General features: G+C 46.6%; 3 protein-coding genes across 3 annotated transcripts; 2 read left to right on the top strand and 1 right to left on the bottom strand.

The window, feature by feature from the left end:
* Nucleotides 1-27,090: 27,090 nt before the first annotated feature.
* LOC149333975 (uncharacterized) lies at nt 27,091-88,106 on the top strand. The gene is made up of 14 exons (XM_089556145.1): nt 27,091-27,175; nt 31,706-31,753; nt 34,638-34,685; nt 36,266-36,376; nt 44,954-45,004; nt 58,699-58,746; nt 62,148-62,195; nt 65,251-65,427; nt 70,332-70,567; nt 74,694-74,824; nt 76,055-76,163; nt 76,773-76,952; nt 86,107-86,217; nt 87,936-88,106. Exons 1-14 carry the CDS (start codon nt 27,091-27,093, stop codon nt 88,104-88,106), a joined length of 1,554 nt encoding a protein of 517 aa, XP_089412271.1.
* Nucleotides 88,107-90,281: 2,175 nt separating this feature from the next.
* Nucleotides 90,282-129,597, bottom strand: LOC149333974 (putative phospholipase B-like 2). Its single transcript, XM_089557830.1, has 11 exons — nt 129,267-129,597; nt 120,102-120,348; nt 115,074-115,171; nt 104,049-104,278; nt 100,992-101,083; nt 99,446-99,606; nt 97,310-97,402; nt 95,547-95,618; nt 93,548-93,700; nt 91,436-91,595; nt 90,282-90,485 (listed from the first exon to the last, which is right to left on the bottom strand). Exons 1-11 carry the CDS (start codon nt 129,491-129,493, stop codon nt 90,282-90,284), a joined length of 1,737 nt encoding a protein of 578 aa, XP_089413956.1. The 5' UTR covers nt 129,494-129,597.
* Nucleotides 129,598-138,621: 9,024 nt separating this feature from the next.
* Nucleotides 138,622-143,454, top strand: LOC149333973 (uncharacterized). The gene is made up of 2 exons (XM_089558848.1): nt 138,622-139,894; nt 142,393-143,454. The coding sequence occupies exon 1, from the start codon at nt 138,686-138,688 to the stop codon at nt 139,859-139,861; it is 1,176 nt and encodes a 391-aa protein (XP_089414974.1). The 5' UTR covers nt 138,622-138,685; the 3' UTR covers nt 139,862-139,894; nt 142,393-143,454.
* Nucleotides 143,455-144,179: the final 725 nt, after the last annotated feature.

Genomic DNA, 144,179 nt, shown 5'->3' with positions numbered 1-144,179 from the left:
TCTTTTTCGAGAGTAAAAAAGAAAACCAGAGGAGCAGATAGGGTGAACGTAACCGCTTAGAAGGCTGCTAATTTAGTCGCTGTTTACGGGGTGAGAGCAACCGTCCGCAGTCCTTTTCAAAAATTTCTTCAAAGTATTTTTTTCGGCCCTCAAAACTGCATTTGGGATGTTCGTGCCTCGACTTTTCATACTGCTTGTTGGCATTAGCTGATGTCTCCTACAGAGCAGCGTGAAGAGCGCTGCTGCCCATAAAGTTTTTTGTGCAAAGGCTACTCAGAGGGCACAGTGAAAGAATGGTCTGGCACTGCGACCCCTTCACGTCGTAGCGATTGATCTGAAGTGACGGCACTTAATCCTGCTTTTAAAGGTTATTTGGAGATGCTTAAAGCACTTCGCTTGCATGCCTTTTGTCGAGCTACTATTGAACTTCGCGCAGGCATTCATTTGTTAATATTGTCACGTAGTGGTGACTGCAGTACGGCGAACAGGAAAACAGCGAGAACGTCTTCGAAACGAAACGCTTTATTCGGGCTGACTTGCGCCCGCAAAGAACTGAATCACTCGGCGGAGGCGGCGTAGCAACAAGCGTGCTCGGCGGTCGTCGAACAGAATCCCCGCCGCTGTCGGCCGTGCTCTTTTTAAAGCCGACAGCGAATCTTCGAGATAAAGCTTTCGAAGTTACTAGAACATTCTGGCACAAACTATAGTCGGCTCCGTCCGGATGCGATTCATAGAGATAATTATAGGCGTGTCTTGCGTCACAAACGAAGCGATAAAGCGGCGTGCCGGCAGCCTCGAAGCGTGAACAAATAAACACAACACACGCTACAAAGACTCGCGCCATTACTCCCCTCTCAAAGAAGCATCGCCTTGATTCTTTAGAAAACAATGCGGCTATCAACAACGAAAAACGGATTGTGCAAAAATAAACACCGAATGTGGAAACACGGCGTCCCTTAGCGTGCATGATAGGGCATTAAGCGTACGACATGGACTAGTTCGGGTCGTACGCGCCGTCGCTGGGATGCAGTCATTTGGTCAGGGACGACTTCATAGTCCAATTCACCTAGCCGACGAAGAACCTTGTACGGGCCGAAATAGCGTCGCAAAAGCTTTTCGCTCAATCCTCGGCGGCGAATGGGCGTCCAAACCCAGACTCGGTCTCCTGGCTTGTATTCTGCGTCGCGTCTTCGTAGGTTGTAGCGTGTGACATCGGTCCGCTGCTGGCCTTTGATCCTTAATCGGGCAAGTCTTCGGGCTTCTTCTGCGCGTTGTAGGTAGGCGGCGACGTCGACGTTATCTTCCTCGGTAACGTTCGGCAGCATGGCGTCCAGAGGGATCGTGGCCTCTCTGCCATGAACGAGCCTAAAAGGCGCCATCTGTGTGGTCTCCTGCACTGCAGTGTTGTAGGCGAAGACTACGTAAGGCAAGATGACGTCCCAGGTCTTGTGTTCGGCATCGACGTACATGGCGAGCATATCGCTGATGGATTTGTTGAGGCGCTCGGTCAGTCCGTTGGTCTGCGGGTGGTATGCAGTTGTTCTCCGGTGGCTGGTTTGTTTGGCTGTAATGGAGGATGGCTTGCGTAAGTTCCGCCGTGAATGCTGTTCCTCTGTCAGTGATGAGCACATCGGGGGCGCCGTGTCGCAGAAGAATGTTCTCCACGAAAAATTTGGCGACCTCTGCTGTTGTTCCGTTCGGTAGGGCTTTTGCTTCGGTGTCGAGGGTCAGGTAGTCGGTCGCTATAATGATCCACTTATTTCCAGATGTTGATGTCGGGAACGGCCCAAGCAAGTCCATGCCAATCTGCTGAAAGGGCCTTGAGGGGGGTTCAATGGGGTTCAGAAATCCTGCTGGTCGGGTCGGAGGGGTCTTTCGTCGCTGACAATCTCGGCAGGTTTTCACATAATGTGCGACATCGGCAGACAGTCGGGGCCAGTAATACTTTTCTTGAATGCGGCGGAGGGTGCGTGAAAACCCGAGATCTCCAGCTGTCGGCTCGTCGCGTGAGGCCTGAAGAACTTCTTCGCGCAGGCTTACAGGTACAACAAGGAGGTAGGCTGTCTTGTTCGCTGCAAAGTTCTTCTTCACGAGGACATCGTTCTGTAAACAGAACGAAGACAATCCTCGCTTGAACGAGGCGGGGGGTGAAGAAACCTTGCCTTCCAAGTATTCGATGAGGCATTTTATGTCAGGGTCCGCGCGTTGCTGTTGTACAAAAGAGCTGGAGCTGATGGGTCCCAGGAAGGCGTTCTCATCGTCGTCCGGCGGCGGTGCATCTACAGGGGCTCGTGACAGGCAGTCGGCGTCAGAGTGCTTACGTCCGAACTTGTAAACGACGGTTACATCAAACTCCTAGAGCCGTAGGCTCCATCGTGCAAGGCGGCCGGAGGGGTCCTTCAAACTGGCGAGCCAGCACAGTGCGTGGCGATCGCTGACCACCTTGAACGGTCATCCGCACAGGTAGGGGCGGAATTTCGACGTAGCATAGATGATGGCAAGGCACTCCTTCTCAGCTGTCGAATAATTAGCCTCGGCTTTGGACAGGGAACGGCTAGCGTACGCGATGGCATTCTCCACTCCGTCAATTTTCTGAACGAGGACAGCGCCTAGGCCCACACTACTTGCGTCGGTATGAATTTCAGTCTCGGCGTTTTCATCAAAGTGCGCAAGGATCGATGGGGTCTGTAACGGCGCTGAAGTTCCTTGAAGCCTTCTATTTGCGGCGCTTCCCATTTAAATGGCACATATGCATTTGTCAGGTGGATCAGTCGCTCGGCGATCAGCGAAAAGTTTTTGACGAAACGACGGTAATACGCGCACAGTCCGAGGAATCTGCGCACAGCTTTCTTATCGGCCGGTGGCGGAAACATTGCGAGAGCAGCTGTTTTCTGCGGGTCTGGGCGTACTCCCTCCTTGCTAACAATGTGGCCTAGAAACAGCAGCTCTTCTTAGGCAAAGTGGCACTTCTCTGCTTTCAAGGCTAGCCCGGACGATTTCATTGAGTCTAGTACTGTTCGAAGCCTTTTCAGGTGCTCTTCAAAGCTCGAGGCGAAGACAACGACGTTATCTAAATATACCAGACAAATCTGCCACTTCAGGCCTGCCAGCACTGTATCCATTACTCACTGAAATGTGGCTGGTGCGGAACAGAGACCAAACGGCATCACCTTGAACTCGAAGAGGCCATCTGGAGTGATGAATGCGGTCTTCTCGCGATCTCTTTCATCGACCTCAATTTGCCAGTAGCCGCTCTTGAGGTCCATCGAGGAGAAATACCTGGCGTTGCAGAGCCGGTCCAGTGTGTCGTCGGTGCGAGGGAAGGGGGGTAGACGTCCTTCTTTGTGATGTTGTTCAAGCGCCGATAATCAACGCTGAATCGAAGTGCACCGTCTTTCTTTCTCACTAGAACAACCGGTGCCGCCCAGGGGCTCTTTGAAGGCTGGATAACGTCGTCGCGCAGCATTTCTTCCACTTGGTCCCGGATGGCTTGTCGTTCTCGCGGCGACACTCGGTAGGGGCTCTGGCGGAGAGGTCGGGCGTGCTGGTCGGTTATAATGCGATGTTTAGCAATTGGCGTTTGTCGGACTTTTGGCGACGACGAGAAGCACTGGCTGTAGCTTCGAAGGAGATTGCGGCTCTGGTCTTGTCTGGTCCGGGGCAGGGCTGGGTTTATGTCGAAAGTGGGCGAGTTCTCTTGGTCAGGTGAATCTTCTACGGATGGATCGGAGAGGGCGAATGAGTCTCGTACGTCGGATATTTCGTCGAGGAAAGCAATCTTCATTCCTCTGTTAACGTGCCGGTATTCTTCGGTGAAGTTTGTCAGGAGTACTTTGGCTTAGCCTTTCCGGAAATGTGCGATGCCTCTGGCGATGCCGATTCCTCGGTCGGGAAGCAACTGCATATTCCCCTCGATAATGGCTTCAGTGTTATCCGCTTCCGTGGCGCCTACGGTGATGATGACGCTTGCGCGGGGTGGTACACACACTTGTTCCTCCAGGACACTGAGCGCAACGTGATGTTCCGGAGTTCTCATCGACGGGATGGCCTCGTCCGTGGAAAGTGTGATCATCTTGGATCGCAGGTCGATGATCGCCTGATGCTCATTAAGGAAATCCATGCCCAAAATCACTTCGCGGGAACATTGCCGTAGCACTACGAAGGTAGCGGGATAGGTATGTCCCTTGAGAGTCACTCGCGCTGTGCATGGTCCTGATGGCGTAATGAGGTGGCCCCCTGCGGTGCGAATTTGTGGGCCGTCCCAAGCGGTCGTTACTTTCCTCAGGTGCGCAGCGAACGGTCCGTTCATCACCGAATAATCGGCTCCTGTGTCGACTAGAGCGGTAACTTTTCGGCCGTCGATAACCACTTCTAAGTCGGATGTCCTGGCTCTGGCGTTGCATGTAGTCTTCGGCGTCGGGTCACGGCTTCGTCGGATATGTGAATATTAGGTGGGGCGTGTGGTAGAAGCTTTTCCTGATGACTGCGTCGTTTTGAAGGCGGATCGCGTCGTGGTCGAGGCTGTTGTTGCATGCGTCGTTGGCGTAGTAGGTGCGGCGTCTTCAAACGGCGTGGTCGCTGGAGGATCTTCGTCGTTTCCTCGGCAAGCAACCTGACCTCCACAGATTGCTTTGTTTAGTTTCCCCCACGCGGGCTAGGGGACCTTCCTCGGACAGCCGCGGCGTAACTGCGACCCGGTGATGCAAAACGTGCGGTGGACGGAGACGTCGAGCGGGAAAGACGGCTTGACGACACGTACTCCCCTCTGTGCAGGTAGTCGTCGATTTCCCGTGGTCGCTGGCCGGGGAATCGTCGTGGCGCGTCGATGGCGAAACCACGCAGGCCGATGCGTCTGTACGGGCAGTGGCGAAGTACATGACCGGCTTCGCCGCAATGGAAGCACAGAGGGCGGTTATTGGAAGTCCTCCAGGCGTCGCACTTCCTGGGGCTTGGGCGTCGGTCGTAGGCTGGGCGGGCGGGGGCAGGGGGGCGGCGTTCGGGAACAGCTGGTTCACGTCGAAGAGGCGGACTTCGGCTCTCGCGCTGGGGCTGAGGACTGCGTAGTGCCGCGGCGTAGGTTAAGGCTGGAGCTTCAGCAGGAGGCGGCGATGACGGGGTGCCCAACGCGTGCTGCACTTCTTCACGGACGATTTGCTCAAGGGTCGCGACTTGAGGCTGGTTGGAAGATGGTAGCAGGCGACGCAGCTCTTCTCGTACAATTTCGCGGATAACATCCCGCAGGTTGCCTCCGAATGCTGTGCCAGCCGAGAGGGCAGTCGAGGTCACTTGGGGCTGTCGAGGAAAATGACGGGCTCGTGCTTCCAAGGTTCTCTCAATGGCGGCTGCTTCAGTGGTGAATTCCGCAACCGTGTTCGGCGGATTGCGGATGCGACCGCCAAAAAGTGCCTCTTTAGCACCACGCATCAGAAGCTCCACTTTCTTATGTTCTGTCATGTCAGGGTCGACTCTTCGAAAAAGGCGTTTCATATCTTCTACGTATGCGGTCACGGACTTGTTCGGGTGTTGGATGCGTGACTGGAGAAGAAGCTGAGCTCTTTCCTTCCTGATGATGCTCGTGAAGGCACTCAGGAACTCCCGTTTGATTAATTCCCACGTCGCTAGAGAATCTTCGTTGTTCTCGAACCACATTCTCGATGGACCTTCCAAGCCATAGAAGACATGGCTCATTTTAGTCTGGTCGTCCCAACTGTTGAACACAGCGACACGCTCAAATTGTTCTAGCCATTCCTCGGGATTCTCGCCCGGTGAAGCGTGGAACGTGGGCGGCAGTCGGAGCTGGTGTAAAATAACGGGGGCTGGTGTCGTAGCCATGGCTGAAGTAAAAATGAATGGGTCCTTTTTCGCTCGCGTGCAGTCCGGTAGCAGTCCGAACTCTGGTGGACACCTCTGGAGACGACGGCTGCTTCGCCCTTCGCGTTCGGGGGGGACGGCGCCGGCGGCTTTCGCGTGATCTTCTTCGAGACGGCTCGGTCTGCTCTGACGGCTCCCAGGGGGTGAGGGCGACAGGGACATCCGTTAGCACCTCCAGCAGATGTCACGTAGTGGTGACTGCAGTACGGCGAACAGGAAAACAGCGAGAACGTCTTCGAAACGAAACGCTTTATTCGGGCTGACTTGCGCCCGTAAAGAACTGAATCACTCGGCGGCGGCGGCGTAGCAACAAGCGTGCTCGGCGGTCGTCCAACAGAATCCCCGCCGCTGTCGGCCGTGCGCTTTTTAAAGCCGACAGCGAATCTTCGAGATAAAGCTTTAGAAGTTACTAGAACATTCTGGCACAAACTAGAGTCGGCTCCGTCCGGATGCGATCCATCGAGATAATTCTAGGCGCATCTTGTGTCACAAACGAAGGGATAAAGCGGCGTTCCGGCAGCCTTGAAGCATGAACAAATAAACACAACAAACAAACGCTACAAAGACTCCCGGCATTATGACTGAAATTCGCCCGCACAAAAAGAGGAGCCATTGAGCTTTCCCTTCCTCGGTTTTTAAAAAATAGGGTGGTGTCAAAGATGCAATTTGAAATATACGCATCAATATGACGGTAAGTTCCATATGGCGAGGCTTGATAGCAGCGTTGTATCGCTTTCAGAGCAAACGAGCTTAAACCTCCAATCTATTTAGCTTGTAAATTGCGTTTTGGAGATTCCCATGCTATTCTCTTATGATAAACCATTTTTGCAAGCATGTACCAACTTAAGACCTCATTTGAAATTTATTACAAGTTCCAAGATAAGTTTCTATATTCGTAGCTTCGTGTTGGCGTTATAACGCAATTTCCAGGCGTGTCCCTCGTGGACACTGAGCCCGTAAAACCGACAAAAAACAGCTGGCTGGGAAGCATAGAACGCCATTGTCGTAAGGTGCTCCAGATAATGCCTTTTTACCCTCCAATTTGCTCCACCTTGTGCTGGCACACATAATAGGTTACAAAAAGCAAAGCGGCAACACTGGTCGGTAGCATTTCTTCACCGATTACGGTGCAGGGAAGTCTAGCTGCAAAGAAAGGCAGAGAGTATGGCCGGAACTCGTGAATATCTGGCCTCCTACTTTACACATGGGAAGGGGAAGTAAACAACTAAGACGGTGACGATGGGTTGCGATGCCTGTTGAAGACAGGCGAATATGCGGAAGCACATCAGGGGCCCCTGAGTTCAAAACAGCGAGTCCAAGCCCGCATTGAGCAAGAAGCGCAGGAGCTTCTGCGTTGCAAGCAGAGTACTTTGCAGTGCGGGATCTCTACACATTCAGGAGATTATGGATTTCAGAAGGGAATTTTCTATCGTTACGCCGCGGTTCAAATTGACTACATGTTCTTGGAAACAGCAGTTGTGATCCAGAAAATTGTTTATCCAAATCATTCAAACTGGAAAACACCAAAATACGACACTTACGCCGCATATAGAAACATATTATTCTTCCTGAGTACACTAATTACGGAAACAGAGCCCGCCAATTTTATATACATACAAGTTCTAACAAATTTGAGCTTGATGCCACACTCACTTCTGTCCGAAAAATCAAGCAATTTATATGGTCATTTGTAGAGTCAAATGATTTAAACCATATGCTTTTCCTATGTTGCCCAATTGATAAACTGTTTGCCGGCAAAGTGCTTTTGTCTGATAGTAATGCTAAAAGATATTTCAACGTTAAAAGTGCCCTCTCCTTTTTTTTATGTGTAATCTTGAAAGTGTAATCATGTTAGTATGCTCTATGTCCAATATGCACTAATACCTTGTTTCGAGCTGCTTAGCGCCAGGCAAGTGTTGTTCTTCATTGTTGGTGTTTACTTCTGTTTCGAATGCTGTACGCATCCAATAATTTTTTTTAATGACTCTGACCTAATAAAAAGTGTTGTACTGCCTAGCCATGCTCACAAGCATTATTGCTTACGCGGGCTTGTTGTGAACATGTACACTTATCCGCAATAAAAAAGGTATTATTATACTGTGAGGAGCAGCTTAGTGCTTTTTTCTGTTCTTACTACTACAACACAGCCTCAAATTCTGTAGGCTTTTTTTATGCATTCGAGGGTTGTCATTCTTGCCAGAAAGTCACAGGGAAGGTCTAGCCCGTAAAACTCTTAGTTTGGGCATCAAGTTTGCTTCCCTTGTGAATTTTTTACCACTCCAGTTACTCTGGTGTTTACGATGGTGTGTTTTGTGTTCTTCAGTTCACCGCAGTGATAAGCAGCCACCGATAAGATCGCTCTCGCTTAAGCGATAATAACTTGGTCATGTCCTCTCTCCAAGAGGCTGCAGGGATTCGAACCTATCGCTGCTAGTTCATCCGGTAGTTATTATGAAATTGAACATATTTAGACTAACATTACTTGATAACTGTTTTGGCCTTAGGCCTACAGTGATAACCAGTACACATGGCTTATCTATGACCAGGTTCCCTGAGCTGTTCTTCGCTCCTCACCATATCCAGCTCGTTGACAGGGCCCACGCCAACCACTGCAATGCTCACGTAGATAACGTCCGAAGCATCTGAGGAAAAATAGAAAAAAATGAGGAACTAAAATAAAATCATTGTTGAAACCTTAGCCCCCCCCCCTCCGTAGCAAGAGTCTGCTGTCGTGAAGAGACATAAAACCTTTCTTATTCACTTCTGTTAGTTATCTGTTCCAGTTGTAGTCATCAACGTATAGTGTTAACTGGTACGTGCCAGTCGCTGAAATTAGGCCCGGTTTTCACAAGACAAGGTAGCTGATCTGTGTGCTGTTGTAGTGCCGGCTCTAACACATATTGAGTGCAGCATAGACAAAATGATTCTGCCCAGCGGTCCTGAGACTAAATTTCTTTTGTTTATTTCAGTGGTTATTTTTTGCACACTTGTCTGACAGCAGTGCAGTGCACCTTTATATTGCACGTGGTTTCACAGCCTTCGCATCTTCTGAAAAACATTTTCGCTCTATAGTAGTGATGTTAACATTATTAACAATAAAATCTTAATCAGACAGGAGTTCAGTTTTCACGAATACATCAAAGGCCCGCCAAGGCTGCATTGTGGCTGAAGGGCAGCGCCAACAGGCAGCAGCATACGCATGCAATTTGATCCGATTCTGGCAGGACATCCTGTGGCGCTGGAAATGCTTCAAAGGTGAGCGGAGAGTTACAAATCTGCTGGCATCTAGCAGCCTGAACGCTCATATTACATGTGTTGGTGGTTAGGCAAGGAAGCGGCTGCTGGCTGCGGCAACTACATTCGTCTCTCGCGGATTAAGTCTGATTGGGAGAAGCGTTTATTCGTTCAAAAGGAATTGCTGCAGCTCCGCTTCTTTCAACAGTGCACGAGTACCTCCTCCACCGCCTTAGAAGGTATTTATAATCGCATATTTAAGTTAGCTTGTTTATCTTAAAACCACTGGCTTTCACAAACACCGCTGCTCACACTGATACTCATTGGCCTATGCGAATAGTGAACCATTTCGGACAACGCTTGGGGTCAATTACGCGCAGGAAAAGCTTACGACCCTTTTTTCCTGTGCTGTTTTTAACAGCCAGTTGCCTTCGAGAAAAAAAACTATCCTCTTAGGTAATCTCAAATTATAAATCTTGCGCACACTACAGGGTACTTAACAATAAATCTTACGGGGCCAGTTGGTGGAGCATTGTCTGACAAAAGGTAAAAACAGCATTAAAATTAACACAAACCACACAGAAAGACGGACAGGATGGGCGCTGACTCCGAAAACAGCGCTACATTTAAGAAAAATTGGCAGTGGTTTAGCTCAGGTTAAACCTGGAGGAATGCGAAAGCAACGAGGAGAGAGAGAGAGGCGATGAAGAGCGCGCGGCAGCGGCGGCGGCCCCGGTACGCTATCTATGCGCCGCTACTGCGCATGCGCAACTGGAGAGCGCGGCGGCGGCGCGCCAGCTGTGCTCCATGTGACGTCACTGCTCCTCGCGCATGCGCAGTATGGCCTTTTTTCGGCTCCGCGAAGTGGCTCGGCGACTAGCGCAGTGTTGCTTTCGCAACAAAAACCACACAGAAAGACGGACAAAACAGGGAACAGGGACTTCAACAGTTGGAGTCAGCGCCCCTCCTGTCCGTCTTTCTGTGTGGTTTTTGTTAAATTATAGCGCTCCTTTCACCTTTTGCTAGACAATACAGGGTACTTGTACCAGTCATGCTGTTTAAAGGTAAACGTAAACTCTATTTCCCTTCTTTTACCCGAGAACATTTGGGCTGTAGAAGAATGTTTCCCTAACTTCAGTGTACTTCCAGCCAGCACCAGCTTCGTAATTACAGCAACTGCTATGATGTATTTCCGAACAGCTTCATTTAGTGGTGTCGTCCACACAATTGACAATGGTGTCATTGAACGCAACCCTTGAACACGGCGTTCATTGCCAGGCTGTGATTGCGCCTTGACAGATGGCAGCACTTCTGCAAGAACTTTATGAAAGACTACATAAACGGCTTCGAGTAAATTTAGGCGGTTTGTTAGCTTCGCAGTGCATTGCGCCCGTTATGTAAAATAAGCTACAAACGCAAACTACAGAGACTGGAGATGTTACAGGCAAATAATTAGCCACAGACGCAAACAAGGGTTTCTTTACGTTCAGCGATATGTAAGGTCTGTGCAAGTGGGCCGAGGGCTAGGTACAGCAAGGGCCTGGGATTCTATGAAATGCATCCTATAACATCTTATTAATTAAACCGCTCTGCAGGCCTCGTAAACACTCACTTGGGTTCTTATTTATGCCAGAAATAAAGTCTGCATTCTCTGGCATCGCTGATGGCTCCTCTGTAGTCCCGTTCATGTGATTCTTCGCCGAAAACGTTGACAGCAAGCTGAATGAAAGGATGTATGGGTCACCAAAAATGTCACGGGCACCGACAGGGACTATTAGCTTTTGGCACTAAGTGACCTAAAAGTGCTGTAAATAAGAAGAACAATTTCAGCCTGCGAAATACGTGACGAAAACATACACTTTTCGAAGTATAACTGCAAAACGCTCCTCTCTGGATTGCGTCGAACTTCGCGGCCCGTACATAATGAACGTCGTTACAGTCTTGACTTTGGAAATCTATAAAACAAAAGGCATTCAATTTCCTTCCCCAAAGGTACAAAAATTATTTGAATGTTATTCACAATTGCACTAGGAACATATGTAAACACGACAATTTTCAAAAATTGCTTGCATATTTCCTTCGACCTTCTCTTGAAGGTGCACGAAAGAGGATTCTGAGCACGCCTTTTTTCCGCGGGAACTCAATTGACATGCTGCAAGCATTCTAAGAAACTTTTCATTATTGTCCTCTGCGGCTGACTTCGCGATTAAATCGGATTAAACGTGCTGGATCCCATCTTTCTTTTTTAACTGACCTCTGCGGAGTCAACCAACACGTGGAGTGCCTTTCAGCAAGTCGCGTGGCGCATTGCCGCTCTGCCATCGGCGGAGTGATACGTAGTATAATACACGGAGTGATCTGCGAAAGCCAAGAGTCCACGCATATTTTTTTATTCCCGTCGGCCTGACGCTGCCTGGAACTGAAACTATTCATTCACGGAAACCTTAAAAACGAAATAAAAGCGAACGCGAAGACGCCATGCGACTGGCTGAAAGGCACTCCACCCTGCTGGTTCACTCCTCCTGCTCTCAAAGGTGAGTAAAAAAATGATTGGTTGGTTTATAGGGTTTAACGTCTCAAAGCGACTAAGGCTATGAGAGACGCCGTAGTGGAGGCTCCGGAAATTTCGACCAGATGGGTTTTTTTTTCTAAAAAAAATGAAAGGAGGGAGCCAGGCCATTTATTCCTTTTTAATAGGTAAATCGGCCGCACTGGACAATGATACGAAGTTTCTAAGGATTCTCGGAGCGTGTAGATCGAGTTGCGAAGGTAAAAAGACGAGCTCAGAATAATTTTTAGTGTACCTTTAAGTTCAATTCAATTCAATTCAATTTTATTCAACATCTTGAGGATGTTGGGCATATTACGATGTTGGGCACGATGTTGGGCATAGTTACGACTATTCGGCTAATCTTAGAACATTTCCCATGCTTTAACCTGTGATCTTACAGGAATGTCGTTTTTTTGAGCGTTTAAATGTTCACTGCGTTTTTATTTTCCAATTTTGGCTTGCTCGGGTCAACTTAAACCCTCTGTGCACCCATATCAACGCCAGTAAGAGGAGTTCAGCGCTGTATTGCGTGCATTTTCTTATCTTCCCCCTGTCCGCTTCTTCGGCCGTGTGCCATTGCGCGGTTACGCCATCATTATCATGCTTTAACCTGCTGTTTAATTATTTTCAGTATTATAAATTTCTCTTTAACCAGTGCGTAATTACTGTTCACCAATGCATAACAGCAGATTGCTGTGCATGTCTTTCCATTACTGCTGTGTGACGAACTACTGTATACATGATTCTAACGAGAATTATTGTGATAATTTCTGTCCGATGTGCACTTCCACTAAGTCTGGTTTTTAGACATGTTCTCTTCTACATGTAAATTATCCGTATGTAAACCTCAAGGGTAGCAACCTCTCACATATCTATAAATAAAAAAATGCGAATTTGCCATTTAAGCTCTGCATTTCGTTTTTCAATGCATATAGTGTGTATGCATTTATTTCGAAACGTGTTCTGCCGATTTATTTGAATTATATTTGTCGAGGGTTAGCGAAACTGATCCATCTCCCTTCTTGAAAAAAGATCAAGCTTATGCCATCTTTCAAGGCTCTATTTTCACTTTATTTTTTGTCTGCCAGTGGTGAGTGTTCAATATAATGAGGATGGCTGGAGGTTGTAGCAAATTTGGGAGGGAGTGAGCATGAAAATAACTTTATGGCCCGTCTACGATACTAAGGGTCCCAATTCGCCAAACTCCATTTATTTCTTGAAGAATCGCCACCTGTCTATTCTGGTCGCGCAGAAGACAAAGAGACATAGGGCCAATCTTCCAACTGCACTTTGGTTTAGACGTGAGCTTCTTTTAAATATTTACGTGCAAATATAACTTCGATGCAAGTGATGAGAAGACACTGAAATGCCTGTCGTTTCGCCTGCCTGCTTTCAATCTCGCGCTTTAACTCATGTGCACCCGCAAAGGAAAATTTGCACCTAAAATGCTTAAAAGAACTGAGTGAGTGCCATCGCAGCAGGGGAAGTCAAACTGAACACGCAACATGTCACTTCGCGCAACATGTCACTTCGGTGTGAATAGGACGGGACGGAGAGTCTAAGCAGGAAACCACGTCCCAGAATGTAAGTCCGAAAACTATTAGTCCTGTTTGGGTACTTCAAGCATCCGATACTACCTCGCGAGTACTTCCATCGGCAGTAGCTCATCTACACTAAACTGGAGAAGTGTGAGTGAAGCAGTGTGACTCACGAATACGGAAGGCTGCAAATCTGACACGGACATATTATTTGTGCTCGCGTTCTGCAGCCTATTCTTAAAGGTTAAAGAAACCCACTCGAAAATGACTTTTTTTGGTTTCGGAGGGGCCGCAACCTTGAGCAACGAGCGCTATTCCTCGTTGCATAATGAAACTGCCAGATAGTTAACAACCCTTTCATACCTTCTCTATTCTCCAACCTGCCGCCGCACAATTTTATTTTCTCAGCATGTTGGAGGCCGCTGCAAAATCTTTCAATGACCCATTATGCAAGCGGCTTGCGCAAGCAGATAAGGAAAGAAGACATATTTTTGTTACCTTGCATCTAGTATACTGAACTACCCAAACAAAACAGGTAATCGTCCCTACATTGCAAAATGGATGGTTATACTTCGGTCCGTTGTACGGCCGGCCTTTCCCAATATGTTTTCAATACTGGGCCGATGAGCTGTTCGGTAGGTGATTTCGCTGTAATCGAATTGCATTGCAGGCTAAAAATGAGTTTTTGTTATTTATTTCGTAATGCCAATAATCAATATCTTTTGCCAGTTCCTTGTATACTGCTGCATGTTCGTAAAATTGGTAATGCTACATGAAGCACTTACCTCGCCGCAACAGCCATGAAAACAATAATACTTGGCCTAAACAAGTTCATAACTCGAGCTTGGATAGAAGTCTTAGAGGGAACTGAACTCAAGATAAAATGACCGACTGAATAAGAACGCGCCGGTGAGACCACCCCCAGCAGTGCAATAAGAGCACGCGAACACGCGAGAACTCTGCGGTAACTATAGCAACAGTTCGATCACCGTTTAGCGTGCTGTCCACCAAGGCTAATCAGCTACTCAATTTCACGCCAGAAGGAAAGGTAGAAGGAACTACCTGACAGGAAGTCATGTTGATCTCTCCGCAGAACACGCGCCTTCGAAATATAAGTAAAGCAATTTAGAGTCACAGTGGCTATGGTGCTCGGCTGCTGGCCCGAAAGACGCGGGTTCGATCCCGGCCGCGGCGGCTGAATTTCTTTGGGGGAGAAATTCGAGGCCCGTGTACTGTGCGATGTCAGTGCACGTTAAAGAACCCCAGGTGGTCGAAATTTCCGGAGCCCTCCACTACGGCGTCTCTCATAGCCTTAGTCTCTTTGGGACGTTAAACCCCATAAACCAAACCAAACCAAACCAATTTAGAGTCAGTTAACCCAATTAAGATATCTGAAATTTAAACCAAATGGAAGTTTTCAAGTAGACGTTTTCAACTAAGACATATTTTGATATTGGCAGCGGACTATAAGGAGTTCAGTTGCAGCGCAAAATCGGTTGATGTAACGTCGTCCAAAGGCAGCAAGGCCAGAGGGCGGCGTGTCATGACAACAATGAAACTCTATAGCCAAACGGGCGAGTTGGTGGTACATATTGAATGCCAACAGCGCAAACGACGCAGACAAAGTAGAAGAAGACATAGGACAAGCGCTGTCACAACTGAAATTTTATTCAAGGAAAGTAGTACATTTTATAGAAAAAGTGGCCAACTTATCAGCTAGTGAACACAACCCATGTTTCTACGTGGCATCAAGGTATGCAACCTCACTCTCATATAATGAAATAGATGGCTTACTGACGCATAACCTTGTTTTTTTCCTCATGTGATATGCTTCCATAATCTCACGTGTTAATCGGGACGGGTGTTTGTGGAGGATATCACAGTAAGGCAATGAAGGAAAACAAGATTGGCAAGATTGCCTTACTGTGATATCCTCTACAAACACCCGTCCCGATTAACACGTGAGATTATGGAAGCATATCACATGAGGAAAAAAACAACGTTATGCGTCAGTAAGCCATCTATTTCATTATATGAAAGTTACGTTGCATACCTTGATGCCACGTAGAAACATGGGTTGTGTTTACTAGCTGATAAGTTGGCCATGTTTTCTATAAAATGTATTACTTTCCTTGAATAAAATTTCAGTTGTGACAGCGCTTGTCCTGTGTCTTCTTCTACTTTGTCTGCGTCGTTTGCGCTGTTGGCATTCAACAATGAAACAACACGGCAAGGTCGCGCAGACGCGGTCAAAGACGGCACACAGAAATGTGAGTTTCCGCGCTAGGAAATCAATTAAATGAAACCCTAGATTTGGGTTAGAGGAAATCACTGGGCATGGTTTCTTCACTCAAGCAAAGCGTATTGAGTCCCGGAAGAAGGAACATGGCGAAACCTGGCGGCAGTGCCGTGCGAAACATCTTGATGAATGATGGGCCACAGCACGAACAGCGAGTACTGTCACCGGTCGTCATTTACCTTATTAGTTTGATTTAATGTAATTATCCTTCGTCGGCAAAATCGTTTCCGGTCGAGTAATACATCCACCAAGACATATGTATTCAGTAAAGAGAGTTTGAACACCTTGTATGAAAGATAGCCAGGCTGTCAGCAGTGCACTGATGAGAGCCCTATGGCGAGGAGTTGACAGCGTTTTCATCGCCAGGCTACCTTTGATTGATTATGACATAGAAATGATGGATTCCGGGGACATAAAGAGACGTCAGTGCACTTTTCTGCAGTTTTATTTTAGGCTCATCTTCTTACAAACGAACGACCATATTTTCTGAAACTCTTAACCTGCGTACAAGGCTGGTATCAGGCTGCTTATTAATAAAATATCGACTGTAACGCACTTTGATTTCGGTTTCTTTTGTAGGGCGTGGTAGCGAAAGTACTTGCATTACATTTTTATACTAGCCAGCTGTTAATAAGCTAGTGTCACAGAAATATTGTTACGAAGCGGATGACAAAGAAACGGGCTGCGGCGCAGGACGGAGCGCTCGCGCTAGGCCCGCAGCCATTAAAAATCATATTTCGTCGGTCATCATGTCGTTCTGTTCCTTGGCTTGCCACCACGTATCATTAGTGTCACGTTAAGGTAGAAATAAGCAGAAAAGAATCCGGTGGAAGCCGTGGCAATGAACTGTTTTCTAAGGCACCCAGGACTAGAAAAATCTATCGTAAACTTGCAGCAAAAAGTCCCTCTGGCCGCTTCTCAAATGCAGAAAGAAACTGGAGAACGAAGCATAAGCTCGAGCTGCCGCAAGCCACGGACATCAGGCGGCTGGCGGCAAAGTGCCCAGAGAAGCCGCGAAGCAGAGCTAAACATAATATTGCTGTCTAAATTAGAAAAAAAAATGGTGGAATGTATGTGCCCAAATCAAGCACGTCTTGAAGATGCCTTGGTCGGATGGTTAGAGGAAAAGTATCAATACCAGAATAAGCAAAGAAGGAAAAAGGAAGAAAAACTAGAGAAAGAAGTAAGAAAACGACCTGCACCCTTTGCTGCCTCGTGCCAAATCGCTGAGATCCCCTGTCTTAGAAAAAGCTTCGTTGGTTGGTCAAAAGTCCGTCCGACAACCTTGTACTACCCAGTATACCGCCGTGAATTTCGTCGAGTGCGCTATCAGGGAACAGGTGCCCACTTTTCAACAGAGCAGCTCTGGTCGCGATCTTTGCCGGTCATCGCAAACAGTAGCGTCGAAAACTGGTTCTCTGCTGGCGGTGTTGAATCACGACAGCTCGCTAGATTGAGCCTGAGAGACCGTCTTCAGGCTGTACGCACTGATTGCGAACGACACAAGAGTGTCCGCCCCGAAGAACGACTAACCGAGCTTTCTTTCTAGGACGCGGTGCCCATTGTGCGTAGCCTCAATCTGCTTTGCGTTACATGATCGCCTGTGCTGAAATGTTACTACTCCGATATCTGCGCATTGCCTAACCCTCCTCTGTTAATTCTGCACTACAGTATCCGCATCTGAACGCCGTTCTATGCTGCTCAGAACGTGAAGCGCTTCTCTCAATAATTCAAGGGTGTCAAAAGGACCGCTTTCCGGCACGGAAACATGATATCTGGGAGGAAGTTTCCCGCTTTCTACTCCGATACATTTTTGGAAAAAAAACAACCCCAAAGAAGAACGGGATCACGGAAACGCAGACATGCTTGCATGCAGGACATGCATCCTATCCAACTTGCCCAGTTCAGCATCCTCGTGCAGTTCCTTTCTACTCCGATATCCACGTCACACCGAAATGAGTGAGAACTAGTTTTGACTGCCGCTAGAAACCTCTGTATTTCCAGATGGCCTCACGACCTACTGCAGACATTCAATTGTGCCACAAATGGCGATATTTTGTTTTAATATGGAATTTCCGTACGACGCACCATTTGCCGGCAACAACGTAAATCTGAGCATCCCTCATTATGCTGAGGACTACAACGATTAGCATAAGTAATGGAATACTTACGACTGAAGATGCCCCTGGAAAAAAAATAAAAGAGATTTTTTCTTTGGATGCACCCAAGAATACTGCGTAAACTTTTAAGAAAGTTCTGGTGGGCGAACATAGTCCTAGTCATCGCACATATATAAGTATGTCACGGAGCAGTTACAAGGCGGATCGAAGCAACTGCTTCTCGACACAGTATACATACTGGCTTCATGTCACCCTTACAGCGGGGCTTCCCTTTTTGAAGAAAACTATAGGTTGTGATATAGTACTTGGCAGGCTGATTTAGCGCTATTATTCTCTATAAAAGGTCATATAAATATTTTTTTTCTGGCACCAGTATAAGCGAGGTAAGTTCCAGCCTTGATTTTGATTTCTGTGAGTAAGCGTAGGTTCAGCTCGCTTTGACTGCTGCTCCTCTTTCAACATAATAACAGCGAGGCGCTTGAGACTCCCGGGAGTCCGAGTATTTGCACTAAGGAATTATTGCGGCACATCAAAGAAATTTCGCGGTCTGCAGGTTGTACCGTTCAGGGTCAAGCAGCTGGCTGTGCTGGTTGGCATCAACCCGAAGAGTGACGATGAAGTGATGCACGGCAGTTTCTGCTTTTATCTCTTCACCTTCCGTACAGCGAATACGCGCCTTGGAGGCACAGCTCAAAAAAAGCTCATTCGCGAAACAACTAAACTAAATATTAAAACATATTCCTCCGGCTCGTGGCGTGTCGTTCGATTTCAAGGAGAAAATGTGCAGCTACTCTTCACAGTGCGCTTCAGTTACAGATACTCCGCGTATTTCTCATGGTCTGTTGCCGATTCATTCACAGAGCAACGAAATTAAAATTTTTCTTCAAAAACAACGATGCATGTATTTTTTCATTCTATCAAACAGCGACTTGAGCATTTTCTTTACAAAGCGACCGTTCAGTATTTTGTTCTTCAGCTATCCACGTCATCCCTGAGTGTGGCCGGCCCTGACCCAAGGCGAAGACGAAGCTGACGCGCAGCAGGGCCCGGCCATGGAGGACGAAGGTAGGCAGAGTCGGCCTTCTCTTGGAGTTATGCCATCCGCTGCTCCGCGACGCTGCTCAGGCGTATGAGCGTGGCCACCGAATTGCGCCATAGCTCACAATCATCGCGTCAGTCTTGTTAGATAGACGAGTCAAGAAGCGGTTGTTACAAACGTAATTCGAGTTGCGACGAGCCTGTCAATCACTTCCTTTCTTTCAAGTTGTTCTGTTTTATGTATTGAGAAAAAGGACAGAAGGAACGATCTGAGAAGTGCTTCTGACGTTTGCAAGCGGCAGTATATAGCACTGCACCTTAGCTCAACTGTTCAGTGTCCCGTTATTGACATCTGCCCAGTACATTCCCGCGACGCTCACCGTGATGCCTACTATGTTTGCCGCGTTGTTCTGCAATATTTAATGTTTTCTGTGATGGGGGTTTATTGAATGCACTGGGACCTAAGGAACTGGGCGGCAACGGTCCGTGGTTAGCCAAGACGAGCACACAGCACGCGCAGCGATGGCAACGCCGCGGCTAAACAGAATGTTCGTCTTCGTCTTTACAGTTTGCTTATTGTTTGCGTGCTGCCACGAGCGCATTGTTTTGTCACGTTCTGTTAGTCGCACCGGGTTACCTGCATTCCACGGTAGAGAGGTGAATGCTCACGCGTTAGTTCAGTCGCAGTAATTCTCTGTGGATTCTTCGATGTTTCTTGTCTCCGCGCTATAAGATCGGTTTCTATGTTACATCTTAAGTATTGTTTACAGTAAAAGCGACGGCAGCCGCGGCCATTGCAATTCCAGGGAAAGCTCACTGCGCCACCTATTATCGCTGCCAACGAGCTTCCTTGCTTCTTCTGTGGCAGCTTCGGCCATTAGGCATTTAACGGCGCACATATACTCAAGGCTGTTCATATGTTTTCATATCGTGGGTCAGTGCACACCGAGACAAATCTTGCTTCTTAGCAGCTAGGTAACTGTAATAAATCCATTGCTTGAACTAGTAGAAAATCAGGCCAAATAGTAAGGTAGAGCGGCTTTTGATTGTGCTTGATTGAACCTTGTGGCCCTGTTAAATGCATCGTCTTTTAAGGATGCACCCGCCATTGCGGCCGAGTTGCTATGGCATCTTGCCTGTGTACATTCGCTTTTGGGTGAGATTCCCGGCCTCAGTGGCTGCATGTCGATGTTAAGTGCAAAAAAAAAAAAAGAAATGCGCTGAGATTCAGAGGAAGTTACGGCGGAGTAATTCTCCCGCCGCGATTGCTCACTTGGAATGACGCACGGCTGTCGAGCCCAAGGCCGCGGGCTCAGTCCCGCGCGCAGTCACCCTGTTCCGAGGCAGGCAAAAATACGACAGACGCCCATGTGCTATGTGATGTCAGTGCACGTTAAATCCCAGGTGGTCGACATTATTCTAATGCCCCCCAATACTACTTTGATGATGACGATGATGGTCATTTTTTACGGCACAATAGAATCTGTGTCCAAACAGCGTCATCACACAACAGAGAGAGAGACTTTAATGAATAAAGGAGAGGTCTGCCTGCTAATGAGCCTAGCATGCTACTCCAGACCATGCCATGACACAAGGTGTTTCCGTGTACTCAAGGCAAGGCCAGAGACTCATTTCCCGAAGAATTTCACCCTAAAGAAGTCCAGCACCATTCCAGAGAAATGCGTATACCCATTGTATGACCGGTGAGTACTAGCCGGCACTAGTAATCGAACCCCGGACCTCCCGCTTTGGCGACTGAAAATGCATCAAGCCTAACCAGAAGAGTTGCAACCGCGCTGGTCGTAATATAGCTGTTTCGCTCATGAACATGCATATCTTCATAGTCCGCTTGTTCTTGCTAGCGTACCTGATTGCTGAAGAAGGCTCTTTCGCTGTTGTCAATTTTTCCCGCGGTGGGGTGAAGGCATGTGAGGGGTGCAGTTAGTGTTGAGAGAAGGCTTGTCAAGTGCGTGTGCTAATATGAACTGCTAAACGCGTAAGTATGCCCTGTGAGGAAAATGCACGTGAATACGGACTTTAATGAGTGCGCTCATTAACACATGTTCAAGTGACCCCCCTCCCATATTGTATATTGCTTCGCTGTATGTATCGTATTATATTCTATTAACCAAGCGCACCAAGAACCCAACTGTTAATATTGTATAACTAGGAGCCATCATTTCTGTATTGCTAATTAGTTTGCTGCATTGTACAATTTTTTCTGTTTTAAGTTTATGTAGTCACTCCCCTCTGTGATGCCTCTGGCCCTGAGGGTACACGAAATATATAAATAAGTACACTGTCATTTCGGTTTACCGGCTAACAGCGTTCAGATTTCCTCTGTTCACATTGCAAATACGCGATGTCCATCTATGTTTTCCAGAAAAAGACAGCAGCTCGGACGAAAAGCAGAGTAAGTGCAATCATTGTCACAGCTCTCTAACCTCAAAACAATATGATTTTAGCTACCATATTTGCAGGTATATAAGGCGACCACGAATATATTGCGATTATAACGTCATTTCATCCTGTCCAAACCAACTACAGCCAAACGCGCGGAAAAAGTAGGAGACGGAGCGTGAGCATAGAGAAACAGCGGATGCGTCAATATTATCTGAGAGGCAATAATTCAGAAAAATGCGCGACATCACTGGAGCTGCTACACGGCAAATCTCAATCGCCATTGAAATCGTTCTCGCGTCTTATGCCAAGCTCGTGTGGCGCCACAATCGCTACGTTCGGTTTCGCGTAAATAACAAAAATATATTGAAGAAAAATGTTGAAATACACTTTTTTGCAGTCATAAGGCGCGTTCACACTTGTTCAAAAATCCGGCAAGCGATGCGGATTCGCTCGCCGCAAAAACTAGGACCTGTTCTCATTTGTTGACGCCCGGGCGAGTTGGAACGGCAGCGCCGCTGCTGCTTCTCGCTGTGCGCACCACGTCGCCGCTCGCGGCGTACACAGATACAGTGAGAAAATAGCATAAATTTATGCTTTCTACGTACCACGAGCGTATGCACGCTTACGTACGCTAAACGCAGGCGCATTCCCACATTTAGTTCAGCGTATGCTAGCAGAGACGCAAAAATAAACTCAGCCTCTAGTGGCGCTATCTGGTTGTCAAAACGGGAACCATTACTGTCAACAAACCGACTCTCTTAGGCCTAGCAGCGGCAGTATCGTCACTGTAAATAAAAAATAAAGCAAATTTATCACTTATACGTTTTCTTGTAGGCAAGATGAGACGAAGCGAAAGACCGGTGCCCCATTTATGACTAGTGAACGGACAGAAAAAGGCAGCAACAACGAGAATTCAGTCCGAAGCGAGGGGTCCGGCTTTTAAGGGCGCCGCCATGTTTGTTGTCGTTCGAAGCAATGCTAGCAACCTTGGGCAACGCTCGAAGGCCCTCGAAATCTCGATAGAGTTCCGGGCTGCTCCGTCGACTCGATAGACTATTGACTCGATGGACATTCAAACTGGCCGTGTAGTAGCGCTCGATCGCCTTCGAGTCGATAGACTATCGATTCGAGGGCCTTCGAAATGCCCGTCTGACAGGGGTATTAGACGCCTTAACGCGCACGCAGCCACCCGTGCAGCAGTGGCCGCAGTGCTCCATGTGCTGTCCCAGTGCCTTGTCTCTTCGCCTTTTCATTTTTCTATTTCTACTGTACTGAGATCGCTAAGTGTCTTCCCTCCCTGAACCCTCTTTCTCCGTTCACAGCCAGCCTCTCATTTGCCCCTGCGCTCCGCAGGAACCCAAGTCTGTTGAAGAATTCGCTTCTCCTTGCTGCTGGCGAGGTTATCAGTGAAGCCTGCTTTAGCTATACTGAGGAGCAGTCAGGAAAAACCCCTCTCACACGGTCAGTTTCAATGCCAATTGAGTAATTGACAGAACTCAATGGGGATCAGCAGTGCCTCACGGCGATTTTCAATGACCATCCAACTCGATGGACAACAACCTCGCATTCACCATAAGTTGAAAAACAGCACACAACAACTCTAAATCAAAAAATACCTTTTTGATTTAATAGAAAAATTGTAGACTACATGAGCCAATTCACAAACAACTTTTTACAAGGCAGTAAAAATGACAGCTCCGCAGAAAGTCCGGCGGTCAGATGTAAAGAAACCGACGCTGTTCTTGTTCAGTGGAGTCGAGGCGTTCTGCTTCATTCCTCTTTTTTTTTTCGCCTCTTAGAGCACTTTGCGACAACCGACACCAAGAAGTACCACACAACGACAGTAGCTATGAACACGACAAAGACGGTCACTGATCTGTGGCAGCATTGCCGGCGAAAAGTGAATGCTTCTGAAACGAGGTGGGCATCGCTGCCCATCGTCGCCCCGTCATCGCCGTCTCTAGATTGTGCCGAAATGTGAAGTATTTGAGGAGCTTTTTACGAGAAAAAAATTCAATTAGAATAGCACTAACTCCTACATTCGGCTCGTTTTACTAAACTTCAAGTCTTTTTTATTTCAATGTTCCTACCCCTAGCGCCATCTGAAGAATCGCATACTTACTATTCACTCAGTGATCCTTGAAAATTGCAGTGTGGCAGCGAAGCATCTGGACTGTCCTCGAAAATTTCGATGGCCATTGACTCAAGGGTCATTGACATTGCCCGTGTTACAGGGGTATTATACTCATACCTTGGTTCCCAACGCCACGCGGGATGCGCATTGAAATAGTAAAAACAAATAAGTAAAAACATATCGCGCTATATTCGCCTGAATACGGTATTTTTACTAAAGGTACGCAGTGGTTTCACACTGGTAGTGTACATCCACCTTTTGCGGAAGGCAAAGCTCTTCATTCTGATCTAAATGCATAATGAATACCTCTGCCCAATGCGTATTGCTCTCGTTGTCTTTCTTCACGCAGAAGTTACCAGCGGGTCCAGTGAAAAGCCATGTAAGTATTTTCATTTAATTTCATTTTTATTCAATGAGAACCGAAATCAACACAAGCAACATTGCTACATACATCTGGATCCCTAGCTCGCAGGCTAGTTGGGATCCATGCATATAATATTCAGAAAATTTAACCTAGACTAAAATTTACTAACTACGAAACTAAAATTTAGCCTTGCGTTTTAATAATCCTCGTCAGGAAGGCAGCCGACCAAAAAAATATCATGCTCTTGCTCGAACTGTTTTCTAAAAACAGCGTATTTCATTTTTAGGCGGTTGATATATGAACTGCACGAAGGGAACGGAATTATTGTTCTCAAATAAAACCGAATGAAGCGCAACTATCTCTAGTCGAGGAGACGCCCAATCCGAAATATGAAAGAGAACAACAGATACCATGTGGCACGGCTATTTTAAGAGTCCCTGTATTGCTAGGGCATTTTATTTCAATCATATCCGCATCAAAAATCCTTTCGTTTCTGAGCGCTAGCTATTCATTATTGCTCCTCAACCGTTCCCTCTTTATTGTATCACTGGCTAGTGACGGTTAGACACGGCGCCTACCAGCCTGTTCTGTGGACCGCAGGCAATCACTTTGTCACCGCACAGCTATCAGAGCTCCGTGAATAAGAACATCTTAGAGTATGAGATAGACTCGCCTCACATGAAATAGACGTTCGTAATTCTACCGCTGTTCGCTGGAAGCCACTCCTTCCGAAAATCGTGGTGTTTGAGGTTTCTTTTTAAACAGATAAATCTGTGAAAGCGCCTTTCTATGAAAGGAATCAAAGCGAGAAACCACATCGGTTCTTGGGTGAAAGTGTGAACGTGAGGACTCCGTTGCGCAAGAGGTGTTTTTGCAGATGGGCAGCAAAAAATTGCACCGTTTTGTTCAGGCAAGATGCCACGTTAGGCCACCTTCGTGAACGAATGAAAGCTTCTATGCAATCTACGGTATTATGTTTTACCTCTGAAGCACGACAGAACACAGACTTTCGAGATGGCCCACGGTGGTCTTAGCTGATTATGCGCCATATTCGCCCCATTCACTTATTCGTCATAAAAAAAACTACAGGGTAGCTTCCGCAATCATCCTTGCTTTTGGTGGTTAGTGAATTTAAAATATTGCTCGAACGCAGTGTCCAATCATGTATATTCCAAGCCTCATGTATACTCTGTGAATAAATAGCATTGCCAGAAGCGTTAATGCTCAGAATATCGTCATATCTTCAACTGCACATCATTTTCAGGGATCACAAAAATCGGCGAAATTTTATAATAGCCGCAGCATTCTTTTGGCGCTGTAAGTGAATAAATCAAAAAATGTCTTCTGATGTTCTGACATGAGGGATACGCGAAAAATACGAATGCAGAAAAAAAAAACTGGTAGAGTGAATATACAGCGTAAATTCCCAATGAAGTATGCACTAATCGTTCGCTGCTTTACAGTGAATTTCTTTGTGTACTGGAAACACACCTTATATTCACTCGTTTTCTTTTTTGCTCGCCGGTGTTTCTCGCATACGAACATTTACATTTTGTCTATGCGTGTGTGAACGGCGAGGCTAGTACTTTGTAAAATTTACCTGTAATAGAGAATTTTTGCCTTGTTCCTCTTGATGAAAGCGTACCTGCAATTCCGAAGTCATTTTACGAACAACATTATGACGTTTATAACCATGCAGATACATTTTTATGCCTTGCTTTCCTTTTTCACAGCATCATGGCTACGAGCGTAAGTGTATCTTCAAACAGTGCCCACAATATTAAGTACGTAGATTTTTGTTTCCTTTCCACATCACTAAAGCCGTCGCGGTGGAGCAGTGATCACGGTGCTCGGCTGCTGCGCAGAAAGACGCGGGTTCCATCCCGGTCGCGACTGTCGCATTGCGATAGAGATGAAATGCTGGAGGCTAGTTCGTGTGCTGTGCGATGTCAGGCACAATAAAGAACCCCAGGTAGTCGAAATTATCCGGAGCCGTCGACTACGGTGTGCCTCATACACTGAGTCGATTAGGGACGTTAAACACTATGGAAAGAAACAAATTTCCATCAATAAAACTGAGTTTTGATTTCATTTCTGAACTTAGCAAGCGGTAAGCGCTGTCATTACTGTGGACAACTTCTATTTCCATCCTATAAATATTTTTATTGGTTCCTCCCGACCTTCCAAATCTTCCTTGACGTAATGTACCACCCTAATATTCTAATATTCACCGAGCTTTCTTGTGTTTCGACCTTGTAGAAGAAAAAACGCGCAATTACAAGGCTTAATAAAATGAACAAATGTCTTTGTGTGTTCAGTCCGCTGGCTGACGTTCTCTTATAAGAATGGTCTGTAGACTCTCTATAGACATCCTTTAGACTTTTCCTTTTGTCTATAGATATTCAATATAAATTCTATTGACTAAGTCTACAGTTGTTTTAATTTCCTTTTGTCTATAGACTATCTATAGACTAAAGTCTAACTGCATTTATATCTTTTGTCTATAGACAGTCTAGCAGACTATCTATAGAATAAATCCTATAACCACCTGAACTTTCTTTTGTCTATAGACGTTGTACAGACTACCTATAGAACTGTGAGAAGAGCATCTTCTTGGTATATCGTTGACAGAGGTTAAATAGGGCCTTCGCTGCCATCAACAGGCATCGCTGTTCAGCATGCCACCTACCGCAGCTCCCCATGCCTGGAGAAATGATTTTTTCAAGTTGACGTATCCCATTTCACCAACTCCTCCTCTTCCGCGAACTTCGTTCTGCTGAACTGCTTGAACTATTTAACGAATATTTTTCTAGTCAACAGAACTTCCTCTCTGCCATGTCATCTCTCCCAGCCCTAATGCCAGGAAAACATATATTTTTTTAAATTTGACATTACCCATGCAACCCTTACCAATTCACACTCTCATGTACTCTTAGTAGAGCAGAACGTTGGGCCAGTCGGTGTAGCGACATATTCAAGAAAACTTGGCGCAGAATAACACAAGACGGAGGGAGAAACACGCATGCACACACGAGCGCATGTGTGCGTGCGTGTTTCTCCCTCCGTCTTGTGTTAATCTGCGCAAAGTTTCCTTGCTCATGTACTCCGAGCGAAGGCTTTATTAACTCCTGCCAGTGAAAAACGCGTTGCCCAACCTAGTGAATGAAATAACCTCATCCGTTTTGTTATACAAATGTCTACAATTATCATAGAACTGTCATACAAATAGCCTGCTTTTCTGCGAAATCACACGTTTGTCGTACAAATGGCATACAATATGAGACAAATTTTGTGCAGTTTGTATAACGAAGCCTCTATGAGGTTATTCTATCATAAAACTTTGTTCAGTAGGGCAAACGACGACCAGTCCTATTGTAGCAACGTGAGCTAGCGAAATGTTAGCTAGTAATTAGATGTGTGTGCGAGTTTGTTTTTTGGGCATTCATCCGTTTGCGAGTGAAAAAAGTGAGTAGGTCGACGGCGTCGCTTGGTGAGCACAGTGCACTTCGCGCAACGCAGCATGCTGGAGGACCAGAAGATGCACGGAATGATCGTGGCCCTCGGCATCGGCCTGGCCGTCCTGATCGCCTTCGTCACTTTCAGCCTCTTCGCGACGCCGCCACGTGAGTGGAACTTCAATAATACTTCGGTTGGGCCTAGTTGGTACATGTTGCTGTGAAGGCGAAGGTTGCACAAACACGGGAAGAACCACAAAGAAGAGACACGCAGACACACACAGGCGCCTGTGTGTGTCTCTGTGTCTCTTGTTCGTGGTTCACCTTCACAGCACGTGAGTGGATGCCAGGCAGAAGAAAAAAGCATCAGCAAAGCAGACATCACCACCGGAAACAAGCCGTATACAGCAACCAGACCTCTTAATGCACATGAGAAAGCGTTTGCGTTTAACGAGATAAAGTTAAAGGACCCGTTTACCAGAAAATACGGCATTGGCGTTGTGGGCGTCGGCGTTGCGAGCGAAAATTCACGAGCATGGCTCGGGCAGATCTACATGCCAGCAGACATGGCCGGGCACAGAGCGTAGGGTTGTGCGACGTCACGTGACATGGCCGATTTGGGAGGAGCTGTCAACTAAGGCTTCTCAAATCAGGTGGGAGAACGAGGGGAATCGAACCCTCCTGCCTCTCTCATTCCGAGCCGTACATACTCTACCTAGGCCACACAGGCACTGCCGTATGGCTTTGTTATGCGGGTAATATGGGCATTAGCCCACTACAGCTATCGTGTCATACCGTTAAGAAGGAGCTTAAGTGGCTCCTTTAATTTTTTAACTGCCGCTCCCGAGTGAAAAAATAAAGGCATTCAGGAAAACGCCTGCTATAAGATGAGAAAAAGGTCCTTCACCTCCCCCCCCTCTCTCTCTTTATTCTGCTCGTTTCGAGTGCGAACTAGTTCTCGGCTTTATATTTATGCCCCGAAATCTGACTTAAAAGGCGTTAATATCGATGATCCCGTGGCGTTATTGCTTTTGGTAGTGGCACACCATATGACAACATTGACAGAAAATTGCTGGAGAGCCTACTAGCTGTTATTTGAAATCGCAGAATGCGAATAAGACTATGCACAATGAATTTCATATTCTAGCACTTTTCACGAAATATCCTTCCACGAATGCGGCACTTGCATCCGTGTAACTAGATGTGAATGTATACCGATAACACCATGCCTATTGCAGGGGTGCTCAAAGGAAAACACAAGAAAATAATTACGGCATGCTGAACTAAGGGAATAGCCTCCAGGAACATCACGAACATTTTCTTTTTCTTTTGGCTTGGGAAAGTGATCGAGTCGGATATGAACTTCTGAATGTAGTCCCCCCAGTATTCTCCATTTTACTTCTACTGCCACGAAACGACGAGACCTTTGCGTCATATTTACGACGTCATTCCACCGGTGAATCAGACAAAATAGCAATTATCCCTATGAGCTATTGATTGGAGGCTACTACAGAAACACCTATCCCGACCTGTTCCTTTAGAATCGACTGAGCCGAAACCAATGCCCAGCGTTTTGCCTCTGGAGTAGTGCTATTCTCACGCTTTCCCATATACCTTTTGTACTGTGCGAATAAACCTAAAGACTTAGCAGTGGCCAACCTATCATGCGAGCAGTGAGAGGCGGCCCTGAATCGCGGAGAGCCGGACACATAGGACAAGCTAGTCCTAGCCTGGCGCCAACCAGTGGCGTCCTGGACGCGTATTCGCCAACTGCAGCCTGTACAGCCACAAGGCTTGAAACCACGGTGAATTGATCACGGTGACTGAAGATTGTCACAACGGCTTACCTGAAAGGGATAATAAATCCTCTTAAACGGCGTTATATGCCACTAAGCATCACGATTTGCGACCTAAAAGGGAAAAAATGGGAAAAAATGAAAGTAAAAAAACAATAAAATTAGAGTACAGAGAGCGGAGTCGAACGGCCGACCTTCCATACGCAAAACGTGCCTCTAATCCACTGCGCCATAGCGGCGATGTCGAGCCGTCGTTCTGAATGAATATTTATGACCAGCCTTAATGTGGCTGCTACCTGCCGGTGGGCGGCGCTGTCATCGCTGGCTGTACCGGCTGCATTTGGCGAACACGCGTCCTGGACTAGCGATGCCAGCCTCGCCTGCTCGACCACCCTTCCTCTTCCCTTTTCTTTATTTTAAGAAATAAGTATTATGAGCACCATCCAAACCACTCAGAGGGAACCAACCTATATCAACCGCTTTTCCGAACCATCACAAAGACTTTTATTGCAACGTTTACCAAGAGATGGCGTTACCGTCCTGTTAGCAATGAAGCACAGTTTGTTACCTTTCACGGTAATGGTCGACTCACCGTTCACGAAATAGCGCGAACTGCCCTGAGAGCTTCTGCTCAGCTACTGGAAAAGATGTCTTCAGGCAGGTCGACTGGAAGCTGGCTGACGAGGCATCGAATTCTCGTACCTCAGTAAGATCTTGCAACGTTGCTTTCCAACTTCAACCTTACTTGCCGCCCCTGTCGAAATTGCTTTCTAATGCCTCGTGCGGGTAAAAAGACACCCCTCCACCCCCCACCCCCCCTCGTAAAAGGGGGGGGGAGTATGTGTGCTAAAGATGTTGGTGGTATTAATTAGCTTTAGGAAGTTGAAGCCTCATAAACCATAACCAGGAATTCGAGTCCGACGTCTTTTCTGAAAAACTATGAACACAGTGCCCTGAAGCTGTACCTAGGTTGCAGTGGTGGGCTCCCCATTTAATTTCGGCCATATTGTTTCGTCTGGCCTGGCACAGGGAAAGTTGTAGGGTGCTGTGCCGGCCACGACACACGAAAATTGAAAAACGGAAAACTTTAACAGCCTTGTTGTTAGAATAAGATTCCCGCTGCAGCACGGCTAGTTACATGACCTTCAAATTACGTCGCTGAAACGACCACTCCGTAAGACTGCGCCGCCCAAGTGTTCCACGCCGGCTAAGTTACGGTGCGCCGTGACGTCAGCGCAAATGGCGCGATCCAGCGCATAGCCTTCGCTAGGCGGCCACGTGATCTAAATATCATGCCGTTAAAAGGGTACTTGTCTGAACTAGTCGGTACATTCTGCAGGAAAAGGTACAGAGCAGGAAAAGGGCTAAAGGAGCGGAGAGACACAGGCGCTGACTGACGACTGTCTTTATTGTTGTAATGGCGCAATAAATAGGAGACCCTAAGCACGAAGATGTTCAGTTTCCTTGATTTGTCTTTTCCTTGATGACACTGCATTACTTTTTACAGGGGAAAATTTAGAGGCACTTAAATGTATAATTAATGAAGAGCTTAGTGAAGTTTCGCAGTGGTTTAAAAGTAATCGGCTAACCCTTAGCATTGAGAAAATAAAGTACACCGTGTTTCACTCGCGCAGGAAGAACATGAACTACGAACATATATCTTCAACTATCGACAACACGACTCTGCTGAGGGTGCCTCAATACAAGTATCTTGGTGTCCTGTTCGCGTCTGATATGCACTGGAAAGAACAAATTAATAATATTTGCTGCAAATTAGCCTATGGTTGTCATGTTTTACTAAAGGCCAGGGACTGCTTTGATCTTCCAATTGCACGCATTCTGTTTTTCGCCTTTGTGCACAGTCAATTACCTTATTGCCTGGAAGCATGGGGTGGTACATATAAAACATACCTAGATCCCGTTTCTCGCCTTAAAAAACGAGCTATTCGTATACTAACTTATTCAAATAATACATACCCCAGCAGGCCACTCTTTCAGCAGCTTCGTATCTTACCCCTATCAATGGCATATAAACTGAAGATAGCTGAAATAGTAAACAATGTAATAAAATCTAACAACCCCCGGCCCCTTAGTTTATTTAGATTACCAGTGAAACAAACAAGAGCTGCAACCAACAATCTATTTAATTTACCACCTTGTTACAATATGTACGGCCGGAGACTCCTAGAATACAGCGGAGCCCATGTGTGGAATGAAATCCCGAATGAAGTTAAAGAAAAAATTAACTTTTCGGCATCTTTAAAACACTATTTATTTTCCATGGAAATGTAGGAATGAATTCAATTGTGTGTGTTAATCTTGAAGTTTTTTTATTTTACACGGTCTGCAGTAATATTGTACTTGTTTTGTATTTGGACCCCTCACTAGCCGTAAAGGCTATGGGTCCAAACAACAGTTTGTGTACTGTTTCTGAGAATAAATAAAGAAAAAATTCAAAAAAAAAACTCAGCTCTACGTCATTGGCCTTGGACATGGTCAAAATAGCCGGTTGTCTCTTCTTTTTAAGCAGATATATAGTGCTGTGGAATATAGTACGCGGGACGGGCTCTATCACGTGGTTAACGGTACGCTAGAAGTTGAACGCCGAATTTATCAAGTGATAATAACGAGATATGCGGTTGAATCAGTTTGCCTAGCTTTTATAAGTAAGGTACCTGCACTCTTTGTCCTGACTTTGTGGTGCGGTTTTTTTATTTCTTTTCTATCGAAATTTAAGCTTACAGCGCGTTTTAAACAGTGCACCGCAACTACACTACAACCTGAACACCGCTCGCCAGTGGCAGGCAGCGCGCCAACAAAGCTTTAATTTGTCTAATACTTTCATATCAACGATTTTTTTCTTCCACATCTTAATAACCGCCTGAATTTCTGTCACTTTCAGACACGAAGCACATGCGCCACAGACCCCTGGCTTTGACAGCTTCAAGAGGTTCGTAACTCCAAATTCTGCAGTTCGAGAGCAACTAGTGAATTCTTGGCAACGGTTTGTTTCATTGCACTGAACGTAATGATTATTTAAGGCGAAAAGTCCGTTACTCATAAAGCAAGGTCATTCGGGCAGCTTTCCAATGCCATAAGTTGCATTTTTTCAGCGTTATGTTAATTTGGATTACAGGCAAGCCATTGAAAGAAAATATTGTTACCGCTTTTAGGATTGATAATATCGCTAAACTTTGCCTTCAGTAACTTACTCTAAGACGACTGTTGTGACTATTTAGACGAATTTAGAATATTGTTACCGCTTTTAGGATTGATAATATCGCTAAACTTTGCCTTCAGTAACTTACTCTAAGACGACTTTTGTGACTATTTAGACGAATTTAGAATATTGTTACCGCTTTTAGGATTGATAATATCGCTAAACTTTGCGTTCAGTAACTTACTCTAAGACGACTTTTGTGACTATTTAGACGAATTTAGAATATTGTTACCGCTTTTAGGATTGATAATATCGCTAAACTTTGCCTTCAGTAACTTACTCTAAGACGACTTTTGTGACTATTTAGACGAATTTAGAATATTGTTACCGCTTTTAGGATTGATAATATCGCTAAACTTTGCCTTCAGTAACTTACTCTAAGACGACTTTTGTGACTATTTAGACGAATTTAGAATATTGTTACCGCTTTTAGGATTGATAATATCGCTAAACTTTGCCTTCAGTAACTTACTCTAAGACGACTTTTGTGACTATTTAGACGAATTTAGAATATTGTTACCGCTTTTAGGATTGATAATATCGCTAAACTTTACCTTCAGTAACTTACTCTAAGACGACTTTTGTGACTATTTAGACGAATTTAGAATATTGTTACCGCTTTTAGGATTGATAATATCGCTAAACTTTGCCTTCAGTAACTTACTCTAAGACGACTTTTGTGACTATTTAGACGAATTTAGAATATTGTTACCGCTTTTAGGATTGATAATATCGCAAAACTTTGCCTTCAGTAACTTACTCTAAGACGACTTTTGTGACTATTTAGACGAATTTAGAATATTGTTACCGCTTTTAGGATTGATAATATCGCTAAACTTTGCCTTCAGTAACTTACTCTAAGACGACTTTTGTGACTATTTAGACGAATTTAGAATATTGTTACCGCTTTTAGGATTGATAATATCGCTAAACTTTGCCTTCTGTAACTTACTCTAAGACGACTTTTGTGACTATTTAGACGAATTTAGAATATTGTTACCGCTTTTAGGATTGATAATATCGCTAAACTTTACCTTCAGTAACTTACTCTAAGACGACTTTTGTGACTATTTAGACGAATTTAGAATATTGTTACCGCTTTTAGGATTGATAATATCGCTAAACTTTGCCTTCAGTAACTTACTCTAAGACGACTTTTGTGACTATTTAGACGAATTTAGAATATTGTTACCGCTTTTAGGATTGATAATATCGCTAAACTTTGCCTTCAGTAACTTACTCTAAGACGACTTTTGTGACTATTTAGACGAATTTAGAATATTGTTACCGCTTTTAGGATTGATAATATCGCTAAACTTTGCCTTCAGTAACTTACTCTAAGACGACTTTTGTGACTATTTAGACGAATTTAGAATATTGTTACCGCTTTTAGGATTGATAATATCGCTAAACTTTGCCTTCAGTAACTTACTCTAAGACGACTTTTGTGACTATTTAGATGAATTTAGTCTTGGTCAGTGGTGCAATCAGCTTGAAACTTCAAGGCTGGTAAACAGTGGTGTTTACGAGGCGCCGGACAAGGCTGCGCTATTCTAGCAAATTATTCCGAATCAAACTCCTCAAGACGCTCTTGCAGCTTACATATTGAGCGTCGCACGCATGGTGGGTGGCAGTCGTAAAACCATATGCTTAAGATCATCACTTGGCTTCAATACTTTTTTCATCTTCATAGCTTCACCTTTTGTTTATTTTTGACAGTAAGAGGTGTCCACAACTCCCTCCTGCTATATTTTTCTTGTGATTAGTTCTCTTCTTGTCTGCGTTTTCTGCGCAATGAAATTGTCTGCGTTTTCAGATACGCCGCGGGCAAATGTTCCACGCTTGAACGTAAACTCCATTTGTGATGAGTCGTTCCTTGGCTGGTGCTGCCTTACCACCCGCGTTTTGTCCGCCCCTGATTTTTTGAAACCGCCGAGAGCATGCCCTACGACAGGCGCAGCAGATCATTACGATTCAAAAGTTTTGCTAAGAATGATTAATGAAATACGCTTGGTCTCAGTGCACAAATATATGGGGTCATATAGTGCACTCGCTCTATTCATTTCCGATATTTCAGAGGGAGTATACACAGCAATTTAGATTTTTTTCCCCTTTCCAGCGGCAAATAAGTGGTATCGACAGATCTATTGCACGATCGATTGCTAGTTATACCATCATTTTGGGTTTTTGAGAGTGTAATGGTACGCTTATATTACTTCTTTCGATGTCAGAAACGGAATTAGCTTTAAATCCTGCTAAAAGTAACTGGTATGAAGCGAGTGAACGGAAACATTCATCACACAGTCGCCATTTTAACTCCTTCTATTGGGGCAGTTTTTGTACCAACTTATGCAGAACATCGTTTGAGCGTCGTTTTTAGATACGTAGAATGTCAAGTACGACATTTGCCGCTGTTAAGTTTCGGCAAATTATGGAACCATCGTTATTAGTCTCTTCATTAACATTTTTCAGCGCATGCAATTTTCGCACTCAGGACGGTATTTTATTACACGTGCATGCCACTGTGAGTTCTTTAGAGGACTGGCGCCATGCCGAATACCGTTAAATGTCATTTCCATTGGCAGATAGATTTTGTATATCATTTTCCTTTCAGAATACACCGTCAGACCGCGTCCAGCCTACGATGACAATGGACCAGCAGGTATTGTTATTACGATGCTTCGTCCAGTCTTTGCGTGCTCTCATATCCAGGGTGGAAACGCTGCGACGATCCCAAGCATTATTGTGTAGAATGCTTTACCGGCAAGCTTGACCGCGATCATAACTGGTCAACGTGCGCAGGCAATGACACACGTAGCAGCGCGCCTGTTTCCACTCTCGTCTGAGCGTGCTAGAGCATTATAAGACAGTCGTCTACCTCGTTCCTAGCACAATGCTACACAACAGATGTTATACATGTTGTGTGCAAATGTTTTGCTGACCGTATTATCGTAACCATTGAGCATCTTCACTGAAATCAATTTTACAGTCGTACTGAGTAAACCACCTCTGTAACACAAGACGTTTGTTGAAAAATACCTTTCTGCTGATTGAAACGTCATCTCGGTAACAGCTTTGCCGTTATCGCTCTTGACATTTGTTCTGAACGCCTCGTTTTTGAGGTACTAAGCGACAAGTTGTCCCTTCATACCTGAGGTGATGGCCTAATGTTAGAGCACCGGCCTCGCGTGCAGGGGGCACGTAATGCGAGTTACGGTGCCAACCCAGTAGTACACCAGGCAGTAGGGGACCATGGCACATGTTCTAAGATTAGCAAGGGGAGCTACTAGTGGAGTTCGCCGTGGCAACTCTCGCCGTGGCAGCAAGCCATGCTGCTCCAATGTACAGAAGATCTCATTACGAGACGGGAATCATGAACCTCTGAACCCTCTGATATGATACAGTGATGATGATGTTGATGATGATTAACATCATGCGAGGTCTGTTCTCATGAGGGAAAAAAACTTCGTGATTTTTTTAAACCAACACCGGATCGTAGAAGCCGCATGGCTTTTTTACCCAAGTGAGGGGCTCATGGGACGAAGCCTTATAAGTCTCTCTCTCCGCCCCATGGGTGCCCGCTGTTCTTAGCTGAAAGCGTATTCCAGCGTCACGCCGTCAGGAGTGCAGCTGTCCTGGTTAACACTGCCCCTCACCACTGACATCATTACGTATTTTATGTCGTCTGGCTGAGGCTCTCTAGTAAAGCAGGTTGCACTTAGGCAGAATATTTAACAGGAAGGTTCTTCCATCGTTACAGAGCATATATGTTCTACACTACACCAGCTATAGGTGCTGCGAACGCCGCATATAGGCATGTACCGAAAGGCGACGGTACACATACACAGAAGAAACATGTGTAAAGGTTAGATGAGGAAGATCCATATGGTCGTTAAAGGTCCTGACATACCGACTAAACCTGGCCTCGACATGTGAGAAGTTCACTACTCACGGCGTTTCCCAAATCACAGTGCTTTGTTCGTCACTGGAGTGATTTTTTCATCAGTACGACTGACCACCTCATTTCGTATGGCTGAAATCGGAAGCTAATAAGCAAAACTGAAAAGGTTTCTTACGATGAGTATTAGATGACAGTGTCGAAAATTTATTGGAGATTCATTAGAGAGCTTCGTGGCTGGAAAAAAAAGGAATGTCATTCTGAGATAAACACTTGCTTCGTGTAGTGTTGTTGAATATTGGGGCTCAAGTATTCTAAGTCATTGCTACAACCGCTGGACGTAGGCCATCCTGGAGACGTCAGTCGTGGCAAGGCTACTGCGGAAGACGAAGATAGCGGTGACAAGCGAGAGAAGAAAGTGCAGGTCGCCGCTCAGGAGCTGAACACGAGGAAAGGTACGCGCCTGCCTGCGTTCCCACATAATTCAACCCCTGCTCTTTCTGTTTTCCGTACTCTTCTCAAACTGTCACTACATGTTTCCTACCATATTAAACAACTCTTAAACGATTACACGGAGTTCAACACCGCCATGCTTACGAGATTTTTTTCTTTAGTGTCTTTCATCTTTTTAATAACAACGATAATGATCAAGGTAAAAGGGACAGTAAAGAATTCCCGATTAAGTAGCTGCGGTTGACTGCGTGTACTTCACCGTATGGCTCGAGAATCCTTTCATGGCCCCCGCTACATGGGGCGTATTTCTAGAGCGCATTGCACAGTTCAATTATTTCATGTAAAGTATATCCTTTTGTCTACCTTATATAAAGGGAATATATATGCCAAGACGGGATTATCCTGTCATAAACGCAAAATTCACCGTGAAAAACCAACGTTATTTAGGCCTCATTTTATGCAATTTTATGCTTGAAGTTGCAACTCCTCCTTACATTCTTTGTGTGTCTGTTACTGGCTGCATGTTTCGGAATAGAAAACACTTTACCTTGCATACATGAACTATAAATCGCATGTTTTCTTCACCAAAACTACTACTTCTTCCACAGGTGCTATATGAAGTAAAGAAGCGCACTTGAAATTATTAAATGTGAACTACGCTTCTCGCTTCATGAAGAACTTAAGAAACCAGTAAAGTACAATGTATCGCACGAACATAGGTCTACTGTTATTCGCACTGTAACGGCCTTTATTGACAGTTGTTAAGGCCGGTTAGAGCGGGCAAGGACAGGTCCGGTTCCAGAACAGTTCACGCTCTCGTATCGCGCCGCGCGTAGGCTCTGCTGCTTAAGCTGCCGATCGTCGTCTTCTCGTCTCGCGCCTCGCGTCGGTTCCGCTGCTCCGTCTGCTGATCATCATCCTCTTTACATTCGGCCCCGGGGGAAAAATAGCCATCCTGGCGACTTAGGGTGTCAAGACGACGCAAGGGTCGTAGTGCGGCTTCAAACGCGAAACGTGGACGGTCTCACGCCCACGTCGTCGGAGATCGGGTGATGGCGTCACGGGCTCAACGATGTAAGTGACGGGAGAAGTGCGCTCAAGGACGCGGTAGGGCCCGTGGTAGTTTGGCAGCAACTTGCTAGAGAGACCTGGTGCAGCAGAAGGCACACGGAGCCAAACAAGGGACTGCGGCTGAAAAGTGTCGGTGCCATGGGAGTGGTCAAAGCGGAATTTCTGGCGCCCTTGGTCGTCGGACGTGAATGACCGGGCGAGCTGGCGGCACTCTTCAGCGTGTCTGGCGGCTTCAGATACGGTTGTTGATTCCGACGAATCAGGATGATAAGGAAGAATACTGTCGAATGGCGAGGATGGTTCACGGACGTACAGAAGATAGAATGGTGAGAAACCAGTAGTGCTCTGCGTAGCGGTGTTGTAGGCATATGTGACGACGGGGAGGACGACATCCCAATTAGAATGGTCTGCCGCCACGTACATTGACAACATGTCACCTAATGTTCGATTGAAACGTTCTGTCAAGCCGTTCGTCTGGGGATGATAGGCAGTAGTGGTGCGGCGAGTAATGTTGCATTGCTGCAGAAGAGATGAAACTACGTCTGACAGAAACACCCGCCCACGGTCGCTCAACAGTTCACGCGAGGCTCCGTGCCGAAGTATGAAATGGTGCAAGAGGAAGGCTGCAACATCCCGCGCCGTAGCAGCTGGGAGGGCGGCTGTTTCGACGTATCGTGTCAGGTGGTCTACAGCGACGATGACCCAGCGGTTTCCTGCAGCAGTGTAGGGAAGTGGTCCATACAGGTCAATGCCAACTCGGTCAAATGGCCTGGATGGGCAAGACAAAGGCTGCATAGGGCCGGTCAAATTGTGATGACCGAGCTTGCGGCGCTGGCAATCGGGGCAGGAACGGACGAATTTTCGTACGTAGTTATACATGGCGCGCCAGTAATAGCGGAGGCGAAGCCGGTTGTAGGTCTTGAAAGCACCGCCGTGACCACCTTGCGGGTCGCTATGAAAGGCTGCGCATATTTCGGAGCGTAAATGGCCAGGGATCACTAGGAGCCATTTGCGGCCATCAGGGGGATAATTTCAGCGGTACAAGATCCCATCATGAATAGTGAAGTGGGCAGCCTGACGGCGGATTGCACGCGGTACCGACACGACAGACGGGTCTGAAAGATAGCGTACAAGAGAAGTGATCCAAGGGTCCTTAGACTGCTCGTTGGGCATATCGTCCAATGACAAGGGGGCGCAATCGATGACCGGTGGAGAGGCACATTCATTGGCTACAGGTGAACAAGACAAAGCGTCGAAGTCGTTATGCTTCCTGCCAGAGCGATAGATCCCACGAATATCGTACTCTTGAAGGCGTAAGGCCCACCGGGCGAGGCGGCCATTTGGGTCTTTTAGAGAGGACAGCCAACAAAGGGAATGATGGTCCGTGACGACCGCTAAAGGCCGGCCGTATACGTAAGGCCGAAATTTCCCGATCGCCCAAACGATTGCCAAGCACTCTTTTTCAGTGACTGAGTAGTTTTGCTCTGGCTCCGTCAGTGTGCGGCTCGCGTATGCAACAACATACTCCGCATACCCCGGTTTACGTTGAGCAAGAACAGCACCGATACCAACGCCACTGGCATCTGTGTGGATTTCAGTTGGAGAAGCAGGGTCAAAGTGGCGCAGTATGGGTGGAGAGGTAAGTAGACGGCGCAACGTGATGAACGCTTCGTCACAGGCAGGACTCCAGCTTGATAGATCGCTACTGCCACGAAGAAGGGAAGTCAGAGGTGCGATGATAGAAGCGAAATTTCGGATAAAGCTTCGAAAGTAAGAGAATAGGCCGGTGAAACTGAGAAGTTCCTTCATCGTAGAGGGCTTCGGGAACTCAGAGACAGCACGAAGCTTTGCTGGGTCAGGAAGGACGCCCTGTTTTGACACGACGTGGCCCAAAATCGTCAACTGGCGAGCGGCGAAGTGACATTTCTTTAAATTGAGTTGAAGCCCGGCTGCCGCGAGACATCTCAAAACGTGCTCCAAGCGAACGATGTGCGTCTGGAAATCTGGAGAGAAAACAACGATATCGTCCAAGTAACATAAGCATGTTTTCCATTTCAGGCCGCGCAGTAGCGTGTCCATAATCCGCTCAAAAGTGGCAAGGGCATTGCATAGTCCGAAGGGCATGACGTTGAATTCATACAGCCCGTCAGGCGTCACAAAGGCTGTCTTGGGGCGGTCAGCGTCGGCCATCGCGACTTGGTAATACCCCGAACGTAAATCTAACGATGAAAAGAATTCAGCTCCCTGCAGGCAGTCAAGTGCGTCATCAATGCGGGGCAGCGGATAGACGTCTTTGCGGGTGATTTTGTTGAGGCGCTGGTAGTCAACGCAAAAGCGGATAGAGCCGTTTTTCTTGGTGACAAGGACAACGGGGGAAGCCCAAGGATTGTGCGATGTTTGTATGACGCCACGCTGCAGCATGTCATTCACCTGGGCGTCGATAACTTGGCGTTCGGTGGCCGAGACGCGATATAAGCGTTGGCGCAACGGCGAATGGGCGCCAGTGTCGATCCGATGGGTAACAGCTGGGGTGCGGCCCAAACGTTGCTGAGAGAAGTCAAACGATGGCCGAAACTTATCTAGCAGGGCCGCTAGCTGGGTCTTCTCCGGTGGCGAAAGATTCGCGTCGACTGAGCCCGCGAAGACGGCCTCGGGAGCGAGATCAGGAGACGGTGCGGAAGAAGTAAGGGAAGACACTTGCAGGCGGCAGGAGTCATCCTCAGAAGGGTCCCAGGCGACGACGGAGGCGAAAGGCTGGACACATCCCAAGCATTCATCGCGAAGAAGAGTGGAGGGACACAGGGATGGATTCGTCAGGGGCAAGGCGCTGCAGCCGGCTGAGACGGTAAGCACGGCGAATGGCAGGGGTAGACAGTGGCGAGAAGCGAAGGAGTCGGACGGGATGAAGATGACAGGGCCGTTGGATGCAGAGTCGCAATGAACAGAGACGAGCACAGCAGAGCACGGCGGTATCATGACGTCATCAGCCACAGTCAGCTTGGAGCACAAGTTAGCAGAAGCGTTCACCGAGTCGTCGCCGCAGGGAAGAAGGGCGACTTCGGAACGAGTGCAGTCGATGACAGCGGCATGTTGGGAGAGAAAGTCCAAGCCTAAGATGACGTCGTGAGACGGTGATGGGAAGACGATGAATTCAACAATGTACAGAACGTCCTGAATAGTAACTCGGGCTGTACATGCCCCCAAAGGCGCGATAAGTTGCTAATTAGCGGCGCGAAGCATAAAACCATATAGCGGAGTCATCACTTTTCGTAACTGGCGGCACAGTTTCTCACTCAGTACAGATACAGCAGCACCGGTGTCAACAAGCGCGAAAGCATCGGTGCCCTCCACAGAAACCGTGATCAAATTGGTCGGAGAAAGTCGAGGTCTTGAGGTTGGCGACGAGCACGCAGTTCTTGCCTCCGGAACTGCGGAAGTTTTCCGAAGGGGAAGAAGGACGACGGCGGATCGGGGAAACCGAGCGGCGACGCGGAGATGGAGAACGGCGGCGAATGGAGGGGCTGAGATCGGAGGAACCAGTACTTTCAGAAGGCGAAGGGCGGTGAAAAGGCTCGGGAGGAGCGTAGGCGTAACCTCGAGGGTCGGTATCGGCAGCAGTGGACAACACTTGGCGGCGGCAGTGACGCATCACGTGGCCAGAATTGCCACAGGCATAACAAATGGGTAGGTTGTCCGGTGTCCGCCATGGACGGAAACGTGGCGGTGGTGGCCGGGCAGGACGAAATGGTGTCAACTGCGGTGGATGTTGGTATGAAACGAACGTGTCTGGGCGGGGACGCCTCACGGCTTCGGCGTAGGTAAGTGGCGCAGCGACGGGAGGCGGAGAGGAAACCGATGGCAGGGCCTCGGACACTTGCTTCCGAATCACGTGCTGAAGTGTCGGAGTTAGGTTAGAAGGCCTCGGTACAGCAGGAAAAAAGGAAAGCTGCCGCGCAACCTTCTCACGGACAAACTGCTTGATCTGGAGAAGTAGCGAGCTGTCTTCTGTCGTCATGCTGAGGCTATTAACTGTGTCTGTCTGTGGAGACGGCTGCCGAGTGAAAACACGCTGTCGGTGGACTCATCGTAGCTTTGGCAGTGGTCGAATATATCCGTGACAGAGGTGACGCTCTTGCCCACAAGCATGTTGAAAGCGTCGTCTTCGATTCCTTTCAGGACGTGCTTAACCTTGTCGGCCTCCGCCATGGACGCATTGACACGCTTGCAGAGATTGACGACGTCTTCGATGTAGCTGGTGTATGATTCACCGCTCTGCTGTGCACGAATGCGAAGACGCTGCTCGGCGCGAAGTTTGCGTACTGCCGGACGGCCGAAGATGTCGGAGAAGCTGGTTTTAAATTCGGTCCAGGTGGCGAAATCCGATTCGTGGTTATGATACTAAAGGTGGGCGACGCCGGCCCCTTAGAAGATGACGTTTGTAAGCTTCATACTGTCGTCCCAGCGGTTATGAGCGCTCACCCTGTCGTAAGATGACAGCCAGTCCTCCACGTCGTTGTCGTCCGTGCCGCTGAAGACGGCGGGGTCGCGCTGGCGGAGCGCACCATGGCAAGCAACGGGTGCCGGCGAGGAGCCGGCTGACTGGTTGGCGTTGGCAGGCATGGGGGTAGCGATGGTCCGGTTGCGTAGCTCCAGGACGGAATCCCGCACCTCCACCAAGAAGTAACGGCCTTTATTGGCAGTTGTTAAGGCCGGTTAGAGCGGGCAAGGACAGGTCCGGTCCCAGAACAGTTCACGCTCTCGTATCGCGCCGCGCGTCGGCTCTGCTGCTCCAGCTGCCGATCGTCGTCTTCTCGTCTCGAGCCTCGCGTCGGTTCCGCTGCTCCGTCTGCTGATCATCTTCCTCTTTACAGCACTAAAACTTCCACTGCTGGCACATTATATAGAGAGCAGGCTGACTGCGACGCAGTGCGTTGGTGGGAAGCGAAAGCACGACCACATGTTTCAGGGTTATTATCATATTCGATCCATGATAGCAGTCGGGATTCGCTCGTAAGTCTTGCTGGAATAACAGGTGCCTCACAAAATTTTCAAATTGCACTTTGTGCCAGTGTCATGGATATGCAGTAGGTTCTCACGTGGTAGGGATGCCAAACTCATCTTTATGACGAACTTCTTTACTGAAAACTCACTGAGGACCCTCTTGCGACGGTATTGCATGTGGATAGGTTTGATGGTGGTAAGTGTATTACGAACCTAAGAATTTTCTTAAACCGCTAGAACAAGTAGGTGTGTTTAAACCAGTGGTAATTATGCGGTAAATTAAACAATGCACCCCAAAAATTATCTAAAGGAGCTAGGCTTCAAGAACACATGGCCCAAAATCAGGCAGTGCCTCAATACATCCACATTTGCGCCCATTCGTAAGAACTCTTTGAACCTGCACTTGTAGGCAATCGCGAACCCATTTATCGACATTTTCATGCAGGCTTAGGAAAGATCGTCGCGCTGAGGAAGAGCATATGTCAAACTATCGCCGGGTGCGCGTGTCCTGTTGAGCGCGCTTTTCACACTGCTGTTTCCTCTTGTTACGATATAACGGATTTACCTAGGCGCCAGCCTTGCAACCATTGATAAGCTCGAAGTGATGGGTTCTTCTTCTGCTATTTCAGATTAGTTTTGGATTCATAAGAAAGCTTTGTTGGGTGATCGAGACATGTTTAGGGCGCGTCATCGTGGCGCAACTACATGGTGTTGTTGTCTGTGCTTCGCTGGGAAGCGTTGGCTATCGAAACTGCGTGCGATGTCGTGGCCACAGAAAAAAAGTTTTCCCATTATACTTTATGCATGTCTCAACTGTGGGACTTCTGCTTTCCTATATGCGTTTGCTTGCTGAGTGTCATAATGCACAAACAAGGAACTCTACCGTCACAGTGGTGTTCTCTAGTTTATCTGCGTAGGTTGGAATGAAACATGCGTACGGCCACTGCATGGCTGTAACAGGTCGAGGGAAAACTTGAGCTTCATGGAAATTGTTCTCGGAGAGGGAAGCAGAAGTTTTTTCCCTCTTGCATGAAGACTTACAACTGCAGCGTTTTTTTTTTTTCAGGCATGGTGGTCGCGCGTCGAAAACAAACCACAGAAGCTCATTTGTTTCAAAAGTAATTAGGCCGGTATCAAAGCAGCTGGAAAGGTATGCAGGCCACGAGTCAGGAGCTCTCGACACATTTTGTGCTTCACTGGGTGACTCGCTGAACTGCATATGGGTAGAGATGTAGCCACGCTGGAACGCCTGACGTTAGCAACACCGACGCGTGCTCAGGAATCGCCTTCGAGTGCGCAGAACGGCTCAGAGAACCGCTAAACTCAGACGACACGGACTAAACACAGTTGCCTGTCTTGGTAGAGAGAAGGTACGCAGATGGGTCTTGACACACAAATTGAACAAGAGAGGAAAAGGCCTCAGGGGGCTTGCCAACGTTTCGACAAGAGAATAAGGTAAACCTCCTCCTTTTCCCGGACGGAGACTAGTGCCCTTGTCAAAACGTTGTTAAGCACATTGCGGCTCCTCCCTCCCCTGTTCATTTTGTGTGAGGCTATGTTCCAGTCATTTTTGAGCTTGCACGTCCAATGTCGTCTCCATTTTTTAGGGCTGGTTGGAAAAATGTTTGCATCGTCGAACGGTTACGCAGAGACCCGGCATTCCTATAACGGGCGCGATAGTTTATGGCTTATAGGGGTTTAATGTCCCAAAGTGGTTCTCGCTATGAGGGACGTCATAGTGAAGGGCTCCGGAAATATCGACCACCTGGGGTTCTCTAACATACACTGGAATGGCACAGTACGCGGGCCTCTGGCATTTCGCCTTCATCGAAATGCGACCGCCGCGGCCGGGACCGAAACCGCGTCTTTCGGGTCAGCAGCCGAGCACCATAACCACCGAGCCATCAAGCCGGCTCCCACGGGCACAGTAATACGTGCCTCCAAGGCACTACTCCGCTGCTTGAAATCTTCTGGCCTGCACGATAGGCTGTCACTTCAACGAACACTGACTTTTTAGTGTGACTTCAATTTTCTGCTACTTTCTTTTCTCTTTCTTTTTTTTTATCCCCCCCTCCCCCCCCCCCCCCCCCGTATAGAGTAGCAAATCGATTATTCTTCCGGTTAACCTCCCTGCCTTTCCTCTTCTAGCTCCTTCTCCTCCTCCTCCTCCTTGAAAGAAAAAGGTCTGAATATAAGCTACTCAAAACAAAAATGTAGAGATACCTATATATAGCAAATTGCATAATTACTCGCTTATCTTTGTTATTCGTCGTTAATAGGAAAGATTCGCCGCATAAAACAGCGAATAATCCATTGCTATGGGCCAGAAGTCCTAAATCCATGGAGGCTCAAGTTAATAGAATAACAAACGGACACTAGTGAGGGGATTTTAAGTATATAAGGCTGAGATGCGTATTTATTTTTTACGCTTCAAGAACTTTTGTCGCAAAAAAGGGCTGACTTTTTTTTTCGTGTTGTAATAATCATGGCCTACTTTTATTTTCCAGCACCTAAAAGATCCCGAAAGATCACTCCACCTCCTGCCGATGAGGAAGACGGTAAGTAATTTTGCGCTGTAGAATGAATGTAGCACACAAGCTGTTCTGCTTAAGGAATTGGCCGTCTCACTTCCTTCTTCTCAGAAAGCAAGAAAAAATATAGAAAATAAAGTAACCATTTCTAACATTGCGCCTTTTGGACCTGATTTGAAATTATCCTGCTTGCTCTGCCGCGCTTAGGAAAGAATCTGGTTGGCCCGACTGAAAAAGCAATTTTAATTTTTTCAGGCTGCCACCGAAAATTAGCCCTCGTTTTCGTATCAGTAACATGTGCCATCTTTTTTCTTCCCAAGTGCACACAAGAGAAGGATGTACCCAACAAAAAAAAACAATACCAGCACATGAACTGGCAGCCTCCAATCCATGATAAATTAATCTGGGACGATCTGGAAGTTTAACATTTTAAACTAGATGAGCATGAACGCATTTCATTATCCTTTACTGCATTTTTGTCTATTCCAAACGTACACAAAGATGTCTCTGAACACTAATGAATTTTTGAAACCACAGTATGCGACATCTGCAACGAAAGGCAGTGTCGTTTACGGAAGCAATGATAAAAGGTTGGTCGCAAACAGTTTTTGGAAACTCAGAAATAAATGTTTCCTTAACATAGCCACATCAATTAATAGACGTCTTTTTGTGGTAAAAATTGTGCCCGAAGTATAGGACTTACTTTCACAAATGTCTTATAAATTCCAATGACAATATAGATGCATAGATTGCAACCCTGCCAATTTGCAGATTGAAAGCAAATTTACTCTTGCGCCGAAATTTTCAGTGATGAGGGAGGAAGCTTTTGGTGATTCATCGCGCAATATATATGGCGCTATGTAGAAGGCTTGCTCATTTCTTGCACCCACCACAAGGAGTGGCTTTACGGATATGGCAGCGTCATATTCCTTATGTATGCCTGTCGCAAGTGGCAAATGGTTTCATAAAACCTTCATAAAACGAAATACATAGTTTAACCGGCGACGAAAACGGGAACACAAGTAGTACACAGGACAGCGCTCAACTAACAACTTAATTGTAGCATGGCCTGCCCATTTAACGAAACAACTCATGCGCATCAGGCGACCAAAATAGCCAAGTAGAGTCTAACTTAAAAAACTCAACCTTCGGCCAATGTGTAGTCAAATATGCAGCCTATTTCTTTCATTCCTATACGAGCACATCAATTTCCAGTAGCTTAAATTCCTTGTTGACACTGAGGGTGCACTGACGCATATGTCACTGCCTTGCAGCCTAACGTAAAATGCTACCAGTATCTTTCTTTCGTCTCGGTTTTTTTTCTTTTCCTAGTGTGTCGAAACAGAGGACACCCTTCATTGCCTACACTGAGGCGGAATGTTGTTGAGACCTGACGCATTTTTTGTGATAATTATTATGTTCGCGTGCCCGGTCATTCACGCATCTGCCGGTCTGACCCGTATAAACCTTGTGTATACTTGTTTAGGTTACGTTCTACGTCGGTGTTTTGGGCACCTGATACGCATGCGTTGTTTGGTCACCTGGGTACGCCGTCTTTCAGTAAAATACTTGTTACTCCAGCGCTGTCCTCCGTGCTTTTTCTTGTGTTCCCATTTTCGTTGCTGGTCACATCATATTTGGTGTACAGAAACTAGGTCCATTGGTTACCCTCTTATTACACGACAATAATGTTGTCTCAGATATTGCTCTCAGGGCGACAGCACCGCAGTGTAGATATACGGGGAAGTTGCAGAACTTGCAAAATTAGTAAAGATACTGGCTTGAAAGCAGAAGCCGCCGAAATAAATAAAGACGAAGATTCTGAGATGAAATTCAAGCGAAGAGTGCGCAACGTCTTCACGCATTGGAGTCAAAAACTGAGCAATCGTCCGAAAAGGTAGTGTATAAGAATGCGTATGAAGTGGCGAAAATATCCATAGCATCAGCCCCCGTGGTCCTTGTTAAAAAAAAAAAGGATGGGACATTGCGGTTTTGCGCCGACTGCCGTCGCATGAGTAACGTCACGAAAAAAGATGTTTATCCTCTGCCAAGAATCGACGACGCCTTGGATCCCCTCTGCGACGCTAAATATTTCTTTTCCATGGACCTGAAGTCGGGGTACTGCCAAATCGAGGTCAACGAGAGGGACCGCGAGAAAACGGCATTCATCACACCACACAGATCATACGCGTTCCAGATCACGCCTTTCGGTCCTAGCTCCGCACCAGCCACTTTCCAAAGACTCATGGACACGGTTCTCTCCTATATTAAGTGGCACATTTGTCCTGTGTACCTGGACGACATGATTGTCTTCGCTCCAAATTTCATGGAGCACCTTGATCGCCTCGACGCAGTCCTGCAGGCTACAAGGTCCTCTGGCCTTACACTTAAAGCCGAAAAATGTCCTTTTCCGTACGAGGAGCTGAAGTTCGTCAAGCGGTCATTGCGAATCGCTTTTTTTCGTCACCCACGGTTTTTGTATGACAAAAGCTGAAATAAACTTGACGTAGTCAACCAAGACGGCGTCCTTCTGGATCCAGAGAAAACCGCTGCGATTGCGAATTTTGCGGCGCCGCGTGACCTGAAAGAAGTTCCCCTCTTCGTCGTGTTATGTGCATATTACCGCCGGTTCGTCAAAACCTTCTCTAAAATTGCCGCACCCCTTACCCGCTTGACCAAGGCTGATGTGCTGCTCACCTGGGGAATCCCGCAGGAGCAGGCTTTTCAAGAACTCCAACGTAGCCTTCAGACACCACCCGTACTGGCGCATTTTGACGAAAATGCTGACACAGAGGTGCATCTGGTTCAGGTGCACAAGGGCCAACAACGCGCAATCGCCTACGCAAATCGGGCTTTGTCCAAGAAGGAGGCCAACTGCTCTGCCACCAAAATAGAGTGCCTCGCCATGGTATGGGCAATTTCGAGGTTTCGTCTGTACCTCTAAAGGAGACCTTTCAAAGTCGTCACCGACCATCACGCACTTTGTTGGCTAGCCAGCCTCCGGGATAACTCAGCGCGCCTCGCAAGATGGAGCCTACGCCTTCAGGAATATAATGATGCTGTGACTTAGAAGTCCGGCCGTAAACGTTTAGACGCCGACTGCCTTTCCCGTGATCACGTGAATCAGCTCCGGAAGGCCATATTGACGACGACGCCTTTGTGAACGCCCTCAGTCCCACCGACTTTGCCGACCAACAGCGCACTGACCCGGATATCCGAACTGTACATGACTTCTTTCAAGGTACACGCGCCACGCTTCTTAATGCCTGCAGCCGCGCTTGTTCTTTTCTCTGCCTCCGTGACGGCGTTCTTGTCAAGAAGAATTTTGTCCCGAACAGTCGCCAGTACTTACTTGTCGTACCATCAAGCCTGTGCGACGAAATTTTGCACGCCTGTCACGACGAACCCTCTTTTAGCCACCTCGGCGTCACTCGAACCCTCGCCAGAATCCAGGAAAGCTACTTCTGGCCTTGTAATGCGCCGCCGTGACGCATTATGTACGAACTGGCCGGGACTGCCAGCGACGCAAGGTTCCGCCTCTCAAGTCTGCTGGTTTTCTCAAGCCCATTCCAGCGCCGTCCAGTTCATTCCATCAGATTGGTATGGACTTGCTTGGACCGTTCCCTACATCCAGCTCTGGAAACAGAGTAATCATAGTAGCTACTGACTACCTGACGCGCTACGAGGAAACGGCAGGTCTCCCCAGTCGCACTGCCATTGAGATCGCGAAATTCTTCGTTCATCCAATTGTCCTGCGGAACGGCGCACCAGAGGTTCTGATCACAGACCGAGGGCCTGCCTTCTCGGCTGAGTTAATGCAGCGCATTCTTGTTCTGAGTTGCACTCAGCACCGCAGGACAGCCGCCTACCATCCCTGGAGAAACGGATTAACGGAACGTCTCAACAAGACACTTGCTGACATGCTGTCGATGTACGGTGACATAGAGCCCAGAACATGGTACAACATCTTACCTTATGTCACGTTCGCGTATAACACCGCCGCCCAAGAAACCACCATGACACCATTCTCTCTAGTTTACGGCCACACGGTAACGACAATGCTCGACGCCGTGCTTCCCCATTTAGGCGACCCCATAAGTGACGACGCTACCACTTTTTTGCAACGCGCCAGGATGCTCGCCAGCTCGCCCGGTTGTGTATTCATCGACAGCAAGACCGGGTGCACGCCGCTATAACCTGCGCCGAAGAGATGCCGAATTTCTGGCAGGCGACCTTGTCTGAGTTTGGTACCTGATATGACGCCGTGGACTGAGCGAAAAACTCCTGCGCCGTTATTTCGGTCCCTATAGTCCTCCGTTGTGTCGGCGAGCTCAACTGCAAGGTTGTCCCTCACAAGACGCCCGAACCCCAACGACGCAAGCGCTCCGAGGTTATCCACGTCGTCCGCCTCACACCTTACCACGCTAGGACGCCCTGACCTTGTGTCGTGTGGGGGAAAAATCGGTTCGATGCCTCTCGAACGGTGGGGGGCTAAGAGGGCAACGAATATTTCGGAGGAAGCAGTGCCTGGCTCGTGCTCTGTCCTCGGCCGTTCTTTCTGACCGCTGCGATGCTTAAGCCTTCGGGCTTCGTTCTTGATCCACCCGCAAGGCTACTTACCTACATGGCAATATTTCTTTACTGGCTATGCTTGCCCCTACTCCGCTTGTAGAGATACATATTTAACCTTTCCGGCCTTGATCCTCTTACATGAAGGCAAAGCAGCAGCATTGTTTGACAACATTTGACTTTCAGCACAGGAAGTTCCAGAGAGAAAAATAGAATCAGTACAAAAAGAACCTCATTATAAATTTGATATAGGCTCCATTTTACACACTTCCGTACTATCTGTCATGGCTCAAAGAGCTTGAGAACCCCAAATTTGTGTACTTCTAAATCAAACACCGAGCAAGGCAGAAATTGAGGACAACATGTCATGTGCGCGTTCTGACACTTTTCTTTATTCACAAACTACTGGCTTGGGAGAAATGAGAATTTTACGCACTATTTTAACATTATTTCCGTCAATTCTCTGCGCCCTGACATATAACATTATTATAGCACGTAATTGGTTACCTGTCCGCATTTAAGGACGTCATGACTCAATATTTAGCTGGCTCCGCAAGTAAAGTTCGAAAAGGCAGCTTCAAGTAGCTGTTTACCTTTTCTTAGGCAGGAACATAGCACCTCAGATTTTTTCTCGGGGTGACAACACCGAAGAGATGCCGCTATATACACCGCTATATACACCGTAGTGTATGTATGCAGAAGGGGTTGTAGAACTAGCAGAAATAGTAAAAGGTGCTGGCTCAAAAACAGAAGCCGCTGTAATAAATGAAGATGAAGATTCAGGAGTGAGATAGTAGAAGAGGAAAAAGTCGAAAATTAGAATCGCTCTCAATCACCGCAAATGTCGTGGACGAAAGAGCAACATTTAGTACTATGCTTCAACAGAAGCCTACCACGTTCTTGAAGTGCTGTCGGCAACACCCCCCCCCCCCCCCCGCCCAGAAGATAGCGCTGCAAGCGGGGATAACCTTCAAGATCTGATACGCGCAATTGTTCGCGAAGAACTTCGCCGACTGCTGCCATCCCCAACGCAGCCGACGCAGGGGATTCAGTTGGCGTCGCTCACGGACATTATTCGTGCAGAAGTACATCATGCACTTGGCTCCCCGTCACCAACGACACCAACGGAAGCTGCAGCCATGACCTACGGCGCAGCACTACGCAGTCCTCCACCTCGACGAGACCCCCCCCCCCCCCCACGGCCCCCAAGCCCTCTTCGACGGGCACCAGCTCTACAAGAACGACGGCTCCTAGCTTCCGCACACACACATTACGAGCGACGCAACAGCTTCAGGAAATGCGACGAGCGGAGGACTCCCAACAACCACCCACTGTGTTTTCATTGTGGACAAGCCGGGCACATACTTTGCCGCTGCCCGTACAGACGCATCGGCCTGCCAGGTTTCGCCATCTACGCCCCACGACCGCTCCCCGACCAGCGAGCACGGGAAATCCGCGACTACCTGCGCAGAGGGGAGTACGTATCGTCAAGCTGTCTTTCCCGCTCCCCGTCGTCGTCCACAGCACGTTTTGCACCACCGGGCCGCAGCTACGCCGCGGCTGTCTCCTAGCTTCGTGGTGGAAACTAAACAAAGTAACCTGTGGAGGTCAGGTTGCTTGCCGAGGAAACTACGAAGATCCTCCAGTGACCACGCGGTATGTAGACGTCACACCCACTACGCCGACGCCGAATACAATGATAACCTCGACCACAACGCGAACCAGCTTTAAAACGACGCCGCCATCAAGCAAAAGCTTCCACCACATGCCCCACCCATGATTCACATACCCGACGAAGCCATGACCCGACGCCGAGGACGACATGCAACGCCAGAGCCAGGTCATCCGACTTAGAAGTGGTTATCGATGGCCGAAATTTACCACTCTATCGACACAGGAGCCGATTATTCGGTGATGAATAGACCAATCGCTGCGCAGCTGAGGAAAGTGTTGCACCCGAAAAGTATGAGGCCGGCACGAGGAAGGAGATGATGAATTTACTGGCTGGAGTGCTAAGATGTAAGATGGCGTGCAGCTGAACGGTGCATCTCGCCGGCACGAGAGTCGAGCTCCATTCGGAGGAACTTCGGCGTCATCGTCTTCGGCGGCTGGTGCTGCTCCTGCTGCGTAATGCCGCTGCTGCTGCTACAGTAGGCCCCCCGCTAGTGAAGGAGTCCGGTGAAGCTGGAAGCCGGAACGATACTTTCCGCTGCTGAGGGGTAGCGGGGAAAGATGTCGGAGGAGGGCAGCCGGCCCGTTGGGGCAGAGAAACCACACATGAAGGGCCAGTGGGCGGGGCGTCTTCTGTGAAGGCTGGCTTCAAGCGGTCGATTGAAATGGTGTCGGTGCGCCCATGAATGTCCACGATGAACTTCGGTGTTCTTTCGAGTACGCGGAATGGGCCGTCGTAGGGGCGCTGAAGCGGCTTGCGGACAGTCTCGGCGAACAAAGACGTATGTGCAAGTCGCTAGTTCGGATGGAAGGTGTGAAGATGGCCGAGATTGGCGTCGGAGATATGGCGCTCGGAGATGACGGCAAAAATGGCGGAGCTGCGTCAGGTAATCCGTAGGGTCGGGACGTGTGGACAAATCGGTAGATTTCAAAAAATTCATCAGGAAGACGCAGGGGCTAACCGAAGACAAATTCTGCCGGAGTGTGACGAAGATCTTGTTTTAGCGTAGCACGGAGGCTGAGCAGAACCAGTGGTAGGGATGCAGTCCAGTGGGTAGTGTCGAGTTGGGCAGGGATGTTTTAACGAACGATGGAAATGTGCGATCATGCCGTTGGCGATGGGATGGTAAGCAGTAGTTCTGATTCGTGAAGTGCCAAGTAAATTCATAAGGTGATTAAAGAGAAAAGATTCAAACTGGGCGCCACGGTCGGTGGTGATGGTCGAGGGAAACCCGCACCGGGAGACCCAACCGGCGACGAATGTTCTGGAGATGGTGTCACTGGTGACGTCAGGCAGAGGGAACGCTTCGGGCCAGCGAGTAAACCGATCGATGCAAGTAATAAGATATGAATGTCCCGCGGAAGGTGGCCAGGGGCCAAAGATATCGATGTGGACGTTGTCAAAACAGGCTGACGGCGGAGGGAACGAGCCGAAGGGAGAAGTCGTGTGTCGCTGAGTTTTAGACTGCTGGCAAGCCAGGCAGGCGCGGGCCCAGGCACGCACGTCCTTGTTGATGCCGGGCTAGACGTAACGTTTTTTGAGAATATGCTGCGTGGCGCGAATTCCGGGATGGGAAAGGCCATGGAAGGCATCGAAGACAAGACGTCGAAAGGTAGAGGGGACCAAAGGGCAGGGAGTGCCGGCCGAAGTGTCGCATATGATGGGGACGGGGCACGAAGGGAGGAGAATTTCACGGAGAACCAGCGCGCCAGGGTCCTTGCGGAGGCCCATAACTTCGGAGTCATGTTGCTGTGCTTTTGGGAGGTCGGCAAAGGCGATGTTCGGTGATGGAGCAGCAGAGGTGAGGGAAGCAGTAACACGCTACAGAGCGTCCGCCGGGGCATTGTCAAAACCCTGCACATATCTGATGTCGGTCATGAATTCTGCCACGTACGAAAGGTGACGAATTTCACGGGGTGAGAACTTACCGCTCCCCGATTTGATGGCAAAATGAGTGCTTTGTGGTCGGTGACGATGTGGAATTGCCGACCTTCTAGGAGGTGCTTGAAATGCCGCACGGACATGCACATGCCAAGAAGTTCACGGCCGAGAGTGCTGTAGCGGCTGTCGGCAGCGGAACACTTGTGTGAGAAAAACGATAGAAGGTTCCAAGCACCATCCACGAGCTGGTGCAGCACGGCCCCAACACCGGAGTCGGAGGCGTCGGTCATGAGGCGTAGGGGTGCATCAGGGCGCGGTTGGGCAAAGAAGGTGAGGTCGGAGAGTTTCGCTTTGGCGGCCCGGAAAGAATCGAGAGCAGCTGAAGACCATTTGAGTTGTGCGGAGTTTGTTTTCTTGCCTTGAAGCATGTCTGTCAATGGTTTGAGGAGTGCAGCACAGTGAGGGATGAAACAGCGATAAAAATTGATAAGGCCGAGAAATTCACAGAGCTTGCGGATTCAGGCAGGCTGCGGAAAGTCTTGAATAGCCTGGACTTTTGATGGGAGAGGCCGGATGCCGGAGCGGTTGACACGGTGACCAAGGAAGTCAAGCTCCGACTTGCCGAATTCACATTTTGCTCTGTTGATGATCAGGCCGTAATAAGAGAGCCGTTGAAACAGCTGCCGGAGGTGTTGCAAGTGCTGCTCTGTGTCGCGGCTGAATGCGAGGAGGTCATCGATGTAGGCCATGCAGAAAGGTAGACCCCGTGTAGCTGTGTCAACGAAGCGTTCAAACGTCTGGCTAGAGATACGGAGGCCAAATGGCATGCGGAGGTATTCGAAAAGGCCGAATGGTGTAATGATTGCAGTTTTGGATACATCGGATGGTTCTACAGGGATTCGATGGTCCGCCTTGACGAGATCGATTTTAAAGAAAATTGTGGCGCCATGCAACGCGGCGCTGAAATCCGCGATGTAAGGTAGGGGATAACGGTCTGGAACGGTAACGTTGTTGAGGGCGCGGTAATCGCCACAGGGCCGCCACTCCCCTGGGGATTTCTTCGGTACGATGTGTAGAAGGGACGGCCATGGGCTAGATGAAGGTCGGATAATACCGAGCTCCAGCATGTGTTCGAACTCGTAGCGGGCGATCTGTCGACTGGCTCGAGCGTGTGTGGGTGGTGCAGTGGTCACAATGTGATGCGTGACAAACTGGTGACTTCGGACGCCCGCTGGAACACTCGCTCCCACCGTGGCCAACGCCGACGACAACGCCTCCACCATGCCTGGTGATGGACCCTCCGGCGCAGTCCCTGCGCTGTCCCTTCGCTTTCCCCAGTTCTCAGCCTCCGATCCTCAGCTCTGGCTCGCTCAGGTCAACAGCCAGCTCAATATTGGCCGCATCACTAGCTAGGCGCAGAAGTTTCATCACGTCCGGGTAACCAGTTTGTTGCACCCGAAAAGTATGAGGCCGGCACGATGAAGAAAAAGATGGATTTACTGGCTGGAGTGCTAAGATCTAAGATGGCGTGCAGCCGAACGGTGCATCTCGCCGGCACGATAGTCGAGCTCCATTCGGAGGAACTTCGGCGTCATCGTCTTTGGCGGCTGGTGCTGCTCCTGCGGCGTAAGGCCGCTGCTGCTGCTACAAAAGTAACGACCGCTTGGGACAGCCCACAAATTCGCACCGCAAGGGGCCACTTCCTTAAGCCATCAGTGCGATGGACAGCGCGAGTGACGCAAGGGACATACCTATCCCGCGACCTTCGTAGTGCTACGACAATGTTCCCGCGAAGAGATCTTGGGCATGGATTTCCTTACTGAGCATCAGGCAATCATCGACCTGCTATCCAAGCTGATCACACTTTCCACAGAAGAGGCCATCCCGTCTATGAGAACTCCGGAACATCACGTCGCACTTAGTGTCCTGGAGGAACAAGTGAGTGTCCCACCCCGTTCAAGAATCATCTTCACCGTAGGCGCCACGGAAGCCAATAACACTGAAGCTATTATCGAGAGGAACATGCAGTTGCTTCTCGACCAAGGGATCGGCATCGCAAGAGGCATCGCACATATCCACAAAGGACAAGCGGAAGTACTGCTGACTAACTTCAGCGAAGAATACCGGCACGTTAACAGAGGAACGACGATTTCTTTCCTCGACGAAATATCCGACGTACGAGACTTCTTCGCCTTCTCCGACCCATCCGTAGAAGATTCGCCTGGTCAAGAGAACTCGCCCACTTTCGACATAAACCCAGCCCTCTCCCGGAACAGACAAGACCAGATCCGAAAGCTCCTTCGAAGCTACAACGAATGCTTTTCGTCCTTGCCGAAAGTCCGACAAACGCCGATTGCCAAGCATCGCATTGTAACCGACCAGCATGCCCGACCTTTCCGTCAAAGCCCCTACCGAGTGTCGCCGCGAGAACGACAAGCCATCTGGCGCCAAGTAGAAGAAATGCTGCGCGACAACGCTATTCAGCCTTCAAAGAGCCGCTGGGCGGCACCCGTGGTTCTAGTGAGAAAGAAAGACGGTGCACTTCTATTCTGCGTTGATTACCACCGCATGAACAACATCACAAGGAAGGAAGTCTACCTCCTCTCCACATCGACGACACACCGGACCAGCTCTGCAACGCTAAGTATTTCTCATCGATGGAGCTCAAGAGCGGCAACTGGCAAATTGAAAAAGATGACAGAGATCGTGGGAAGACCGCATTCATCACTCCAGATTGCCTTTTCGAGTTCAAAGTGATAGCGTTTGGTCTCTGTTCCGCACCAGCGACATTTCAGCGAGTAATGGATACAGTGCTGGCAGGCCTGAAGTGGCAGATTTGTCTGGTATATTTAGATGACGTCGTTGTCTTCTCCTCAAGCTTTGAAGACCACATCAGAAGGCTTCGGATAGTACTAGATGCAATTAAATCGTTCGGCCTAACCTTGAAAGCAGAGAAGTGCCACTTTGCCTATGAAGAGCTGCTGTTTCTAGGCCACATTGTTAGCAAGGAGGGAGTACGCCTAGACCCGCAAAAATCAACTGTTATCGAAATGTTTCCACCCCCGGCCGATACGAAAGCTGTGCGCACATTCCACGGACTGTGCGCGCATTACCGACGATTTGTCAAGAACTTTTCACGCATCACCGAGCCACTGACCAACCTGAGAAAGGCAGGCGTGCCATTTAAATGGGAAGCACCGCAAGTTGAAGGCTTCAAGGATTTCAGCGCCGTTTACAGTCCCCACGGATCCTCGCGCACTTTGATGAAAACGCCGAGACTGAAATTCATACCGACGCAAGTAGCATGGGCCTAGACGCTGTCCTCGTTCAGAAACCTGACGGAGCGGGAAAGGTCATCGCATACGCTAGCCATTCCCTGTCCACAGCCGAGGCTAATTATTCGACAACCGAGACGGAGTGCCTTACCATCATCTAGGCTACGTCGAAATTCCGCCCCTACCTGTACGGACGACCATTCAAGGTGGTTAGCGATCACCACGCGCTGTGCTGGCTTGCCAGTTAGAAGGAACCCTCCGGCCGCCTCGCTTGATGGAGCCTGAGCGTCCAGGAGTTTGACGTCACCGTTGTTTACAAGGCCGGACGCAAGCACTCTGACGCCGATTGCCTGTCACAAGCCCCTGTAGATGCACCGCTGCCGGACGACGATAAGGACGCCTTTGACCCATTACCTCCAGCTCTTTGCACAACAGGAACGCTCGGGACCCGACCTAAAATGCCTCATCGAGTACTTGAACGGCAAGGTTTCTTCACCACCCGCCTCGTTCAAGAGAGGATTGTCTTCGTTCTGTTTAGAGAATGATGTCCTCGTGAAGATCTTTGCAGCGAACAAAACAGCCTACCTCCTTGTTGTACCTAGCCTACCTCCTTGTTATACCTGCAAGTCTGCGCGATGTTCTCCAGGCTTCACACGGCGAGCCGAGAGCTAAAAATATCGGGTTTTCTCACACTCTCCACCGCATTCAGGACAAGTATTACTGGCTCCGACTGACTGTCGATGTCGCAGATTATGTGAAAACCTTCGGAGATTGTCAGCGACGAAAGACCCCTCCAACCCGACCAGCAGGATTTCTCAATCCCATTGAAACCCCCTCAAGGCCCTTTCAGCAGATCAGCATGGTATTGCTTGGCCCTTTTCCTTAGTCCACCATCTGGAAATAAGTGCAACATTATAGTGAATGTGTACCTGGCCCGCTACGCCGAAGCAAAAGCCCTACCGAACAGAATAGCAGCAGGAGTCGCCAAATTTTTCGTGGAGTGCATTCTTCTTGCACACGGCGCCCCCGTTGTGGTCATCACGCACAGAGGAGCAGCATTCACGGCGGAACTAACGCAAGCCATCCTGCGTTACAGCTCAACCAGCCACCGGAGGACAACTGCATACCACCCGCAGACCAACGGACTGACCGAGCGCCTCAACAAAACCATCGCCGATATGCTCGCCATGTATGTCGATGCCAAGACCTGGGCCCTTATCCTGGCTTAAATCGTCTTCGAATACAACACCGCAGCGCTGGAGACCACCAGATGACACCTTTTAAGCTCGTCCATCGCAGGGAGGCCACGACCACGCTAGACGCCATGCTGCCCAATGTTACCGAAGAAGATAACGTCGACATCGCCGCCTACCTTCAACGCGCAGCAGCCTGAAGACTTGCCATGTTACGGATCAAAGACCAGCAGTGGACCGACACCAGACGCTGCAACCTACAAAGACCCAACGCGAAAAACAAGCCAGGAGACCGAGTCTGGGTTTGGACGCCCATTGGCCGCCGCGTACTGAGTGAAAAAATTTTGCGCCACTATTTTCGCCCGTACAAGGTTCTTCGTCGGCTAGGTCAACTGGACTGCGTCCCAGCGTCGCCGCGTGCGACCAGAAGTTGTCCATGTCGTCCGTGTAAAGCCATATTATGCACGCTAAAGGACACCGTGTTCCCACACCCAGTGTACAGTTTCCCACAATCTGTTTTTAATTGATTGTAGCCGCATTATATTCTAAAGCATCGGGTCGATGCTTCTTTGAGAGGGGAGTAATGCCGCGAATGTTTGTAGTGTTTGTTCATTCTTCAAAGCTTCCGGCACGCCGCTTTATCGCTTTGTTTGTGATGCAAGACGCGCCTAGATTTATCTCCATTGATCGCATGCAGGCGGAGACGATTCCAGGTTGTTCTGGCTAGTAATTTTCTAAGTTTTATCTGGAAAGTTCGCTATCAGCTTTAAATAGAGCATGGCCGAGAGCGGTCGGCATTCTGTTCGACGAGCGCTGACCACGCTTATTGCTACGCCGCCGCCGAGTGATTCACTTCTTTGCGGGCGCAAGTCAGCCCAAATAAGGAGTTTCGTTTAGAAGACAATTTCGCAGTTTTCCTATTCGCCGGATTGCAGTCTACGCTACGTGACAATATATTATCCCTAAGGATTTATGCTATCAGCTCCCGTGCTGTAGCAGACGCCTGTATGCTGAGAGTTTGACTTGTTAGCGATGACCAACTTTTCTCCCTTCAGTTCACTTTGACTTGTTAGCGATGATCAACTTTTCTCCCCTCAGTTCACTCTACCCTGAATCTATATCTTCATGCAGGTAAAGGTAAATCGGAACGACAACAGAAATTGGACACTTGGAACGCAGGTACGTTTCTGCACATGGCCACTCGTTTAATTCGATGCGCCTCCTAAGTAACTTAGAATTCTGAGGGCACTGCCTCCATACTTTTCCTGAATATCAGGATAATGCCGTCACGCTAAACGGCGACAGCATACGCTCAAAATATTGATCGGGGCTGTCGTTCCAAACTGATGAGGGTATGAATGAATGGTGACACCTGCACGATGTTAAACCACAACTCACCTGGACAATGCGATTAAGTACATTTTGTGCGGTGCTATGCACACTGCTATGCCATGTGCAGTTTCATTGTGAGGAGCAATGATTTAACAAAGGTGTCGTAAACAAAGGTTCCACACTCTCTCCTTTATTAATCAGAGCTGCTTCTGATGCGGTATTGAACGTTCAATAAGGAAGAACTTGGCATGAGACTTATCACACAATATCTGAATGGCCCTCAATTATTTGATGAAATTGCCGCGGAGTTAAGTACGCGGAAGAATTCAACGCAGGATTGGGCGCCTAAACATTTAGCGTTCTACGACGTGTTTAGAAACCGGAGTTCAGTAAAATGCATGCGATAGGTTGTCGGAAACTAACTACTGTTTATCGCAGGCAGTGCAAAAACAGGGGAATGTATCAATTTTTTTTTCTAAATAAGCCAAATATACCTGAAAAGCAGCTGATAAAAAAGTCTGAAGTTTCTTATCTGTATAAGCAGTAGTGAAATCCACGCTGTTATTTAATGTGTTTCACATGCAAGTTAGAAGAACGCTAGGCCACCATGCAGTAAAAAATTATGCACACATTCTGGTCAATATTAGCATGTAAACATAGCATTTCGTTCTTTTTAATGTCTAATAACTTACGCAGTCTTGTTCTAGAAACTGTATTTCTACAGGTTTAAGCTAAGGTCTCTTTCTTGAAATAATGCAGCAAAACAGTTATGCTGTGTATTGGGCCCCAAAAAAGCATTGGAACATTCATTGTGAGCATGCACTGGCGCTATGGTGTTTCGCAAACGCAAGCAAGTAAACATGCACAGAAGGCTTTTTACACAAGCGTTTACGTGACAGGCTTCTGTCCCTCTGTGCTGACTTCGGCATTAGAAAAGTAAACTAGCTAGAATGAATGGATCCGAAATTTGTTCAGCTTCATTGCCGCATCCTAAATTCATGATTAGTAGCGAAATTCTTGACGCGGACAGGACACAAAACGAGAGGACAACCGCAAGCCCTGCCGTTTCCTGTCTGCATCTGCTATTTCGCTATTAATATCAAATTTAGGACGTCAGTAAATACTAGCTCAACTAAACACTATAACATTCAATGTAGCAGAGGCGCATTCCCGCCTCCTCGGTGACGGGCTTAATCATCACTTTGTTATCGCCGCCTTCTTGGTTCTGTTCTTCCGCCGTTCTCTTTATATCTTAGGCAGTCAATTGTAAAGTAGCGCTGGGGAAGGAATAAATCAAAGCACGCTCGAAACAGTCCAAGCTAGGAGCCTTGGGCTGATAAAATGGCGCTCTCTAGCGCATATGTCTCCTTTTAGAGCGCAGCTCTTGGGTGGCTGTTCCCGGCTTGCGCATCGCCGTCGTTCTCGCCGGTGTAACCGGCGCAGGTATAGTAAAGCGAAAAGCGCGGCGAAGCATAAACATTGGGCGATAACGAAGGGAGGGTGTGAGTGGAAAGGCGGAGGAGGATGCAGCGGTGGAAGAAAGGCGGAAACGAAAGGTTGAAAGTGGAGGAGGAGTGTACGGCATAGCAGGTTCGAGGGGTCGCGATTTCCGAAACTTCTTTACAAATAGTACACATACCGACAACAAGCACTGTAACTACCGGCGGTTAATCAAAGACAACTTAGTGAAAACCCAAAAATCTGATACACAGCCCAGAGGGGCTCAAATGTAGCTGCAGAAAGCAGTATAACTGCGGTGACGGATAATCTAACCAGATACAACGGTGAAGGTTTGCGTTTTCTATTTACAGTGACTAAGATTTGGCATCCCATTTTTAGGCGCGCACCTCCTTGTAAACAATCTGAATCAAAGTTAAACAACGCCACGCGGTAGCTTCAGGCAGGTTCACGATTTGAACCGACATGGTTAAATTGCTCAGCTTGTGTCGGAGGCACTGGCACATTGGTTCTTGTATAAGTAATGCACCTGTCGCAGTATAACCTTCACTTCCTGCTGCTCATGCTCATCATCGAACAGGAGCTTGCCCGTCTGAAGGGTCGCCCCATAGAATGAGCAGCATGCTGTCCTCTGGCGCCATTTTCTCTCAAGCGTGGAGGCGGAGTGTATTCACGGAGTCGAGGCTAGAAATGGACCACACTGCCTGCTGCGTTTTCTCTAACGTTGTGATGCAGTTAATGCAAGAGCTCCAAGCGGCAGTGGAGAAAGAAAAAAAAAAACTTACTCAAATGAGAAGTACGTGCGCCAGCACGTCGCGTTTCATTGCGCTTTCGGTTAGAGGCTAATGTTCCAACGTCACGATTCAGGCAAAGGTGGGAGAAGTCGTTAATTGGGGATCCTAGTGCTAACTATAATACTTAGAGGTAGTATAATAATATGGGGACACTTAAAGCCCCTCAATCGGGCACTGCGTTATCGGTGTTTTGTGGATGCATTGCGCGCGGAAGGAAGATGATGAACCCAGCAACATGCAATGCACAGCGCGGGAGAGTGGCAGTTCAGCGCGAGGGGCGATCGGTTGTGGCGATAGCACAGTGGTCTCGTCCAGTGGTCGGAGAAGCTAATTGGTTCGTGCCGCTGCTGCCCCGAAACTCGGGCGCAGTGCAGTCGAGGCCATAGATTACTTCTGATGTCCAGCTGGCTTCAGACAAACATGCAAGTTTTTCGAGATTGGAAGTCTCAGTGTTATCGCCCTGAACGCGAAGCTGAACGCCGGCCGCACTGTCGCCCATACTAGAAGGCCACTGGCAATGCTTTTTCTTCTAGGATGGAAAACGAGCGGAGCGACACATACGGCTCGAAACGCATAAGGAAGCACACTATTTACGAATAAGAATGATCGACCAATAGGATCTCTGGTCGATTGCTTCAGAGTGTTCGCCTTTTTTGTTTCACTTGCGCCCGTGCCATCGCTGCCCTAGAACACGTGGACATCAACATCGTTTGTGCAGACAGAACTAGCTGACTTTGCTTGTGTGCTTTCTTCCTACTGGAAGCATTCTTTCCACCTTGGCATGCCTAGTAGGCATGTAGTATCAGCTTTTGAATTCGAGTTATAAACATTAAGTAATATGATAGAAAGCTAATATAGAGTCCCTAGGAATATATGTTAGCAGCTCCCATGCAGTACGAGACGCCTGGTACGCTGAAAGTTTGACTGTTTGCGACGTTCAGCTTCTCACCCTTCAGTTCAATCGATCCTGAAAATACTTAATCGTTCTTCACGCAGACGAAGGTGAACCGGAACGCCGACAGAAATTTGCTGCTGGGCACAAAGGTACGCTTCTACACGTCGCCACTCGTTGAGTTCGATGTGGCTACAAAGCGGCTTAAAATTCCGAGGGCGCTGCCTCCATTGCTTTGGGTGAGATGTCAGAATATTGCCGCTACGCTCATCGACGAATGAGTACGCTCAACATATTGCTGGAGCTGTCGCTACAAACTGATGAGAAGAGTATGAAAGAATGATGACACCTGGAGGATGTAAAACCAAAATGTGTCGAGATGCATACAAGACAGAACTCACCTAAGCAATGCAACTAAGTACATTTTGTGCGGTGCTTTGAACAGTTTTCTTCAGGTGAGCAATGATTAAGCAAAGTTGTCAAAGTTGGAGGCTAACAAAAATGGTTCAGCTTCAGTGAAAGACACAGCAACGAGCTATAGAAAGAAAAATGATAGCTGTAACGTTAAGGCATCGGAAGCGGACGGAGTGGGTTATCCATCCCTTTGCTAACGTCGCCTTCTGGGTTAAGTTCTTCCGCCTGTCTCTCTTCATATCGCACGCAGTCAATCGTACATTAGCGCCAGAGAAGGGTTAAATAATTGCGACGAACTTTAGAGGCTAAAGTTGAGAAAGGCGAAAGCCTGAGTGCTGCATTCTGCTACACGATTGTTCACTTCACATTCTGTTGGTGCGTTAATTAACTGCATATTAATGACGCTTAATCTTTGCCTTTAGGAGTGGAACGCGACAGCGTGTTGTAGCGCTGCCAGGGAGTCCACGGAACGCCACCACCCGTTCGGCGCGATGCGTTGCCCTTTGAACGCAACACTTATTGAGGAAAAGAAATGGCGCTGTAATTCTCTGTCATCTCGGTGGACACCTGAACCGCACCGTACAGGAAGGGACGGTTCAGTTATATGGGGTTTTATGGCGCATAAGCAACTAGGGCTATCATGCGCCAAACAAAAGGTTAGATGATGTTATGTCAAGTGTACAGAGGTTACATTATAATAGATTTAAAACATTGGCTTTCTTTAGAAACTTACAAACAAGTGAAAATTCGACAAGCGTTTGCTCGCCTAAAAGCAATGCGGTATGAAATGGAATGTGTTCATTGTAAAATACCGTAAAAAATTTTTTTCTAAGTTCTTCGAGATGTAAACAAGAAATTAAAATGTGATTTACTGTGAGCTCCTCACCACACATTTCACACACAGGTTTGTCTTTTTTTGTTAATAAGAAGTTATGGGTGATGTGTGTGTGACCTATGCGTAAACGACATAAAATTACTTCGATAAAACGTTCTTTATGGCGGCATGATTTCCATTCTTTTAAAATGGGCTTTATGGTATGCAGCTTGTTGCGTCCTTCATTTTCCCAAGAAGCTTGCCACTTGGCTTAGTCTGCTAGGAAGGGACGAAGTGGGAGTGAGAGAAGAAAGAAGAGCCGTAATGAAGGAAATGAAAATTGTATTGGAGGAAAGGAAATTGCGCAGTAACTGTCTCACATATTTCGGTGGACACCCGTCAAAATTCGCGCGCAGTGACATCACGACCATTTCGACCAATCTGAAACGCGGAAAAATTTGCTAACACGTCTTCGTCACGACAGTATGAGCCATTAAAGGCATTCGCGTTAATAAAAACACGCTCGAATCCAAGCTACGAAGTTCAAGCTGATAAAAGAAGCTCTGACGAACGGATCTGGCTCCTTTCATAGCGCAGCTCTTAATCGCCTGTTCTCTGCTTGTGCATCGTCGGCGTTGTCCTCGGCGTAACCGGCACAGGTTTAGCAAGGCGAAGAGCACGGCGAAGCATGAAAATGAGGCCATAACGAAAGTGGGACGAGAATGAAAAGTTGGAGGGAAAAGGAGGAAGGGGGGGGGGGGGGGTACTGCTGAAAAAATGCAATATGAAATCGTGATGTGGAAAGTGGAGGAAGGGCGTACGGCGGGCGCAGCTTTGAGGTGTCGCGCTCAGCTTGCGTCGGCTAATGTGTAACGACTTTCTAAACGTATTTACAGATAGCCGTCATGCTGAGAACGCGCACAGTAACTGTGTGCGCAAAAGCGTATGCCGTTGATCAAACAAAAAAGTTATTGGAAGCGCAATAACCAAGACACACCAAGGGTGTAGATGTAGCTGCTGAAACCAGTAACGCCGTGGTGACGTGTAATAACACAACCGTGAAAGGTTCAATTTTCCATTTACAGTCATTCTAATGAGGACAGAAATATATGGGATCCCATTGCTAGGTGCGCACCTGCACGTACACAATGTGAAACAGCACTAGGCGGCAGCTTCTAGAGATTGTCTGATTTCAACCGGCATGGTTATATGCTTCAGGTGCCGTCGGAGGCATTGGCACTTTGGTTCTTTTTTCAAGGATGCAGCTTCGTAAACCATCACTGTCCCTGTCCCAATATAACCTTCACTTCGCTATGCACGAGCTCATCCTCGTATAGGTGGTGGCCCGTCTTAAGGGTCGCCCCATAGAAAGTGCAGCGTGCTATCCTGTGCTGCTGTGTCCTGTCAGCGCAAAGTTTAACCACGGAGCCGCTGTGCCTGCAGCGTTTACCGTAACGTTGTGGTGCAGTTCAAGGAATAGCTTCAAGCGGCAGTGATTGAAAAGGACACAGCACACAATAGGAAGGGGAACAAATACTAGAAGGTCATTAAATACGCTTTCTCTTCCAAGTTAAAACGAAGGGCGGAGTACAAAGGGCAACAAACGCATGGGGAAGCACGCCATTCGCGAATCAGAACGATCGACCAATGGCATCACGGGTCGATCATTCTACTCGTGGATCTTTCTCGTACAAGCTACGCCGGTTTCTTCACTGGCGCTGGTAGACATGGTAGAAAAGGTCGGATGTTTGTTTGTCCTGCGTTTCTCTACGGGCCGGGCTCCGACATGTTACAAACACATAGCCGAGCAACCTACGCGCTGGGCTTCTTTCATCTAAATGTGCTAACCCTCTCAGGGACGTGTTCCACAAGCGTATGTTCCCCCTGGCACACACACAATTTATAGAAATAAAGAAGCTCCGCGGCAGTAACTCCTGACTACTGCGATTGATGCGACCTCTGTCTCTATCTGGGTACAGGGGAAGTAAAAGGTTCCATCTTGGAACCAACCGACACGCTTCCCGAACACCCAGTCGTATGCATCGTGAACAGCCATGCCGTCATCGAGATCAGCTATCCGCAGGACGGGCTGTGCGACGCCGTCATCTTCAACAAGATCTTCTACCACAGCGGCCAGTTGTCCGTCGGGAAAGCAGGTGACTCTAAAAACATCGTTCTTAAGCAATGGCTCCTGGCGAGAGTGAGTTTGGTGATGTTGGTATCTGGAAAGATTCCGGGTAATAGCTGCAACTGTCAGTGTGGTTAGACAATTCATGCAGAAATGAGAAAGTGATTACAAAACTTCTTAGCGCATATTTCGGCGCACTTGGCTGGCACGCGATGCAATCTCCTACATGACGGCGTTCAGCGCTACCCGCCAGCAATGGCCCGCATGCATGGCGGGTCATTCCGACGCAAATGCAAGCCGTCTACGCATTTCACTACCGTTACCCCTGCCACGCGCAATGGTTGCGCCTGTGTACCGTTAATCTCTGGTGTGGTGACGGTAGTAGAATAGCGTTGTAACGGTAAGCTGAAACGATCCGTTTACTGTGCATGAGTTTAATTCTGCGAAGTTACTTTACAATGTATAATGTAGTGAAACATTGAGCGTGGGTGCGAAACCCAAACTAGAATGTTTTTTTTATAATATAAATTCTGACTGGAATGTACATTCGGAGCCAATAGCATTTCTGGCCGTATTCTGGGAGCTCACTACATCCCTGTGGTGCTTGCCACTAATAAAGTGTGCGGAAACGTCCTTAAACGCCGCAGCGGCGGGACAGCTGAAAAGGTATATAGGGGTGATAGCTTAAGAGAACCCTACAGGAGCGCTGTTTGGATGCTGATGAGTTCCAGGGTTGCACGTCTTAACGGTCCAGTGCCTTAGTATTGCCAGTATCTCGGATCCAGTCGCCGAAAAGCGACGGCGAGAAGTTGTCAACATGCAGTCTTAACAAAAAGGAGTTCTTCGAGCACTGGGTTGTCAAGCAGAAGCTCCAGGCTTGCATGGCGCAGCAGTGCAGAAGTGCACGTTAAACCCTGAAAAAAAGCGGGTTTTGTTAGTGCTACGCATCCACCAACACTCCATTCTTCAAGCCCGTGCCCTGCACTCGAACCTGGCTTGCTCTGCGGAATAATCAGCTGCCCTGCATTCGTTTTTCGAGCGTTCTTGTTGCTTCTGACAGTTGATGTTCAGCGAATGCATGTCACATGGTCCCATAGCGGCAGGCCACTGTCGTTTCAGCCATGGCTTGATTGCGCTTAATTTTCATACTGACCAGAATTTTATTTTGATATCAATCAGCAAAACTTTCTGCAAATATGACGCATATTCTTATCCCCATTCCCTTCAGCGCGCCAGGGCGTACCGACACCGGCGTATTGACACAATCGGGTAACTAGAAGTGTTCGACACAACTTGAATTCACGGTTTATACGACTGCCACCAAATCGATTCTCTTTTTGCTTATACTTTAGCCTGTCAGCTCCATCTGAACGGTCTCCATATATTCTTTCTCTTTTCAGTGCGTCTTTGTCCAACATTTTTTTTAAATAGGTTAGCGTTTTTGGGAACTTCGAACAACTTCATTGATTAAAAAGAAAAATCCTCATAATGAACCACAGTTGCTATCCCATAGCGACGAGAAGCGTCAATATTGCGGCCGCACTTTTTGTTATTTTATACACGAAAGAAAGCATCCACTCTGCTCACGCGCAACCATCCCCCCCCCCTGGCTACAAGTAGGAAAACAAAAGCATATCGTGTCAGCTTCTGAAGGAATGTTTTTGTACATCTTTTTTTCTATGCACTTACTTTACTACATAACAGCTGATGTTATTTAGAAAGCATTGTGTTGGCAACGAAACCTGGGTCGGCATTGACTTGCAGTAGTGGTCTCAACAATCCGAGATGACTTCACCGTGTATATAAATGAAAATATATAAAGTTTCACCAAAAAGTATCGGGAAATGAAGCAGGACTTTTAGACTTTAAGCGTAGCGCGCAGCCCACAGGCCACAAAACCGCGCTTCTTCTTAACGAATAAAGGTGAACTTAATATATGCGTTTCCTTACGACTGCATGCTAACGAGCAGATGAGTCATTAGAAAGGAAGAGAAAACTAAAAAGGAAATGAAGATGATGCAAAACAATGTTCTTTTTTTTTCATTCAAAGCACAAGTAATCTTAAGTGCAAATCATAACTTTTACATAGCCGTTCCGAGCAATATGGTCCCAATTACCTCTTTACTGTATGAACTTTCCTGCGTATAAAGGTAAACTACATTTTAGTATAAATTTGACTCCTGTTTGTTTGATTAATTTGTGTAGCAAATGCTCCGCATGTATCACAGTTCTTCACAGTTCACAGTTCTTCGCCTTGTGGCGAAGAAGAGAGGAATGTTTTGACAGTTTTTAGTTCACAGAGTTCCGGCGGGAGCCCTTCCCGTGGTTAACTAAGGTCATGCTAACAAGAATGGAAAAACGCCTTAAAACAATCGCCTTCCCAATCGTCAAGAAATTATATTTATACGTTTACCACATCTCCTTCGTCGAAACTCATTCCGATCTTCTTTTCCGTTATTTGGGGAGCGACGGCACATCCTCCACAGTGCCCACCCATACATGACCGCTCTCTTTGTGCAATAAGCGAACTAGGCAGTTCTCTAACGGTATAAGGCGGCGATGTAGATCCTAGAAAACAATTCACAATACAACAGTTGACTGTGATATTTATCACAGCGCATCAGGAAGCGCGCGCATGAACGTAGGAAAGTTATTTGCTAAAACAAATCGAGCACAAAAAGGATCGCTACAGAGTGAAGCAAGCGCAGAAAGACTTTGACCCTACCTCTTTCCAGAAAACTGCTATTAAATTCTTATGACTTCATGGCGCCTGTCGCTTTTAACGGCTGCTCAGTAGGAGAATTCGGTGAGGTACCCGGCGTCCACGTCCCTTTCTAATCTCGTAAGCGACAACACCCACGTTCACCTTTCTTCCAAAGTGAACGTGTGGGTAAAGGCGTACATCCAGATACTAATGAGGCCCAGTAGACAGCGAAGCGGAAGCTTTCAACAATGCGCGAAGTACGAATTAAGCGATCCCAAAGACATGGCGCTATCACGTCGATGCGGTAAAACTCCGTTAATTTCGATTTCTCGGGACTGGAGACAACACCCGAATTAAGGGAATGTCGAATATTAAGGAGACAGAAAAGTCAGCGCCGCAGAACAACATGCATGTTGCTTTAAAAGAAAAACAAAAAAAATCACAAGAGGCTTTCGCTCCACTAAACTCTAATAATGCAGAAATTCAGTGTGGCGACATCTTGCGAAAGACTGTTCGTCTTGTTGCGAAACGGCGCGTTTTGCGCCTACGTTGCGCAAGTTTTGGCTACTTTCACCACTGCATGTGCCTAACGCCTTGAGCATTGTTTGCGTGCATTGTTTGAGTGCATTGTTTGGGGTATCTAACGCATTCTTTGCGTGCTATAGGCGAAGTTGGCATATACACTCTAAAAAAAAAGGTAGTTGAGGTTACTACATTTTAGGGTAGTAACGACTGTCACATATATGACTACCTAGGTAGTAACTGTACGTAGTAACTGCAAGGTAGTAACGTTTACTACCTCTCAGTAACTGTACGTAGTAACTGCGAGGTAGTAACATTTACTACCTCTCGAGAGAAAACACCTTAAGAAATAATCTAATGACTTTTGATATTAGAATCGTATGCATATGAGATAGTAATAGTGCAAAATAAGAGCAAAAAAAAACTAGAACAAAAACAAAAAAGAAAAAAAATCCCTGCTTTCAGGAGGATTGGAACCGCGGACCTTTGACTTTCTATGTTGAAGTTGTTTCTATCCTGTTTCTATACTTTCTAGCCTACCACGCTAATCACTACGCCACGCCATCAGACGTTAACTTGTCAACTTATGTGCCGTGATATGTGCAGCCACAGTTGTTTCTTGTTCTTTTCATTGCGTGTAAATGTAGCAGCAGCATCTACATTCTCGCACGGGACAACAATGTTGTTGAGAAGGACCTTTCAGTGGCTGATGGCCAATGACATAAGGAAATCTTCTGTGTTAACGAAAAAGAGTCTCTGCTGAGTTTTTATTGTCGAAAGACATGAATACCTCACTTCGTGGTGACTTTCTAATGTGTCACAAGGAGTGCATGAACATGACATCAGAAACTCAACGCCCATTTTTGTGCATCTTGTAGTAAACCAGAAGGAAAAATGAGCACAAGTCAGGCACAATAGCTTGGGGTTGGTGAAAAAGTGCAATTAAGAAATCAAACTAAAGAGTGGAACACATACGCGCTGCGTATATTGTATTGAAAACAAAAAAACAGCACTGGCAATTTTGTTAGATTTGCTGCCAATTAGGAAACCCTTTTCATTATATAAAAACATGGGGCATTGAGTAGCAATGTCACCGGGAATGTTAGTATACGTACATGTGCATATTCCGATCATCCATTTCCAGATCAAGGTAGTAATGGATACTACCAGGGTTATAATGAGGTAGTACAAGTGTAGTAACTGCCAAAAAAACGTAGTAACAGCAGAAGTTACTACCTTGTTACTACTTAATTTTCTTTCCAGTAGTAACAAGGTCGTAGCAACATAGTACATAGGTAGTAGGGGTTAAAAAAGGTTGGAACAGCATCCGTTACTACGTTTTCACTACCTTTTTTTTCTAAGAGTGTACGACTGATAGGACCGGACGGGGTGTACAAATTATGCAAGTTTCCAAATTTATGGGGGTAAATTAACGTAACTTTATTGCGCTCCGCAACATTCTCCCAGGGTAGGCGAATCATCTGAACCTGCTCCATGATTTAAAATCTTTTACTAAGTTCCCGACACTTTTGTTGAAGCCATTCCCAGTCACGCATAAATTATCTGTCTTCTAAGCTGAGCAGCCGTCACTCCTTATCTTCGCAGTGCAGAAAAGGAAGAACGCCAACGTCCAAACCTCTCTTCATGACTCGGATAACGAACGCCTTCAAATAATTCAATTACACGCAATATGTGCGCCGATGCAGAGAACCACACGTACATGGAGTTCCTGACAGCCGCTGGACGCTCCCGCCTGACAGCGTACATGGTGGCCACTGACCGCCACTTCAACCTGTACGAGTACGTGCCTGCAGCGCCCAGCCTGGACGTGCTGCGTACCCAGCACCACGTGCGCGGCTTCGGCTACCTGGGCATCCGCGTGCAGAGCACCCAGGGCGAGATGCTGCGCCAGCACACGAGGCTGCTGCGCAACCAGGTCGAGGTGAGGGCCTCGCACGTCACTGCTGGACGCGTTCACAAGACGGAAGGGCTTGGGAGTTTACTTCTGTTCATTAAACCAGGTAGCTAGGACATTTGGTAGTCAGCCTCGCTAACCGAAGCACTAGAAGAGATGCCGACGAAGTACAGAGCGAGAGAAGGCTACTGATTGCTCGAAACCATTTTTGCACGGAAAACATGAACTGGTATCTGTTAAACACAGGCAGCACAAAAGCAGCTCACGTGTTACCGAAAAAGTAAGGAAGTTTCCAGCTTTGCAACGGAAACTCATGGGTTGTTTATACATTTGTACCATCGCTGCTAGCACAATAACGCTCAATGCCTTCGCGCCAACTTGTCACGATGTTTCCGCAACAAAGGGGTCCTCTCAAATATTGCTTATAAAGCTGGATTTTTCAATTAATTTGTCCGGGTCAATTTTAAGTGTCTAATTTACGCTTTTAGACAGCGCGTGACCTCTATTTCTGTGCGATTGGTGGCTCAGTGGTTATGGTGCTCGGCTGCTGACCCGAAAGACGCGGGTTCGATCCCGGCCGCGGCGGTTGAATTTCTTTGGGGGAGAAATTCTAGAGGCCCGTTTACTGTGCGATGTCAGTGCACGTTAAAGAACCCCAGGAGGTCGAAATTTCCGGAGCCCTTCACTACGGCGTCTCTCATAGCCTAAGTCGCTTTGAGACGTTAAACCCCATAAACCAACCAACCCTATGCTTATGCGCCAGTAAACCCAACATACCATCACAACAGGTGAACTTTATTAATTTGCAGCTGACTGTGGACATATATCACCTGGCCCGCCGCGGTGGCTCAGTGGTTATGATGCTCGGCTGCTGACCCGAAATACGCGGTTTCGATCCCGGCCGCGGCGGCTGAATTTCGATGCAGGCGAAATTCTAGAGGCGCGTGTGGTGTGCACGTTCATGTCAGTGCATGTTAAAGAACACCAGGTGGTTGAAATTTCCGGAGCCCTCCACTACGGCGTCCCTCATAGCCTGAGTTGCTTCAGGACGTTAAACCCCAATAAACCAACCAACCATATATCATCTTTCTCGTACATGTATTGGTGTCTACGAAACATGTATATCTGTCTCGCAACTACTGTATTGTGGAAGATTCTTTGAGGTAATTCGGGCACGCTATTATCCCTTAAAGGGTATAATTCTGTTCTAAAGCATTTAGTTTGGCCTCTGAGTTGAGCTTAAACACAGGAATCATAGTTAATGTACGCGAAATGTACATTCTTAGTGCGTATCAAAACTTCGCCACCAGGGCACTGTACAGCGAGAGCTGTGCTGGCGTCGTACTACTATAATGTCGTAGTCGTCCGCATTCTCCGCACTCGATGCACCTTCTCAACCTCCCTCTCAAGCCCTATAGTAAACCTCGTCAGGCCGGACGAGCGACCGTGCGCCACCGTACGGAACGAGCGGTCACGCGGTAGTTACACATGTGGCACGCGCTGGGACACTTTCACTTTTTCTTTATCCGTCCCAACATTGTCCTGGCTCTTACAGAATGACAGGGCAAGCGTCATGAACTTCACGCGTGATGCTCTTCAGGCCTTAAGTAGTAGCATTCGAAAGCGATGGAAGGCAGTAAGCAGGTAGCATGCTTTGCTCAACATGAACATATGTAGTGTACGGGCTTCTCTCCAATCTGTAACTCCTGCTTTTAGTTCTTCCCCTTGACTTGCATTTAGCTCTTTTCACAGCGAGCATACATGACCACCTAATGTCCCCTTGTGCACTCTTACCCCATCTGCTTTTCAAGTGGTTAGAATTGACCTGATCATGCGGTGCCGCTTTTTCGCTTAGAGCTGGTTGTCACCTTCATCTTAAAGGGACCCTGAAATGACTTTGATGGCCTTAGTCTACTATCTGTAGAGCTGTCCTTTTTGAGTACTGCAGTCAAAATTAAAAGATTTGCTTGGACCCAATAATTAACAAATAATTTGCAAAAATCGCTGCTCGCAGCAGATCGCAATCGGTCAAGGCAACATCTCACCGCGCATCCCCTGCCTCAATGACATCAGAGGACAGTCTGGGCGTACCTTCTCAGCAGCTGTGATAAGCGCCTTCGGCGGGATGGGGCTGTATTCTGCGCGGAAGGGTGTAGTCCCGACCTATTTTTTATTTTTTCCTTCTGGCGCATCTACATGTATCAGCTTAGGGGGGTGAGGAGGACCATCATTTTTAATTGGCGATATCTTAGGTGTCAATGGAACTATCATAAAAATTTTCGCACTGCAGTGGCGATTGTTGAAATCACCGGTCACCCGTGCGCTTTTCCTTACCTCATTTTATTCTACGTTATGGTCCCTTCAACGTTTTATTTTCCTCCTGCCTGCAATGCGTGCGATGCTGCCGGCATTGTAGATAGTGACAAAGCCTTTCTGAACAGACGCACGTTTTCTTATGATTACTAGCGGTGCTTCCACTATTTCTCAGCTTAATTGCAGGAGCAGCGAGTAGTCTTCGCACGAAGATGAAACAAAACCGATCTGCGCATAGTCCGTAAGCAATTATAGATTTCCTTTAATTTCCATACGCGTCGCACGCAAATTATACAAATTCCAGGGACCGCCGAATAGATAGATGTCTCACCAAAGCAATTGCAAAAATGTGGTAAGAGGCTCCTCACTTTCAGAGCCCGCAGTGCAACACAAGCAGAAGAGGTCGCGATTGCTCTCGCGGCCTCACATTCCATTTCAAAATACATAATCACCGACTCGCGAGGGGTCTGTCGGAACGTCGAACAATGCTGCACTCCCTTCCTAGCCTATCGAATATACCAAAATTGCATACGGGATACGGACCCCGCACACCGTTACCTCATATGGGCCCCTGCTCATCAGGGGTTGGCAGGAAACGAGGCAGCAGACACAGCCGCCCGCGCGCTCTCTCACCGGGCTGTTTTCTCCTCCCCACCTGATCAGGAACCCGATTTTAATCCGGTCTATACGTTCAAAAATATCGCAACCTACTATCAAGATAGACATCGCCTTTACCCTAGCCCATGTAAAGGCCTCAAGAAGGCGGATGAGCGGCTCTTTCTCCGCCTCTTCACCAATACATTGCTGTGCCCGGCAGCCCTAAAACATTTCTAGCGGCAACTGCCCGCACCCATCACCAACCCAAGCCGGGAGGACTGGGAGGCGACCCTGCTCGGCTGCCACGACTTACAGGCCCAACAAGCCTTAGTCGGGCGCGCCCGGGCGGAGGCTACCGCCACTGGAGTCCCAAACTAGGGATCTCCAGCTAGTGTTTGTAAGGATCGGTCCCTTGCGGGCTGATCCAAACACCTCTTGTCCGTTCTGAATAAATCTTTTCACCGCCACCACCACCCATAGCCTTTCCTCACTGTTTCCCCCGCATTGAGCATCATCAACAATTCCGCCGTGGTCTGCATTCACATGTTCTCTGTGAGCAAGATTAAGAATATCAGTTCAATACCAAAATAAACAGCTGAAAGAAATTGGGACTATTGTAACCCTAACACTGACACAGGACGATCATATTCCTTTCCACAAATTTAGATTTTGCCCGCAAGTTTTTTTCTGCAGCTACAAAGCACAACACACATAGGAAGCGTAAAATAGTGTGTTATTTTTAAGGAACACGGACATGCGTGTTTCTTTGTCGAGATTTGGATGTTCATCATCGAAGATGCAGTGAAAACAGATCGCTCAATGCACTCTAAACATTACTACGCCTATATAAGAGTATATATGAAGTAAGCGTGCTGTAGCGCACTTCCCTTTTATACAGCACAACTTACTCCCTTTTTACTGCTTTGAATTTAGAGTCCACCACCAATAAAAAAAACAGCGAAGAGGGCTAGGGCTGCCAGACAGGAAGGAATAGTTGGCTTTTTTTATTAATTTCGGGCGCTACTTGCAACATAGTATACAGTAACTTGGATGAGAAGTTGGCGATGGAGAATAATTCCAGTCGTGTGTGGTTACTGTCCGCTATCACTGGTTGGTTGTACAGTGCGCTGTTTACACGCATACAGTGTCATTAAACACCAGTGTATTTTGTGGAGAGCTTAGTTGACACTGTTGCTTAAAATATACATGTAATCGCTATAACCCGCCACATGTGTTGACGCAGGACCTGAACAGCATGCTGAAAGAAATGGAGGTGCCGGACAGCGCTCTCTTCCTCGGCCTCACCTCAGAGGAGCACTTGTTCGACGATGAGATTGCCACGGCGGCGTTCAAGGCTGTCATCACCACCGTTCAGTAAGGCTCTGGGAGCAAGCTTCTCTTTTTCCATCGCACATGTTTCTCAACGGGTCTTCGAAGAATCCACTTTGAGCGAAATGTCTGCCTTGCTGAGAACTGCTTTTCTGTTAAATCTCTTTCTCTATACTGCAGTGTTTTACACTGTTACCTACAATTTCTTGAGGAGGTCATGCACGCAACGGTGAAAAGGTCGTCAATCTACGTAATTAGCGCCGCATTCGTCCATTACAAAGCTATAGTAGAATGCTTGTCATAGAAGTTTGGGAGGAAAACAAATGTCATCATAAATGACCGAAAGGAGGCATTAGAGGATTATTAGGGGTATCACAGCAAATAAAAAGTGCCGAATCTAAACATCACTTCCCGAAACTGGTGGAAAAAGTGCCTTAAGATTGACCTCAGTAGTACCTAAAGTCTTAGGGCACAGACGTGAAGGAAAGCGAAAACACCCCGCGAACAGTGGCAAAACTATGCTGGCACTTTTTCCTTTGGTAAGGTTTTTCTGATAGTGCCATATTATTTGGACCGCAGATATCTTCAGTTTTTGGAAGTAGTTGGACATATGCGCCTTCTTCACATCATAACAGTGCATAATCATGTCAAGCATTCTCGGAAAAAACTTTAGAAATTTGGAAAATTGCAAGATACTCTTATGAAATTATGGAGGGGAATGATCCATTCTTCTGATATGTAGCAAAATATTTCTTTTAATCTGTTTCCATAGATCATATCGAACTTAAGACTGCCATAGAAAACCAATTGGAAACGTTTTTGGTGGTAGCAAAGACGTTATTAGAAAAAATGTGCATAACTGCCGTCGGGTGATATGCTGATGTATCCATATTTATAGTGAAATCTTACATTATGTGAAAAAACTGCGTTCATAAACGCACTCCAAAATGCTCAAAAAAGAAGTGGTTTGACTTGGTTTGTGGGGTTTAACGTCCCAAAGCGACTCAGGCTATGAGGGACGCCGTAGTGAAGAGCTCCCGAAATTTCGACCACCTGGGGTTCCTTGACGTGCACTGACATTGCACAGTACACGGGCCTCTAGAATTTCGCCTTCATCGAAATTCGACCGCCGCGGCCGGGATCTAACCCGCGTGTTTCGGGTCAGCAGCCGAGCACCATAACAACTGAGCCACCGCAGCGGCCAAATTGTTGGATATGGCAAATGAAATGCGACAAACGCATCGGTACTTGACGAGTGCCGCAATTGTACTGCAGAGTTCACCTGCTCATCATTGAGAACCACCAGCTGAAGGCCGACGACTGCCTGAAGAGCCCCATAACTGCCTGGGGTGACCCCAAGGGGATCGCTTTCGACGAAGCCCAGGTGAGCATCGCAAATATTCTCATATCTGTACTCGTTGAAGTCTACAAATGTGACGCGGTCTGAAGAATGGCGTCGTACGATGAAAACTAACCCTTTTACTTACCAGTGCCGCGAACTCGTTACACACTGTTTGCACGCCAAGTGCTGATCATTACATAGAGCATGGAAAAAAAGTTGTTTGTCAACACGCTCTCAATACCGAGTGCTTTCCGGTGAGAATGTTTGACGTCACTGTGAGAAAGCTGTGTGAAGGAAAAAAGACCGTTAATGTGTGACGGTCAGCCAGCTTACAATGATTCCTGGTCTCTCATTTTTCTCACAACTTCAATGAATGCAGCGCCCAATTCGGAACACGTGTGCTAACTTTCCTCGCTAGAGAACCTCGCCGCTCTGCTTAGACCACGGCCGGCGTTATCGACTGCTTCGTCGCTGGGAGTAAGGAAGATTATAGTCATCGTCTGCTAGGCAACCGTTAAGGGATTGTTCTGCAAATACCTTTAGCAGTTTGCCAGGGAGCTTAAAAGTAACCGGGTCATCAGTTCACGGGCACTCAGCGCATATTTTGTACTGCCAGTGCCTAAACGTTTCTTCATATGCCTTCCCTGCCAGGCTACGGCGTCGTGGATGACGGAGACCAGCATGCGGCCCCCTTCGACGCACACAGCGATCGCATTCTCCTCGTGGATACCGGCCATGCAGTTCCTCCGTAAGTCCGACACCACCATGAAGTTCAAGAACGGCACCGCGAGGCGCTGCTTCGTCTTCAGCCTCAGCCCATACGACAAACTGGTGAGTGCTTCTCAGCAGATCCCCAACGAAGCTCCAGCGCGCTCTCCCTGTGCTCCGGTGATCCGCTAATTAAGTACGCCAAAGCGATAAACACGTAATGGGATATCGTTGCTGTGTTCTCCAAGGTGATCGCATAAATTCCCTTAAAGGGCAACTGCAGCACTTTTTTGAGAATTTCGCAATAATCAAGGATTCAGATCTATATAGGCTGTAGGTAAAGCATGCCAATTGTTATTGCACTAGCATTTAAAATAGTGACGTAATCGACGATTGAATTTTGCGCTTCTTCTGAATGCACCACAGGAGTGCAGGGAAACTCAGCGTGACGTCACGGAAGGTATGGTTTCAAATTACTGCTGTCGTCAGCCACACCCTGCCCTGACTCGTTAGACGCTGCCAAACAACTCTTGGTAGGGTTTGCCTTTGGTGGCGTTGGTTGTTTTCCTTCAAAGCAGGCTTTTGTGCTTTGAAAATATACCGATACCCTCAGTGACGTCATCATGAGCCCCCCCCCACTAAGCGTTGTGCGCTGCGGAGAGGCTTGAAGGGCGTCCGGATTTTAATCGGTGGTTACTTCACTATTTCAAGTGCTAGCCCAAAAATACTTCGCATGCTTCCTGCAAGTTTCACACATTCGACCCTCTTAAGCTCGTTGATTTCTAAAACCGATGCAGTTTCCCTTTAACTATCGTGCTGTGCGAACGTTCTTCAGTGGTCAAGGATTAGCGCACCAGGCTCACGACCCATACGTATGGCAGCGGTTCGAGTCCCGGCTCCATTATTTTTTCATTTCACCGCAGTTGTGTTTCTTTCTTCAGAGGCACTACGTAATGATAGTGGAATGACATAACTACCATGTTGTACACAAGTGCGGAATTGTGTGGTGACGCCATCAATGTTGTACTGTATGATCGTTGTGGGGTGTTTGAATTACCAGCGCTAGGCCCTATAGACCAATGAGGAATTTCGTTGTGGCCAAAGGTGTTCGCCGAACGTCCGCTCCAACGCTATCGCGTCGAAAGTACAGAGCAGGTTTATGGGCGCTGCCAAAGAGTTAAAGAAAAAACAAAGAAAGAAAGAAAGAAAGAAAGAAAGAAAGAAAGAAAGAAAGAAAGAAAGGAAGAAAGGAAGAAAGAAAGGAAGAAAGAGAGAAAGGAAGAAAGAGAGAAAGAAAGAAAGAAAGAGAAGAAAGAAAGAAAGAGAGAAGAAAGAAAGAAAGAAAGAAAGAAAGAAAGAAAGAAAGAAAGAAAGAAAGAAAGAAAGAAAGAAAGAAAGAAAGAAAGAAAGAAAGAAAGAAAGAAAGAAAGAAAGAAAGAAAGAAAGAAAGAAAGAAAGAGGAATGGGGACAGGGACAGCACGAATGGAGACGTGCAAGGCGCTGCAGCGTTTAATGGTGGTAAAGACATTTTTATTGGTGTTGTTCAGGGGGACTTCGGTGTGTAGTGCACTTGCGAAGCGTGTGGTATGTCGTCAGAAGCAATGCATCTCAACATCGTTTGAGTGTACCATCTTTATATTTCACCAATTATAAACAGCTAAAACTGCGACATTTTGAAAGTCTCAACAATAATCGAAAACTGCATGCCAAATTTTGGTATTTAATTTGAAAACTCAGCCTATAGTATATTTAATTATTAGAAACGACCATGACACTTGAGACAAGTCGAATATCCGCGATCGCGTTCAGAAGCATGTTTTTTTGTTTATGAATAACGGTAAGTCAGCTTCCCCGACAGCGCCACAGCAACATGATGGCGCGATGTATCATGCTGGGGTCATGAAAGCTTTGTGATATTTATTTACATATTATTTTGTCATAACAGGCTCCCCTCTGAGCAAGCTCTCATAGCTGTTGAAGGATGTGTCTAAACCGGCAACAGCACAAAATGTCAACAACCGCATGTCAGCGAAGCTGTTTTGAGCACCTCGAGAGCGATAGGAGGAAGTGGGCCGAAGCCACTTCAGATGGCTGCAGCAGCCCAGAATTTAACAGCCCCCCCCCCCCCCCCTTCTTCCACAATCTCGCCCAAACTGAAACCGGAACCCAGAGGTTTAAGCCAGTACTAAAGCATCGGCTTTGCAAAAAATTGGAGTAGTAAAGCGCTACAGATGCAACACATAAACAAGATGGAAGACAAAGGGGATAGACACGATGACGTGATTTTGTCTATCACTTGATCAAAGTGCGAAAACAACCCCTCTGGTTATTGTGGCTCAGATGCATGGAGGAACCTCGATTCTGCCTATCCCAAAACAATACTGCGACCCGTCAGTGGCTTACAGTACTAGTAAGCGGTGCCCCACACTGAAAATTCGAAGGCGCTGCATTTCGTTATAGTTGGGCAGAAGCAAGGCGAATGAAAGTACAAGACTCCGTTGTTCGTGCTGCCGAAGGAAAGTCGGAAGACGAGTCGATATAAAGAGAAAGTGCATAAAACACATTAGATATGTTAGCACGCGTTTCAGCGTCGTTCGAAATGAACTCCTTGAGAACTGAACCACGTTTTCTGAAATTCTGTCGCCAGCTTCAACAAACACTGCGTTAAGCACTTCAAACTGGCGTGTTTCAATTTCTGCCCAGTTTTTTGAGGATCAGTCTGGATTTGTTTTTGCGTAGGCAACTTGCAGTGCCAAAACACCGCAACAACGGTTCCACTGCGCGCTTATACCTGATCTCGCAAGTTGTTTGCAGCACTGTGAAGGGTGCTGGGATCTGAGCGATCTGAGCGAAGGGATCTGGGATCTGAGCAATTCCGCGCATCTCACGCCACGACTGGTGGCCCCATCTCTGGGAAGAAAGAGCACCAGTGTCCACCTGCTCACGGCCGGACTGAATGCAGCGGCGAGAGCGCGCGCCACTGCATTCAGTGCGGTCGTGACCTGCTTCGCGTATTCGAACAGGAGACTGGGCCGATTAGGTGGACGCCATGTTTACGGATGGCGGCGCCTCCTCGTAGCATGCCACCGTAGTGCTATATTCGTGCAGACTATCTCTGCTATTTAACCAGTGAACGAAACACTCGCTGTACCTTGAAAACAAGTTCCTGAACTACTTTTAAATTACAGTAGAAATTGTTTGAAGAGCAGTCACAACGCTTCTGAACTACTTGAGGGGCTAGTTGCTGTCTACCTTGGCCCTGATTGGGCGAGAGAGCTCTCCCTTTCGCAGTGCTGCAAACAACTGGTGAGATGAAGTGCAAAAACTGCTGCTGCCAGCCGCTTAGTTCGCGATAAATGCAAGACCACATTCTTTAGGGTTATATGCGCGCCTGTGGCTGGTAGCTAGCTTCCTTTGCCTACGAGCTCTCGGGGTTTTCAGCTTAGCTGATGGACACCAAGTGTGGCTTCACATAGCGGCAAAGCTCATGCCCACGGAGTAAGATAGACAGCATCGCCGACTCGGGGGGGGGGGGGGGGGGGGGGGGGGGGGTCGCTATGCATTCGGCAAGTGCTAATTTGCTGCACGAACGCGCAGCGCGCATCCTGCACTCTGTTTAGCGCTGTACGTATCTCTCGCCCTAACCTCCCTCACGCTCGCCGATGCGCCGGGGTGGCAGAGCGGTGGGGATGTTCTACCCTCGCCAAAGCTAGCCAAAGCCAAAACCGGGTGCCACATGTCCCATACAGCGCCAAGCTTCCTCTGATGCAGCCAAATATATCGCTCTTATAAATGGAGTCGGCACTCCTGTATATCTTATACCCCTGTCACACTAGCAAATTTAATGTCACTCGAACCTAATGGCATTCGAAGCATCGAATATCATTTGGTCCCTTTCGGTGCTACACAAAATATATATAGTCATTCGAAAATGATGGCATTGACTAACACTGAAAAAAATTAGTTCAACTGAAAGACATTAGCGCGCATAAAAGATGTTTGAAATTGTTTTGCAGTGTTTCAAAAGTGGGAGAGAACATTTGTGGGCAGTATTATAAACTTAAAATATTATTTCCTGCCATTCTGCACCACTTCAGCCATCAAAAGCCAAGCCAAGTACAAGTCAACCACAAATCCGATAAGTTTAAACAAACAATGGCTGCATGCCTGCGAGCAGACACGCGCGGGGCATGGAAATGACTTCCTAAAGGTGAACTGCTCAGTTACGCCTTTAAGTACTTTCGAGCTTAACGAACATGGCACGCCAACCAGCAAGAAACACGCAACCCAAAATGACCGACGGTCGCGGGAAAGACGCTGCTTCACGCTCGGCGGCTGCTGTTGGCTGCAGCTGAGACCGATAGTAATAGCTATCCACGACAGCCTCTAGAGTGAACAGATTCACATCAACATTAACTTTTTTCACCAGAACTAAATAAATATACTTTCTAAGTTTGGCAGTGTGCATATTATTTTTTCGCGTCGCTTGTTTCTGCTGCGTATCTTGTGTTCAGCCTGCGCATTTGGTTCGAGAGCGAATTCGAATGAGTTCCCCTGACTCATTCGATGGTGAATGTCATTCGAACCTAATGACATTACTGTTCCCGTGTAGCAGTCGATTAATGACATTAGATGCTAATGTCATTCGATTAGAATGACATTAAATTTGCTGGAGTAACAGGGGTATTACTCCGTGCTCATGCCTTTAAGCTCATGAGGGGGGAGCAAAGCACTATGTTTCCGTCTGAAAAAATGCTTGCATTTGTTGCTTCGCTGCAAGTTACGGCGCTGTGATCGACCCGCTAAACATTATCCCAGGTTGGCTGTAAATATACTTACGATACTCTGGCCAGGAATTTTTGGTGTTAATCAAGGCCTTTCGTGAGGAGATTCCAATGAACCATAATCTTTTTTTCAATCATTATTTTTCACCCTTTTATACTTCCCGTCTCAGCCAAGCCTTTAGCGCAAAGGATTAACGGTTTATTTTTAGCAACGTTCCCTTATGTAAGGAGATAAATATCATTCTTTAAAAAAGCATATTACATATTTATTAATCGATATTTGATTCGATACTCGAAGCTAGCTATCTCGCAATCAGATTGTTTCAAATATTTCGATATTTGCCCTGTCCTAATGAAACGTAAATCACAGCAGGCGAAGCAGTTTTCACACTTATCGCCAAGTGGCATCCCTCATCGACGGGTTTACTGAATTTTTAAGGCTGTGTCTCCATAGAGCCGTGCACAAAGATAACAGCAATGAGTTTTTTTTTTTCAGTAATGAATATGTGATTGCTGATAAGAGCGCAGCCATCCGATGAGTTTCGATGAGTTTTTTAGGTCTTACAAATTGCGTGCGCAGAACGAAAGCAGTATTTTGTATATTGAAACGTCTCTCGAGTATTCCTCAACCTTTCAGCTGCGACTCACTGAATACATTCACTTTGCCGCATTTCATATAGTATGACGGATTATGCACATTTTTATTATTTAAAAAGGTACCATTTGTCCAAATAATACTTGTATAATACTAATGATGCCTACATACGGCTTTGTGTGCAATATTTTTCGTCTCGCTGATGGAAGCTTCTATGGAAATAAGACCTGCTATTTTAATGCGCGACCACTTTCGTTATAATTGCTTGCTGAATGTAGCTGTGATTCAGCTATTCGTGTATTTGCGTGTGTATCGTCTGCAGTTAAGACATCGTGAAAAAAATAAGAGGGCCATGCTGCGAGCTGTACGACAAATACGAGGGTGATGCCAAAATTAAGGTCTCCAGTTCTTTTATAAATCGAAAGAAATGTTCCTTTTAAGCAATTTACAAATCGCTGGAAAGGCAGACCATTCTTTTACTTTTTAACATAATCGCCGTTGCGGTCTATGTATTTTTACAGACGACGGGGCAGTTTTTGTGCGCCCATGTCATACCACCTCGCCTCCATGCCGTTCAGAAAGCGTTTGACCGCATCTTTCACTTCGTCATCAACGGTGAAGCGCCTTCCAGCGAGATGTTCTTTTAGCTTTGGAAACATGTGGTAGTCACTTGGTGCTGTTACGTTCTGGGCGAGCCGAGTGAGACGCGCGCCGGCGTTCTGGACCAGCCGAGTGGGACGCATGCCGGCGTTCTAGGCGAGCCGAGTGGGACGCGCGCCGGCGTTCTGGGGATGCTATAGACCAGATTTTTGAGCCTCTCCTGGGCGCGGCCATTTTGCACCGACTGGCGCGCCGCGGTGCGGGCGTTTCGTTGGGGACAGCGGGGCTGCGGCAGTACCGCGGCCGCGCCTGCATATAGCCGCGCTTCGGGCGCTAAAAAAACATTGTCGAGCATAGTTCCGCTGCGTGGCTGTGTTGCAGGAAGTATTTACGTTATCAAAGCGATAACATTGACGCGTTTTAATGACATTTAGTTTGACATTCAAGTTAATTGTGCCGGCGCTTAGAACGCGCTCGTGCTTAATCGAATTCCGTCTTGGTGCTCCACCGCAAAGAAACTTTTTATTCAATATCAAGAATTAGGTGTGCGGCTAGTATGCAGTTCCAATTCCCATGCACTCTTATTCCTTCCTGCCGGCCATAAAGCCCCCCCCCCCCCTTCCACAAACGGCTTTCTTGTCGCCGCGCCAGTTTATCAACAAATTACCGCTGTGAGCTCAACTGAGTCGCAGCGCCAACAGAAAACAAATTTTGTCATGGTTTATGCAACCTGGTGCATAAAAACGTACTTCCGCTTAATTTATAAAAGCTTGAATAGATATGAGCAGCTAATCCAGCTTTCACTAATTCTGAGGTCCGAAGTCGCGTTATTTTATTCAGGAGCTCTCGCCGCGTGTGAGAGCGTTGCGTAGGCGTTTGGCTAAGTGTGGAAAATGTAATGAAATCGCGCATATTTTCCTATGAATAATGTAGATACCGCACCGCTGCGGTGGCTCAGTGGTTACAGCTCTCTGCTCTGGCCCAAAAGACGCGGGTTCGATCCCGGCCGCGGCGGCCGAATTTCGAAGGAGGCGAAATTCTAGAGGCCCGTGTACTGTGCGATGTCAGTGCACGTTAAAGAACCCCAGGTGGTCGAAATTTCCGGAGCCCTTCACTACGGCGTCCCTCATAGGCTGAGTCGCTTTGGGACGTAAAACCTTAATAAACCAAACCAAGCTAAGGTAGATACCAACAGCAGAAAGATACTATAGATAAACCTTTCCCCAGATACCTCTAACATGCGTGCGGAAAAAGCAGCTGAAATCGGTAGCGGTCGTGCTTACAATCCTCTGCATGAAATGTGTTTAATGGGAACAAGAGCAAGCTCAGCGCAAGGGTGCCGAACACGTACATGGTGATCGAAAACACGCGCTCCGTCGGGACAACCTTCAGTCTGCAGCTCGCCTATCCAGTTACTACTCCACTGAGTCAAATCAATAGATCTACATTCTGATGCATAAAATTATCATAGATGATATCGCACGTAAAAGGCGACGACAAACGACACGACAGCGCAGAAATCTGCTTAGAAGTGCCTGTTTCCAGTCCGTACACTACTTGGTCGACTACACTCGGATGTCACGTTAACGAGTAACTGCGCACAAGATAACCGCAGCACTGTCTGGAAGAGGGCAAATGTGAGTAGTGACGCACAGCACACACCCTCATACGTTAGCTGATGGAGCACAAAACGGCAGAAGCGAACACGTAAACATGCGTTCAATGCGCGGCGCCGGCGCGACCCGCAGTCCCTCGGGCCGCGCGCGCCGACAGATGGCGACTGGCGTCGAGAGTAGGCGCGCGTCCGCAGCCTGCGTGCGAGGGTAAAAAAATCTGGTCTATATAAACGCCACGGCAGAGCGCTGCGCCGCTCTTTGCTGTCCGTCTGCCGAGTTGGAATAAAGGCGTTCCAGACAACCTTCGGTGTCGCCGCTTGCTCGTCGTTCGTCGAATCGCCCGAAACGTAACAGTGCCAAGTCCGGACTGTAGGGTGGGTGGCGGCTCATGACGTCCCATCCAAACTGTTGCAGGAGAGCCACGGTTTGGCAGGCAACGTGGGGCGAGCATTGTCGGGGAGAAGACTCACGCCATTGCTCAGCAATCCTCCTCTGCGATTTTTAATCACCCGTCTGGATTTCTTAAAGGACTCACGATATCTGTCCGCGTTTACTGTGGTGCCAGGAGCCATGAAGTCTACCAACACTACCACTTTTCGATCCCAAAACACAGTTGCCATGACTTTGCCGGCAGACTGTGTTCGCATGAATTTTCGCGGCTTGGGCGAAGAGGAGTGCCGCCACTCACGTGATTCTTGTTTGGTCTGTGAAGAGGAATGCCCAGGTTTCGTCACCCGTAACAATAGAATCCAAAAAGATCTCCTTTCCATCTCCATACCGCCGAAAAAATTCGCGGGAGGAGTCAACGCGTTGCCGTTGATGGTCGTCTGTGAGCATTCGCGGAGCCCATCTTGCACACACCTTCAGATATTTCAACTTTGCTGTCAAAATCCCATGAATAGTGCTTCTAGAAACGCCAGGAACCAAACAGCAGGGTTCGTCGAGTGCGATCCTCCGATCTTGCCGCATCATTTCTTCGACCTTCGCGACTGTCTCATCAGAAATGTCGGTCTGCCTTCGTCGTGAATTTCAGTGCGACCAGCTGCGAACTTCCTACACCACTTGCGGACGTTTTTAACATCGATGCACGACTATCCATACACTTCCGTCAACTGGCGATGAACTTCGATTGGTCGAACGCCTTTTGCGTTCAAAAATCAAATAACTGCGCAAACTTCGCACCTGGCGGTAGCGACAAACGGGAGCTCCATTTCAAATGGCTGCCGTGCCGAGACTGACAGTCCCTTTCGTGCCGAGTCATGGCTTGTTTTGAAGACGGGAAACAATGAACACAGCAGTATGGCGAGCAGCCACGCAAATAGTTTCCCTGCGGCCGCAGCCCTTTGGAGACCTTACTTTTAGGATTACCCTAGTATGTTCTGCGTTTGGCGAGATCAGCACGAAAATGTGAGCAGAACTTGGACGTTTTCGTCCCCAGCCCACTAGAGTCCAGTAGAGGGAAAGGGCCTCTGTAATTGACCTTGAACTAAGCTCTGCACCACATTCGACTACCCTAGCAGGCTTAGTAATCTTATCTATCCGCCTGACTTTCTGCCGCCCCTTCCTACCGAATGGGTAAACAGTTCTTTAATGGCCATACGGATTGTGAAACTAAAATTTCCCAAGTCTGGTTTCTTTGCTAAAGTTTGCTGCTGCATCCATTTTTCTCGTTTATTTACAGATGTGCGGCCAGCCGAGGAGGTACCACAACGTCAGTGACATGTACTTCGCCAAAGAGGAATCCATGGCCGGGGTCTACGTTTATGAGGACGTTGAAATCCTAGAGAACAAGGTCAGTAGCCATACCGTCGTTGTTGCTGTAAACAATGGCGCTAATTGGATTCCCCAGCTGTCCACTGTGACCATGCTTGCGAGCTAAAGCACAGGACTCTGCTCATGATTTTTTTTTTTTTGCTTTCTCAGCTGTCTGGAGCTGTCTGGGAACTTACCGGAGGTGCGCAACAATTAGTTTGCCAGAAACAAAATTCTGTGATAAGTCTCGCATCCATGCCAGCCAGCGGCAGTAAAACGGTGAAGCATATTTGGGGCGTTGACGCCTAGGAGAGCATCCCATGGGTATCGCGCTAGCGCTGGCCAGCCTTTGCGTTTCATTGAACAGGCTGTTTCTGCATGACCAAAAACTCCTTTGTTCCTTTGTGCACTCATTCCAGCTTTCCTCAATATAGAAAAAAATGTGGGGCATTGGGGTCAGCAGGGTATACCGTTTTGTGACTCCCCGCTTCCCAACGCTTTGATGTTTGGGCGCGTCCGATGAATATCTTGTCCCGAGGCGCGGCTGTTTCCCGTCTGGGCAGCGTGCCTACAGTCCTTCCCACCCACGCATGAAGCACGAACGAATGCCTACGCAACGCTCGCAACTGGACATTCTGGTTTTTCAAATACAAACAATGAGCACTACATGAGTTCTATTTCCTCGCTTAGGTAATGCTACCAGACGAACTCAGAGAGAGAATAATTGTCGTCGATCTGCCTTGTAGAGGCTTTGGTGTGCCTAGACTGGTCTCTTTGGTGCTATTCCCGCAGCATGCCTGTGCTCGCAGATATATACAGGCCTGGAAATTTCAAACGCAGTCAGCATCATTACGCATCGAGGACAGCTATGACATATACAGAACTCCTCCCAGGTTTTCGGCTGCTGTTGAGTATGGTCTTTCGTTGACCTCGCGAGCCGAAAATCCGAAGGAGAGTTATGTCTGATTAACCTTTTGCTATACGCCATTGGAAGACGAAACGACATGTGCAACAGTTGCGCCACATTAGAGGGCAGTGTTGTGCTATTCATCGCAGCCTTACACGCAAAAACTCCGACTGAGGTGTACATTTGAGGGCGCATATGTCGCATTACGGGAGTGCTATATTTATTTTACTGAATGAACCAATGCGGTGTATATTTGAAATGAACGAGCAATTGCTGATTGGCATTCACTCAAATGCTGCCGATACGGCTACAATGCAAAGCTATCACTTGTTTGTTAACTGTGTAATGCCGTAAGTGATTCGTGTCATGAAGACTGCTTGTTATTGATTACGAGCACCGCTTTGTAAAAGTACTCCGTCTGAATACAAAATTTTTCTCGACAGAACAGTAAGACAAAGAAGCTTTGTTCGGTAAATCAGATCAGTATGTGCATATCACAATTAGTCGTTCAGGTCAGAGCTGGACAGCATGGCTTTCCATTGGATGGGTTTGGGGCTCGAGATAGGGTGGACTGCCGGGTCAAGTAGGCACGCCCAGTTGTTGTGGTTTAGAAAAGGGTCTTCTTTTGGAATCAAAAGTGGGAATATGTTACAGAGTTTGTGTGTACTCTATGGTTTTCGGAATAAGTACTTATAATACGAAAACACGAAGCTTCTTTCAGGACACGTAGGCGTAGAGAATTGGAAACTACCGAACATTACCCCGAAATATTAACAGAACATTTATAAACGTTCTAAAAGACCAGACAGCCGTTGAGACGCGCAATTTTTATTGTTTCGGTTTACCTCCAGGTCTACAAGGTGAGACGTGCCATGAACGCGACAACGAAAAATATCGGCTGGGCTTTCTTCGGCCTCGAGTACGAAGTAGAAGACGCCGGGCAGTGCGGTCATCGCTACGACCGCATAACGGCGGTCAAGAAAGCCCTGCGCGCTGTGCGGGCCCTTCGCACTCTCCGGTGACTGCACACGCAGGGCATCGTCATCGCAGAAGAGGGCGTCTGTGGTGGTGAATGCAGCGAGAACGAAATGGCTGAATAAACGTCTAGCTCTGCTGCGCCCACTATTCGTAACTTGGTGCATCGGCATGTGCTGACGGAGGCAGAACACAATGCCGTTGCGGCATCTGTGTTTTTGTATAAGCTTTTTGCTAAGCATCAACGCTATTTATACTTGCGTAATCACCTTTATCGTATGCCGTAATTCTCTTTTTTTACTTTTTGTTATTGAGCCCGTTGCAAGAGAATGTAAAGTTTAAGCGCCATGTGGTCATTGATACCAAGTTATCGAAGAGACGATATCAGGATGAGTAGTTATTACAACGCCCACAATGTTGGCGGAGTGATTTGTGATGCATGTGGGAGAGATAACTATCTGTGTAAATGCGAAGGTCAGGCACCTATTCACAAATTCGCTTGACGGCGTGCAGTTCGTGAGCTGTGGTTTAAGATCAGACGAGCTTATCGAAGGGAAGTTTAAATCCCAAAAACGAATTATTATTCTGTTCGGCCGGCCGCACTATTAAATCCGATTAAAAGTCCCAACTCCAGCTTTTTTATTTTTTTTAACTGAACTCCGAGAGTAGGAGGAGTCACCAACGCGTGGGCTGCCTTTCAGCCAGTCGCGTGGTGGCTTGGCGCTGTTCGACCGGCGGAGTGATACATAGTAATATGCAGAATGATCTGCGCAAGTAAAGAGTCCACGCGTAATTTTATTTCCGTGGGCCTAATTTCCGGCCATGTTGCTGCTACTGAAACTGTATATTCACGGAAAACTAAAAAAAACAAAATAAAAGCGAAAGTGAAGCCGACACGCGACTGGCTTAAAGGCACTCCACGCGTCGGCTGACTCCTCCTCCTCTATGGGAGATCAGTTAATAAAAAATGCGGGAGCCGGCACTTTAAATTCGATTTAATAGGGAAGTCGGTCGACCAGGACAATAATTCGAAGTTTCTAAGAATTCTCGGAGCATGTAGATAGCGTTCCAGTGGTAAAAAGTCCAGCTGAGAATCCTCTTTAGTGCACCTTTAAATGTGACCTCCGAGGAGCCTAACTCCAACTCCTTCGCGTCATGTACATGACGTGCTTCAAGAAAGCGCGCGCTGATTTTAAACTTCCTGTGCGAAACAAAAAAGAACTACTCAGAATTCAAGCATCTAGACCATACACTGCTGTGAAAAAAAAAATAGTCCGCACGCTTTTTCTTGCTATGCTTTGGGTTTCGCGCTATGCTACACAATCTACTATGCCGGCTGCGCCGGGGCGACCCTGCAGTGCTCTAACCGCTGCTCGCTGAGTGGCACTGATTGCAAGGTCATCGCGGCGGCTCCTAGCGAAAACCCTTTTACCGGAAGCGTTATCGTCGGCTATTATTTTTGTCGCCAGGTAGCGTTGCCTCATCTACATAGTCAGCTACATGACATGCAAACTAATCCTCCTTTTAGACATAACAACGGTTTTGCGTACAGGAGTTTTGAGATTTACAATAACTACTCTTGCGCCTCGTGGCTAGTGACGGGCATTGGCCATCCTGCATAGAAGTGGCCGCCACTTTCAGCCCGGATTTATTTTGAGACTGATATGGCGGCAAGCCGAAGGACACCACGACATGGCCGACGGAGATAACGAGATTTAGCGGCTGCAGGCCTAGCGTGTGTGCTCCGTACTGCGCCACTCCCGCTTAGTCGTCTTCAAGTCCGTAACAGCATCGCCAAAATTTCTACGTCAAACGCTTATATTTTCGCGAACAGCCCTGAACATTGTTAGTGAATTCGACCTTCCATAATAAACCTGCTAGCTTCCAGAGATCACACGCAAGAGAACTCGCCTCATACTACCGAACTAAATTTCATAAAACCGCGGGTTGGCGGTGGTAAACCAAATGCACTTAATTCAAGAAATTACAACAACCTTGTTTTGCCAAGATTTCTGCATTAAGTCCGAGACAAAAATGTTCAAGTGCTATCTTAGGCTTTCGCTGCCAAAGAGCAGGTGCTTCGCATTTCAGCGAACAGAGATAGGACAAGTGCGATCTCCCTGAAACACCTTTGTTTATTACTTGAAAAAGCACAGCAGTAATCCAAGTCAGTTTAAAGAGGCCGACCGGAGGCGAAGGAGCATCTTAGTTTCCAAATGTGTTCACGCCGCAGGAGAAGGCTGTTGCGGTACACGCAGTGCGGGCTCCCATTTGTGATGAACCGGGCCAAACTCCCACTTGTCCGGATGACCGACGTGGCTGTCCAGTAAACCGCTGGTGCTCCACTGGAATGGCGGCTGAGTTATCGAAGTGGGTCCATTCACGGCGACGAACTCCAGTGACTTAAAGAGTTCGTAGTTCGTCACCTGGGTACAAAGAGGAATACAGGATCTGCAATCGCAAAGCACAGAACTGGAAAACACAGGTGTTGACCCAGAGGAGTGCCGCGGTCGACGATGTTCTTCCCAAGCAACTACTACACAACTGAGTTTGCGCTAGTGCCACACCCTGATGTAATAAACCTAGTCGCCAGCTTTATCTCCTGTGCTGAAGATCGTGTGGAACAAACAGCCAGGATGCTATTCAATTGAACAGTGCAGGGCCACAACCAAGATAAAGCTATTTTGCCATTGAGCCACAGAACCATTCACTCTACACCAGCACATCGAACTGAAAATGGTCCTAGATAAGGAACCGAACTCTTATGCTCTGTGAAAGTACATATTTGCTTCTTTTTGATTGACCTATATCAGAATTAGCGTCATCAATCTCGAACCATGCCCACCTCTTCTCCCATTGATACACCCTTCCTCGAGTTAATTCGGCATAACACCGCACATTTCCTTTTATTCAACAATAACTATACAAGCAAAATTATATCTATGAAAGAATTAAATCACTTGCACTTCTGAGCGCTTTAAAAAATGTTAGTTACGTTTACGTATTTTGAAAACCTCCCATTATCCTTAAGGAATTCGTCACTTCATCACTCACCCATTCTATCTTTCATCGCGCATCAATCACCTTCCGAAAGTTCATATTGTTCCTTATGAACTAGTAACTGTGTTTTATTCGTTCATTCCATTCATATGAGCTCTGACTGCTACCGCCTTTCAAAAGAAGTTGTGTCAATTACCGATTCTCTACTTTACCGTGATTCGTAATGCCACTTTTTTTATTAACCTGTTTTTAAACTAGCTTCGCATTTATGCTTGTACTTGTGCTTCGTGCTTTCTATCAATTTTATTTTTGGTTGCCACCACTATCTTCGGTGCTGCTTTTCAAAGTGAGGGTCAATAAAATAAAATGAAGTTACCTTGACGTCAATGCCGCCCACAGCACGGGGGTACATATCCGGCAGTCCGTACTCTCCCGTCGGGGACAGCAGGTCGTAGCGTGCAGAGATGGCGAAGAGAGGGTTGTAGGGCGGTGTGCAGTTGCAGCGCGAAAGCGGGTCGTTCTTGTAGTCGTTGTAGCTGCGGGGAAGACGCATACTGCCTTAACGGGCGGCATGGAGAAGCCCACTGCTCCGTTATCTACAATTCAGTCAGACCCTGAACCGATTTTAGAAAACGTGCAGGACACGAAGAACCTTGACGAGCTTTTTCTAAACACAGCTGCTACCCTGGAAAGATTTTGAGACTATCTACAGCACAGGAAGCATCTGAAGGTGCTTTTACTTTTCCTAATAGATGCTTGGCGATGCTGCTTAGACCAATAATGTTTTTCGACAGCTTCAAGAAGAGTTAATGGCAGTGACGCATTCGCTCCACGCATTACAGTTGATGTTCATGATGTAAAAGGTTTACAAAGCGTCAGAACAGGGTATCATTCGCTGTCCTAAATAAAGCTACAGGTACATAATTTTTTTTTTGGTATTCAAGGCTATTAGGTGTATTAAGTCTTCACACTTATTCTTTACTGTTTTTGTAGACAAAATGACGGACAAAGAAGCAAACAATCGTATTTGAGTAGAGAAAAATATATGCATGATCCACTGGCGCAGTCGTCCACACTACGCCGACATAAGAAATTGCTATCCAAATCCTTCATACGTAAGGCAGTCGTTAGAGAGGGTCTCAGTGGGTGTTTCAAACGATGATTTCCCAGAAATTAAACAAGAATTTGTTCATCTACCATACATCAAATCTTAAGAATATTCAGTGCTCCTGCCGGTTACAGTGTAGCACCATTGATAGCAGGCATTGAGCTTAAACTCCAGCAAGAAAGCATGGTATAGGAGGTGAAATGCTTTCGATAGCTATTAGATGGCTCCACAGAGCTTTGCGATTCTCCGCTGACATGGATCCTAAGAACTTGGCTCTCCGGAGCTGGTACCGTATTGGCTTCTGGCTCCTGACTTTTACCGCCATTCATTAGCTGCCGCGCTCCTTTACCAAGGTTCCCATTATCGCAATGCATAGACACGATCATGTCCACTAGTCGAAAAATTATCCGTGAAAACCTTCGCTGGGTCCAACGACACCATTGTGGAATCGGAAACCTACGGCTGTGAGCTCTCTAAGAGTGAAAAACCATTTCTCTCCTTCAAGCTCACTTTTGACTTCCTTGCCTACACGTGGTTTACATTCTCATTAAATGTACTAAAAATCAATGCGTAATTAAAATTATTAAACAAGACGTTACGTCTCGGCCCCCAGTTTCGTTCGCAAAGAAAAGAGCGTCTATTATGAGTGATATGGACGAAGACCAGTTGATCAGTCTCGTTCTGTCCGGAAATAGGGTAACGCACCTTCTATTATAGGAAGAGTGACTACTTTTGTACGCTAGCCCTTCAGGATTATGAACTGCGCTCGTGCATTGCGGTCTCAGCGTCGGTACCGCACTCACGCCCATGATAATACAGCAAGGGTATACGCGGTCTTCCGAATATTGAGATGTCGATATTCCCAATATTGAGATGTCAATATTTTTTGTGGTAAACCGTCTTCACGCATACAGAAATTTCGAGCCGACGAAAATGTTTTAGAGGAGCTCACGCGCCCTTTCTCGTATTTCTCCTACAGGTTTTCTACGTGTACCTTGAATACCATAAGTGCAACAGAGAGAGTTTAAAAAACGCGCACACCTTCTTTCTGATCAAATATCAACGAAACCGCACGCCTCCTATCTTTTTCTTTCACTGCCACGATGGACTTAGCATGCAGCGCTCTTGTGCAGAAAGGCAGTGTAATAAACGATACAACTAATATTAGCTCATTTGGTAGCCTTCTGAGCCCTCGCTTGAAAGTAGCAGCTCAACATGGTGCTGGTAGCGTGATACCAAGATAGCTTCGGTACACGAGAAGAAGACGAAACGCAAGTTTCTAAACAGAACGCATGCGACTTCTGTCTTACACCGATGTGCGGACTGCATGCACGGAAACCTGTCCTCTCGTAGACTGCTGCGCACCGACATGATACGTACTTCATGTACTTTACTATAGAGTCCATGTCCGTGAGTGTGGCTTGGTCTCGTCTGAACATCTTGGCCCGAGGGGTGTTTTCGTAGCTGTAGAAGTCTCCATACTGCTCCAGTTTCGGCGGCTGTTCGGTGCCGCTGTATATGTCGTCGAAATATCTGAAAGACGGAAGTACCGGCAGCGCCAGTCGCTTGACGCCTTCGAAGAAAATTACTACAGCATTAAGACATTACCGTGAATATATCCAATGGCCTACCTCAGATTATGTAAGTGTCGTTATAGTAACTTCTCATAAAAAATAGGTAACTCAAAGCGTTGTATGCTAACAAGCGCTTTTTGTGAAGCTAACATATTACCTTCCACGCTTTTGTCAGATTCTCAGTGCAACTGTCATCACGTGACTCCTACTTTAGAAGGCGCGTTCTCAGTAAATGTGGTACGCTGTTTCTGATTAACATATCCCCAGCCTGGGCAACAGCCTCGTCTGCAGGCCGATGTAACCCTAACGGGACGTACGCAATTTACTGTGCTCATGCAAAGAAACAAAGAAAAAGTCGAAAACGCCGACAGAACCGCACCCAGACTCGGGGAGAGAAGAAAATGGCATTGTGAAAAGACGGTTGGCTCAGGGATTATATTGAAAAATAAAGGCTTCTTTTTATTTTTCCAACTACTACAACACTAATAAACAAACGCTCCGGGCTTTATTCTGCTTCAACCACTACAGAACAATTTATTATTTGCAGCCACTGACAACGCTGTCTCGGCTATTGTCAGTAAACCAAACTGCCGCTGTGGCAACAGATAAGCACAACGAGCCAAGAGGCGTGGTCTATGCGGGCAATGTTTATTAAACAACTGTATAAGTGCGATAGGGACCAACTTCGCTCGAATATCCACAAGCGACTGCTCCAAAATTCAAAGCATTTGGTTAAGATCACACAAAGTGTTTTACATGGGTTTAAGCAAACACTCCCGCATTGTCCAAGGGTACACTGCCGTTCCCGGTTCGTTATACGAGTCAGTATTTTCCCTTTATTTAAGGAACCAATGTTATTCAACTTGGTGCGATACTCCATGTCTATTCCTACTGGAGACAGTCAACATCATGTCTTCTTCCTTCAATGCTAAATATGAGCCCGAGGACGCGGGTTCAATCCCGTTCGCGGCGGCGCCCACATTAGGATAGCGGCAAAATGCGACACCACTGTACTGTGCGACATCAGCACATGTTAAAAAAAATCTCAGGTGGTCGAAATTTATTCTTAGCCCTCAACTACGCCGCCTCTTTCTTTCTTACCTCTTTCACTCCCTCCTCCCGCCCTTGCCTCATGGCGCGGTTGAAACGTCGACCCTGATTGCGACCGTTACTGCGCCTTTCATTTCCTCAAGAAATAATTTTAAACGCTATTTAGGGATGACGCCAGCCGTACAGGCTGCCATACTCAGCAGTCTCAAGACAAGAGAGGGCCCGCACCATTTCTTCTCAGCGTCGTGTTTTTGTTAAAAGTGGAAAACATCTTGCCGCATCGCCACGCGGGGAGAGACAATAAACTAGTTCTTCTAAACAGAAATTTAAACTACAAACACCAATATTAAAAAACTAAATGTTAATGAAACAAAATAACGTTCGTTACTCAACGAAAGTTCTCTAGAAAGTAACCTACTTTTCTTCCTGACAGTGGCCGTGTGGAGAGCGTGTGGAGAGCGAACTTTCTTTTTCAATAACAAGACATTCCTACTGAGCGTACTTCATTCGCTGCTGGTCGATGAAACAAAATATCTACTGTGTCAGCCTAAATTTGTAGTCATGGGGCACAATCCATGGCTGGCTCGACTCCGTGGAAAATAGGTCTAGATCAAATTTCACTACTTATTACTTGCTGCCTGGTTTCTCTTTCTCTTCACAGAATCAAACTACCGTATTACTGTTACGTTAAAAGTAGACTAAGTTCTATTTTCTTTTATTTTTCGCCGAGACCGGTTGATGTAGAATATACTTACGCGACGTTGTAACTTGCCCAATATGTGGCGTTGTTAAGTTCACGACTTTTGTCGGCGTGTCTGGTCATGCCCCTGGAAACGTGAGCGAAATCAGAAGCAAAATCCCTTTCAGGTGCCAAGGCATCTAAAACATCATGATTTGTTGCGGAATAATTTTCCAGTGTATTAAAATTCATAAGAACCTTACGTGTTGCAAATGCCATAGCTTTAGAAGGCATTGGTGCTTTTAACGAAAGTCCCTTTCCAGGGATGCCTTTACCGTGACTTCCGGTCTCGTGGCGCCACTTCCTTCAGGGAATGGCAATCATTGGATGCAATAAATTCAGTTCCCTACAGCCAATGGGCGAATTGAATACCGGCGACGCATTTTTTTGCGATGAGGCTTTTGACGCCAGAGGATTAAAAAAGATCATGCTGAAGGTTGTTCAACTATCAAGCCAAGTAAAAAGATCACACTTTGGTTCGAACCGTAAATTTCAAAGTTGAGAGCAGGCTCAGAACCGCCACTTCTAGTCAATGAATAAAAATGAAGCCCTCGTTAATAACAGCAGGCATAAATTCCTGCCTATTAAGAAACTATCAGGGGAAGCTCTAATTGCTTTGTGCACTAATGGGCGTCATTGCGGTTGTCTTAATATCTAATACAAACTAGAACAACTACACCCCTAATTGGGAGAATGGACACGCACGTACCAGCGTATGTAAAGGTTGGGCTTTTATTGATCAAATTGTAACTATAGAAGCAACGCGAGTTACATCTAGTTGCTGGAAACTTAGACTTTAGTATAAAATCTAACGCTCTTTCTTTCACTGGACAGACAGAAGTAGGCGTCCATTAATGAAGTGTGCACCGGTCTGTTAATGGTTTCGCGAAAAAGAAATCGCGCCAGAAAAAAAAAAGGGCAGTTACCACGAGAAAACACGCGCCGCGGGCTTGTCTCTTTTTCACGGCGTGAAACTATGTTCTACCAACCGCCTTACACAGCCACACTCCTTGAATGGCACCCGAGGAGTATTCGCGTAAGCTAACCCTGACTGCTGGGCTATAGCTGGTGACTGGAAGCAGAGGGCATACCGCTTGCGCGCAACATAGGAGGGTGCAGGCAAGACGAAACAGAAAGGACGTGGTGTGGTCAACTCTATTTGAAGTCAGCGTCCTATGGACGAAGCTATGACAGGCCTTATTTGGTGGAGAGGTGGGGGGGGTCTTGGAGTCGTCTCGATCTTGCCCGACTGGTTTATTTTCTGTCATTTGAGAACCACGTGGGCTCAGTCAAAGCACGAATATTTGCTCCCTTATGTCCGAAATAAACGTTTTGTGCATCTAAAAAATTGCATGGCCAGGTAGAAAAGGCGCCACAAGCATGCCCATATATTTATGCAATATATTATACTTCCATAGGAATGATTATGCCACGAGTTGAGCAAGTTACGGAGTTAAACAACTGACAAAGAACACAATGACTCGGTCGCGCCGTACACAAATAAATATCGAGGGGGCTAGTTCCAAGCTCAACTAAACGCCTGGCTCATTGGCGCCAATCTTCCAATTTCTGCCGACGCCCTCTATTTTTTTTTTTTTTGGGGGGGGGGGGGGCGGACAGGCTGTGATGTTAGTCACAAACTTTTTGGCACAACTGCTATTTTTTATGAAGAATATTTACTAACACTGGTCATTGCAGCGTGCTCCACGCTCAGTTGTACCTCCAAGACAGGATGTTCCATTGAACAGAATTTAAAATTATTAAAGAAAGGGCACTCACGTCATCTGCTCGTATAACCAAAACGTGCCATCTGGCAGTGGTGACCCAGGAGTAAAGAGCTTGTAGTCCACGACCATCATTTGAGTATTTGCGCTGAAAAGAAAGGATGTAATAGGTAACAATAGGCCATTAATATTACTATAACATCGCGTATATACACTGATAAACACCTCTCTGCTGAAAGAAAAAGGAAGTGAAAAAATACAACTTTTGTTACTGCAAGAACGCACTGAAGCAGGTGTCAAGTCTTCTCAGCATGACGCATGCGAGAGTATTGAAGCTGTCTGTGAAAGTAGTGAACTCTTGAACTTTAGAAGCGCACCGTGAAGTTCCCCTGCCACAAACAGGTTGCCTATTGTAATAATTAGAAAGTGTGCGCAGGCGGTGCGAAATTTTTCTTTCCACTTGCGTTCATGTTCGTAAATTTCTTGGCCACTGTTATAACCAGCAGATGGGGCGCGGCGGAGAAAAAGCGTGCATGTTTCTCGGGCAATTCGTTTTCGTAGTACGCAAGAACCACCTCTAGGGTACTGTATAAAGCTTTCGTCAACGTATTAGCTTGCGCACTTGAGAATACATGTCATTGGTTATTGTGCCATGTCTCATTCTGATAGCTAAATTTAAAGAGTGCAGGGAAGATTAAGAAAAATTGCTTCACACGCAACAATGGTGCCACTGGTGAACACGCTCAATGTCAGGTGACACGCAACATAAATAACCCGAAAGTATATTGAACAGCCGCCGTCGTCGCTAAATTCGTAGACCATCGTACGCGACATTCGGACTTCATGAGTTCGTATTCGACCGACGGAATCTGGTTGTTTGTTCTTAAGTCTTCTAATCAATGTCTTTCAGCAATGAAATAATTACATGATTAATTTCTCATTTATGACTACCCCCAATTACAAAAAAAAACATTCCCCTACTTTATTTTTAGTTTTGGTGACCATTGGCTTTCTTCATTTGTATATCATAACGGGCCCCTTATTTCACTTCTCTTGTGTGCCGCTTATGTTAAGCAGTTCTTCGTCAGGCTATTTGTTATAGCCGTTAGTACCTGCAACCGAACTTCTGCCGATTTTTTTACGGCAAAAGCTTTTAATGGCTCATTCCCCCGTCCGTCCGTCCGGCGTTACATCCAGCGCCTGGGGTGACTCATCGACGAGCGCAGCTGCCAAAAGGTGACGTCATCTTCGTAGACAGGTGGAGCTGTCGGCGTTGGCGTCCACCGCTGCTCCGTCATCAGTCGGTTTGCGGCAGCTAGTGGAGGAGGATGCTCCCCAGTGGTGCAGCCGTAACAAGCATACGCAGTCGTCATCTTCGTCGACAGATGAAGCTGTCGGCGCGGCGGCGTCGAGCGCTGCTTAGCGAACCTTAGATGATATTTACGTCTAATTCTTCTCAATCCAAATGTATTAATACCTCCTGTAAGCAGGCGTTAAATAGTGCCTGTGTGATGGTGCCTCCCTGCCTGACACTCTGAAATTTTATCATTCTAAGGAAGAACAGAAGAAAACATTTATTTTCCGACCCCCGCCCGGGTTGCCGTTTGGAGTCGGAGAGTCGGAACTCACATCGCCAACACGTGGACGATATGGGCAAAGAACAGTGGCCCCAGTATTGTAAGGAGGTCTGTGGTGACTGTGAACCTGCTACAGATATTTTTCTATGCTTTTACATGCGCCTTTTCTACACCTTGGTACGAGAAAGCATTCATGACTGCTGTGGATTCGAATGAATCAAATGCTTTCTCGCCATTTATGAAGTCTATAGGTATACTAATACAGTTGTTTGTATTATGCGCATTTCCCTATCACCTGGCTGACCATTGAAATACTGTATATAGTCGAATAGCCATTATGAATGCCAGCGTGGTTCTTTGGTTTAGCAAGTCTCACGTTGTTCTCAGTCCGTAGTCATTACCTTATTAAATATTTATAAGGAAACGGAGGTTAAGGTGACTGGCGTGGAGTTCTTGAAGTGCTTGACGTCCCCTTTATACATATGAGAACGTGAGCGTTCTTTTCATATTCCGGCACGCTCGAGGTACCGAGACACTGCATACAGAAAGTGGCTAGTTTTTCTTACTGTTACTATGCCTAACTATTACACTACTGCAATCACCACAGTGCTCACCTGCCAGTGGATTCCCTAGACATGATGCGCACCCACTCGCGACCTGATGCGGCGAGGCGGGCAGCGATTCCAGCTCTCTCCCACCCTTGCTTGCCAGCATCGGGTTGAACCAGCTCGAACAGCTTTTCATTGTCATTCACCAGCTCCGTCTCCGTAATGGCCTGGGCAACGTTCGCGCAATACACTCCGAGAGAGAAGCATGCGGAAATATGCGCCAAGCATTGTGAAAATATGTGTCACTCCTTGGCGAGTTCTTGCTAAATGCCTGGCCGCAGCTTTTGTAAGGGCAAAGTACTTTTTATTTATTCCTTTTATTTTAATGGTACCTACTTTTGGCCTAAGTTTGATGCCATAAAAAGCACCACGTTCATAAAATACTGAAACCGCAGAGAACAAAAGAAATACCACAGAGGCAGCTGTTTCACTGGCTTACAAAGGTGCACAGGAAATCGCACGTTGACAACGTTGTGGGTTAGGAGTTTCAAAGTATCTTGCGAAGAGCGACAGAAATATTTATGATAACATTTGGTCTACAATGTCAGAAAGGAGCGCATTCAACTTTCGCATCACATGCGGAGAAAAAAATGTGTGATCGTGGAACTTGCATTCCGTTAAGTCTTTTGCATGTTTCATTCTTGTGACACGGGTATTAGGCGCAAGCCATATCTAGTAAAATCAAGTTCAGTGCTGTCATTCAAGAGCAGGAAAAGAAACTTCAGCCTCGGAAACGTAAGTTTGCATATATACTAGAACACTTACTAGAAATACTGCCGTACAAACTTTTACACAGATAGTGCCAGGTGCATCACTGCGATGACTCAGTGGTTATAATAGTTCACTGCTGACCCGAAAGACGCGGGTTTGATCCTAGCCCCGATGGTCTCTTTTCGACGGAGCCGAAATGCTTGAGGCCCGTGTATGCTGTGCGATATCTGTGCACGTCAAAGAACCCCAGCTGGCTGGAATCATTCGCAGCCCTCCACTACGGCGTCTCTCAGAGCTTGAGTCGCTTTGCGACCCTGAAGGCCATAAACCCTAAACATAAAACCAAACATAGTGAGAGCTAAATCTTAGTTTCCTCTATGAGAGGCACTTAGGCAGACATCGATACACTGAAGTTTTAATTCTAGGGATAACAGAAACAGAAACAATAACAACTGCCATCAGCACGAAATCACGCGCACTCAGGAGTGTGTATGTGTATGAACCGAGCTCCCTTACAAAAAAAGTTTTATGAATAGACAAAAAGCACTATCTATACGAAGTCAATAAGAAGTCTATAGACTGTCTAAAGACCATTTTTGCAGTGTTGCCTAGGGCATGGTTTTCCATACCGCAAATTGCAGCAACTTCGCCTTCCCGCAGTCGGGCATTGATATCGACCAAAGTAGCACCTTTTGGAAGGTAGTTCCTTCATGTTTGCAAAATTGTTTTTCCTAGCGCCCTACCCAGATCTTTCACTGTCGCCTTTAAACAAGTTACGCCCCATGCTTCCTTGAAGCGGTGGGGCATTGGCCTTAATATCTAAAGCCAAGATGTAGCTCACGAGGCCACCAGACGTGAGGTAGTAGCTGTCCCACGATGTAATCATTCCTGGGTACGACGACATGGTAATTGTGTGACCTGGGACGATATCCTCTGAAATAAAGTTGTCGGGAACAGGGAGAACAAATTTTAAATCACCATGTGCACAAAACGTTTCACATGTTTTCAAATCAAGGCATATCATCGTCTAGGGGAACCTCTTTGCCAACAAGCACTTCTTAAGACGTCAGGTCCGCTCCCACGCCTACAGTCACACACGCATAAAAATAATTCGCACCGTAAGCTTTCAGTTTCCCTCATACTGCTCGCGAACCTAGTAACAAAGGTTCAGTCGGAAAGACACGCAATACTCTCGACTGCAGGCTGACAGATTGGTATTTTACAGTAATAACAAGGAAGCACAGCAGAAAACATTTAAACTGCCTTAAGTTGAAACTGGACTTACTTGCTCTTGCTGACTAGCTACGAAGTGGCATTTAGACAAAACTAGGTGTACCTGAACAGAAATTTAGCGATGGTGCTAAACCGCACCTTTCCTTGACCAACGAAACACTGTAGTGTGACTTCGAACTGACCAACACAGTCACCATCAGCAGCCCAGCGACCACCATATTGTCACAAATGTCCTGACCTCGCCTCCGCACCTGCTTGCCGCCCGTACCATGTTCCGTGTTCCTTCTCGTTGAGCCTAATCTGCCACCCTGACAGGCAATCGATCATCGACATCGGTGTTTCATGTCCTACCCACGTTCATTTCCGATTGTTTAATTCATCTAGGATATCATTCGCTAGGTCTATGACTGACAAAGGCCTCTCGCAAGGAAGTCATTAGGGGAGGTCACCGTCCTCCCTCAGACGTAAACCCGCCAGACACAGTGATGATGAAAAATAATATTGATAAAACCATCAAGACCAAGAAATGATTCACTGCTAATTCTGCACTGGGTAAAAATCAATTTATGATGAAAAAAAAACAAATAGTCTAAGTGTGTGCTTCCTAACATTCTTAAAACTGACTCTGCGGTTCCTGTTCTCTTGAGTGAAAACGGCAGCAGCCTTGCTTTCGAACAGTGTGGACAATTTAACGGGAATTTTTCAGAGGTTTTCATTGCCGAGTTGGTAGTTAATGTTTAATGCTACTTTATGGGAGATACATCTAGTTTACACCAGGCGTGCTTCGCGCAAGTGACCGCCTGTCCCTCAATTCTAGCCAAGGACTAAACGGCATCAACGCCAAGAAATTAGCATGTTTCCACTAAGATTGTTCGCCCCTCATTTGCTCGCCTGAATAATTTGCACGATAACAACCACCATGGCTTGAATAAAAACTTTCAGACGCAGTTTCTTGAGTTAATAACCGACCTTCATCAAACAACAGACTCGTCCCTGCAGACTGACTTCAATGTTGCCAATTTATCGAAAGCTTTTGAACCCGTGCCTTATGAACGGCTGATGGAAAAACTGCACAACCTTCAACTCGATCAGTTATCTAGGGGTCCATTTCTAACTCCATTTTAACTTGAACCACTCATAATGAATTGCTTCGAAAGCAATAAAACTCTTAACTTCTTAAGCGACGAATGCATCTTGCCAGCCGGGACACGCTAGATGCGTTAAATACAGTAAACAGACCTTAATTAATAAAAACACACATTTGTCATTTTCATTCCTCACCACGTCTATTTCATTAATACATTCGAAGTGGAACAAATTAAACATGCTCGACTCATTCGCTCGACGTGCAGGAGACATCAAGTGTAACCGCAATGAAGACATCATTAAACCTCGCGCCAATAGCCATGAGCAGAAACCTCAGCCGTATACCTTTTTCTATACGCTATAGAACATTAACATGCTCTTTGCTTCCTCACATATCTTTTCACTGTCTCACATATAGAGGCTCGCGTTAACCATGTAAACAAGATTAAACCCATTTTCGCTCGGCCAGAAATATATCTGTACTCGACGTTAATTCCATCAGTAAAATTATGGAACTCTCTCCCTTCTGGCATTATCATCTTAAAATTTTCATAGCGTCAACCACCCTCCTATCATATTTACAACCTTTCAGCCATCAGTGCTGCGTTCTTCAGTTTAATATTTTCTCGTGTCACCCGATATGTGTTTTGACAGTTATAATTCTGTTGTGGTAGCCATTATGACAATTTGAAAGTTTGCACTCATTTTATGTTTCGCGAACTCCAATTCTGTCAATCTTGTCCTCATTACCAAACTTCTACTGTGTTTGGCCGTTCCGGCCGCTTTGTCTTTTTATTGTTAAGTGCTACTTTTAACCCTTTGTGCTCATTGCGAATCTCTAGTGTTTTTGTTTTATTAACACCCTCCGCCCCTCCCCCACATGTAATGACCACAAGGGAGCTTCAGGTATCTGAAATAAATAAATAATGTGGCTGTTTTCTATTTATGGCCTTCGACGCGACACTCAATTTAACTTGAGGCTTTCCTCACTATCAAAGTTTAAGTCTCTGCTTGATTAAGGCAAACTATGAACATCATGTGCGTTGCTTTCGACAGCTATCGTTAAGCTGCTGTTCGTGGCCGAAGTATAGTTGAAAAATCAGCTTCACGATCTTGTTATTGCTCCAGTTAGTTCCCTCTGCGTCTCAAGAACCGCAGTCATAACCTTACCTCGATAAATTCACTTCATAAGATGAGACTATACCAGTACTACATGCCTACTATCATGAACTCCATTTCCATTGCAAAACTGTACTAGCACCTGAGTGTAGGAGCAAGTAATGTTGTGCTCAAAAACATTGGCGAAAATTCGGCAGAAGTGCTTCTAGTTCCTTTGTCTTCCACCAAGTGGTACATGGCTTTGAAAATTTAAAAATGGCGCGATGACAACATCCGTGACGTAAGAAAAAAAAAGAAAACAACCCAGTGGCTGCAGAACACAGCATGATAGGCCGCTAGTCCTAGAGGTAACGGCTAAGTCCTGTCCCGAATTACTCGTAATGCCCTTGGACAACTTGTCCCTAGTATTTAAGTACCTGCTCGTCGGCTTTCAAGTTAGTGAGCCAAGCATTTTCCTTACCTGGGTTTTTTTGATCAGCGGTGCGATGCCAGGGGAAAATGTACCTCTTCTCAATGCGCAGCATTGCCCGGTAGAGGAACCAAGTATTGTGAGTAAAGAACAGTTCTTGGAAGTCTCCGACAATCTTAACGAGCGCAGAGCAGGACACGATTTGGTTGAACGAATAAAGGTCTTTCTTCCTCCCCAGGACTCCCTCCAAGGCTTCAATGTCCCCGAGCATGTTAAGGTAGCTGCAGAAAAGGCGCGAGGAAATAAATTTGCACGACACTTTGGTGGGCAGAAGGTTAAAAAATGTTTGACGGTAATTAGGCAGCGACTACTTTTTTTTTTTTAGTTTCACGGACATTGGTTTTCCAGTGCACTTCACCCTGTTACAATCACTTCAAAGGAGCAAATGGCAGGGAAAAAAATTTCCTTTCGTGCTGATGCAGACATTCAAGGATGTCAGAAAACGTGGCAGACTAAAACTCCAAGAACAAACTACGGGTTACAAATGATTGCCTTCCAGCTGCCGAAACACCTAAACACGTTACATCATAAAAATATTGACGTAATTAGTACGTCGATCCGTGATCTTTGTAAGCCTTTCCTGCACTTCAAAAATTAGTCTAGTTCTATAACCTTTTCTTATTTCCTTTTGATTCCATGTTTCCATCATAAGTTTGTAGTAGTACTTTTGTTATTGTGATACTGTTGTGTAATATGTATTCTTTGTTCCCCTGATGCCTTTGTATATGTAAGGGCCCAGGGCTCGTCAAGACTTGCTGGCGTTTTCCCCGGCCCTTTTCATCGTTTTGATGAATAAATCTGTATTATTATTATTATTATTATTATTATTATTATTATTATTATTATTATTATTATTATTATTATTATTATTATTATTATTATTATTATTATAAGGGCGCTACAACGGCGGTCCTTGCCTTTCCAATTCTAGTAAAGAAATAATAAATATACGCATACCACACATCTCTGATTAACGCAGTTATCAACCTCTTGTCGCACCTGATTATGACAGGCATCCAGAGGTCCAGTTCGGCCCTGAACCTGCGATAAGGTGCTATGCAGCCCACTGCCGACGCAACTGGCAATATTACCGCACGCGTAGTGTCGAACGACCGTAAATACGAAATTTTCCATTTTAGTGTGAACACCTTTAACAGAACACGCGGCATGTTGCACTGGGAGTGATCATGGGTCACAGGAGCGAGGTGCCGGGTTAGTTGGTACTGCACTGCAAACGAAATAGCGCGAGGAACAAGAGAAAAACAAGAAGTATAAAGACGCAAACGAGCGCTGGCTACCGACTTAAAATCCATTTCGTCGCTAAACATAAAAAAATGGCCACAGGAACGGGTTGAATACGAAGTCCTGCTGCGCGTTCTACGGAAAACCGTGTAGCCACGGCAGTGATAAGAAAAAAAAGCTGATTAGAAAAAGAACGCAGAAATGCAGTATAAGGTCGATTAAAATTGCTGGTGTAAAGGGCCGGAACAGAAGAATACAACAGTAAACAAAAGTGGCCTAAATGTGCAGGTAAAAGCAATAATCGCAGCAGACACAAGAGGGAATAGCAGAGGAGGCTGGAAGCTTTTAAAAACAGGAGTCCAGTCATTCATGGTTTATGGTTTATGGGCGTTTAACGCCCCAAGTGACTAAGGCTACGAGGGACGCCGTAGTGACCGGCTCCGGAAATTTCGACCATCCGGGGGTCCTCTAACGTGCACTGACATCGGATAGTACAAGGCACTCTAAAATATAGGTTCCATCGATATTCCACGGCCGGGATGGAACCCACGTCTTTCTGGTCAGCAGCCGAGTGTCATAAACACTGAGCCACCGCGGCGGCAGACCATTCATTTAATCAGCCATGAATGGGGAACGTAGAAAAGCCACTACATTCGCCACAGCACCTATGAATACTGTTTTGAACGCGAATTTCGAACACCGGGACACTCCCAAGGATGGCGTCCAGGCCTGCGTCTCTCCGAGCCTGCGCGTCGTCGTCGTGTAGCGCGTTGTTCGTTCGGGCCGGACAGCTACCGAGACGCTACCAAGGATGGCGTTCAAGCCTTGCAGGCCAATCAACCACCAAGACGTTCCTGATTGGACGAAAAGGGGCGGGAGTCTGTGCCGACTCTATTTAAGGGCTCCCGTCTCCTTTAATCCTGTAATTTTCTGTTGTGATACATCGTGCCATGTAGCGTGCTTGTCGCTGCTTGCAAATATGTGAATACATTTATCTTTTGCATGCTTTTCCTAATCATTTCCCCATCTCGTCATTGCTCCTGCCGGTCGGTGACAGCGGACCCGCGTCCCGACGAAAACTGAGGACCCGCGTCTCAACAATACCAGCTCCTTCCTAGAGAGACGATGGTGTGCTCATGCAGTGATCATTGGCATGGTGGATTTCGATTCTTTCTATGATATCCATGTATAACTTATCCCGTCCTCTGCCATTAATGACGCAACGAATTAAATTAAGGATGCAATTTTTACTTTTGCTTATCTTTCAATGCTTGGCGAAATTCCCTGGAATTGCTATATTGCTGACGTTATGTTTCATGTTCCTTATATTTGATATTAATGCGCCTGCCTATATGACAGATGCTGATGTTGTTTTTAAAACGGTAAACATGTGGCCAAAAGAGACGTGTAAAAGCGATAAAATTACAGAAGTCATAGGCGAGAATAACAAAAAGACAGCGGCGAGAATAACAGAAAAGCTGGCAGTAAGCTTTTAAAAGAATTATACCCGTGATTCAACGAAACATTAACGGACACGCGAAAAAGACTACGCATTTGCCGTGGCACCAGCGAATTCCATCTGCTTCCTATATACTCCCGGACAACATTATGTCGCTCTGCAGCCAAGGCAAGGCAGGAAAGAGAAGCAGGCGTTTCACTTGTTATTCTTTCTTTCCGGTCTTTTACACCGTCCGTTTCTATCGTCCTTAACTCCAGTTCCGCGGCATTTCTGTAACCTTTTTATTGCTGACGTTACAGCTCTGATTTCCGGCGATCAGGCTGCAGCGCCTTGTTATCCGCCTCTTCTTGCTGGCAACTTTACCGTTTTGCTCCGAAATACATTTTCCGTTGGCAGTCAACACTCGTGCGCGTTTATTATTTGTTTGTGTTTCTTCATTATTCCTCCCGCTGTTGCACTCGCTTTCACTTGAAAGCGCTTAGTGCGCTTGGTTTTCAACATCAGGACTCCCATCTCTTTCTATACTGTTCCCGTCAATTTTTTTTGCTAGTTCTTATTACCCTAGAGATTCAGACTTTTACACCAGACAGCCCGAAGAAGACAAGACTCCTCATTTCTCCCTCCCCACTCAGCGGGCAAGGCTGGAGTCGGCTAAAACGGCGGACTAACTACCTGTGCCGTATCTTACTATGCCCCCTCATATTCGTCCTCGAGCACGGCTTATTATTTTCTGAAGCATAATGCCCGACAAAAGCTCTGACAGAAACTGCGCCATTTTTTTTTTGTCAGTACCCCTCTTCATGGCGCGCCTTATCAAGGTGCCGACATGTATTAAGTGTTTACAAATTTGCCCAAATACGTGCTTGAGCCACTAATCTCTGAGCCCAGCTGGTTTTTAACGCTACCAACTCGTGGATACCAGTTGACAAGGTAGCAAGGAGGTCGAAATGCAAAAACTTGTTAGTAATTCTTATTGTGGACGGAGGGATCTCATTCTCTGGATTTGTTTGACGGCCCCAGCGTTCAGGCCTAATTTCATCAAAAAAAGGAATCTCCCCTCAGGACTTCATCCGCCTCGCAGATAAGCAAAACCTACGCAGCTGTCTGTAGCTTCTACGCGCCCATTCTAGTATACTTGGTATAAAACTGCGAATGCTGTTGTCTAACAGGGTACAGAAGAGATTGGTTTATGGTTTATGGGGTTTAATGTCCGAAAGCGAATCAGGCTATGAGAGAAGCTGTAGTAGAGGGCTCCGGATAACTTTGACCATTGGAGTTTTTTGGCGTGCATTGAAATCGCACAATACACGGGCCTCTAGCATTGTGCCTCTATCGAAAAGCGACCGCCGTGGCTGGGATAGAATCCGCGCCTTTCAGGTCAGAAGCGCCTTTGACAGAAAAGGGGATTATGGAAGCTCATAGTTGTAATGTCTGCAATTTAGTTTAATTTCGTGTTCGCACCTATTTTTTATTCTTCGTATGACAGTGGTGCGCATCGAAGGGTAATAATTTCCATTTTGGGGGCAAAGCTTTCGTGCTGATCAAAGCTGCACAGAATACGACATGCCAGAAAATCGAACCGGCTTAACAGGCAGAGTACAAGGGCGATAAGAGTGCGGCTAAGAACTGAAGCTTATTTAAACAAAATTAAAAGCGAAGCAATCTTTATCAAGCGTGCTTTATTACTAACGCCGACAAAATCCTTTCACGTCTGTATACTACATTCTTTATCGCGATCATAGAACACACACTTGGGCACAAATTCTGACCATAGTATATCAGGAAAGCCTCTTACATTTAGCGCGCCTGAACTTCTGGTAATTGAGGAAGACAAGGAAAAAGCAAAATTCACGAGCTTTTATCACGGAATAAATAAGGAGATTAGCTGTTAAGAACTAATCGGTTCCTGCTTATTATTCTGATTCTGCATGTCTTTATAATTTCCTCCATATGCTCACCAATCACCGAACGATCAGTAACGCTAATGAACTCCTCAGTACTGAGAGGTTCTTTACCGAGCAGCTGCGTAGGTGTATGCTGATATATCGCCCTCCACACTGTACAAGCGCGGCCAGAAAAATGCTAAGCTCGAGTAACCAAGCCGATCTGGATCGGTGCGCTGTGAGCAGCGGCAGACAGCTCTGCACCCCGGGTGCATTTGGAAACTAGCGGTCGGCATGAGTAACGAGTTCCACTTTCATAGGCATCGCGGTACAGGCTTCTCCAGCTAACTTTACCTGGTTTCAGAAATACCTTGACATATGCGTCCCTCAGAGTGTGTAGCCATTTTCGCTGTAAGCACGTCTTAAGTCGCGATTACTAGTTTACCAGTCAGCTTTCTCTAGTTGCAAAAATGGAACACATGGCGACCTCCATCGAAGCTGCACTGCATCTAGAGTCACTGGAGAGGCTGTCAGTGCGAAAAACTGAAAACGAAAAACAGGCCCCGCCGACAGCCAACGTGTGCGTTAGGAGACGCTTCTGAGTTTGGCTGTTGAATGCGGTACAGTTGAAGCTCCGTTATAATCAGGGTCCCGCCTTAGGTGATAAGTGTACTGTGGCGCAGGCGTAAGCAAAAAGCACGCTGGAATTGCTTCTGTTCGTTTTCTTTTGTCTTTCGCTAGTTTCGTTGGTCTTTCTCAACATTCCAACGTCAGCTTGGTCATTTGCTGGGGAGCGATCTGTGACTACGGTCCGGCTACCTTCCCGAGCTAACCAGCAACCCATCTTTTGCCCAGATTGCCCTGCTGTACGCTACGCATCTTGTGCATCGTCAACTCAGTTCGTGACTGCTGACACGCGCGCAACGAAGGCACGTGCATTCGGACTGCTAGCGTCAGCACACGCAAGTCTACCGCTGCCACGGAGCGCCACCGCAAGCCCTGTCTGCCTGCTATATAACCTGGCTATCATCGACGCCGCGGGTCATTTGCTGGGGAGCGATCTGTGACTACGGTCCGGCTACCTTCCCGAGCTAACCAGCAACCCATCTTTTGCCCAGATTGCCCTGCTGTACGCTACGCATCTTGTGCATCGTCAACTCAGTTCGTGACTGCTGACACGCGCGCAACGAAGGCACGTGCATTCGGACTGCTAGCGTCAGCACACGCAAGTCTACCGCTGCCACGGAGCGCCACCGCAAGCCCTGTCTGCCTGCTATATAACCTGGCTATCATCGACGCCGCGGGTCATTTGCTGGGGAGCGATCTGTGACTACGGTCCGGCTACCTTCCCGAGCTAACCAGCAACCCATCTTTTGCCCAGGTAAAAGGCACATCTTTGTACCTATTTTTCAGCATATACGGATCTTGGGCCGCTAGTCTCAGATCGCTCCTTGGGTTATGGCTCCCACTGTTGCTGTTGTCGCTAAGGAACTCGAGGAATTTAAATTGTCCTTCGAAGCAAAACTGCGAAATCTCACTGATGTACTTGACACTGTGAAAAGTTCCGTCGCCTTGCGCAGTGATGATACTGTAAAGGAGCTTCAAAATGAGGTTGAAGAGCTGAAAAAATCTCTTGAGTTCATGAGCAACGAGTTTGAAACCATAAAGAATCGGAACGCCAGTCTTACTGCAGAGAACAAGAAACTACACGAGAGCAATGAGGCCCTAGTGCGCAGGGTTGCCCACCTGGAACAATATTCGCGTCTGAACAATCTAGAAATTAGAGGTGTCCCTGTGACTCAGGGCGAAGATTGCAACAAGATCGTTGAGGCTCTCGGCAGCGAGATTGACTGCCCCGTAAATTCAGAAGATCTGGATACCGTGCACAGGGTTCCAACACGAAACAAGAATGAAAAAAACATAATTGTTCGTTTCCTTTCGCGAAACAAGAAGGCGGAATTCCTGGCAAAAGCTAGGAAAACACATCCTACAACGACATGCCTGGGTTTCCCTCAAACGCAGGAGGCTCCTGTTTATGTCAATGAGCATCTTTCACCTGACAACAAGGACCTTTTTTCGAAGGCTCACAAGCTTAAGAAAGATAACAAATGGGCCTTCTTGTGGACATCGAACTGTGTTATTCTAGCTAGGAAGGAGCAGAACAGCACAGTCTTTCGGATAAATAATGTAGACGACCTTGAAATTTTCCGTGAATAGACATACGGGTGCTGACGTTCTACATCTTTCTAACCGCCATCATGGCATCATATTCCCCAGAACATGCTCGTTCGATCTTATCCGAAGCTAAAGGTCTGTCTGCCATCCACTTCAATGCTCGTAGCCTCCGGAAGAATTACGATAACATAACCGCTTTGCTTACTTCCCTTCAGCATCAATTTTCCATCATCTCATTTTCTGAAACTTGGCTATCATCCCTTGATAAAGATTTGTATGCTTTTCCTGGCTATTCATGCGAATACGCACACCGTGTTGATAACCCCTATGGTGGTTCGGCTATCTACATTTCAAAGCACATTGCTTACAAAAGACGTCTTGATTTGTGTTTGAATGTGAGTAAATGCGAATCGGTTTGGATAGAAATTGATTGCCGATCTACTGATGGCACAGAGAAGGTTATATGCGGCGCTATTTATAGGTCTCCTTCAAATGATGCGTCTGAATTTTGCCGGGCTTTTGAACTAGCACTCCATAAACTATCACTCGAAAATAAAAACGTCTTCATTATGGGAGATTTTAATATCAATATGCTAGACATGACGAATCCCATCTGTGTCGACTATACGACCTGTTTCTACAGCTATGGTTATGCAAATTTAATTAGCACGCCTACGCGTTGTACTGACCATGGCTCGCATTCATTACTTGATCATATTCTTTCGAATTTTCCCACTGCTCCTCCGGTTGGCGTGATAGAATGTGATGTCACTGATCATTTTCCGGTATTTCTTTGCGCACTATCATCTCACTGTAGTAACAACATGTCCACGAGGAAGTCAGTTTTTGATAACGGAAAATATTTTGAAGCCATATCTAATACTGATCTTTCATACATTTTGGGTCTCTCGAACCCAGAAGTGGCTGTACTTGAGCTGTCGAAAATAATTTCATCAGCAATCAATAAATGCACATCGCTCCAATCATCCACGAGAAAATATGTTACCCCCATTTCCCCATGGATAACTACTGCTCTGTTAAACTCTCTGAAGAAAAAAGAAAACATGTATAAGAAAACTAAACACCAGCCGTTCAATCTGCGTCTTAAATTGAGATATAAAAGGTATTCCAGTGTACTAACGTCGCTTCTAAAGAAGGCTAAACGATGTTATTATGAAAACCAGTTATCCACACATACTAACAATTCTAAACGAAAATGGCAGCTGCTTGACGAATTTCTGAACATTCGTAAGTCACCTAGTGTTGTTAAATCTATTTTCCACGGTGGTGTTACTTTATCTGATCCCGAGGAAATGGCGAATACATTTAACAATTATTTTTTCAATTCACCTAATTATCCTATCTCTTCGTTATGCACACCTTCTCTTGAGCGCTGCCCTCACTCCTTTTTTCTTACCCCCACGTGTCCAGACGAAGTTCTATCTGTAATTGCTAATTTAAAGACGACCGGCCCCGGCGTTGACAATATCCATGGAAAGCATGTGAAAAGTATCCGGTCATTGCTTGCTCCAGTCCTTAGCCACATCTGCAATCTCGTTTTTAAATCTGGCAGTTATCCCAAGCAGCTCAAGATAGCGAAAATAATACCGGTCTTCAAAAAAGGCGATCCAGCTTTGCCAAATAATTATCGTCCGATTGCAATTCTTCCTTTTTTTGACAAAATTTTAGAAAAACTAATTGAAGTAAGGTTGTCTAGTTATATTGAAAAATTTAACATATTGACAGATAGTCAACACGGCTTTCGGCGCGGACTATCTACAGATACTGCAATAGCGTCTCTAATAGATTACGTTAGACTAACAATTGATAAAGGAATGTTCTCAGGAGCAGTTTACATAGATTTTAGCAAAGCATTTGATTCCATTGATCACTCCATCTTGTTTCACAAATTGGAATCTTATGGTATCACTGGACCTCCCCTAATGCTCTTGAAGAGCTTTCTCTGTGACCGACAGCACATAGTCTCTATTAATGACCATACATCTAACATAGCTTTAATTAACAAGGGTGTTCCACAGGGCTCAATTCTTGGCCCTGTATTGTTTTTACTCTACATTAATGATTTACCATCCTGTTTAAAGAATTGCAATAGTATACTATACGCAGATGACTCTACCATGCTATCATCGCACCAGGACATTAATCAGCTGATTCTTAACCTACAGAATGACCTTAATTCTCTTGAGCGTTGGTGCCACATTAACCGCCTGTCCGTGAACGTCACTAAAACTTGTTTTCAGATTTTCCATCCCACTCAGAAGTCATTGCCCATCACACCACTTCTATACCTCAATTCTGCTGCTATTTCACCGCAAGATCGAGTTTCTTTTCTTGGTGTTATCATTGACCCTCACTTAAAATTCCATCATCATGTAGCTGAAACGTGCAAGAAAATTTCTTATGGATTACGCGCACTAATTAAAGCCCGAAGCTATTTTACAGTCCAAACTTTATTATCTCTTTACTACGCATTCATCCACAGCCACTTAAACTACGGTATCTCATCTTGGGGTAACGCCTATCATATTCATCTCTGGCCTTTAATAAAACTGCAAAAGCAAGCCATGCGCATCATAACCAATACACCTCGAATGTCACCCTCCCGCGTTTTGTTCATAGATTTAAACGTTCTACCTATCTCAGCCCTTTATTTTTACAACCTTGGTATCCTATTCTTTAAGATTCTTCATCATTATCTCCCGCTAAGCATATTTTCTCCCGGCACGATCATGAGCAACACCGTCACTCGTTTTGCGCTGCGTAATAACTTTTTACTACCTAAGGTCAGAACTAACTACGGGAAACAATGCCTTCATTTTTCATCCGTATCATTTTGGAATTCTTTGAACATAGACATCAAACAAACTAATACGCTTTCTTTATTCAAGGTCAAACTAAAGCTTTTCCTTCTTAATTTGTGATTTTTTTGTTATGTTATTGATTCTATGTATCGCGGCATCTGTGAGTGTTTTATTTTACATTATCGTGCATTACATTGTTTGTATTTAAATATTTCAGTAACTAATATTACACTATGTGCCTATATTTATTCTGTTTCGTCGCTAATTATTGTGTTGTGTATTTTATATTGTGTTGCTTATTGAAATTTATTTTCATGGGAGGTCCCGCCCGCGGTCTTGTACCATGGGACCTCTCGCTGTATAGAATTGTAAATTTTATTGTATTACTCAATAAACTTTCAACTTTCAACTTTCAGCTCACTGCACAACACACACTTGCGCATGTAATGCCGAGAGTGCCCTTGAAGGCTTTCGCAGTAAACTTCATAGACGTGTCTCCCGTTCGCACGCTGCGCTCTTCCCGTCCTGCTGCTGTTTTTCTGTCCAACTCTGCTTGCCGGTTTCGTCTCGGCATCGAAAGGAATGCGCCTGCTGTGGCAGTGCATGCAGTGGTTTATCTCTTAGGCATGGTGACACAACGTCTTTCCTTTTTTGTTGCTGGGAGGGGGCTTCAACCCCTCTCCGCCGAAGAAAAAGAGCTCAGGCCGCATTTTGTCAGCGTACACTTCGTTTACGTTTCATTTCGTCATGACGTCAGTTGCGACGAAGGCAGCAGTAGGTGCGGAAGCGAATGACCCGCTGAAGGTACGGCCGATATGGACGGGGCGCTGCATCCTGTTCGGTTGCATCATGGACTATGCTGTGACACTTCCTCGCTCTACTGCCGAGGAGCTGCTGTCTTGAGACGAAATTAGGACCGAAAAAAGCTCGTCAGGAATGTCAAGCGCGTCGTCCTTCTCGACCCTTCCGTGTGGAGCGAGGGGGTTCCTCCTCTCAACCTTACTCTATATGCTGTCAACTTTATTGACTAATGAAACTTTTACACCTAGACCCATGTACAAACACGCGACCGCTTTCAAACAACGACTATACCTAGAACTATAGACTATAATTTACCCCGCCCCCCTCCCCCGCGATGGCTCAGTCTTATGGTGCTTGGCTTCTGGCCCGAAAGACGCGGGTTCGATACCGGCCACCATAGTCGCATTTAGATAAATGAGAAATGCTGCATCCCGTGTAATGTGCTATGCAATGCACGTTAAAAAACTCCAGGTGGTCGAAATTATCGCGAGCTCTTCACTACGGCGTTTCCTCTAAGTGTGAGTCGCTTTGGGACGTTACGACCCCATAAAGAAACAAACAGACACCCACATGCGCGCTGTGCTGTGTACTGCAACTGAGTAATGTGAGGGCAAATAAAGTGCACTGAACTTACACTGCTCGCGTGGTGCCGTTTAACTCCCGTGAAACGTCCAGGGTATGGTTCTCGAAGGCATCACTGACACCCGCCAGCTGCTTGTGTTGAAGATGGGCCTGCAATAAAAAAAATGGTAACAGGTACGTTCTCTTAGGTACATCCCCTTACAGCTTTGATTATAAATTAGTAAGTTCTCCACTCTCCCCCCCCCCCTTCCCCCGCCAACCTGGAATTGTACCCTTAATTCTAACCGTTCATTACTCAGTCAAGCAGATTTTCGCCAACGCAAGCTAATTTCACATAGTACATAGTCTAGAAACCTCAAGCTCTCTTGTGGAGAGCATATCGCGAGCTCCCTTATGGCGAAGTCCATTCGAAGATCCGAAGCGGTCCGCCCGCTCTGTGACAAAGCGCTTGAATCTGGCAGAGAGCAAACGCCTCTGATCTGCGTTTGGAACACTTCTGCTCTGAATGGAGCAAGCCGAGTGTCCTCGAGCACAGAAGTACTGATTGCTCATAGCGCTTTCCCGTGCATGTCGTATGCTATGGATCGGAAGATTTCCTGTTGAACGCGCAGATTTCGGCGGAGCAATCAGGACGGGCCCACGGAGCCATCTTGGCTCAGCGACTGCTCCAAAGCCGCGAATGCAACAAATGATACCCAATCCTGATCTGCCATTGGAACAGATCGGCTCCGAAAAAAAGCAGAAAAAGTTGATCGGGAAGTGCTGTTAATCTGCGAATGGGATCCCCCGATAGACAAATAAGGTACAGAGGGTACGCAACACCGAGCCAAGAAATACATATACTAACTGCGGTACGCCCCTTACTATTTTTTTGTACAGAGAAAGCTGTTAAGGCCAAGTTTCCACTTGTCGCGGCGTTTTATCATCGTTAGCTTAGCTCCAGGGGCATGTAATTATGGCGAGTTGGTGCATTATGTTTGAAACCGGCGCGGAACCAGCGTTCGTTTACGCTGGTGTCACCCTCATTATCGGCTTCTGTTTATGCACCTGTAGCTACACGTGAGAGTAGGCCCCAAGTTCTTCAAAGTAAAAAAATTGGAGGGCACATTTACGCTCCCCCTTAAAGCCGATAGCCATAGCGTACTGGGTTAATTCCCATATATGCAGATCATTCTCTACCTCACATTCATAGATCCCTGGCAGTTCTCATATCCCTCATGGAGCAGAGTTGCAGCGCTAAGCGGCGCGCCACAGCCCTGCGATGGCAGGTGCTCCCAGCGGTGGGCCTTCTGAGGCCCAGGTTGATAATCCCGAAACAAGAATCATTAATTTAACTGCCACCTACCACGGTGGGCAGTTTCCTCATTATCTGCTGGGCTGGTTGTGATGACGCCGCAAGGTCACGTGACCTCGATGGGCCACATGCTTCCTAGGTTACCAGGTGAAAATCTTGAACTGGAAATTGAACTGGGAGTAACTGCTTTCAGATGGGAGTAACTGTTTTCTGTACGAGTCTAACTTGTTCCAATTGGAAGTCAACTGGTCCCACTTTAAAATTAAGTTGGAACCTAATTGGTCCCGGTTGGGCGCAAGTGGGAGGCAAATGGTTCCAGTTTGACACCAACTGGGAAACAGCATTTCCCAGTAGGGAGCTATAATTAAGGTGCTGGGGACCAAATGGGAAGTAAGTAGTTCCATTTGTGGGTGAAGTGGGAAGCGAAAATTCCGCAGCGGTTGAATTTCTTTGGAGGAGAAATTCTAGAGGCTCGTGTGCTGTGGGATGTCAGTGCACGTTAAAGATCCCCAGGTGGTCGAAATTTCCGGAGCCCTCCACTATGGCGTCTCTCATAGCCTTAGTCGCTTTGGGACGTTAAAGCCCATAAACCAAACCCAAACCCAATTAAGCGCCAACTGGGCAAAACTAGTCGTGGGTAAAAACAATATCAAAAGATTTTTTTACTGGTTGGTTGGTTTATAGGGTTTAACGTCCCAAAGCGACTAAGGCTATGAGAGACGCCGTAGTGAAGGGCTCCGGAAATTTCGACCACCTGGGGTTCTTTAACGTGCACTGACATCGCACAGTACACGGGCCTCTAGAATTTCTCCTCCAAAGAAATTCCAGCCGCCGCAGCCGGGATCGAACCCGCGTCTTTTGGGTCAGCAGCCGAGCACCGTAACCACTGAGCCACCGCGGCGGCAGATTTTTTACTGCTTGGAGGGACGACGAGAAGGAAATAAATTTGCTGCTGCAGCTCAGCACATCTTACAGTCATTAGGGGCAGAAATGAACGCACTGTGAAATTAGATGGAAGCTGGCTTATCAGCGAACACCAATTCGATCGCACTGCGCGCGCTGCATGCGAAAATGCCCGTAGACGCTTCCTGGAGAATACACCACTTCCCTCAAAACTCTGCATAGCGTGTTCATGGGTCGCGCTGCAGGGAACATATCGTGTGCCCGCGTAATTAGCAATGCTACTTTTTTTCTTTTTATTAAGCCCGCTCTGTTTCTAGATCCAGCCCGTTGTGACATAGGCGTTCGGGCAGGATAACATCATTGTTTATTTATAACTTTATTCATTTATTCATAACGAACTGCGCATGGCGATTACAGCTGTGAAAAAAGTAATATGCTACAATTTAAAAATTATTAACTTATTTTTCGTGCCTCAGCAAGCAGACTACTAAGTATAAAAAAGTGACGATACAAAACAAGCGTCAGTTTCGCACACTCCGCACGAGGCTAGGCCAGCCATGTCGGCAGTGGTTGAGCGCACGGCGTGTGCGATTTCTCATCGTGTTCCGTGGGAACGTTGTGCTTGAAGAACCTCGACATAGAACTAGTTATTCGCTTATTATTTCTGGTGAGGTTGTTCAACAGTTATTTCCTCGATGGAGCTGAAGGAAGACAGCTTGCTTTCTTTTACTACTCGGCGAAGTGGACCCGTCAGTACGAATTAGGACTACAAGTCGTTTTCACCGGCTGTAATCGTGACCTTTCCGGGTGCGTACTCAGTTCGCTCATTGAAGTGTATTTTATGCTATTTTTGCGTTCGTAATAAAAAAAACATAACGCATTTTCGGCACGTTATATTTTTACGCTCACTCATTTGGTTGTTTTGCGAAACTCGCTGTGCATTGAAACAAAGGCTGGTGATGTATGCAATTGAGCTCTGCTACCGAAATGTGGGAATGTGTTTGGATGGTGTGCCGAAGTGCATGTGGAGGCGCACTCTGCTCAGCATGACTGTTTTTCAGTGCCGCAAGGGCATCCTTCGACGCTTCATAGACTTGCGTCGGTAAAAACGGCGTCAATGACTGGGCTTATTTGTAGTGGTTGCTGTGCCACCCTCTTGTTTGTCGCCCATAAAAATGAACAATTACGTTTTGTTTTGCAGCAATTAACCCTAACCTGTTGGGCTCGGCAGAAGAGTACTGATGCCATCGCAGCTATAAACCTGACGATTATGCTCAACGAGAAGATTCAAGATCCAGTGGAAGCGCAGAGCGCCGAGCGCAATAAAGCACTGACGCATTCTAAAGTCACTTGCAAGGTTTTTGGCTCCCATGATGGCCATGTACTCGCTTACTCAACTGTATTTGAGCTAGCTAGAGTGCTTGGACGTCCCGACGCCTCCATAGGGAAGTCTGTGACTGGGATGCAGTAGGTCCCCATTGCATCTGGAATACAGGCGTCTCTCATAGCCTCAGTCGCTTTGGGACGTTAAACCCCATAAAGCCAAACCATAAAACCAAACCAGGTGTCAACTGCATCTGGGATTGCAACGGGTCTCATTTACATCTGGGATTGCAAGTGGTTCCATTTGCAACTGGTTTAAGGAACAAATTTCCAATTGCAACTGAGACCAGTTGCGACTGGAACCAGTTGCAACTGAAATGTGTTCCTTAACCCACTTGGACTGAAACCAGTTAGAAATTTTCAACTGGGTTGCTCTCTGGCGACCACTTGCCAGATCCATGCTCTTGAATTTTCGCGCACAACATCGACGCCGATGCCGACCACGCCGACACGAGATTGTCTGCTTAACGGGGCCCGCTGTCACATTAATATGAATTTCCTTAAATGTTGGACTGCAGCCTTAGTGCCTGGAACGCTGGCCTGCGTTTAATTACCATAATTGCATGGCATGCATTAGGTTGAACCTGGTGTGCTCAAGCTGTGCTTTGGTCATTAAGACACTACACTGGGGAGCTTAGAATTGTTTGCCACCAGTGGTTCTTAAACTTGTACTGACACCGCACAGCAGGCTTGCGTGCCTGCATTGCCCACATGTATATGTAACCGAGGTGGCTGGAAATAGGACCCGGCATCCCGATCACCGCGGCACCTGTTGGCGCCGCGGGTAATTATTCGCCATTAAATACAATATCACCACTCAAAAACTTTCATTCGCTCGACTGCCATCTATACTGAGCCGACCTGCCGCATAATAGATACAAACGTAACCGGTGTTCGACATACACTTTGTTCGCGCACCTTCGCGTTGACGTTGACCTCATCATTTCTGAGTTCAGTGCACCTTGCAAAAAGAAAAAAAGCTCACAAGCAACTGTCGTCAGGCAAGAAGACCCATTGCGGAAGGAATGCAGTCAGATCGTCGAGCGTCCGCGATCATCCAGATGTCCACAGTATTGCGTAGCTGCTGACACCGTATAAAGGTCGTGGAGCTTGCGAATGATGCTCATATATGTTCAGCTAGATTTTGTAAATACGTTAGGGTACCATCTTAGCCGCTTTTGTACTTAGCGATTGCAGTTTTGCACTTATGCAGTTTTGCACTTTGCACTTTTGCGATTTCCTTCGAAGCGCGTTTCAGTTAGTGCGCGTGTACTACTGAGAGCTCAGTAATCCAATTCAACCCGAAGGTAGCGCTTGCCTCGTGACTATTATAAGAGCTCGCTTTTATTGCCGTGTTTCCCGCGGTTCCGCGTTTTTAGAAACCTTTGCGCTGCACATTCAAATAAACCTCTTCGCTGAGCTGCATACGAATGTTCCCACCTTTTATACCCGATTGATCACCCCATTGTAAGTGTCCAGTACAGCTTTCGGCAGTCTTACCTGGTTCCAAAAGGAGTCCTCGCGCATAAAGCGGTGCTGCTCCCTTTGTGAGTATATGAGGTGCTTGTTCATGAACTCCTCCAGTCTACGGCAGTAATCAGTCTGGTTCTCACAGTAGAATGCGAACAGGTTTGTCCACTGGTACTCCATCAGCTGCCGCGTGAGAGTAGCCTCCAAGGCGCCTGCAGCGTAAGCCTGCGCCTCGTCCTCCACCTGCTCATTGGACTCGATTTGGAGGTACGCCCATCTGCACGAAGATGAACGTGATGTATTTGAAGATACTGCCATGCCTTTCACAAGAACGAGATAAGATTGGGCCATGAGATGAACATTCCTTCTACAGCCATTGCTAAGTAATGGCACCACGTTCGAGTCCTGTCGTTCTATGTGTTCTCTACACCATATAACTAGGGCCCCTTGTTATAGAAGTTTTTTTTTTCGAATTCAGAATATAGAAATCGAGCGCTACTCTTTCCGTTCAAATTCGTGTAAAAATCGTGTTATTAAAAAAAACTCCTTCATTCGCGTTCTCTCACGGTGTTTCTTCCGCGAGGATAATGGAATACCAGCGGTCATTTTCGTACCAGATATGAAATGCTGCATTTTAGGCTGCTTATTTTAGTAAATAATTTCGATATCTATCGCACCAACAAGACATTTATAAAATCAAATAATTTCGTTCTCATTTCCTGCAATCACTCCGTCCTTTAACATTTCCATCTCCATGAGAAGCACTTGAACATCTGATGAAGAAATGTCCACCTTGGATACTGCGAACAATTTCGCTCAATACAGCAGTGGTGACCACATTAAACGCGCCGAAGCTTTTGAGTAGGGTGCCTCTATCATGTGTAGTAGAATTAAGCATATGATGCTCCCGGTCCGCAACTGCTGTCCGGCTTCTCGCTTCTCAAATATTCTGTTCGTACTTATTGCTAGAATAAAAAGCATTATAAAAGGGCTAAAATTATCAACATTAAAATGAAAAAAAAAAAGATTCTGATATAAGTACATAATAGCAGCGTCTCCATGAGGTTACTTTAGCGCTCGTGCTTTGGCAAAATGGTCCTTTAAAGCCCGTTCTCGAATAGAAATTGGGTTGAGCCTAACTTATTAAAAATCTGCTCGGGGTGCAAAGATCGGTTAAAACCCGGGTTTAGCAGGAAACGAAGGACCCTACATTAGATGCATTAGACGAAAACGCTATTAGTTCAGAGCCCGTGTCGTCTTCTCTTTCGTTGGTCCTTCGTCTATCTAGCGCTGGTCTTCAAGCTGAACTATTAGTTCTAGTCCTGGGAATATTCAGGCAAACATTGATCGGACGCCAAGCATTCGTGAGGGCGAACACGCAGCTGAAGATGCTCAACCATTCGTATTTTCATTTCGAATGGTAGCCAACAGAAAATCAATTACGTAACATTAGCGCTATGTGGCGCAATGCTCTAACTTTCAGTAAGAGCTTTGCCGTACGTGAACGCAGTGTTTCCTTGTTTATACCATCAGCCCTACTGAAGTGTTATTACAGGAGCGGAAACAAAAGAGAAAACCGGCAATGCCAGCAATTATGATATGGTCAAGTGCGCAATACAGACACGTTTACACCCCTCTACGCGGACAACCGATATTAATGCCGTACTTGCAATACGTTGTTTTACAAGAAAAAAATGTCATAATCCCACGGAATAGAGGGCAAGCAAAAACAGCAATACTGTACACAGATATAGACAAAAGAGACGGGACAATTTTAGCGCACCATGTTGTCAGAATAAGTAATAGCGTAACTAAGGAAAGCTGTGTACTTTTTTGTGCCTTCGTTTGTCAAATGGCAAAGCATTGTTTGTTAGAATAACGGCGGCCCAACCTTGCCGTATTCTCACAGCTTTCATTGTGGTTTCCCTCCCCAAGTGCTCGCTGAGAGAACCGAGCGCGCTGGCACTGGCCGTTGCCCTCCCTGGTTCCACCCTCACCTGCGGATTATGTTTTGCGTGCGTATATCGGTGGACGTGGCGTGTACAGCTCTTGCTGCAAATGCTAGCACACGATAACCCGAAGCGCGATTCGAACCCGTGCCGGCATAAACAGAGCAGCTTCGGTTTCCAATGTCTTAGACCCCTCGACTATAGCCGCAGGTTCTTGCGCTATGTGTTCTTATTGGTAGCCCGCCACACTGCGTTTTATAAATCCTCTTCATTTACATCCCCTTGTTCTGCAGCGCTTCACTCACCCTGCGATGAAACCAGATGACTGAACAGATATAAAGGCTTGCCCACGTCGCAAGCGCTACGGAAATTTGAACTGCTTTTGTCATTGCGTAAACCCCTACAAGTATTTTCTCACTTGTTTTAATTTCCGCACATTTTAATGTTTAATTTTATATTCTACTGTTTTTTGTCACATATTTTTTGTATTATTTGGATTACCTGTCGTTAATTTGACGTAAAACTTGTTACTGATGGTATTTTTGTTCTGCTTTTTTATGTTCACATGCCTTTGTATGACCGCTTCACTACACTGTCTCCCCCCCCCCCCCTATGTAATGTCTCTGACGGGATCTTTAAAGGTACAATAAATGATGATGATGATGATGATAGGGGTAACGCTAGTAGACTGGATGAGAGCAAAGTCGGTAAGGGAACACTTGTGAGTCAGTGATCTCCCAGCTAAAAACAAAGAAGAAACAGACATGGTCAGTTCGTGCATTGAAAAAGGCAATAACCGATGGTCCCAATCAACGCAATAGATTTTAAGAGATGGCACGTATAGTACGGGGCGTCAGCGTCGGTTGGGTGCATGAACAAGCGGAGAAAAGGCAACCACAGCAGGAACAGGATTAGATAAAGTGAAGCTTATTGGGGAAGGCCTATGTCCTGCAGAGGATGTGGTTAACGAGAACAGAAAACTGGGCAATGTTTAGGCTGATGGCGATGATGTTTCCGTCGGAAACGGCAGAATCAATGTCTGCACACTAAGCTAAGAAAGCGGCGAAAGGTGTCGCCAAGGCCCACGAATAGCAGATGGGCGTTACGGCGCACTATACACCGAAGGTAGCGAGGGACGCTGAAGGCGCTGCCCAGCCCGAACAAGACAAGCGACAGCGCGCGGGAACACACTAAGCGCCACAAGTGGGGAAGGAAGCCGAAAACGCTGTCCATTATGCACCATGGCCAATCCCCCACCGTGGGTATGTGCCATTAACATCATCATCAAAAGCGGCTGATTGCGGAGACCGCCGAAGCCGCAAGTAACAAGTTAAGGCGGGCTAGTTGGTGGTTGACAATGGAGTGCATATTGCAACCGCGCGAAACGACGCAGGACGATGAGAGGAAAGCGCAGGAAAAGACGCGGAACTTCAACTAAAGTTTACTACAGGAAAACCACATTTATACAGGAACCGTAATCACTCCTGATAAACAGCCGAAACCATCAAATAACACAGGCACGTGCCGCAAAACACAAGCCGCAAAACACAATAACACAAGCCGCAAAAGCAGCCACAGCGGCCACGTAGGCTGCCTGGCTCCAAGAATACAAGAAGATGAAGTCGGAGGCACGTTCAGGTAGCGCCAAAGGACCCGGCCGAATCATAAGTGCGGCTATCCCCTGCAATGCTTGTCATGCCTACACCCACTCCTGATCAGGACATTGAGTGCAACGTTCTTAGCGCGCATACAGCACGAAGGTTTGCTTGCTGTAACGGAAACTTATTATACCGGCCTCAAGGCCAATGACAATTTTGCTGAGGTTCTTATACAAGGTGTTTCACCTAAGAGTTTGCACAATTAAAAAAAAAAACCTGGTTCTGGAGTTAGAAGAGCGCTTTTTCTCGTCATAGCATTGTTAGCGGTGTATAAGTCAGAATACAGAGTAGACGTGCAAACTAGCAGGCTGGTTAACTAATACTGAATAGTTAACTTTTTAACTATTACCGTTAGGCTCCTTAATTATTGAGAGGGGTGTAGCTCACCCTAAATAATATCCATATCAGTTTCTCGAATTTTGAAAACGTGGTTACCCTCGGCGCTGTGACCCAACGAATTCTGGCTATTTCTGCGAGTTACGTGTACTGGAGAAGTTCCTTTGCCTGCAAGTTTCTCGAAAGCACATGTATTTGGCACCAGGTCGGCAGAATTTGTTGAGCGCTGAAGGTAACGGCGTTTTCAGAGTTCTAATATTACTTATGACGGCCTACGCACCTCTCCGTAATTAAGGAGCCTAAGAGTAATAGTTCAGAAGTTAACTATTCAGTATTAGTTATCCAGCCCGCCAGTTAGCACCTGTTAGCTGCATTCTGATGCGCTAAACCGCTTAGAATGCTATGCCGAAAAAAGGTGCTCCTCTAACTTAAAAACCCTATTTTTTGGACTTGTGTAAAGTCTTAGGTGAAACATGCGGTGTACACTTGTCCGGTTATTCGTTTATTTTAAACCTAATATGTCAAACTGCCACATTTCAGAATAAGACAGTGCCACGGTACATTATTTTCATTGTAATTAAGAAATTTGGTTATAGCAATGATAAACCAACCACAGTTCTTACATTAATTTTTTTACTCTGCCGAATATATGGTTTCTGCAACCTTACACAGATTTCCGTATGCCACAAAATAAAACTGCAACAAAAATTGAGTGTGTAGCTAGCAACGACCGTGGCGGGGTTTTCGAGCAAGTGTTCGTGAAGATACCGTCTAACAGCAGCATCGGGATTTGAAAGCTCTAAATTTATCGACGCTTTTCTACACGCACAAAAAAACAGATACCTGCGTGAGCTCTCATTCTGTTTTTATGCCATGCCACTTACCACACACACGAACGAATTTCGGGCGCCAAATGCTACGGTACGCCCTCCCGACTGTATTAAACTGTGACCATCTAGCACATTCCTAAAGAATGCAGTCTCCACTTTTAATCAACTTTCTGTGATTTCACTTTACATGCTACTATTGCTTTTTCTCGAGATTGTGCTATTCCAGAATTTCTATGGTCATAAGCTTGCATTGTAACTAGCTTTCTCCGCTTTTGTTCCGCGCTTTTTCTACTTGTATTTTAATTTTTTTCATGACATTTATTTTGTTTTACTCTACATGAAGTGATATTGCAGTTCTTTTCAGTTTTTCTTTCCTGACAACATGTTTTTAATATTCTGCTTCTTTTGCAACTTGCACCCACTTTATCATGTCGGCTCTCAGCCATCTGAAACGAAGTGCAGGCCTTGTCATTTCCTTGCCACCTCTCAACATCAAACCTGTCCAGTACAAATTGGTTGCTGAAAATAAATTTCACGTTGACTTTGAGGCAGACGTGCCATTGAAAGAGCGTGACATTATATTTTTGGTTTTTCAATTTTTTTATATTTTTTGGCAATTTTCTCTTTTTTCTTTTCTACTCGCTCTGATAACCTGGTCATGCCTTCACGCATGTTCCGCGCGGTTCGTTAAATACTTTTAAGTTCGCTCACGTGCTTTGGCCTCCCGCAGTTTAAGCGTGTTTTTTCGCTTTTTCAATACACATGCAAACCAAGAAGCGCCAAATTTGAAGCCGCACTGAAATTGGTTCTTGAATTCCCTTACAAAAATGACTTTTGAGCTTCGTGTTGAGCTCTTGTTTAATCAACTGGAAACCAACATGAACGCAATGTACGTTGAGCCTGCTCAACATCTGCTGAACAAAACTGTTGTTGAAGGCAGTCAATACATTAATTGTTTAGTAATTTGTGTTGAATCTATGTTAAATCGAGTCTCGCGGCAGCCGTGTCTAAGCCTAACCAAATGAAATCAGTTCGGCATGCATTATGTAAAACGAACCTTATCACATTATACATATTAAGAACGCATTCAGCACCTGTTAAGACTCTCGCAAACGCTCAAAGCCATTTTCATGCAAAGAAAAAAGTGCTAATCGTGCAATATGCTCTTTCAGGCGAACCTACTTCGGGGGATTTATATGTGCGATAATAAAAAGGGGAACGTAATTAGTGCTTCATTTCTGTTTTTTATGAATGAATCAAGGTCTTCAACTAACAGAGCGTCGCATGTAAGCTTGACTACTTCTAATACACATAAAATAAATAAATATCAATAGTAACAATTGGCAAAACTCTCCTGATCGGCAGGCCACCACCTGCGCAGATCCGGACAACCCTGTGTATTACTATATAAATCCGAAGGTCAAATTGCGCTTAAAATGTGAATGTTAAAGTTCACGAAAGTTCAGGAAAGTTCTGTTCATGCTGCAGCCTCGTGCGCAGTACTGTTGCATACTTTTTATCTGATGGGTGTGTAAAGCGATAGTGTATGTTTTTGTGTGTATATATATGCACACGTTTTTTATGCGTGTGTGTGGAGCACTACACGACTGAGGATGTGAGCGTCACGTTAACGAGAAATTGCACCAATAAATGTGAATATACCGCCGAAAATGTCATCGGGACTCGGTCCATCTGGCGCAACACGAATCTTTTTTTTTACCATAGCCGAGATTCAAAATGATGTGTTGAATCACCCCAGTAATTTCAACATGAAAGCAATCCAGAAATTATGTTGAGAATGCTGAACTCTAGCACAGTGGCCACTTTTTCGTTGAGCCTCAATAATTCACCAACACTAGGCCATCCTGATCCCAACAGAAATTCAACATGGCATGTTGAGTCTGCTCATGAGAACTTCAACACTGTCTCAAGAAGCAATGCTTCCTGTGGCTGAATTGGTTGAATTGTTTCCTGTTGGTTGTAAGCGGGAACAAATCAGCGGATAGCCTACCGGCTATGGCTGTCGCCAGGAGATACGCGTATAATCTTGACGAACACGCATCAGCCGGCTGAACGTTTTTCCTGCGGAAAATACTGCCTTGCCTGTGGCCGCCTCGCGTACTGCGTGCATCATGAAACGCAATGCGATTTTTTTTTCTTTAACGAGCCAAATGAGAGGCGATTATGCATGCATGTGGCACTACTAATATTTCTGAGGACATCTAAGGCATATTAGCCTTTCCACTGTGCGAAAAACTCGGGAAACCCCGCGCTCAAGTCGCGCTCCCAAAGTTTACGTGCTTGTATGTGCGTGTCTGCATGAGCGCGCACTGAAAAAAAAAAGTTAACATTTTGCCATTCCATGTAATACCGCAGCTTGCACAAAGTAGCCCATTCGACGAATGAAGAGAAAACGAAACCGGTTCATCGGCCGCGTAGCAAGCACACACAGCGTGAATTCCGTTGAGAACTTTAGCATCTGAACTTGCCGCGTGCAACGGCCACAGGCAGCCTGAGTGCACAGAATGCGAGACGAATCATTCAGGGCTCATGTTTTGCGACCAGAATTTAATTGTCTCCGCCCTCTGCTTTGCGCTCTTTTAATTGCGAGACTTTTCGTACTGTCCGCTATAGGCACTGTGCGCATCTATCTCCAGGGCAACGCGCGCTCCTCTAGCGGCGGCGTGAGCATTCATTGTGGGATGGCGACAGAAACTGGGCATGCGCGGCAGTTAGTTGAGCAGCATCCTGGTGTTGTTGCGGAGTGTCTTTCAAGCTCCTATCAACCCTTGAAAGGGTAATGCTACCTGCTCTGTTGTTAACTGCAGGAGCATTAATCAGAATTCGAAGGAACCAAATTTTACTGCTTTCCGACAAAGCGAAAATGGTAGCAGAAACGGCGAAAACGTTGAATTTAACTAGTTCGTAGTCACAAGTAAGCATTTGTTATGTTCATTCTGCGTTATTAGTTTGATCACACGTGCATTTCTTGCTCTTAAAAGAACTATAAAAGGCTGCCTTCTTGTGACATGTGCTGTTTGGAGTGATTACAATATAATACATGAGAATAATACCCTCGTTGCCTCTTTTGCCGCGTATCGTTTGTTACCGGCCTGAGGACGACGGCCCAGCTACTTCGCTCCCATCTCCAGTCACTAATCCTCTCACGTCGTGGACGTGGCGGGATTCAAAAAGCGGAAAGCCTTTAGTCAAGTTTCCACCTCGAAAGAAACTTTTCAGGCCACTGACTGGTCGAAACGCCCCTGCGTCTGCAAAGATACACAGTTTTTATGGGCGTTGGAGACAGGTGGGGTATCGTCTGCATCGACGTCTGCAACGGAGCGCAGTTGGCTTTTTTTATCTTTATGTTTGAGTGATTTATTATCTTATGTTTGAGTGCTACTTTTCATAGTATAGCTTCCTAGGTTGCCTAATTTCAAAGGTAGAGCACGTGGCAGTACAGCCGGCCAAATCTTCAGCTGGTGTGCGCGACGGCCGCTTTTTCTGCGCTCCTGCATTTTGCGACGAAGAAAACTTGCGGAAAGCTCAATATTAAGCACGGACTTAGTGAGCCTTTGTTTAGATTAGACATTTTCGCAAGTTTGCTCCGTCATAAGCTGCAGGAGCACGGAAAACGCGGCCGTCACGCACGCCAGCTAAAGATTTGGCCGGTTGTAAGTCGGACACTACAAAAAGCTCGGAGGAACACCAGCTGATAGATCGTCTGTACGCCGGACTTCACAATACCGATTTATCGTAACGTTGTAAAATATAGCTTGGAAATGCCTTTGCATACTTTGTCACTGTCTTCTTCAAAGCACTCCTCAATCCTCAACGAATTACTCCCTTCGTGTGTATTCTGCGAGGCGAGAAAAATATTTCCGAAAGTTACTCTTACGTATGTTTCAACGGGTCGCAGTTCGTCTAGTAGCCCCAGCGGGGGGTGACTGCCTCCAGCGTGTATCGCGGTGTTTTAAATATACATCGCCTTTTGAATGGCATTTCAGATGTCCGCATTCTATTCTAGAGAGCACTGGGCTTTTCTTCGCGAAGAAACGACATCATATAGGTGCTCTACGAAATCATAAAACTGGTGTGAAACGTTTTTTTTTTTTTTTACATGTATTCATATGGGGCGCTATGCCACTCAGCACGCAGAACTGGCCACTGGTGGCGCTGAACGCAGCGGCGACGGTGCAGGCCCCTGGCGGGAGCACGATGCCTATGTTCGCAGCCTTGATTTCTTCGTATTTCGGCGGTACTCGCCCATCGAGCCGGCAGATAGTGCTCGTTCATAAATACGCCACTAGTCGCCGCTGCATCAATCTTCGAATGCAAGGTGGCGTCACGCTAGGAGAACGTAGTTTCTTTCTGGGGCATTCACTACGTGTGTAATTAGATTGAGTAAAAACTCTATCTCACCCGTCCTTTTGGATGTCATCCTGGAAGCTGGCCCAGGCAACAGGAATCTGCGGAGAGTCAGTAGAGAAATCTGCTGGCTCGGGTTCGCCCGTTCTGATCGTGAGCTTTCGAGTCCCAGGGTCTAACGCTGCCCAGGCCTTGTGGGCGGCTTCCACTGGCGGCGAAGCAGCCAACAAACCCAACCAGACGAACGCGCTGACGAGTGCATACCAGGAACCTTTCTCCATCGCAGGACTGCATCAAATGCGAGAAATGAAGGGACGACACAGACCACTGAAAGAAAAGTCTTTCGTGGAATATTAAACGAGCCGTTTTCGTTACGCAGGGAAGACGTCCTGTTTGTTCTTGCTACATTCAAGACCAGAACAGTGCATACCTTAGACTGCCGGCACGTCGTAACACTGATTTCGCTGTCCTGAGATAAGTCTATAAATGGAAGGAAAGAAAATAGTAGTTTACTTACAGTTGAGGGCAGCGACACACCGCAGTGCTTCGAGACGCGATTCGTCCCGTGCTATGTTCGCATAGTGTGATGTGCTTTTATACTATGTAAAATTTAATCTGCAAGTGACGGCTACTCATACCACTTCGTAATGCTCAGACCACCTCCTCTCAAATTACAAAGCAGGTAGTGATACATTAAGAAGCAATTTTCCCTGACAGCTTTCTAAAGCGAGCCTATCCAGGCGATGTGGTAAAAAAAAGTCTTCCAGAGACGCCACATCGTCTCACTGTGGGAGATGAGCAGGCAGCTAGATCAAGAGCTAATTTCCAGAATACTCAGCGTGGTGCATATACTGCGTGACTCGGCCTTCTTGTTTTGATTTAGCATCCGGGTTTAACGTCCTCAGGCTGCACGTGAGCGATGAGGAACGCCGTAGTTGTGGACGCAGGATAAATTATGGCCACCAAAAGTTTTTTTTTGTTTGTTTTTAGCGCGCAGGGCACAATTTCATTATACAGTCCGCATTGGAAGCCGGCCGCGGGGCCGAGATTAGCTTCCTCGACTTTGGGGTCATTATCCGAGCGCCGCATCCACTGAGAGGCAGTGGTGGGTGCCTGACATCACGAGACGTTGTGCACCCTGGAATTGTTCGGACGGCGCCTGATAGAAACTTCTAATTCCCCGAGAGTGACATGCAATGCCTGGCTCTAGGTTTCATCAACATCAAACAAGATAAACTTTTATTTTACAATGCATCCATTTTCTGGCTGATTGGATGAACTCGAGTGTCGCGTTCCGAGTGCTTCCTTGTCACCTCCTGTAAGCAGTCTGCGACAGCTGTAACGAACGCATTCGAATATGACAGCCCTATGCAGTTTGTATACAACAGCCATATTTGGTCGTCAGCTCTTCCTGTATCTGGGCACGTGTAGAGTGTAGCCAGCTGTTCATGGAGCGTGGAGTAACGGCGATACAAGGTTAGAATGTAATGATGGCAAGATCCGCACAGAGCAGCGCGTAATGCCGCACAAAAGCGACGGAAAATGAGATGTGGTTTAGGTACGGAATAGGCTACGAAGGCTTATTACATTTTTGGGGTGTTTAATATCTTCCTTATGGGCATTTTTTGTAAGCAGCACTAACAAAACGGTCTTTCAGTTGTAACCTTCTCGCAGAAGTCTGAGCAACTGGCTAGAAGACGTAGCGGAGAGCTCAAGGACAATTTCGACTAGCCGGGAATCATTTAGCATCACATGCATCACACAAGAAGCTCAGCGTTTTGGCTCAATCATACTGCAGCTGCCCCGGCCGGAGGTTAAGCATGCGATTTAATGCCTACACACTTAACAATTCGCACTCATAAGAGTGCAGATCAGCTTGTACCCGGACGACACCAATTATCACCTGGTTGGTGGTGAGAAAAAGCGCAGAGATCAGCACCCCTCAGGAAGGCAGCACAGAATGGAATTTGAGGTGTATGATGGGTGAACCTTATTAAAGGATGCCATTTTGTCTTGACATACCTACGATATGAGTGCTGGAACGGAGCTCCTTACCGTTTCACCCGTGAACCAAACGCCTTGGATGGATGCACGATAGTCAAGGTGTCCACCAATGTACAATGCTAAAATCTCTGCACTAATGCCGAGTTACAGGCCACCGGTGGCGACCGGTGTTTCGAGTGACGTAGTGGTATAATGTGAACAAGCTGCAAGAGTACCTTGAGTTTGTCTTCTTGACATCAGGCTCATCTTCTTTGCACTGGCAGAGGAAAAGGAAGGTACGGAGTTAATAAGGTAGCGCACTTTACCAGTCCACTAATTAATTTTTTTGTAGTTCGTATCATTCATGGGAGACAGTGGCATCAAAAGTGCAAATCAAAAGGTATAGTCCAGGAAGTGTACTTGCACTGGCTGTGGACAGGGTCTACTCTGATCACAAGCAGTCCAAAGGGTTGTGGGTTGTGTTGGGTTTAATGGCACATAGGCAGCTAAGGCCAACATGCGCCAAGCACAAGCTATAGGAAAAGTTTTCTCCGGGTTTTAATGAAAATGTGCACAGTTATCGGAAAGTGAAAGGATCTCTGCACTTCACTAAAATAGTTGATGTGATATGTGTTTTCTTTTGATATGTGATTTCATTGTCGAATACATTGTGATTAGCTCTTATTCATGTTTTTACACGACAGCGTTAAATGCACTGTTCTCAAGAAAATCCGCTGTCCGCGTTGTGAGCGGAATATCATGAGCATGCCTATGCCAGGTGGTGCCCAGAGAGCAACTTAGGAGTCAGGTGGACCATTTATGTCACGTGATCTTGCGGTGTGATCACAACCTGCCCACCGGATAGTGAGCAAACTGACCACAGTGGCAGGTAGCAGTTAAATTAATGATTGGTCGCTCGGGAAGACCAACGTGGGCAGCACAAGGCCCACCGCTGCGTGCACCAGCCATCAAAGGGCAGTGGCGCACCACTTAGCCGCAGCACCACTGCGCGAGGAGGGGTATGAGGACTCCCATGGAGCTACGAATGCAAAGAAGAGATTTACCTGCTGCATATATGGGGAATTAACCCAGTACGCTGTCGCGTCATACCCTTCAGGCGGAGCTTGTGTCCCTTACATTTTTTTCATAAACTTATTTTGCTGTCATACTAAATCTGACGCATACAATGCAGCCTGTGCCACGGTTGCATCGAATGATTCAGATGTAGTGAGGTACTGTATAGGGCATATTATCGGCCTTTGTTTTGGAGGAAACTCTTCCTGTTACTGTTGATGGGGTCAGTATTGTTCTCCTTTAAAAATTTTTGTTTTGCAGGCATGTCAGAATGGTTACCAAGCAACCCCTGGGCATGCACGCCTGGGAAGGAGCCTTCGGTAAATGCAGAACATATCTATTATAATCGAGAAAAATTGCGTGGCTAGAATATTTCGGCAACGCATGACGAGTGTCACGGATTACGGCAAGCATTGTTTTGTTCGATGCAGGTGCCAAACATGGAGATGTTTATTCATTTATTCATTTTATTTATTCACAAATACTGCTAATCCCAATTGGGATTGTGGCAGGAGGGCTTAGTAAGGTTAACAGAACGCGGTCAAGCATAATTGGAACATTCAACTGGTCAGCATGTTAAGAAAAACAACAAACGGTAAAACGAAAATACAACCGAGCTGTGACGAAAACAATCAAATAACGCATAAAATAAGGCTAATGTCGGTAGTATTATACAAAGAATAACAAAATGTTGAAACATTGCTAGTTGTTATAATACGCAGACAATAAGTAAACAGTAAATATTATAATCGTACACTGCATAGGCATTAACACAGTATAGGTGTTTAGTTTAAGTAACACTGCATAGTTTGACAAAAAAAACTTACACATAAAAAAACAAATAACCATGGGTATAATAATAACAGAACGCAAGCAACCAGGAATGAATAACTAATAACATGACATACTCTCAACTGCAATATTAAATTTTGTCAATGATGAACAGTTAGTTTGCTTCGTTTGCGCTATAGATTTTTTACAAGGTACATCAGACGAAATATCGGCTGCCAACAGTAGCCTGTCACTCAGCAATGTCTGTAGATTAAAGCATTTTACATATGTGGGGTGCTATGTGAGGTGTTATAGAAAAATAACACCCTATAATAGGGGCGCAAAGATTACACCGTCCAAAAGTATCATGCTGCGCACCGCTCCTCAAAGGTATGATCACAGCACCTTTCTTAGCACCCAATAAGCGGCGATGGGTGTTCGTCTGGGAACAAGCCCATTTCCACCCCTACGTAAGCGTGAGGAATTGTTTCGTGTGTAGCAGCGGGACCTGCAGAGATGTGCGTCAACACAACGGGAAGGCACACACATGATACAGGTTGCTACAGGTAGCGGGTGCCTCCTAAACATGCCATTTTATCTTTAGCTTCTGAATTCGCGGTTCCAGTCTATCCAGTCGGCAAATCTAAACTGCAGCAGACTACTTCTGTCAAAATTTTGGGGTCTAGAATACACACACAAAACAAATAGAACAGCTACTCGACTTCACTCCCCCTATATATCTTTTCGGGACGAGGCAGTAACGACGATAGTTCAAACAGGTATTAAGTCAAAGACTGCATACAAAGCGTTTTGGTCCTTTTTGGACATATATGCAATTCTTTATTCCGTCACTTCAGGCTTCGACAGTTTTGTTCATTTTCTCAGGTGCAGCAACGTATGAGTATAATGTATATCACTAGTGTTTTTTTTTTGTGCGGTGCCCCTATTTTATTTTTTTGAGCTTGGGCTGCCTGCCTCCGCGTCACATATTTCCTTTTCTCTGCTACCACGCGTCCCGGACGTATTTAAGCCATGAACCAAGCAGCAAAATTCAATCAGCTGGTGATTAGGTATCACTTATCACAGTCTGTAACACAGTCATTACTTGAAGTAACAGTTGGGATATAAAAGTGAACTCGAAAAAAGAACTTGATTTTTCAGGGTTACAAAAATTCTTTTCTCCCACCTTAGTTAATTAAACGCGTCAGCGAACATAAATATCTCGGTGCGTGCTTAACAAGCAACTTGCGGTGTTTATTTTTTATGCGCGGTTTTCTATTTGTGTACCTTATGAGGTGGACTTGGTATGTTCAGCCAAGAATAAGGTAGGACGGATATGTGCCGCCATTGAGAGGTGTGACGCACCGCGGGAGAGAAGGAACGCTTGTGGGGTGAAGCACTCCAACCCGTTTGTGGACTGTGCTTGCGGTGTAGTGTATTCCATTCCCCTGACATGCGGTCGACACTACACGGAGCAGACGGGACGCTGTCTAAATGTACGTCTCTAGGAGCATGCAAGGTCACTTGACGGGGGTTCGGGGACGCAACTGACCAAGAATGTCAAAAGCCACAAGTGTGTCCCGTTGTTCAAGGAAACGCGCGTTCTCTGGAAACATAAAGATAAGACTTCCCGGGAGATTATAGAGGCCTTCCGTATAAGGAAGTCGGCAGATGTATGCGTGAGTTTGCCATCCTTGCTGCTGCTTGACGCCGAGGTTGATTATCTTCAAAGAACACTAAATTATGATAACAGGTAGATTCGTCGTGATTTGACGTGTGCTCTTGCCTGTAACGTTTGTAACCGTGTTGTGACTGTGCATGTAACCATTGGCTTTGTCTATATATTTTGTGCTTTTAATAAATTTTGCCAGATGTTAGAGAGCACTTGTGTTGTTGTCACTCTGTCTCTGTCCTTGTGGTGCCACAGCAGTATGAAGTCCTTCAAAGTGTGGACGAACTGGTGCGTAGTGGTCTTCCCGCTACCGCATCTCACACAGTGTGACTGGTATCACGAGCTAACGAATATGCAAACGCAGCGCCCAGTAAAGTAGTACGTCCCGAATATCTAGCGATGAACATCGTCGGAAGCCGTTATGCTCAACCCAGTGCAGCTTATTCACTAGCTGTCAGCTACCACAGTTTATTTAAACAATTAGTGGGGAGACTTGAGCTCCGTCTTAAGGGTAAGCCCTTATAAAAATGGTCTATAGACAGTCTATAGACTTCTTATTGACTGTATTGACTTCCTATAGATATTGCTTTTTGTCTATTCATAGTCGATAGACTGTCTATAGCCAAAAGTCTACTAAAAGTGTATGGCCATAAATCTATAGATTGTCTATAGACTGTCTATGGCATTTGTATTGCCTATAGACTTTTGTCTATAGACAGTTTATGGACTTTATAGACTGAAGTCTATAGACACTCTATAGACTGTCTAAAACTTTTTTTGTAAGGGAGACGCGAGAGCGTTAGAGTTAATGCCCGTATATGGGGAAGTGGAAATTCTGAGCTTTACAGCAATATGTCCCTACTTCCACAATGGTGCAGCGGTTAAGGGATGTGCCACCGCCCTGCGATGGCAGGTGCGACCACCGGTGGGTCTTGTGTGACCCAAGTTGCTTTTCCCAAGCAACCTCTCGCTATTAATCATTATTTTAACTGCAACCTGCCAGGGTGGTTAGTTTGCTAACAATCCTTTGGGATGGCTGTGGTAACACCACAAGGTCGCGCGACCTAGATAGCCCTCCTAGATTGCGTCTCCGTGGGTGGCCCTCTGGGACACCCTACGCCACCGTATTTATCGCTCACAACGCCGACGAAGGAAAATTTTCTACACAACGGCAGCCTTAACACTGTTTCGTTAAAAAACTGAATAAGGTGACCACATTACGGGCGTCGAGTGCACTGTCCTTGTCCTTTGGTTCTCGCTTCTGACAAGTGCAAGCGAGGTCGTTCAAACCATTCTGGCTCCGATACACGAGTCGCAGCTGCGTCAGAAAAAAAGAACTAACAAAGTTGCTGTCAAAAACAAGGAAGTAGAGGATTTTAGCACTTTATATTGATCCACGATTGCAGCGTTTTTACAAGGGCGTTTGATATGACGCGCGTTTGTGTCTTTTAAACATATGTGCTAAGTTATTTTATGTTTTTCTCACACGTTTATAAGTGAACACCTGTTTCCCGATACGCTGCCCCTGTTGCTGAGCACTTTCTTTTTGTTACTTCACGCGCGCTCGCCACAGCAGCCTTCGATTTTACTGGCCCTAGACCTACTGTTCTGCACCTGAGGCCTACACGGAAAGAACTTATTGCATTGTTAAGAGGGGTCACGCTATCCGGTACAGACGCACCTAAGTCGTAGCTTCCTAGTTACGTTGCTGGTCGTATCTTTTAGTGTTTTCAAGTCAGATAACAGTGAAAGACGAACGAAATAAAACAACTGCGCTAGCTGGAGCATTGATCGGTGATGTGATTCACTGTGTTAAAAAATTTGCGAGTGAGGTTTTAGTAACAGATACATTAGATTGCATTCTGCGAAGGCATGCCGCAAATGACTTCCAAGCAGCAGCTAAGCTCGAGCCTCCGGTTTGAGTTGTGAGAGCTGATTATTAGTTGAAAGAAATGATGAAACCAAGTAAGAAGCAACAAAATTTTGCACTTAAAAAGACGTCTTAGGGCTGATTTTTAAGAAGAGGCCATTTGCTTTTATTGCAGAACCCCTCAATATTTATGCGCTCTTTTGAAAACAACACAGTCGTAAGAACTGATAACGAGCGTCACCTAATAATGATTCCAAAATAAAATGCACCTCACATATTGCACCATAGCGACGTGGGTACTGAAAATGGAGCTTGAAGGCGACTTGCAAATCAAGACAGTCGTGCGGAAAAACTGCTGAATAATACGTGCACAATTAAACGCCGAAACAACCTACAACGAGGATAAAGCCACGTATGCAGAAAACAAAATGACACACATCAAATAGCGGTGACAAATCATCCTTGAATTTTTCTTGCAAAAATTTTGCAGTATCCTGAAGAGAAATCGACGATGCTGAAAAAGCACTTGCCATTTTTTGTTTGTAGTTCTTGAAAACTTTATGTGGTTTTTATCTCTTCACGTGAAAGCAACACAGGATTGTGGATTAAAAACGCTTTCACCCGGAAGACTGACATCACCAATACAGGTGCAAACAGTCTGTGTCAAATTATTCTATTTTCCCATCCGGTCGTATAACGCAGCGAGGTAAATAAAATGTCGCTATTACCAGCGACTTACGACAGCGTTCAGCACGATTTACATTGCTGTGTTTCAGTGCTAGAAATATTGTTAAAAGCGAAAAATAAGAAGAACTGTTGTTGCTCTATACTCACCGGATGCAGTCGTAATAATTGGGACAAACATGACTCAGAAAAAGTTCCCAGTTTTTGTGGCTTGATCCGCTCAGGTCGCGGTGCACAGGGAGGCGATGTAGCCACTACAATGAAACAAGGCCCTCATCTCGAGAAATAAAGCCATTCGGGAAAATCTTCGAGATATTCATCAAACGCCAAACACATCACAAACTAAAACATATGGTACGTCATTGAACGCACCCTCATCACCAGAAATTCTTGCAATCATTAATTGCAGTGTATCTTTATACGCCGCGAGACTGTCACGAAAGCTATCACAAGTGAGCCAGTCATTGCTGCCTGATAATATGATTGCTGAGCCCGGCATTATTAACAAGGCTTTGGAAGTTGGATGTTAAAAAGTGATTGTGACCAGACATCTCAAATATTTCTCAAAAATTCAGGGGGCACTTTGACTGTCTAAAGTGGGTAGAGGCGGAAGCGTTTTCCGCACCACCTTCGCTGTTTCTGTGGCACTGGTGGCGTCACATATATTTGAGTACTAATTACTAAGTGATGGCAAATCACTAATTAATTCTTAATTACTGATTAATGCCTGAATACTAATTAACTGCTAATTAATGACGCTTAAGCTTCGCCTTAGGAGTGGAACGCGACAGCGCGTTGTAGCGCTGCCAGGGAGTCCACGGAACGCCACCACCCGTTAGGCGCGATGCCTTGCCCTTTGAACGCAACGCTTTTTGAGGAAAGGAAATGGCGCAGTAATTCTCTGTCATCTCGGTGGACACCTGAACCGTACCGTAGAGGAAGGGAGGTGGGAGTGAAAGAAGATAGATAAAGAGGAGCCGTAATGAAGAAAATGAAAATTGTATTTGAGGAAAGGAAATCACGCAGTAACTGTCTCACATATCTCGGTGGACACCCGTCAAAATTCAGGGGGGCACTTTTTTGACCAAAAGTGTGGTCACTGATGTGTGGTTAAGATGTTAAGCTTCGCCCCTAAGAGTGGAACGCGACAGCGTCTTGCAACGCTGCCAAGGAGTCCATAGAACGCCATCGCCCATTCGGTTCTACGCCTCGCTCGTCGGTAAATTGGTTTTTGAGGAAAGGAAATGTATCTGTCTCTCATTTGTCGGTGCACACCTGAACCTCGCCGGAAGGGAATGGAGGAGGATGAGAGTGAGTGACGACACTGTATTCACTAGACGCGCCTTTGTTCATTCCAAGCCATCGAGCTGGCATGGCGGGGGATTCTGCTTCTGGCTGCCCTGCTAGACGGACGCAGAAATGGCTCGCTCCGGGCGAGGTGTCGCAACGGCCTTTGTTGGTCGGGATGAATCGGTGTCTGGACCACCTCCTGGTTATCGCTTTCTGCTACCGTCACTGCCGGCTGACGAAGGTATGCGTTTGTGTGTTTTCTTGCACGGTGATACCTCGAAGCGTCCGTATCGAATAGAGGACTTTCGTCAACCATTAGAAGATGCCGGCGTCCTTAGGGATGTCAGCGGCATTGGCGCTTACCAGATGAGCCACCTCTGGCTCGTGAGGTTCCGCACCCAGGAGGCGAAGGACACTGTACTTGCGGCCGGGGGCCTGAGTGTGAAAGGCGGTTACTGTGCCATTATTGATCCCTGTCGAAAGGAGATCAAGGTGAAGATTCACTGGGTGCCATTTCACATACCCAGTGAGACCCTACGGAAGGCCCTGAGCGAGTTTGGGGAAGTGATGGAAATTCAGCATGAGGAATGGAGTGTTCCAGGATTTGAATCGGCGGAGTCGACAACACGTGTCGCTCGAATGGTGCTTAAAGAGGGAGTCACGGCGGAGGAGCTACCGCATCTTTTCAAATTCTACGGGGGCTCCGTCCTTGTGGTTGTTCCCGGTAGGGCGCCTGTTTGTCTCCGATGTCGCAGACGCGGGCATATCCGCCGCGACTGCCAGACGCCTCGCTGCACTAAGTGCCGAGCCTTTGGTCATGTCCGTGAGGACTGCATACGTACGTACGCCAGTGTGATAGGGGCGGCCTCAGAGGACTGTGATGATAAAGAGGATATCATGGACGTTGAGGAAGCTGAAACGGCGGCCCCTGATGAGCGTCCAAAGAAGAGTGCGTCTGGGGAACAGGGAAGCGTCTCCAACGGAAACATGGAAACTTCGAGCAAGACGCCGAACAAACAACGAGCTTTGAGCAACGCGACTGAAACGCCGCCGATGTGTGACCAGGCGTCTGCCATGAACGCCGAAGCGGAGCCAGTCGAGGATGAAAGGGCATCACATGACACCTTCAGTCCGGCTAAGCGTGCCAAGACGGTGTTGCCGTCCCCTTCACAACCTTCCACCGAGGTCAGGTCGCAACGCCTTGAGCGCCAGTGGCTCAGACCCACCGGGGCCAAGGGGAAGTATGTGCCTGAGTGTCGTTCATCGTCCGCGTCTCCCGTGCGCAGCGCAAGGAGCGCTGATTAATCGCCCCTTCTCGGAGGGTAAGGCGTACGCCTGGTAAGGGACTTTACCTTTTTGTGCTCAGGATTTTCAGCATGGCTTGTCTTCCATCAAATTTAAAATGCGGCACGTTAAACGTGCGTGGACTAGCAGCTAGACGTAAACAATGTCAGCTAAGGCGCCTGCTCTATGAGAAAGACCTGGACATTCTTGCAGTACAAGAAACAAAGGTAGAGAGTGCGAGCGCGACAGACGCTATGGTTGCGCAGTTCAAGCCGCGATATAACGTGCGTGCTAGTCATGCAGTGGGGACATCAGCGGGCTGTGTTCTGTTAATTAAGAACAGTCTTAATATCGAGGAACAAGCAGTGGTGTATTGCACGAGGGGAAGGTTTGTGCTCTGTGATCTGTTGTACGGGGAGGAATATTTGAGAGTTATCTGTGTGTATGCTCCTACGAAACCCCGTGAACGACTTTTGTTTTTCCAGGAACTATGTGCGTATCTGGAATGCAATAGACTTGTCATTCTTTTAGGGGATTTCAATTGTGTTCTCAGTGCAGATGACCGATCAGGCTCAACAGTCACCGAAAGCGAAAGTGCTGTTTTCTTGAAAGAAAACATTGAAAAGTATTCACTTCAAGACGTAGCCCAGTTTGCAAAGGGCGGAATGAGGCGTCATTATACACATTTTCAAGGGTGTAGTCATGCTAGGCTAGATAGAGCTTACGTTTCCCTTGAGCTGGCGGCAATTTGCGATAACTACATCGTCGAACCGGTTACGTTTAGCGATCACTGTTGTGTCATATTCACCATTGGCAGGAATGTGACACCTCAAGCGAAATTCAGCTGGGACTTGTGGAAACTGAATGCAAAGTTACTAAAGGACGATTCGTTTGTTTTAGAAACAAAGAACGTGTTAGAAGAAGTTCGGTTGAATTATGGAAAAAGTTGGGCAGAAAAGTGGGAGGAATTCAAAATTGATGTCAAAATGAGGGCTATTGAAAGGTCCGTAGAAATCAAGCACGCTGAGAAAGCGAAACAGAAGAACCTAAAACAGATGTTGAAAGAATTAATTACAGAGGAAAATAGAGCTCCGGGACTATACAGTGACCTTATCAGCGAAGTTAAAGCAAAGCTTGAGGTTATCGATGCGACATTGTTTCAGGGAGCTGCAATTCGTGCACGAGCAGATCGCTTGCTGGCAGATGATATGCCCAGTAGGCGAAATTTGACGACAGAAAAAAGATACGCTAGAAGAAAAGATATCGTAGAAATTGAAAACAAAGGCATTCTGACAGACAATCCCAAGGCGATAAGGGAGGCTTTCAGTGAGCATTACCGTGATTTGTTCGCTTCCAAATCGGCAGATGTACAGGCCTTTCAGGATGAATTTTTAAGTCTATTACCCCGACTGACCAGTGAAGACACTGACATCCTGTCTGCCGACTTATCAACAGCGGAATTGGAATGCGCTATTGATGAGCTTCACTTGGGGAAATCGCCAGGTACTGACGGGATAACAGCAGAATTTTATAAGGCGTTCAAAAGTGAAACTGCTCTCATTTTGCAACGCGTTTATGAAGAGTCATTTAGAACTGGTATTTTACCACCGTCGTTTTCTCGTGCACATACAGTACTTATACCGAAAACTGACAATCCTGCTCAGCTTAAGCAAGTTACAGGTTATCGGCCGATAACGCTTACTAATGTTGATTATAAAATTTTTATGAAAGTATTAGCCAAACGTTTACAATCAGTTATGGACATCTTGGTTGGCCCCCACCAGACGTGTGGAATTCAAGGGCGGACCATCTTCACGAATGTTCATGTCACTCGGAGTATACTGGAATGCTGTGACGCTGACTTTAGGCGAGTCGCAATGTTGCAAATTGATTTAGAGAAGGCATTTGACCGTGTATGTCACGACATTCTTTTTAAAGTCCTTGAACATGTCTGTGTTGGAGAAGTTATTTTAAAAGGGGTTAAAATGGCCTATAGCAACTGTACCACGAATCTGGTTGTTAACCGAGAGCTCACAGACAGAATTGCCGTTAGAGCATCCGTGCGGCAAGGCTGCCCAATGTCACCGCTACTTTTCGCTCTGTACCTGGAGCCACTTTGCCGAAATGTAATAAATAACAGCTGTATTCGTGGTTTCGAACTGGAAGCATGTGAGATTAAAGTATTGGCTTATGCCGATGATGTGGCAGTTTTCTGTAGTGACCACAGCATCATAGAACATGCGATGTCGGTTGTTCGTAGATTTTGTGATGTAACCAATAGCGTTGTTAACCTGGACAAGTGTGCGGGCCTTTGGCATGGGAATTGGGCATCAGCGCCTTTGTTTCATGCAAGTGTAAAATGGTCACATGTTCCTTCCAAATACCTAGGTGTACCTCTTGACAAGTATCGAGATAACGATGACTTTTGGAAGGAGAAAATTCAAGAACTCTCCACGCGTGCACAGAAATGGTCGGGGAAGGAACTGTCTGTATTCCCGCGCGCAAACATATGCAATGTATATCTGGTTTCAAAAGTGTGCTATTTGTTGCAGGTCCTTTCATGCTCTCGACTTAGCATTCAAAAGTTTCATCGTCTCTTCGCAGTTTTTGTTTGGCAGTCCTCATGGGAGAGGACTAAACGTGATAATTTATTTCTGCGTTTGAGAAAAGGGGGTCTTTCCTTGCCACACTTGTACCTGAGGCAGGTGGTGTCAAGATTTCTGTTTCTTCGAGATCAACGCGACCCTTTCCTGCGGACATTTATTCAAGTGAGGCTTTCTTCGGCTTTGCCAAACTATGTTATTTCCAGTGTGGACGGGATGAGATACAGTGCAAGTAGGTTTTTGAAAAAAGTGGTCTTTGCTTTCCGGTTTCTGAATGCGCGCTTCAGTTTGGAATATCTTTCTAATGTCACGCGTAAGAAATTGTTAAAAGATTTGCTCGACTCTGTCTTCCCGGAGCCAATCTATCGATCTATGTATAGTGGAGGCCAAGCAGGAAATGTTTTAAAAAGAGTACGAAAAATGTTGGTGCCAGCGGGTGTGAAGACGTTCTTCTTCAAGTTACACACTGAGACGTTGCCGGTTAAAACATGGATGGAGGAAAAGGGATTGTTTCTACCATGGGGTGCTGACTGCTTGTTGTGTCGCAAACCAGAGTCAATAGAACACGTTTTTATTGATTGCTGGGATGCGCTGCTCTTTTGGGACGTGCTCCAGCGTACAATAAAGAAAGACTTACCCCTAACGCCGTATGGGATACGATTCCTGGACATAGAGCCGGATCTTTATAAATATGATGTAATTTTCCTGCTTGGCCTGCACAGTATTTGGCGAAGCAGGATGGCTGTACGACACTGTGATGAAGATGCGCGTTCTGTCCGCGATTACTTCAAAGAAAGCATATTTAAGCTACGTGAAGTGTACAAGGAGCTATGTTTTGGAGATGAAGTTATCGAGTTGATGGGAGAGTTGTGTTCCCTGAGAAAGTTTTGATTTTCTCACGCGAGTGAAACACATGTCCGTTCTTGTTGTTTGAGTGTGCAGCGCAGAACATCTGTTTATGATCTGTTGTAATCTGTCAAAACAGGCAATAAAGACAAAAAAAAAAGCTGGCATGGCGGAGTGGATAGCGTGCTCGTCTCTCACGCCGAAGACCGGGGTTCGATTCCTGAGCTCGACCAATTTCTTAATCGCTTTTATTTATTTATATTGCCTGACTAGTAAAGCTAGTTAGGCTAATTGGGTAATTAAGCAATTAACTAAGCTCAGTCCCACTTACTTGGAGCATCACTATACGATCCCTTCAAATGGTTGTATGGTTACTAGCCAAAGTGCAATTGGCCCCGTTTGAAATTCGCGCACTGTGACGTCACGACCGTTTCCACCAATTGAAAAGCGTGACATTTTCTGTCGACAACTGCTGCTTACAACGATGAGACATTAAAGGCTTCCGCCTTAAAACAATAGGCGCAACAAAAACAGGCGCAGCAATTGGATCCCTTTTTGCAAAAAAATTTTGGCGCTTTCCTTTGAGGCAGTTCCAATCCTGCCCCATTTGCTATGTGCAAAGGTGATTCCGGTTAACAAAGCTGCCGCAACCTGGCTGTAGACATGTAATGCACCGCTTCTGTAACCAGCTGCTGCTGCAAGCTAATCAACAAACTCATCACGGTATCTTTAGGAAAAATAATATTATGTACAGTAGAAAAAACGGCTTCAGAAAAGCAGTGTCATCTGATACCCAGGTAGTGGAGACAAACGATTTCGCTGAAGTGACCGATTCTCAGCTTCGAGTAGATGCGATATTGATGATGCTGGGTTTTCTTCGCGCATGAGGA

This window comes from Amblyomma mixtum, chromosome 8 (assembly GCF_055824585.1).
Source record: "Amblyomma mixtum isolate Tamu chromosome 8, ASM5582458v1, whole genome shotgun sequence".
Taxonomy (NCBI): Eukaryota; Metazoa; Arthropoda; class Arachnida; order Ixodida; family Ixodidae; genus Amblyomma; species Amblyomma mixtum.
This window is presented reverse-complemented; position numbering and strand designations above follow the sequence as displayed.

Bases quoted from the DNA above. Each gene is read 5' to 3' on its own strand.
- LOC149333974 (XM_089557830.1), bottom strand. From the start codon at position 129,493: ATGGAGAAAGGTTCCTGGTATGCACTCGTCAGCGCGTTCGTCTGGTTG. The intron at 101,084-104,048 runs GTAAGGAAAATG...ACTTTATTTCAG, and splicing joins CGCTGATCAAAAAAACCCAG to AGGATATCGTCCCAGGTCAC. The intron at 99,607-100,991 runs GTGAGCTACATC...AACGTTGCCCAG, and splicing joins ACCTCACGTCTGGTGGCCTC to GCCATTACGGAGACGGAGCT.
- LOC149333973 (XM_089558848.1), top strand. From the start codon at position 138,686: ATGGCTCGCTCCGGGCGAGGTGTCGCAACGGCCTTTGTTGGTCGGGAT.
- LOC149333975 (XM_089556145.1), top strand. From the start codon at position 27,091: ATGCACGGAATGATCGTGGCCCTCGGCATCGGCCTGGCCGTCCTGATC. The intron at 70,568-74,693 runs GTGAGGGCCTCG...GTGTTGACGCAG, and splicing joins TGCTGCGCAACCAGGTCGAG to GACCTGAACAGCATGCTGAA. The intron at 74,825-76,054 runs GTAAGGCTCTGG...ATTGTACTGCAG, and splicing joins GCTGTCATCACCACCGTTCA to AGTTCACCTGCTCATCATTG.